General features: G+C 35.0%; 1 protein-coding gene across 3 annotated transcripts; it reads left to right on the top strand.

Moving 5' to 3' along the window:
* Nucleotides 1-26,706: 26,706 nt before the first annotated feature.
* IBTK (inhibitor of Bruton tyrosine kinase) lies at nucleotides 26,707-120,256 on the top strand. 3 transcript variants are annotated; one of them, XM_059400981.1, is made up of 29 exons: nucleotides 26,707-26,979; nucleotides 42,062-42,776; nucleotides 48,028-48,124; nucleotides 49,539-49,663; nucleotides 53,932-54,042; nucleotides 56,537-56,707; nucleotides 59,674-59,791; nucleotides 59,872-60,052; nucleotides 62,296-62,419; nucleotides 64,418-64,595; nucleotides 67,720-67,894; nucleotides 69,092-69,691; nucleotides 70,771-70,857; nucleotides 71,336-71,418; nucleotides 71,498-71,535; nucleotides 71,959-72,055; nucleotides 77,479-77,580; nucleotides 80,495-80,612; nucleotides 84,135-84,195; nucleotides 84,744-84,865; nucleotides 86,333-86,445; nucleotides 90,675-90,823; nucleotides 92,519-92,682; nucleotides 93,970-94,062; nucleotides 94,523-94,666; nucleotides 106,799-106,945; nucleotides 117,370-117,441; nucleotides 117,849-117,981; nucleotides 118,989-120,256. In XM_059400981.1, exons 2-29 carry the CDS (start codon nucleotides 42,456-42,458, stop codon nucleotides 119,118-119,120), a joined length of 4,056 nt encoding a protein of 1,351 aa, XP_059256964.1. In that variant the 5' UTR covers nucleotides 26,707-26,979; nucleotides 42,062-42,455; the 3' UTR covers nucleotides 119,121-120,256. The 3 variants fall into 3 exon arrangements, with proteins under 3 accessions (XP_059256964.1, XP_059256962.1, XP_059256965.1); XM_059400979.1 differs by having other exon boundaries at nucleotides 67,717-67,894; XM_059400982.1 differs by lacking the exon at nucleotides 53,932-54,042 and having other exon boundaries at nucleotides 67,717-67,894.
* The last annotated feature ends 23,923 nt before the right edge of the window (nucleotides 120,257-144,179 follow it).

Below are 144,179 nucleotides of genomic sequence, written 5' to 3'. Positions count from 1 at the left end.
GGAATTAGGTATGGCAAATTGGTTACAAGGTATTTAGACTTATAATTTAAAGATTTAGTTAAAATTAATAAACTGTAGCAATTTTTAAAAGATTAAACAGATTACCTTACCTAATGTTTTTGCCTCCTTCCTGGCTACTTTGGGAAGATGGGAAAAATGAAAATAAAGGTGTTTATATAGTGCCATCTAGTGGCAGGTAATTTTTTTTTTTTTTTTTAAAAAGCAGCTCTGGATTCTTTAAAGGAACCCAGAAAACATTTGCTACTTTAGGGTCTGGTCCAGGTTTAATTCTAGTTTTGCTTTACCTCCTCTGAGGAAAATGCAATCCTGGGGGCTCTGTTTGGTGTCTGAGAGTGTTAAGTTTTAATCTGGTTTGTGGAAAGCCAAAAAAAATGAAAAAAACTGAAAATCCATAGCAATTACTACCTTAGTATTTTAACCAAGTTTTTCCTTGCCGTCCCTTTTCCTTGCCTGTCTTGCTGAAACAAAACACTGATTCTGCTAAGAACAGGAAATGTTAGCAATCTAAGAAAACTGCAGTGATCACAATACTTAAAATAGAACTCAGCTCTCCTCTCTTACATCTGTAACTCTAAAATTTTAAATACTATGAATATGAAGAAGCAAAGTTTCCTTCAATTACATTTACTAAAGAAATGCACATCTATAAGGACAATTAACAGAGTGTTCAAAGTCGGTCCACCATTAGCAAAGTTCAAAATCAACGAGCAACCCTCCCCCTCCACTTGAAGACGGAAAACAAAAATTAGGAAAACAATAGCCCAATCAGAAACTACCGTCTAATTCATTTGTGTTTCCCAGAATCTGTCTTGTCCTTTCAAAGACCTCTCACTAACTTGTAGTTCCCCTGACTATGACATTCTTCCAGGACCAACTCTCTTTCCTGTTCCAAACTTACCAGCTGCTGTTTCCAATGCTCTTTCAGCTTCCTAGGCTGGGCTCTCCTCAAACCCGCCTGTGGCAATCATCACCTGCTTCCCAAGTGGTGGCAGAGGTGGATTCTTAGCATGTTGACCTCAGAGGCTTTGAGTTTCTGGGGATCTCTTCCTGTTGTGCATTCTTTCATTCTGTCATGAGCGTGGGGATAAACTAATAGTCGTGAATTTGAATTGAAATATAAAACATGCTGAGCAAATCTAAAATGCTCTGAATAGTAGGAGGTAGTTAAATGGATGACGCTCAGACATCATATGATGTTGGCTGAGATATTGTTGTATCTGCTGAGTCAAGGGGCTAAATCTGTAATTTCCCAATACGACCCATCATCTGGAAATTTCTCTGTGAATAAATCTGATCTTCCTCTCACGGTTCCCTGACACTTATGAAAAGGTTTCTTTGGCCTTGATTTTTTCTTCATTAAGATACTCATAGCTGGGAAAATGCACATAATTTTTCAGGATGGGAGATTAAGCTTGTTATACTACTACTGTGTTAATTACAAGGAGAGCAATTGAATGAGGTACATCTGTCGAAAGCAGTTTCAATTCAAAAAGACTCAAAACCTCGGTTCTTAATTTCAGCTAAACTATCACAGAATTTTCCTTTCAGAAACAGGATAGTGACCTCTTGATCTCTCTGGTTTCAGTATCCCCAAAGCCCTCGATTTGAAGCCTCCTGCTATAGTGAAGGCATTAGCGGTGATTTTTTAATTGGTACTTAGAACTGACATGCAGTGAAATTTAAATGGTTGTTGAGGTCTTTGTTGATTAGAGATTTCTAAATTAAATACCAGTTTAGTATCTGGTGTTATTTGAAAGGGCCAATCTTCCACAGCAGGAATTTTAGTGGAAGAATGCCAAGCAATGCTCACTTTACGTCTCACTTCCAACCCTCTCTGGTGGTGCCAAGTTTATTATAGGTTAGAAACTGAACAGAATCTAGCAACCCAATTCTAGAATGCAATCATTTAATTATCATATAATTTCATGAAGGCAGTTTAATTATTTTATAATTGCAAAACCAGAACATGATGTGATGCAAGGTCATGATGAATGTACTATCTTAAAACCTTAAATATGACAAAAATTAAATCATATACAAAGATTCAATTAAAGTAATACATAATCTGTGTTGGCATCTCTTTCTCTCCTTTTGAGGTGATATAGTAAGAGAAATCTTTCTTTTCTGTTATTTTGCTTTCTCTTATTCTTGAACTTTCCAATTACCAATACAACGTTACTTTGTTAATTCTCCATTAGAAGGAGAATAATGAAACCCAATAGTAGGATAGAATAACAGCTAGAGATGAGAAGACCCTCTTCAAACCTGTCTGCTCATCTCTGCTCCACTCTTGCTGATGACATGCATCTACAATAGGCACAGATGCTGGGCAGTGGGCTTTGTGCCCTTACTCCTTTTCAAAATAAATGAAAATAAAAATAAAAGCATGTCTGTAGTGGCCAAACAATATTTCTAGAATGTATAGATTTCCATCAACATTTCATGGATTTTTATGGACATAATTAAAATGCAAAAGAACATTTCACCTTATGAAACAACCTCAGAGAACTTGAAGGTGCCCATGATCCCTTATATTACAGTTCTCCTTATTTTTAGGGGATTTAATTCTTAAGGTATAAAGAGAAAGTGACATAGGGGTAAATATAAGCAGATATTTGTCTCTTTGCAGTTTAAAATCCACGGTCTATAGTTACATTGCTGAACTATAGAGGCAATATAACTATGTTTTTAAAAAGGATATGGTATTCTTGTGTCTTAGGGACAGAAGTGAGAGGAAGGTACATGGGCAGGAACTGGGAAGGGTGGATATTATGGGCTTCACTGGGAAAGAGATCAGAACCTGCCTGGACATTGTGTTCTGCAAAGAGAAACTTCAGTGGGAGAGGCAGTGGGAATGTTGCTGACAATCTGGATGCCAGAGCGGTGGCAACAGGATTCTACATGAGGTATCTGGCTGAACATAGGTAAGATACAGGTATGAGGAGGGACTACCAGCCAGAAGACAGATTTGAATATCTAGAAACAGGAGTCATCCGCATTGCCTTTGGTTATCTGCAAAGTATAGGATGGTAAAATAGCTCAAGGACAATGAAAGTCTCAGTGACCCTATAGAATCAGCTGATTCACCTAGTTTTCCACTGAAGTCACCCAGTGATCTTTTTTGGTCCATTTCAAAGACTTCCATAATTTTTCCCTGCATTGGCAATCATAAAAACAAGATATTGCTTTCAGATGCTCCACGAAATCCTATTCATACCTAAATTTCTTCATAGATAACTCTAGAATTTTTTTTTTCTGATCCCCTCGAATGATTGTGATCTCCCTTTGTACCTTCACAATGCCATTATCTCTCCTTCATGGCAGTATTTCTTTTTACCACTGGTGATAATATGTGTCTATCTAATTCCCTTTAGTGGTTTCACTGAATTTAATGTGATTCTTATATCCATTCAGCTAGTCCTGATTGGCTCTTTTAAAGGTAAAGATGGTAGCTTCCTGCGAAGTAAGAGCTCTATATGGAATCATCTTCCACAGCATTAATATAAATTGAATAACTCCAGACCATGCTTGCTTTAGATCCAGTCTATTCCTAAATCTCTCTCACAAACTACTAAGAGTGCATAAAAACACTCCCACCATTGGATTTACTGGTGAGTTTGGTGAATTAAGACATCATCTCAAAAAGGCTATCTTGGTACTGAAAACCCCACTGGCCATTACCTCCCACTAATAGATGAGCATAGAATAGTTTATTAATCTGATAGGCCTCAAACGAATGGTAAAGAAAAGGAAGGTATTTTCCCCCATTTCTTTTAAACAGTGAATGAAGAAATAGAGAACACCTGTGGTTGGGGATACATTGTGTCTGCAATGACTGAAGATGAACAGAAGTCCTTCACAGTCATCCTTATGAGAACTTGCTATTCTTTTCTATCATGAAATTAAAAGTTTAGAAAAAATATTTCCATGAAAAGTGTGAATGAAAAATTTTAAAAACATTTTTAGGGTGCCTCTTATTTTTTGAAGAACAGGTTAGCTCATGATCATCAGCTAATATTTATAGGTTGGTATTATATTGAAATCTTTTTTATGACATTGGGTATGTGAACAGATTGAGGGAATTTAAAATACTGCCTTCAAAACTAGAAATGAATGCATTGGGACCCAGAAACAGTTGGCATCCTTGCATAAAAGATACTTGGTACCAATTATTTATGCACTAAATGGGTCTCGAGTTCCAGATTAAATTATCCACAGTTTTGATTCAATTAGGTTTTGATTCAGTGCCTATGTCTTTAATGACAAAGTTATTCCAGGAAAAGTTGAGCCCTGGAAAAGTTTTACCTAGCTAAGATTCCCCCGAAGGGAGGATGTGAGTCACACAGTACTTATATTGGCAAATAAAACCACAGTGCATGTCTGCTCCCTGTGGATTTTAATTTGCAGCAGCAATAAACTGCAAGTAATGGGCCTTGGGTTAAATAGTTAAATATAAAGTTCAAATCAGAATTAAGAGATCTTTTCTTGGAAAGATGAGATAAATGTTGTAGGCCAAATGATCTAAGAAGCCTTACAGAAATGCCTTCCCTCTCACATCTAAATAGTCTGATTTTATCTCCCACCTCACATATCTTCATATGAACCTGTTCACTTTAATTCTTTCAACTCAGGTAGTACCTTGAACTCTTGGCCACAGGGGAAAGGGACAGTAATTATGACCAGGAGAAATTTTTAAGTTATCAGAGTGTGAATTTCCCAGTTAATACCTCCCCATAGGGTACGCTTACAGTGTTCAAGCTGCTTGTCTCCCTCTTTTATTTGTTCATTAATTTATTCTTTTATTTTTACATCATTCATGTTTATTCATTCCTTCAGTAAACAAATACTGAGAATCTGTGGTGTTTCTTAATGGAGATGATATAGATATTTGGGTCAGAAAAGTCCTTTGAGATAATCCTTTTATGGGATTGTCCAATATATCGCAAAACATTTGTTGTCTCTGAGACATATCCACAAAGCAGGTCTCAATCATGAGCAACCTAACCCTACTCGCCTCTTCCATTTCCAGACATCACAGGAAAAGAACCCTGGGTATGACCCACTACCAGAGGATATCAGGATGAATAAAATAAGACTGTGGACCCCAAGAAGTTGGTTGCCTTGTGGGGAAAACAAGTAAGCACATACAGTACAGTGTGATACATGTTATGAGAGAAAGAAATACACAATAATGACATTCGGGGATATTCAAAAGGTTTCTCAGAGAAGAAAATGATTGAGCCAAGTCTTCAAGAACAAGTAAAGATTAACTAGATGAAGTAGGCTTCTAGGCATCAGAAAAGGTCCAAAGACCATGCAAGTGTTCAGAAAAATGCTTTAGGAAAACTACAAGCAAATTTATCAAGAATATTGCATGGAACTGGAGTTGGGAAGGTAATGACTAATTGGATGGGAGGGTAATTGTAAGGAGGATGTCACAGGCCAGGCTAAAATATTTAGACTTTATTCTTAGGAATATGGGGAAATGGAAATGACATGATCCTATTTGAGTTTCAGAAGGATCACCATGGAAAGGATGCTAGAATGTTGATTAGAGGAAATAAGATGGGGGACAGAGAAAACCATTTTGAGGATGTTGAAGTAATTCAGAAGAGAAATGAAGGATGTTTCAATGGATTCTAATGGCTACAGTAAGGGCTGCCAACTCCCTCTAGTCAAAGACCACCAGAAACACACCTGTAGTTGACCAACTTGATTTTATTACTTAGCGAAAATGGAGGAAACTAAAAGGTATTTCAGTATGAGGGTGTTAGAACTCTGTTTATCAGATTTGAGCTTTAGTTGGGTAATTTTGAGGAGACCCTAAGAAAATGGGGATTTACTCACTATCAAAAAGGACAATTCTATGATGTGGTTTATCAATAAATCTTACCTATAGGGATGGCAGACTAGAGGGAAGATTGGTTAAAAAAAAAAAAAGTAGCACTCACATTGGCTGGGAGAGGAGGTGTTTGATATTTTGTGGGTTTCACTGGCCTTGTTTTTTCTCTTTTTAAATGTTTTACATTGTGTGTAGACCTCATATAGTTGGTTGTGAGGGGAGAGAATCAAGGTAGTTAAATCTCTTTGGTTTGAGTTTTACTCTTCTTTGTGAAGAGAGATACTTGATCAAGTTAAACTGAGGAAAAGCACTTAACAAAGTAACATGAGGGTGGGAATAATTAATGTAATAATCCTGCAGATGTTGGAGAGCACAGTTTTCATGTGTGCATCCATGTATTTGTTTGGTTTCTTCTATTAACACCTATCAGCCAAGATAAAGGAAAGTGCAGAACACGTTAGCTCTATAGAATCTATTTTTCTCTTTCCAGTAGCTACCAATTCCCATTGAGAACCCATATGATCCCAGGAAAATTGATTCCTTTTCTAGCTCTAGAGTGATTGGTTCAAAGGTGGTACCTAATATAGCACTTTATTGTGAATACTTGGACACATACTTGCTTTTCCTTGCTAGATATGAATGAAGGAGGATTATTCTGAAATTTTAGAATCCTAAGTCTTCCAATGGGGGGTGGGGTGGGGAATAGGTCACGTACCAAGAACTGGGAACAAGAATGGCATCATAATTCTCAATAGCACTACTGAAAACCAGAAGGCAGTGAAGCAATGCCTGGCCTAAGGATGAAGCCAGCTCTGAGGAAGACAGAGTGAAAAGACAAAAAGAAAGTCAGCCTTACTCACATCATTTGAGATGCAAGATCAAGCCTCATTTGAAGGCCGATTGACCTTGGACTTTTCCAAGTACCTTTATTTTCCTTTAAAGTACCTTTATTTACCCTTTATTACTTAGGGAAATATATGTTAATCATTCTATTCCTTGTAACCTTGTCTCTAGCCTCACCAAAATAAAGAGTGAAGAATGCCTATTTGTAGGGGGGTTATGACTGAGGTGAGATGTGCAACTAGGTCAAGGGAATTAAATGTCTTGGCAAAAGACTCATCTTTCACTGACTGACTCCATAGCCACGAATGTACTTTGTTGACCTCCACTAAAATTGTCCTTTTCTCTATCTTACTTTCCTGGGGCAAAGTCTATTTTTCCATGCTATTCTCTAATATAATTAAACTCAAATTAAAAAGTTATTTATAAGCATTGCATGATGCTCAATTTTGTAAGAATACAAAAATCTAGGTTCTTGTTTCTAACATTCGTACTATATAATTATGTAATATTTGTACTATATAATATTTGTACTGTATAATTTAGCACAAATATAATATTCATACTAAATATAAAGTACTATGTAAGACACACACACACACACACACACACTATTCATCCATACATTTATTCAACTCTTAAAAGGAAGACAAGGCGAAACATGAAGAAGAGCTCAAGTGAGTTTTACAGATGGCAAGTGCAATGGGATTTGAGAGGAAGTAGAAGGCAATCTGTGCTTTTCAGCTAATGTGGGGTGATTAGCGGAAATTCCCCAGGGCTCTCTCTTCTCTAATTTAATCCTTAGTATTAGAAAGGGCAGCAGGCTTACTGTTTCCGATGTGAGTGATGGGATCTTTTTATGAGCTCTGTGACCTTGAGAAAGTCACTTAACCCCTCTGAGCATCATCTTTTTCATTTTAAACCTATTGAGTTTAGTTTAAGTCCCTACTTCTTTCTCAGGATTGTTATAGAGAAGCAAAGTCATAATGGGAATCAAAGGATGTCAAAATACCTTCTAAACTGGGAAGAACCAAAGAAATATACGCAATAATAATGATTAATGGTGGAATAGTGGCCCTTGGCAGACTCAGAGCTACCAACTTTCCAGTTCTTTGGTCTTTTGTTTTGTTTTGTTTTTGTTAAAAACTTAAATAATGAAAGGTAGAAATTTTAGATGTAAAAGAACAGTGACAAAGCTATGAAGAGGAAACTGTTATATACATCATAGCATGTATACCTCTGATGATCCTATTGTCTCCATTTGGAGGAGTCCCATTGAGCAATTACATTTAATTTTAGAAAGTGCTTATTTGGCTACATTTTACCTACAAATGTAAAACTGAGATCAAAAGACAGATGTAAAATAAAACTGGCTGTTACTATTTGGGACCTGATAAAAATCCCATTGCAGTGAAGTTGTCTGTGTGGTTCTGCTCTTGTAAACTTTATAAATAAACTTCTTCACATCATATACTAAGTAAATGGCGTACAAAGTCACAACACAAGCAAAGATCCTAACCTATAAACACACCTGATACAAAGCAATAAAAAGGGGAAATTGTAACCATGAGATCCTTAAAGAGCCTGCCCCCGCTCTCTTCCTCATTCTTCTTTCACTTAAACCAGGATCTTTTCTGTCAGTCTTTTTCCTTTTTTTCAGAACTCCATTTCTCATTCTCTTCTCTTGATCTCTTGGTCCTTTATCCTCTTTTCCATTCCTAACCTGCTTACAGTAGAGGGCTACTGTAAAGCCCTCAACATTGCCTTTGCAGAGTTCTCATTTATGGTGTGCTTAAAGCAGGAGGGTTTTCTAGGCAGAATTCCTTCCATCTAAGAACCAGTATGGGCCACTCTTAGGGGATTTATAGGGCTAGTGCTGTGTATCATAAGTGAGGTATAGAAGAAAAATCCGTGTTCTGGACACAGAAGTACACACAAGAGTTCTGGTTTTTTTAGGGATTTCAGAACAACAACAACAACAACAACAACAACAACAACAAAAAACTCAGAAAGAGAGAGTCATTAATAATTGCAAGGCAACATAAGCTCCAATTCTCTCTACTTCTAGAGGTAACCAAGCATCTATAATCAGGGTCATAACAAAGGAATTCCTGGAGAGAATTGTATATCCATTTATTCATATGTAGCCTGGTAGAGATTTCTCAGTGGGCTCAGTGCATAGAGATACATTTTAGCTTTATTTATCACTCCTTAAAATGTCTTAGAAAATTTAGATGCAGTTAAAGTAATTAGAATAAAAATCAGCCAGTGCTCAAAGCTATAGACAACAGAGCCCATATTATCTAGTTTAAGTGGAAGAGGAATGTATTAAGATGTTGGATACCTTACCAGTCTGAAAGAGGCCCTTCTCATCAGGCTTACAGGCTACATGGCCTGCAATAATTAGGCTACTGTGCTTTCCAGTGAAGGCTCTACATCTCCTGCTTTCTGGTTGAAGAAAGGAATCTTGGACTTTTTGCATTGTCAACACTGGATATGGGACTCAACTGCTAGTGCTTTCATCCTAGTTGCCTTTGAAACCTGGATGCAAGGGGTGCCTGGCTGACTCCGTTGGTAGACCATCTGACGCTTAATCTGGAGGTTGTGAGTTTGAGCCTCACACTGGATGTAGACATTACCTTAAAAAAAAAAATCCACATGACTTTTTCTAAAACTTTATTTTCATTTCTTTACTTTTTAGAAAAAGTTTATAATTTGTGATAGAGATTCCCAGAAAGTTGCAAAAATAGCTCAGAAAGATCCCTTGTACCTTTCACCCAGTTTCCCATAATAGTTACATTTTATGTAATAGCACAAATTCAAAACAAGGAAATCGATATTGGTATAATTCATAGAACTTACCTAGGTTTTTCCAGTTTTACATAAACTTAATTGTTTATATGTGCCTGTATGCCAATGTGTACAGGTCTATGCAAATATATGGATTCAAGTAACCACCACCACCATCCAGATATGAAATTGGTCCATTGTCTCCTTTCTGCTACCCTTTTATAGTTAATACCTACTTCCTCCCGCCCCTGACCACTGACAATCTTTAATCTATCTCCATCTCTATACTTTAGTCATTTCAAGAATGTTATATAAATGGAGTCACATCTGATCTTCTGAGATTCGCATTTTTCACTTACCATATTGCCTTTCAGGTCCATTCAGGTTATTAAGTGATATCAACAGTTAGTTCCTTTTCATTGTCAAATAATATTCCCCCAAGGTACAGATAAATCATAGCTTATTTAACTTATTTAACTGTTAACTGTTAACTTATTTAACTTATAACTTACTTAACTTATAACTTATTTAACTGTTAACCCATTGAAAAACATTCTCGTTGCTCTAGTTTGAGGATATTATAAATAAGGTGAGTATGAATATTCTAATATAGATTCTCTGACCAACTTTTAAATTGATATCTTCCTCAGGTGAGTTGGCTTGGTAAGCCCAGGCCAGAGTTTGTGCTCCAGCTTCTCCATAGATCTTATCATCAGTAACCCCTACAGGTCATTTTCAGTACAATTTCTAAAATTTGCAAAGTAGACAGAAGTATATAATAAACATAGATGTCCATCACTAAGCTTCAATGGTTATCAGGAGTCTGTCATTATTTCCGTCCCTACCTATGTCTACTCTTCCTACCAACACTTGATTATTTTGAAACAAATCCCAGATAATGTCATTTTATCTGTGAATAGTCTTTTATTGTGTTATGTTAGTCATATAATACATCATTAGTTTTTGATGTCGTGTTCCATGATTCATTATTTGCATATAACACCCAGTGTTCCATGCAATCTGTGCCCTCCTTAATGCACATCACCGAACTCACCTATCCCCCCATCCCCTCCCCTCTAAAACTCTCTGTTTGTTTTCTGGAATCCATAGTCTCTCATGGCTCATCTTCTACTTCGATTTCTCCCCCTTCATTGTTCCCTTCTCCTAATGTCCTCCATTCTATTCCTTATGTTCCACAAATAAGTGAAACCATATGATAATTGACTTTCTCTGACTTATCTCATTTAGCATAATCTCCGCTAGTCCCATCCAAGTTGATGTAAAGGTTGAGTATTCATCATTTTTGATAGCTAAGTAATATTCCATTGTGTATATGGACCACATCTTCTTTTTCCATTCATCTGTTGAAGGGCGTCTTGGCTCTTTCCACATTTTGGCTATTGTGGACATTGCTGCTATGAACATTGGGATGCATATGGCCCTTCTTTTTACTACATCTGTATCTTTGGGGTAAATCCCCAGTGGTGCAATTGCTGGGTCATGGGGTAGCTCTACTTTTAATGTCTTAAGGAACCTCAACACTGTTTTCCAAAGTGGCTGCACCAATTTGCATTCCTACCAACAGTGTAAAAGGGTTCCCCTTTCTCCACAACTTCTCTAACATTTGTGGTTTCTTGCCTTGTTGATTTTTGCCACTCTATATCTCAGTGTGGTTTTGATTTGAATTTCCCTGATGACTAATCATGATGAATATTTTTTCAAGTGTCTGTTAGCCTTTTGTATGTCTTCTTTGGAAAGGTGTCTCTTCATGTCTTCTATGCATTTTTTGACTTGATTATCTGTTTTTTTGGATGTTGAGTTTGAGAAGTTTTTTATAGATCTTGGATACCAGCCAAATGAAATTCTATAGTGTCATTTGCAAATATCTTCTCTCATTCTGTGGGTTGTCTCTTTGTTTTGTTGACTGTTTACTTTGCTGTGCAGAAGCTTTTGATCTTGATGAAGTCTCAAAAGCTCATTTTCGCTTTTGTTTCCCTTGCCTTTGGAGACGTGTCTTGAAAGAAGTTGTTGTGGCTGAAGAGGTTACTGCCTATGTTTTCTTTAGGATTTTGATGGATTCCTGTTTCACATTGAGGTCATTCATCCATTTCGAGTTTATCTGTGTGTATGGTGTAAGAGAATGGTCCAGTTTCATTCTTCTGTTTATAGCTGTCCAATTTCCCCAGCACCATTTATTGAAGAGACTTTTTTTTCATTGGATATTTTTCCCTGCTTTGTCAAAGATTATTTGACCATAAAGTTGAGAGTCCATATCTGGGCTCTCTACTGTGTTCCACTGGTCTATGTGTCTGTTTGTGTGCCAGTACTATGCTGTCTTGGTAATCACAGCTTTGTAGTAAAGCTTGAAATCACGCAACGAGATGCCCCCAGCTTTGTTTTTTTCTTTTTCAACATTTCCTTGGCAATTCAGGGTGTTCTCTTGCTCCATACAAATTTTAGTATTCTTTATTCCAGCACTTGGAAAAATGCCTATAGAATCTTGGTTGGGATGGAATTGAAAGTATAGATTGTTCTGGACAGTATAGCATTTTTAACATTTATTCTTCAATCCAGGAGCATGGAATGCTTTTCCATCTTTTTGTGTCTTCTTCCATTTCTTTCATGAATGTTTTGTAGTTCTTAGAGTATAGATTCTTTAACTCTTTTGTTAGGTTTATTCCAAGGTATCTTATGTGTTTTAGTGCTATTGTAAATGGAATTGATTCTGTAATTTCTTTTTCTACAGTTTCATTTTTAGTGTATAAGAAAGCAACTGATTTCTGTGCATTGATTCTCCTGCCACATTACTGAATTGCTGTACAAGTTCTAGAAATTTGGGGGTGGAGAGTTTTGGGTTTTCCACTTAGAATATCAGGTCATCTGTGAAGAGAGAGAGTTTGACTCCTTTTTATTTATTTATTTTTTTTTGCCAATTTGAATACCTTTTATTTCTTTTTGTTGTCTCATTGCTGTTGCTAGGAGTTCTAGTACTATGTTGAACAAGAGTGGCGAGAGTGGGCATCCTTGTCATGTTCCTGATCTCAATGGGGAGACTTTCAGCTTTTCCCCTTTGAGAATGATATTCACTGTGGGTTTTCCATAGATGGATTTTATGAAGTTGAGGAATGTTCTCTCTATCCCTAAACTCTGAAGAGTTTTAATCAGGAAAGGATGATGTATTTTGTCAAATGCTTTTTCTGCATCAATTGAGAAGACCATAAGGCTCTTATCTCTTCTCTTATCTATGTGGTCTATCACATCAGTTGATTTGTGAATGTTGAACCACCCTTGCATCCCAGGGATAAATCCCACCTGGTCATGATGGATAATCCTTTTAATGTATCTGTGAATATTTTAATACATACTTCCAAAAATCAAAAGAAAATAACAGAAATGCCATTATCCCAATGTCTTACTGTGGGTTCCTCCAAATACTGAAACAAAGGCTTGGAGGGAAACAGTCTATTTCAGAGGGAAGACAGAAATAGGAAAGTGAGAGAGAGAAGGGAAGTTTGTAAGTTAGATGTGGGCAGAAGGCTGCTCTGGAAAGCATGAACTTCTCAGCAATTGCAGGCAGCCACATCAGCCACATTTAGCAGACAGAGAACGTACTCAGGCAAAGACATGTAGCTGCTGCTGGCTGAATTCTGTGTAGCATACACTGAGGTTGTAGGGGTGAGGGACTATGGAGTCTGAGAACTGACAGCATATCCTAAAAACAATGAACAAGTAACAAGTCAGTGCCTACATTTTCCCTAGTGTCTCATAATATTTTACAGTTTATGTGTCCAAATCATGATCCAAATAAAGTCTGAAGAGCGAAATTCTTTTATATGTGTTTAAGTCTCTTTCCTCCAACTTTTTTTTTTTAAGATTTTATTTATTTATTTGCCAGAGAGAGAGCGAGCGAGCACAGGCAGGCCGAGTGGCAGCAGAGGCAGAGGGAGAAGCAGGCTCCGCACCGAGCAAGGAGCCCGATGTGGGACTCGATCCCAGGACGCTGGGATCATGACCTGAGCCAAAGGCAGCTGCCTAACCACTGAGCCACCCAGGCGTCCCTCTTTCCTCCAACTTTTAATTTAAAATCATTAAATGTGTAACAAATTTGGAAGAATTTTACTGTGAACAACTATATATCCATCAAGATTATAGCATCCACATTTTTAATATACTTTATCACTTATCTACCATCTATTCTCCTTTTTTCCCAAATAATATTTCTTGACATATTTTGTAGTAAATTGTAGGCATCAATTAACATTTAAACACTTCAGCATAAAAATTATTGCTTAATTTCATACTGTTTATTGGGACCTGAGTAAATTTTACAAATGCACAAGTGTTTACAATGTTCTCTTGCTTCTAACGTCTGTAGGATTTATAGTGATTACTTAAAACATTCTTTTAATTTTAAGTTTTAATTTTAATTACAGGTACTTAACATGCAATGTTATATCAGTTTCAGATGTACAATAGAGTAATTCCACACTTCTGTACATCACCCGGTGCTCATCACAAGCTCTCCTTAATCCCCATCACCTATTTCATCCTCTCCCATTTCTCTTCCCTCTGGTAACCATCAGTTTGTTTTCTATAGTTAAAAGTATCTTTCTTGATTTGTCTCTCTTGTTCTTTATTCCTTTGCCTTGTTCATTTAGTTTCTTAAATTCCATGTATGAATGGAATCATATGGTATTTATCTTTCTCTGACTGATACATTTCACTTAGCATTTTACTCTCTAGCTCCGACCATGTCATTGTAAATGGTAAGATTTCATTCTTTTTTTTTATGACTGAATAATATTCCATTATATATATTTACCACTTCTTCTTTATTCATCAATCGTGGACATGTGGGCTCCTTCCATATCTTGGGTATTGTAAATAATGCTGCTATAAACATAGTGGTGCATTTGTCCCTTTGAATTAAGGTTCTTGTGTTCTTTAGATAAATACCTGCTAGAGCAATTGCTGGATCATAAAGTAGTTGTATTTTTTTTTTAAAGATTTTATTTATTTATTTGACAGAGAGAGAGATCACAAGTAGGCGGAGAGTCAGGCAGAGAGAGAGAGAGAGAGAGAAGCAGTCTCCCGCTGAGCAAAGAGCCTGATGCGGGGCTCGATCCCAGGACACTGAGATCATGACCTGAGCCGAAGGCAGCTGCTTAATCCACTGAGCCACCCAGGCGCCCCAGTAGTTGTATTTTTAACTTATTGAGGAAACCTCCATACTGTTTTCCACAGTGGCTGTACCAGTCTGCATTTCCACCAACAGTGCAAGAGGGTTCCCTTTCTTCACATTCTCGCCAATATGTGTTGTTTTCTATGTTAACTTTAGCCATTCTGACAGGTATGAGGGGATACCTCATTAGAGTTTTGATTTGAATTTCTGATGATAAGTGATGATAAGCACCTTTTCATGTGTCTGTTGTCCATCTGTCTGTCTTCTTTGGAGAAATGTCTGTTTTAGGATTCTGCCTTTTTTTTTTTTTCGCCTATATATATATATTTTTTATTTAATTTATTTTCAGCATAACAGATTTCATTGTTTATGCATCACACCCAGTGCTCCATGCAATATGTGCCCTCCATAATACCCACCACCAGGCTCCCCCAACTTCCCCCCCCCACCCCTTCAAAACCCTCAGATGTTTTTCAGAGTTTATAGTCTCTCATGGTTCATCTCCCCCTCCAATTTTCCTCAACTCCCTTCTCCTCTCCCTCTCCCCATGTCCTCCATGTTATTTCTTATGCTTCACAAATAAGTGAAACCATATGATAATTGATTCTCTCTGCTTGACTTATTTCACTCAGCATAATCTCTTCCAGTCCCATCCATGTTGATACAAAAGATGGAGGCATAATACTCCATAGTGTATATGGACCACATCTTCCTTATCCATTCATTCGTTGAAGGGTATTTTGGTTCTTTCCACAGTTTGGTGACCATGGCTATTGCTGCTATGAACATTGGGGTACAGATGGCCCTTCTTTTCACTACATCTGTATCTTTGGGTTAAATACCCAGTAGTGCAATTGTAGGGTCATAGGGAAGCTCTATTTTTAATTTCTTAAGGAATCTCCACACCGTTCTCCAAATTGGCTGCACCAACTTGCATTCCCATCAACAGCGTAAGAGGGTTCCCCTTTCTCCACATCCTCTCCAACACACGTTGTTTCCTGTCTTGCTAATTTTGGCCATTCTAACTGGTATCTCAATGTGGTTTTAATTTGAATCTCCCTGATGGCTAGTGAGAGCTCACAGCCTTCCCGCTGAGATCAGGAACATGGCAAGGATGTCCACTCTCACCACTCTTGTTCAACATAGTATTAGAAGTCCTAGCAATAGCAATCAGAAAACAAAGAGAAATAAAAGGTATCCAAATTGGCAATGAGGAAGTCAAACTCTCTCTCTTCGCAGATGACATGATTCTTTATATGGAAAACCCAAAAGACTCCACCCCCAAACTACTAGAACTCATACAGCAATTCAGTAATGTGGCAGGATACAAAATCAGTGCACAGAAATCAGTTGCTTTCTTATACACTAACAATGAAAATACAGAAAGGGAAATTAGAGAATCAATTCCATTTATTATAGCACCAAGAACCATAAGATACCTGGGAACCATAAGATACCTAATCAAAGAGGTAAAGGATCTGTACTCAAGGAACTATAGAACACTCATGAAAGAAATCAAAGAAGACACAAAAAGATGGAAGACCATTCCATGCCCTCAGATCAGAAGAATAAACATTGTTAAAATACTGCCTACAGCAATCTATACTTTTAATGCCGTTCCGATCAAAATTCCACTGGTATTTTTCAAAGAGCTGGAGCAAATAATCCTAAAATTTGTATGGAATCAGAAGAGACCCCAAATTACTAAGGAAATGTTGAAAAAGAAAAACAAAACCGGCGGCATCATGTTGCCTGATTTCAAGCTTTACTACAAAGCTGTGATCACCAAGACAGCATGGGACTGGCATGAAAACAGACACATAGACCAGTGGAACAGAGTAGAGAGCCCAGATATGGACCCTCAACTCTATGGTCAAATAGTCTTTGACAAAGCAGGAAAAAATATACAGTGGAAAAAAGACAGTCTCTTCAATAAATGGTGCTGGGAAAATTGGACAGCTATATGTAGAAGAATGAAACTTGACCATTCTCTTAAACTGTACACAAAGATAAACTCAAAATGGATAAAAGACCTCAATGTGAGACAGGAATCCATCAGAATCATAGAAGAGAACATAGGCAGTAACCTCTTTGATATCAGCCACAGCAACTTCTTTCAAGATATGTCTCCAAAGGCAAAGGAAACAAAAGCAAAAATTAACTTTTGGGACTTCATCAAGATCAAAAGCTTCTGCACAGCAAAGGAAGGAGTCAACAAAAAAGAGGCAACCCACGGAATGGGAGAAGATAATTGCAAATGACAAAAAGCTCATATCCAGAATCTATAAAGAACTTCTCAAACTCAACACACACAAAACAGATAATCATGTCAAAAAATGGGCAGAAGACATGGACAGACACTTCTCCAATGAAGACATACAAATGGCTATCAGACACATGAAAAAATGTTCATCATCACCACCTATTTTTTTAATTGGATTATTTGTTCTTTAGGTTTTGAGTTGCACCAGCTCTTTATATATTTTGCATACCAACCCCTTCAGCAGATATATTCTTTATAGGCATCTTTTTCCATTCGATAGGTTGCCTTTTAGTTTGTTGGTTTTTTTTTTTTGCTGTGCAGAAGCGTGTTATTTTGATGTAGTGGCAATAGTATATTTTTGCTTTTATTTCCCTTGCCTCAGGAGACATATCTAAAAGAAGCTGCTACAGCTGATGTCAAAAAAATTACTGCCTGTGTCCTCTTCTAAGATTTTTATGGTTTCAGGTCTCACATTTTGTTCTTTAATCCACTTTGAGTTTATTTTTATGTATGGTAAGAGAAGATAGTCCAGTTTCATTCTTTTGTGTGTTGCTGTTCAGTTTGCCAACAACTTTCATTGAAGAGACTTTTTCCCATTTTATATTCATTTCTCTTTTGCCGAAGATTAATTAACCATATAATTGTGGGTTTATTTGTGGATTTTCTATTCTGTTCCATTGATCTATGTGTCTATTTTTGTGCCAATACCATACTGTTTTGCCGTATACCATATGCCAAATGCCATATATTTGCCATATACCATTACTATAGCTTTGTAATATAACTTGAATTCTGGAATTGTGATGCCTCCATCTTTGCTTTTCTTTTTCAATGTGATCACTTTTTTTTTTTTTAATTCCTGATACTAGTAATTGAAGTTCTTTTTGAGAGACAACTACCTATGGGTCTCTTCACATTTCTGCACATTTTGTGAGCTCAATCACTGACAACTTTGTCCTCAACTGTCTCCTCAAGGACATTGTTCCAGCAGAGAGCCTTGGTATATCGTGATAGTGCCTCCCTTCAGAGCAGAGGATAGGTTTGTTTATTGTACAGTGTAATAAAGTTAATTTTTACCTCAGAGGTAAAAGACAGGCAGGATTGTTTGCAGGCTATTTTAAAATGTTAAGTTTCCATGTTTGGAGTTCCTTTGTTGGTGTGCCAACTCACTACATTTGCAACATCTACCCAGGCCACTGAGTGTCATTCTTGAGCGCCTTCGGGGCCAAAAGAAAGTGATGCAAATATAAGCTTATGCTGCTTGTTCCACCATGAGTAATAAAGTCCTATCTCTGATCCAGGAATCTCCAGCATCCATGAAACTTGTTAGCTTTGCAAATAGGGTACAATCTCAAACGCTCAAAATTCTTGACAGTTCCCAATTTTCATTTTTTTCTTGAATCTTGTTGATCTTTCCAAAGAACAGCTTTCAGCTTTGTTGATTTTTCCAAAGAACAACTTCAGCTTTCTTTCCAAAGAACAACTAAGCTGATTTTCTCTATTGTTTTTTTATATTCAATTTGATTTTTGCTTTTTATTTTTTTCCTCCTTCTGCCCACTTTGAATTTACTTTGCTCTTTTTCTAGATGCTTAGTGTGGAAGCTTAGGTCATTGAGTTTTTTTTTCTCTCTCTCCTTCTTTACTAATGTAAGTATTTAAAGCCATAAATTTCTGTATATAAGTGCTGCTTAAGCTTCATCATAAAAATGTTTATATGTTAAATTTTTATTTTCATTCAGCATGAAATGCTATCTAACTACCTTTGTGATTCCAGTCCTTTTAAATTTACCAAGGCTTGTTTTAAGATCTACTATATAGCCTATCTTGTTGAATGGACCACATACACTTGGAAAGAATGTGTGTTTTCCAGTCATTGGATACAGGGACCTATAAACATCAGTGAGGTATTTGTCAGGTTCTGTAGAGAAACGGAGCCAATAGGACAGAAATACACACACACACACACACACACGTATGTATTTATATAAAATACACACATATATGTGTGTTTATATATAGTTTATATATATAACTTATATTTATTATATTTTATATGTAAATATATATTGTATTATATACATAATATATAATATAATAATATTATATACATAATACAATATATATTATTTATATATTATTATTGTATATATGTACTTATTATTATGAGAAATTAGCCAGCATGATTACTGAGGATGATAACTCCCAACATCTGCAACTGGCAAGATAGAAACCCAGGAAAGTGAATGGTGATCAATACAAACCTTGTTTTATGTGTGCTTCTGTTTGAAGACACTTTCTTTACGTATATTGATGATTCATTAACATTGAACTTGTGGCTAATAACATAACTCATGCTTGAACAAAGCTTACTTAACAGATGCATTGTCTCCATAAAGTATATTACAGCATTGGGGTTAGGAACACTAGACTAAGTTTGAGGGCCATTTCCAAGAGTGAAATCATCAAGAAAACCATACAAATGCAAAAAACATGGCACTAAATAGACCAGGGAAAGGTACCTTTTCTCATGACAGCTGAAACAAGGAGGCTGAGCATTGTCTTATATGAACTCAGCTGGAAACATCTGGGAGTGTGTGCAACTAGGGAACTTGAGTTTTTTAATTGTTCTGCATATGTCCCTGAATGACTGTGAAAGCACCATGATTACTGACTTTGGGGTTACAAATGAACTTTAGGAAGGGAAAAATTCACAAATATGGAATCTGTGCATATATGTGTATATTATTTTATTGAATTTTTATTGCATTTTGCAGACACTGTTTTTTACAAACTGAAGGTTTGTGGCAACCATGCTGGTCTATCGGCACCATTTTTTTCCCCCAACAGCATTTGCTCACTTTGTGTCCCAGTGTCACATTTTGGTAGTTCTTTGCAATATTGCAAACTTTATTATTATTGATATTATTATTATTATTATGCTTGTTATGGTGATATGTAATCAGTGATATTTAATGTCTCATTATTTAAGAAATATATGGTTTCACTTATTTGTGGAGCATAACAAATAGCATGGAGGACATGAAGAGATGGAGAGGAGAAGGGAGTTGAGGGAAACTGGAAGGGGAGGTGAACCATGAAAGACTATGGACCCTGAAAAACAACCTAAGGGTTTTGAAATGGGGGGGTGGGAGGTTGGGGGAGCCAGGTGGTGGGTATTAAGGAGGGCACGTATTACATGGAGCACTGGGTGTGGTGCAAAAACAATGAATACTGTTATACTGAAAAGAAATTTTAAAAAATGGAAAAAAAGAAATACATATCAAATGGCTATAGCTGCCATAGATAGTGATTCCACCTGTGGATCTGGGCAAAATAAATTGAAAATCTTCTGGAAAAATTCATCATTTCAGATGCCATGAACATTTATGATTCATGGAAAGAGGTTAAAATAGCAACATTAACAGGAATTTAGAAGTTAATCCTATCCCTCACGGATGACTATGAGGGGTTTAAGAGTTCACTGGGGAAAGTACATGCAGATGTGTTGGAAATAGCACGTCAACTAGAATTAGAAGTGGAGCCTGAAGATGGCACTGATTTGCTACCATCTCATGGTCAAACTTGATGGGCTGAGGAGCTGCTTTTCATGGATGAGCAAAGAGTGGTGTCTTGAGATGGAATATACTCCTGGTGAAGATACTATGGCGACTGTTCGGATTTAGAATATTTTATAAACTTAGTGATAAAGCAGTGGCAGGGTTTGAAAGGATTGACTTCAGTTTCTAAAGAGGTTCTACTGTGGGTAAAATGCTTTCAAATAGCACTACCTGCTACAAAGAAATCATTCAAGAAAAGATGAGTAAATAGATTTGGCAAACTTCACTGTTGACTTGTTTTAAGAAATTGCCATAGATAGGGGCACCTGGGTGGCTCAGTGGGTTAAGGCCTCTGCGTTCGGCTCAGGTTTATGATCCCAGGGTCATGGGATTGAGCCCCACATTGGGCTCTCTCCTCAGCAGGGAGCCTGCTTCCCTCCCTCTCTCTCTGCCTGCCTCTCTGCTTACTTGTGATCTCTGTCAAATAAATAAAATCTTTAAAAAAAAAGAAAGAAAGAAATTGCCATAGATATCCTCACTTTCAGTGACCACCACCCTGATCAGTCAGCAGCCATCAAGACTGAGGCAAGACCATTAACCAGCAAAAAGATTGTGACTTGTTGAAAGATCAGATGAAGCTTAGTATTTTTTAGCAATAACATATTTAAATTTTCTATTTCATTGTATTTTTTTTATTTTTATTTTTTAAAGAGCTATTTATTTATTTATTTGACAGAGAGAGTGAGCACAAGCAGGCAGAGTAGCGGGCAGAAGGAGAGGGAGAAGCAGGTTCCCCATTGAGCAAGGAGCCAGATGTGAGGCTCAATCCCAGGACACTGGGATCATGACCTAAACTGAAGGCAGTCACCCAACCTACTGAGCCACCCAGGCGTCTTTTTTTTTTTTTTTTTAAAGGAATTTCTATGCCCAACAAGGGGCTCGAACTCATGACCTTGAGATCAAGAATTGTATGCTTTGGGTACCTGGGGTAGCTCAGTTAGTTAAAGCCTCTGCCTTCAGCTTAGGTCATGATCTCAGGGTTTTGGGATCGAGCCTGCTTCCCCACCACCACCCCGCCTGCCTTTCTGCCTACTTGTGATCTCTCTCTCTGTCAGATAAATAAATAAAAATCTTAAAAAAAAAAAAAAAAAAGAATTGTATGCTTTCACCTGAGCTACCCAGGCACTCCAATAAAGTATTTTTTAAATTAAGGTATGTTCATAGTTTCGTTTTTTTGGACATAATTTCATACTTTATAATAGACTGCCATGTAGTGTAAAAATAACTTTTATATGGTCTTGGAAACCAAAAAAAATTTTCGACTCACTTTACTGTGATATTTGCTTTACGACAATAGTCTAGAAGTGCAGTATCTCTGAGGTATGCATGTAATGGAGATTGACTTTATTTCATCAAGTGTTGTCCATTTCTCATGTTCTTCCTTCTGCCTTTAAATTGTGAGTTTCTGTATGCAACATGCCCCTCAGGCTAAAGAACTTTCTTTAGAATTTCTGATGGGGGCAATTCTCATGGCTACTATTTCTTATTTGTGTCTCTGAAAATATCTTCATTTGCCTTCAATATTGTGGAAGATTTTCTGGGTTGACAGTTTATTTCTTTTGCTCTTTAAAGGTATTGATCTATGGTCATCTTCACAGTTCCTCTGTGAACTCCATAATGTTTTAAATCATTCTTGTTTTATGTAGTATGCCATTTTTGTCTAAATGCTTTAAGATTTCTCTTTATCTTTGGTTTTCAACAATTTGATTATGATGTTTCTAGGCAATTATTTTTGTGTTTATTCTTCCTGGGGTTTGCTGAGCTTCTTGGATTTGTAAATTCATGTCTCTCAGGATGTTGGCCTTCCTCAAATGTTTGTTGATTTTTGCTTTTGTGCTCATCTGTGTATTTGAGATTTTTTTCTTTTCTTTCTTCTTTCTTTTTTTCCTTTGTCCTTTTTTTCTTCTTCTTATTTTTGGGAGGAGGCTTGTTGCACACAATCTCTGGGGGAAGGATTAAGACACATGACTACTACCTGAATACCTGTCTTTTCTTTAGATGTATGAGGAAGGAGTGGGGCATGCAGCTGAACGGGAAGCTTTAGAAGCTGGTGTTCTGGGTTTAAGAGCTTCCTGATTTCTTCCAGGTTTCACCAGCTACCAAGAGGCTGGCCTATCTATTAAACTGAAGGTCCTGTATATTCTACTTATGGATAGATACCCCTATTGCCATCATGGGATGGGGCATGGGTAACTTCATTGGCTCACCTGCTTCTGCTGTGAGACTCTAATTACTTTGTGGTTTAGTGTGGACTCCTTCCTGCTTCTTATGGTCACCTCTAGATGTGCAACACTTTTGGTACTGCAATTACCTTTTGTAACATTTCTCTCTTGTTTTGGGGCTATTACTCCTTTCTTCAGTCCAATGGAACTTCCTATCCATTTTTCAGTGAATTCTCATAAGTTCTGTCCCACTGACAGTTAACCTTTTTGTTTTGCAATGCATTTATGAATTTGATTTTTAAAAATATGTGTTTTTTGCCAGGTCGAGGGGTTTGTGTCATCAAGAGATGGTTGTATTATGTACCCATTCTGCCATTTAAAATCAAACTTGCGTTTCTTCTCCTTTTTAAAAAAGGAAACAGTAGTGTTAACAGCTTGATTTAATTTTATAGTTAGGTAAAAAAGGAATATAAGCAATTCCAAGAAAGGAACACTACAAATTCTTAGTCATTGTAGAGGGGAGAGAGAGTTTAGGGAGTTCACATTGTCCTGGTTATGAAATGATGCTAAGCTTGCCAAATTCATAAGTTTACTTTCTCATGGATTTGCTTGTTACATGTAGGTTTTGATTTTGCCTTGAATTGCCTTAAAGTTTTAGATTCTTTGGTGGATTCTTTCAAGCTTATACAGTTCTAAAGTTATATTCAAACACTGCCATCTTGTGGGTCATTCCTTTTGTCTCCCCATCCCACACCTCAAATGCTCCCTCACACAAATACAACCAGAATGGTTGAGGTATGTCAACTTTTGTTAGTGCTACGAGCTCTCCTGAGAGCTTGAGTGCTATCTCATTTAAACTTCATAAGAACTTTATGCATCAACTATTAATAATTACATGGTAGAGATGAGGAAAACTGAGGCCTATGTAGGTTATGTAACTTGCCTAAGGTCTCATATAAGAAGAGGAGTAAAATTTTATATCCAGGTGGTATGCCTCTGGAGTCCCTGCTTTTACTGCATCCACATGTAAAATAATAAATTTAAGAATAATACAGCGTGACATGATAATATTAGTAAGTTACAGAAGTTAAAGATGAGGGGATAACTTTTAGGAAGGGGCATCAGGGAAGTCTTCCCAGATTTTTAAGGAAGTAACTTCCTCTACATGAGGAGTTGAAGGATAATCACTGCACAGGAAGAATGTAGCTAGGACCATATCCCTTGGATATAATAGTAGAGAAATACCCAATTATCCATTATTTTGCCTGCCTTGTATCCTGCCTTCTTGGGGGAGCTACTCATTACTGTGCTTCAAGCATGACTCTCCTAGAAGCTGTCAAACATTATACCCTTGACTCCCCACCTAATCTGAGCCCATATGAACCCATCAGGGGCTCTGGAATTTTTGTGCTTAAGGCAAAGGGCACAGCACTGTGTTTCCTAATGGAAAAGCTGTGGTGTGTGTCAGAAAGCTGCAGCCAGCCAAGTGTCTTCACATGGAAAATGGTCTGGAGCAGGAGAGAATAGGGCCAAACCATGAGGTTCCAGTCATCTCTAGGCCAGCTGCACTGCTGACCTTCTTATAGTAAAAACCATTCTTGCAGAATGTCATCGGGCTTGTGTTTAGATCCACTGCAACCATACAAGTTCTAACATTTTTATTTTAGCAGCTGAAGTAGGGACAGCACTGTCTATATACAACTTGAATGACAGCATAATATGTCTTGATTATGAAGGACAGCACTGTTAATTTATTTCAGTAAAATGGCATATAGGGAGTATTACAAATGCTGCGTTGCTTTAAAACATTTCTGCAGTTCTGTATTCTGGCTTCATCTCAAACTCCATTCCTGATGCCTGGACTATTCTCCTACTTCTCCACATTTCCAGCACTGCAGTCTTCTAAAGCCATCTCTGGATCTATTTCTTGCTTTAAGTCTACTTCAGAAATTCTAGTCAATTTTGGGGGTAAATTTTGATTTTTTAAATCAACATTTAATTATTGCAAAGAAAAATAAATCATAAAATCCAAAGAGGTCGAAATTTAGAAACACCCCTAAATCTATCACACCAAGATAATCACTGGTATATGGCTATCTCTTCTTCTACGTGTAAACACAAAAATGTTTAAAAAGTCTCACAAAATGGTTAATATTTCATTTGCATTCATTGTTAATCATTTCAATAATTTTTACAAATAACCGATATATTTGCAGGCATTCTGTTTTCTAGGGAAATGAGGGGCAATTCCATATCACTTGACTGGAATGTTCTTTCTTCCGTGCTTCATCTAGTTATTGCCTACTCATTCCTAGGATCATAGGTCAAGGGTCACTTCTTTGGGAAGTCAGATTACATTGATATTCTTTGTAGTACTTGTAAAGGTTGCAATTTATTCTTATGTTTGGGATTATCTGGGCTTGGCAACTGTTAAAATGAATGAATGACTGCTTGGAATAATTCCGCTGCTATGGAAATACTTTTTTTTTTTTTTCCTTTAAGATTTATTTTTAAGTAATCTCCATGCCCAGCAAGGGGCTTGAACTCCTAACCCCTGGATCAAGAGTCACCCGCTTTTCTGACTCTGCCAGCCAGGTGTCCCTGGAAATACCTTTTGATTTATAAAAGTCAGATTTATTATTCATGAAGTGCTAGGCACTCTATGAACTGTATATCTCTATCTACGTAATTACATTTTTCACAAATATAAGTGCATTTTCGCTTCTAAAATACATTATTGTTCCTATTTTACAAACAAGGAAAGTAAGTTTTCAGAAAACCTACTTAACTTGCCAAATGAAAGCGATCAATAAAAGATTTGAACTTAGGCTGATGCATTTATTTACATTATTTTCTTTATTTGCCATTACTGGTTTCTTTATTCCTTATTATAAGTCATCATATATAGTTTATTTTCAAAATCACTTAATTTTTACAGTAAAAACTGGTTTTTGTTACATCAAAGTAGGAAATAGGGCACCTTGAATAAGGGGCAAAGGAACAGACCATTGTATTGGGAAGGGCAGCAGAGGGGCTCTTCTCACCTTTCCCTTTCACCAACCAGCTGTCTGGTTTTGTGCTTCCACAAGGAAGGCTGCAAAAAGACGGTAAAGCTGAACTGGTGGATCTCAAAAAGACACGTAGTCCAACGCCTTCGTGCTATACAGAGGCTCGAGCTGTACTGCCAACTCCTAACTGCTAGTGTTTGTTGTGAATCAAACTATCCCTCCTTGAACAAACATTTACTGAATTCTACGGTATGAGGCATTTTGTTGTAGTGTTTCCCATTCGGTAAACTAGTACTAATTTCCTCTTCCTCCTCTTAATACTGCTACTTTCTTTCCTAGTCGTCCCCACTCCCCCCCCCCCCCCCCGTTTTTTGTTTTGTTTGTTTTGTTTTCTTTTCCTTCACTCCAGCACTTTTAAAACCGGCTTTGGATGTGGAGTTAAATGGGGGAAAATCGGTAGTGTAAGCCTGGTGGCAGGCATTGACTGACGTGACCCTGGTGCGCAGCAGGTCCCAGTAACAATCTAGGAAGGCAGTGACGCCTTCGGACCAAGGGAGTGCCTCTCAGACAATCTGGGTGCTTGAGCGGGAAGGCAAGTGTGATGCTGCTAATCTGCGCTTTGGCTTTCCAGTGACCCCACTGGTAGGGCAACGCGAGAACTCTTCTGAGCAAGATGCCTACGCATTTGGCTTCTACTGCGTGGTGACTGGCTGCACAAGTCATCCGGCCAGGTCTCCAGGACTCTCTCTCCACCCGGGTTTATCCGGAACTCCCAAGTCCGCAGCTGACGTTTCTACCTAGGCCGCACTGACCCCAAAGGCACATTTCCACCAACGCTGTTGGCTGAGAATCCTCAGCTGCCGCGTTTCCCCGCCCCTGGCTTGCGCCGGTAGTCCGAAGGCCGGCAGGGTCAAGTTCTCTCAGGGCTCCCGGGAAAGGCCATAGCTTAGGTGTTGCCACGCGAGGCCTTCTGGGCAGACACCAGCCAATCCTCATGAGGCATACACGAGCCTCGGCCAATCAATGCCTGTCTTATTCCTGGGTTCCGCCCGCACCGGTCTTTTCTCCCAGCCCCCTTCCCGGTGCCTGTAGTCGCGGCTGAAGCTGCAGCCGCCTCCACAGCTGCCGGGCCTGGGGACCAGCCTCCCCCCTGGCACTGTTCCGTTTCTCCAGTTGTCTTCACTGAGGATGAGTCCCCGCGCGGCTGTGTGCTCGTCTCGCGGAGTACACCGGCGCACTTTCATCTAGCGACTGGTGAGGGAGTGCTCTGCGCGGCCTCACTGTGCGGAGTAGGCTGAGGCGACCGTGTCGCTTAAGCCGGTGGCGGGGGGGTGCGGGGGGCGGGCAGTGGGACAGTATTCAGTTTCCGGAGGGTGCGGGTGACCGGGGCACAGATACCTCGCGGGGAGGGAGCCCAGTGGCTCCGAGGCTGCCGCGCTTCGAGCGTGACGGCGGGGAGCGGGCCCAGGGATCGGGGTCCTGGAGTCCGCCTTCTTGCAACCTCGCTCAGCTTATGAATGGGCTGTTCTGCTACGCGCTACGTTGCTGTCCTGCCTGACACGCCCTCCAGCGTTGTTGCTTTGCTAGTTTCGGTAGTTGTGTCACTTCCCTTCGAGCCTTAAATTTGAAGCCATTCCTTGAAGCGTTATCCCTTCGTGGGGTCATAGAGTTTTACTCCACTGTGGGGAAACTGACTCTGGAATTCTGTGTGAATTGACCATTGTGTGAAAAGGAATCGGTTCTTGGGATTGAGGAAAACAGGATAGAGGCTTTTTATTGTAACAAGTTGTGTGGTTTTAAAAAAGTTTTAGGTCAGTAGTGAAATTGGTAAGCCCGGACATCCTTGACTGCTGTTCTCCAACATAGTTAATAAAACTTAAAGATATTTTTTTCAGGAAGCAGAAATTGATGTAGCACTCCCCCTGCTCCCCTTCCCTCCATGCTTCGAAGTAGGGCGTTTGAAATTCGAAATCTATCAGAATTATTGGAAGACTGGGACTTTTTTTTTTTTTTAATGAGTGATAGTGTTTCTCCACTCATAATGTACCAATTCACATCCTTGCGTAGCTACTTCTTGATTTTTGTTTGTTTGTTTTGAATTCCTTGATTTGTATTGGTTTTAGAAACAGACATAGATGAGGGCAAAAAGGTGTTTTCTAAAAAGAATTTGTTACAGGTATTTGCAGAAGCTTTAGTTAGAGCATAGTTTATCTCAAGAAATTTTTTAAAGTGGCTGCTTCATTATTTAAATAAAAAAAAAAGAACTTGTATTGAGGGTTCTTAGGACGCTAAATTCTGTGAAGGAACTTACTACATTCTTTTACTCTCATTATATTTTAGGACCATATGTAGTTGAATAGACCATAGCTCATTATTACTCGGTTTATTATTATAAATGGTATCAAAATCAGTTTACCGTTATTAATAGATCAGTAATTTTTTTTTGCTACATGTAGAGATGTGTTTGACCCCTAAGATTTGCAGAATTTGTCTGTTGTGAAACTGGATATTGCATCGGTAAGGTATTGAAGTCTCTATCTTTAGTACCAAGAGAGTATTTGAGATGACGTTTACTAAAATACAATATTGATGAAGGGAAATTACTAATCTCTTAAAGAAGCAAGTTCTTGTGTTTTAAAATTGTTATGTGAACTATTTTCAGGGCTTACAGAAGGAATTAAAAAATTTTTAAATTCAATTTTGAGTTATAATTTGTAGCTTTGTAACAATTTAATATAGATGCAAGTTTAAAAGGAAGATATTTTGGTATTAGTGCTTTATAAATAAGTCTGTTTATTGAATATATATGTATTTATATATATATATATATATATAAATATGAAGAAATAATGACAACCCTGTCCCCAGTTCCCCCTTCCCTGAGAACTTAAAATCTTTGTGTAGCCAAGGTCCATCCTAACAGGACAAGTTATTATCACCAACTTTGCAGATGGCGAAATAGGATTAGGGATATTAAGTTATTTGGCCAAGATTTTATCTGGCCAAGGGTAGTAGGATCCCAATTCTTCTGACTACAAATAAGGGTAATTTTTTTGTAGTACACTGTTCTACTTCTTATTAAAAAAGATTATCTAACTGCATTTTGAGAGAGTAATTTGGGTAGAGTAGAATAGATAGAATCTAGAGTATACTTATCTGTATTTGTAATTTAAACTTTTCTGTATTTGTAATTTAAACTTTCATGTAAATTTCCTCATTGTAAAATGAAGGTGCTCATATATAAAAAGGCAATATGAGGTTGAAATTTATGTAGGTTGTCCATATCAAAATTTAAAAGATGGTAGATGCTCTGTAACTAACGCATGGACACATTGGCAGTCTTGTAAGGGTTTGGGTGAAAAGCATTCCAAACAGAAAGGACTCTAAAAAAGTTATGCCGTTTTCTGACCTGTATATCAATATAAGCCCCCCCTTTCTTTTTTTTAAAAACATTTGTTGGGTGATTACATATGAATTAACTGTTTCATTTGTTTTTCAGAACAACCCAAGTTATAAATATTTGTTGCCACTTTTTCTAAGTGAGAGAATTGAAACTTAGGAAATTGTGATGTGCCTAGGATCATTTAGTTAGTGGTCTACCTGGGTTCCTACCTCTGGTGTTCTGAATTTAGAGTCTGAATTTTATGGGCTATGTCTTAATTGACAGGCTTAATTGATGTTCTTTTCCTGACGTCCCAAGGCTAACCATAACACATGGAATGTAGATATTAGGCTTGGACTTGTCAGAATGGCATGATCAGATTTGTGTTTTAGGAAGATACCTAAACTCCTAACCAAGGATAAGTGGAACAATTATGAGTCACTGTTGAGGGCTCAACCTCTACTGGCTAACACCTTTGTGGTGGGCTAGTTCCCAAGGTTGAACAATTGCCTGTAGCTAGCTGTACTGTTACAATTCAGTTTCCCATCAATATTTTGTATTCGTCACATATAAACAACTTTTCCCCGTTAATTTTTATTTGTTGCATTTTCAAAGGTTTTTTCTTTTCTTTTTCTGATTTCCAAAGTATTTACCCCCTACTCTACTTCTTGGCTGCCATTATATATAATCTGGCTAGAAATTTGGGAGTTACCACCACATCTTATATATTCAAGATCTTAAATATCTAAATGTGTCTCTGAATTGCTCGCTTTCTTTATCCCTAAAGAAAGGCACAGAAAGCTGTCCATAATCTGTCCCACCCTGGTGTATATATTAAGCCTCGCTGTTTTCTGTCTTCTGAATTACTTGGAATTTTCAGAATAGACTAAAATGATTCCAGTGCTTTAATTTATATTTTTTCTCCCTGCCTTGAATGCTACTCACCCTGAATTTATCAGGCAAACATATACTCATCCTAATGTAGGAAATCTTCCCTGTCTCTCTCTTCTCAACTCCCTATTCCTATGAGTCACTTGTTTTATCTTTACCATAGGTTTATGTTTTAATCATTTGCTTAAATATAATCAGTCTTCTCTATCAAACTGTGACCCTTTGATGGTAGAGACAATAGTAGATAATAGATTTTGTTCATTGAATACAGATGTTAAATGAGCTATACTTTCACTTAAGTATTATCCATGAACCTATATTTTTATTATGTTATCTAAAATATTTATACCATATTTATTTTGTATTCCCAGTACCTGTGACCTACTGTGGATGCACTGGAGAGGCAGTGTAGTATAGAAGAAATAGCTTGTACTTTGCTGTTAAACAGATCTGTGCTTGAATTCCAACTTCTCTTTTATTAGTGCTATGATTTGGGTGGCTTATTTAACCTCTCTGTGATGTAAAATATCCAATATGTAGTAGGTGCTTAGTAAATATTTATTTCCCTTGCTTTCTTTGCCTTCAGTAAGCATTTGTTGAATGCATAAATAACATTTACACTGGTAATTGGAAATATGGGCCTGGAATTTAGGAAAGATGTGAGGGTAGAAGACATATTTGGGGGTTATGAGCATATAGGTTACAGTTAAAAGGTAGAAAGAGATTGAAATTATTCAGGGAGAATATGAAGTAGAGAGGAAGAGAAGGCTGACGATGGAACATTGAGAGCTCCAAAATTTGAAGGTAAGGGGAAGAAGTAATGTCTTTGGAAGAAGGGGTGAGAGAGAGCCCATGCTTAAATGCTTCAGTAGTTCCCTATGCTTTCAGTATCCCTTCCTAGATACTTGGGAGAATGTGGTGTTAATGACTAAAAGCAGCGAAGTAAATTAAAAGTGTTCTTAGGAGAACCCTCTCCTTCCATCCAGATACTTAGAAGAATGTGGTGTTAATGACTAAAAGCAGCGAAGTAAATTAAGAACAGAACTAAAAGTATCTAAAAGTATTTGTAGGTTTGGAGGTCATTTTGGTAGCCTTAGTGTATATGTTTTAATTGGAGAAATATGCATGGAAACCAGGTAGCAGAGGCAATGAAACTCAAACATGAATTTTGAGATTAAATTTGTTACCCTTTTGTTACTGAAGAAATAATAGTAATAAAAGCTACTGTTTGTTGCATGCCTGTTTTGTGCAGGTACCAGGCTAAGCAATTTCATTTGTCATTACAGTAATGCTGTGAGATTGGTGACATTGTTTCCGTTTTCAGATGAAGAAATAAGAGATTTATGTAATTCTTAGAGTTACATAACTAGTAACAGCTGGCATTGCTGTATTTGTATCCAAAGATGTAAGGCTCTAAGAAACACTAGCTCTTAGTCACTTCCATATTTATGTTCATAGTATTCTGTATGTTTCTCCATATATTATAGTATACTACCATTTTTACATTTAATATTCCCCTTTTTGTTCATTGTAATTGCTTATGTATAGTAACAATTAGAGAATTTTCTTTGGTTGTACTCTTGATTTTTTTCATGTAGTGTTTGAGTTATTTGCCAGGAAGTAGTTCTTTTCAGGTATTATGAATACACTGAAAGTACAAAGGTGGAAATATTTTAGATCCTCAAAAAAATGAAGTTAACTATAATTGACTATTTTGCTATTTATATTTTTTTCCAGTTTTCTGGAAAAGTAGTTTTAAAGTGGGTTTAAACTAGTTTAGTTTAAGTTAAGTAGTTTAGTTAAGTTTTAGTTTAGTTAGTTTAGTTAAGTAGTTTTCAACTACTTAAGGCTTTGTTACTTTTTTCATCATGTCAACTAAGAAACGCTTTGTTTTTGGGCGCCTGGGTGGCTCAGTGGGTTAAGCCGCTGCCTTCAGCTCAGGTCATGATCTCAGGGTCCTGCGATCAAGTCCCACATCGGGCTCTCTGCTCAGCAGGGAGCTTGCTTCCCTTCCTCTCTCTCTGCCTGCCTTTCTGCCTACTTGTGATCTCTCTCTGTCAAATAAATAAATAAAAATCTTAAAAAAAAAAAAAAAGAAACACTTTGTTTTTTATACCTATCAACAGTTTAAGGTGGGAATAATGTTATAAACCTTATATCAAATTATAAAACATACAGACTTGTAGAAACAACTGGAGCTAGAAAAGATTGGGAATCCTAATTCTATGCTGTTACCTCTGGATGGGGAAGTCAGAATAGCAAAGAGCTAGTTAGATTTAGGACTTTGACTCTTAGTGTGGTTTGAAATGGGAGTTGAAAGTGCACATTTGCAATGTTTCATATCTATCTATGGTGCACAGAAGTTTCCCCTACACTTATAGTAAAATCCTATATGTCCCTCCAAATAGTTGCCTCATAACTGTTTTTTCTTTTGTCATTCAAAATATGTATTTAAAAACTGAAATGAGAAAAGTGTTTTGGGGAATTTAAGTTTTATTTTAAGTTTTTATTTATTTTATTTATTTTATTTAAGTTTTATTTTAAGTTTATTTTAAGTTTTTAAAATTTATTCAGTTTATTTAGAACAAAAACAAACCAGTTCATCCAGTTCTGCCCTCCCACCCCTAATCTGATATAAGAGAGTCATATGCCATTTGCTTCCCTCTTACTCATTTCACTTAGCATAATGCTGTTGAGGTCCATCCGTGTTGTTGCAAATGGCAAGAGCTCATCCTTTTTAATGGCTTGGTAATATTCCATTGTATGTATATAACTTTTTAAAAAAATTATTTTTATTAACATATAGTGTATTATTTGCCCCAGGGGTACAGGTCTGTGAATCGTTAGGCTAACACACTTCACAGCACTCACCATATCACATACCCTCCCCAGTGTCCATCCCCCCACTCCCCCCAGCAACCCTCAATTTGTTCTGTGAGATTAAGAGTCTCTTATGGTTTGTCTCCTTCCCCATCCCATCTTGTTTTATTTTTTACTTCCCTACCCCCCAAACCCCACTCTGCCTCTCAAATTCCTCATATCAGGGAGATCATAGGATAATTGTCTTTCTCTGATTCACTTATTTTGCTCAGTATAATACCCTCTAGTTCCATCCATATCATCGCAAATGGCAAGATTTCAGTTCTTTTGATGGCTGCATAGTATTCCATTATATATAGCTACGACATCTTTTTTATCCATTCATCTGTTGATGGACATCTTAGGTTCTTTCCATAGCTTGGCTATTGTGGACATTGCTGCTGTAAACATTCAGGTGCATTTGCCCCTTCGGGTCACTACACTTGTATCTTTAGGGTAAATACCTAGTAGTGTGATTGCTTGGTCGTAAGGTAGCTCTATTTTCAACTTTTGGAGGAATCTCCATACTGCTTTTCAGGGTGGCTGCACCAGCTTGCATTCCCACCAACGGTGTAGGAGGGTTCCCCTTTCTCCGCATCCCCTCCAACATCTGTCGTTCCCTGACTTGTTAATTTTAGCCATTCTGAATGGTGTGAGGTGGTATCTCATTGTGGTTTTGATTTGAATTTCCCTGATGCCAAGTGATGTGGAGCACTTTTTCATGTGTATGTTGGCTATCTGGATGTCTTCTTTGCAGAAATGTCGGTTCGTGTCCTCTGCCCATTTCTTGATTGGATTATTTGTTCTTTGGGTGTTGAGTTTTATATTCTTTAAAGATTTTGGATACTAGCCCTTTATCTGGTATTTGCAAATATCTTCTCTCATTCTGTTAGTTGTTTTTTGGTTTTGTTGACTTTCTTTTGCTGGGCAAAAACTTTTGAACTTGATGAAGTTCTGATAGTTCATTTTTGCCCTTGCTTCCCTTGCTTTGGCGATGTTTCTAGGAAGAAGATGCTGCAGCTGAGGTTGAAGAGGTTGCTGCATGTGTTCTCCTTAAGGATTTTGATGGATTCCTGTCTCACATTGAGGTCTTTCATCCATTTTGAGTCTATTTTTGTGTGTGGTGTAAGGAAATGGTTCAGTTTCGTTCTTCTGCGTGTGGCTGTCCAATTTTCCCAACACCATTTGTTGAAGAGACTGTTTTTTTTCCATTGGACAGTCTTTCCTGCTTTGTTGAAGGTTAGTTGACCATAGAGTTGAGGGTCCATTTCTGAGCTCTCTCTTCTGTTCCACTGATCTCTGTGTCTGTTTTTGTGCCAGTACCATACTGTCTTGATGATTACAGCTTTGTAATAGAGCTTGAAGTCTGGAATTGTGATGCCATCAACTTTGATTTCTTTTTAACATTCCTCTGGCTATTTGGGGTCTTTCCTGGTTCCATATTTATTTTATTATTTGTTCCATTTCTTTGAAAAAAGTTGATGGTATTTTGATAGGGATTGCATGAAATGTGTAGATTGCTTTAGGTAGTGTAGACATCTTCACAGTATTTGTTCTTCCAATCCATGAGCATGGAATGTTTTTCCATTTCTTTATGTCTTCTTCAATATCTTTCACGAGTACTTTATAGTTTTCTGAGTACAGATTCTTTGCATCTTTGGTTAGGTTTATTCCTAGGTATCTTATAATTTTTGGTGCAATTATAAATGGGATTGACTCCTTAATTTCTCTTTCTTCTGTCTTGCTGTTGGTGTATAGAAATGCAACTAATTTCTATGCATTGATTTTATATCCTGACACTTTATTGAATTCCTGCATGAGTTCTAGCAGTTTTGGAGTGGAGCCTTTTGGGTTTTCCATATAAAGTATCATATCACCTGTGAAAAGTGAGAGTTTGACTTCTTTGCTGATTTGTTTCTTCGTGTTGTCTGCTGAAGCTAGGACTTCTAGTAGGATGTTGAATGGCAGTGGTGATAGTGGGTATACCTGCCGTGTTCCTGACCTTAGCGGAAAAGCTCTCAGTTTTTCCCCATTGAGAATGATATTTGCTGTGGGTTTTTCATAGATGGCTTTGATGATGTCCCCTCTATCCCTATACTTTTAAGAGTTTTGATCAGGAAGGGATGCTGTACTTTGTCAACTGCTTTTTCAGCATCTATTGAGAGGATCATATGGTTCTTGTTCTTTCTTTTATTAATGTATTGCATCACATTATTGATTTGCAGATGTTGAACCAACCTTGCAGCCCAGGAATAAATCCCACTTGGTCGTGGTGAATAATCATTTTAATGTACTGTTGGATCCTGTTGGCTAGTATTTTGGTGAGAATTTTTGCATCGGTGTTCATCAAGGATAGTGGTCTGTAATTCTCCTTTTTGGTGGGGTCTTTGTCTGGTTTTGGGATCAAGGTAATAAAATGAGTCTGGAGGTTTTTTTTCCATTTCTGTTTTTGGAACAATATCAGTAGAATAGGTATTCTTCTTTAACTGTTTGGTAGAATTTCCCTGGGGAGCCCTCTGGCCCTGGGCTCTTGTTTGTTGGGTTGATTTTTGATGACTGCTTCAATCTCTTTACTGGTCATGGGTCTGTTCAGGTTTTCTATTTCTTCCTGGTTCAGTTTTGGTAGTTTATAAATCTCTAGGAGTGCATCCATTTTTTTCTAGATTGTCAAATTTGCTGGCATATAGTTGCTCCTAATATGTTCTTATAATTGTTTGTATTTCTTTGGTGTTTGTTGTAATCTATCCTCTTTCATCCATGATTTTATTAATTTGGGTCCTTTCTCTTTTCTTTTGGATAAGTCTGGCCAGGGGTTTATCAATGTTACTAATTATTTTCATAGAACCAGCTCCTAGTTTCATTGATTTCTTCTTCTGTTCTTTTAGTATCAATTTCATTGATTTCTGCTCTGATCTTTTAATTTCTCTTCTTCTGATGGGTTTAGGCTTTCTTTGCTGTTCTTTCTCCAGCTCCTTTAGGTGTAAGGTTAGGTTGTATACTTGAGACCTTTCTTGTTTTTTGAGAAAGGCTTGTATACTTTCTTCTCAGAACCGCATTTACTTTCTTCTCAGGACTGTGTTTGCTCTGTCCCACTGATTTTGAATGATTGTGTTTTCATTTTCATTTGTTTCCATGAATTTTTTCAATTCTTCTTTAGTTTCCTGGTTGACCCATTCACTCTTGTAGGATGCTCTTTAGCCTCCATGTATTTGAGTTCTTTCCAACTTTTCTCTTGTGATTGAGTTCTAGCTTCAAAGCATTTTGGTCTGAAAATATGCAGGGAATGATCCCAGTCTTTTGATACCCATTGAGACCTGATTTGTGACCCAGGATTTGATCTATTCTGGAGAATGTTTTATGTGCACTAGAGAAGAATGTGTATTCTGTTGTTTTGGGATGGAATGTGGTAAATATATTTGTGATGTCCATCTGATCCAGTGTGTCATTTAAGGCCTTTCTTTTCTTGTTGATCTTTTGCTTGGATGGCCTGTCCATTTCAGTGAGAGGGGTGTTAAAGTCCCCTACTATTATTATATTATTGTCAATGTGTTTCTTTGATATTGTTATTAATTGGTTTATATAGTGTGCTGCTCCCATGTTAAAGGCATACATATTTAAAATTGTTAGATCTTCTTGTTGGACAGACCCTTTGAGTATGATATAGTGTCTTTCCTCATGTCTTATTATAGTCTTTGGCCTGAAGTCTAATTTATCTGATAAAAGGATTGCTGCCCCAGCTTTCTTTTGATGTCCATTAGCATGGTAAATTGTTTTCCACCCCCTCACTTTAAATCTGGAGGTGTCTTTGGGTCTAAAATGAGTTTCTTATAGACAGCATATTGATTTTTTTTTTTTAATCCATTCTGATACCCTGTGTCTTTTGATTGGGGCATTTAGCCCGTTTACATTTACATTCAGGGTATCTGTTTTTTTTTTTTTTTAATTTTATTTATTTATTTGACACACAGAGAGAGATCATAAGTAGGCAGAGAGGCAGGCAGAGAGAGAGGGGGAAGCAGGCTCCCTGTTGAGCAGAGAGCCTGATGTGGGCCTCGATCCCAATATCCTGAGATCATTACCTGAGCTATAGGCAGAGGGTTAACTCACTGAGCCACCCACGTGCCCCATATATTCAGGGTAACTATTGAGAGATGTGAATTTAGTGCCATTGTATTGCCTGTAAGGTGACTGTTACTGTATATTGTCTCTGTTCCTTTCTGGTCTACTACATTTAGGCTCTCTCTTTGCTTAGAGGACCCCTTTCAATATTTCCTGTAGGACTGGCTTGGTGTTTGCAAATTCTTTTAATTTTTGTTTGTCCTGGAAGCTTTTTATCTCTCTTGTTTTCAATGATAGCCTACCTGGATATAGTATTCTTAGCTGCATATTTTTTTCATTGAGTGCTCTGAATATATCATGCCAGTTCTTTCTGGCATGCCAGGTCTCTGTGGATAAGTCTGATGCCAGTCTAATATTTCTACCATTGTATATTGTCATGTACAAGACAGACTTCTTGTCTTGAGCTGCTTTCAGTATTTTTCTCTTTGTCACTGAGACTTGTAAGTTTTACTTTTAGATGACGGAGCATGGACCTGTTTTTTTTCATTCTGAGGGGGTTCTCTGTGCTTCCTGGATTTTGATGCTTCTTCCCTTTGCCATATTATGGAAATTCTCTAGTATAATTTGCTCTGATATACTTTCTGCCACTTTCTCTCTTTCCTCTTCTTCTGGAATCCCAATTATTCTAATATTATTTCATCTTATGGTATCACTTATCTCTTGAATTTTCCCCTTGTGGTCCAGTAGTTCTTTGTCTCTCTTTTGCTCAGCTTCTTTATTCTCCGTCATTTGTTCTTCTCTATCACTGATTCTCTCTTCTGCCTCATTTATCCTAGCAGTAAGAGCCTCCATTTTTTGATTGCACCTCATTATAGCTTTTTTTATTCCAAGTTGATTAGATTTTAGTTCTCTTATTTCTCCAGAAAGTGATTTTATTTCTCCAGGAAGGGTTTCTTTAATATATTCCATGCCTTTTTCAAACCCAGCTAGCACCTTGATAATCGTTATTCTGAACTGTAGTTCTGACATATTACCAATGTCTGTATTGATGAAGTCCCTAGCCATTGGTACAGCCTCTTTTTTTTTTTTTTTTTTGTGGTGAGTTTTTTTGCCTTGTCATTTTATCCAGATAAGAATATGTGAATGAGAGAATAAATGCTAAAAGGGTGACAGAGAGCCCAGAAAAATGTAAACTAACCAAATCAGAAGAGACCCAAAACTGGGGGGAGAAACAAGAGGGGAAAAAAAATGTACATACATATATTAGAATGGTGGATAGAACAGATTTTGGGTGTATTTTGGTCTCTTAGAAGAAACTACCTCCCAAAATTTTAAAGAAACAGGAACATATATATGTACAAAAATGAAGGTAAATACAATGAAGGGATGGAATATGACTGTAAAGATGAAAATTTTTTAAAAAATTCTAAAAAAGGAATTGGTAAGATAAGCCAAACTCCTGGCACCTGATGTCATATCAATTTGCTACTCCTCCACCATCTTGCTTCTCTCTTCTTGTATATAACTGTTTAATCCATTTATCCATTGATATCCATTTATCCATATCTTGGCTATTGCAAATAATGTAAATAATGCTGCAGTGAACATGGAGTTAGTGTTTTGTTTTCTTTGGATAAATACCTAGAAGTGGACTTGCTGGGTATTAGGTTAGTTCTATTTTTAATTTCGGGGGAAACCTCCACAGTACTTTCTATAGTGGATATATTAATTTACATTCCCACCAGTAGTGTATAGGGTTCCTTTTTCTTTATGTCCTTGGCAACCCTAATTTTTTCTTATTTTTTTGATAATAGGCATTCTAAAGGAGAAAGGTGTTATCTCCTTTTGGTTTTAATTTACATTTCCCTGATGATTAGTGATGGTCAGCATTTTTTATGTACCTGTTGGGTATCTCCATGTCTTTTTTGGAAAATCTATTTAAATCTTTTGGCCATTTTAAAAATTAGATGGTTTAGTTTTTTGCTCTTGAATTTTATGAATTCTTTGGATACTTTATATCAATTAGCCCTTTATCAGAGGTATGATTTGCAAAAATTTTTCTCCCATTCAGTAGGTTACTTTTTCATTTTGTTGATGGTTTCCTTTGCTGTGCAGAAACTTTTTAATTTGGTGTGGTGCTACTTGTTTATTTTTGCTTTTGTTGCTTTTGCTGTTGCTGTCAGATTAAAAAAATCATCTTCAAGATCTATGTCAGGGAGGTTACTGCCTGTGTTTTCTTCTAGGAGTTTTATGGTTTCAGATCTTAAATTTGAGTCTTTAAATCATTTGAGTTAATTTTGGGGTATGGTGTAGGATAGGGGTCCAGTTTCATGCCTTTGCATGTGGCTGTCCAATTTTCCCAACACCCTTTATTGAGGAGATTGTCCCCTTGCTATTGTATATTCTTGGTTCCTTTGTTGTAAATCATATATACATGGGTTTATGTCTGGGCTCTCTATTCTGTTCCATTGATCTATGTGTTTCTTTGTGTGCCAATATCATACTGTTTTAATTACTACAGTTTTGTAACATAGTTTGAAATTGGGGTGTGATGCTTTCACCTTCTACTTTCTCAAGATAGCTTTGGCTGTTTGGGTTTTTTTGTGGTTTTAGAACGGTTCTATTAAGTATTTATGATCAATACCTTGGAGAAGAGAATTAACATAGAATTTCTATTGTATCTAACCATTATGAAATGGATTTACTAATTTAAAATCCAGAGGACTAAAATAAAATAGAATGAACTTGAGAGTACAAAAATATTGAAAGAAAAATAATTAGGAGATGATAAATAAAAAGATGAAGAAATGTTGAATGTAAAGTCATCCACTCTAGTTATAAAATTTCTGGTATATGGGTGGTTAGTTTTCTTTCAGGTAGTTAAAAACTTGAGGGATAGTAGTTTATCAAATAGTCGACAAATTGTATTTCATTTCTCCAGATCCAAACAGGGCAAAGCAGACAGGCTAGCATATTGGAAAAAAACTAGAGGCTCTTTATTTGGTGGCTGAGTTTTCTGTATTTTCCTACAGCCTCTCTAATCAATATATTAGCATTTCTTTATATTTTTTAGGTATTTAGTTCTGAATAGTTATTCATGCTTATGGTGAAGCATTCAGAAGTGGTTTGTAGTAAAATACAAGTAAGATTGCCTTCCATTTCTGTCTCCAGCTATTGGTGCTCTTCTCCAGAGGAACCACTCTTAACCATTTTGTTGTGTCTTCTAGACATCTTTCATGCATGTTCAAGCATAAATATGTAAATGCATATACAATTTTTCCATAAGGGTATTGATACACATCTCATTTTCAAGGACATTGTACAGTGTATCTTGTAGATTATTTCATATCCGAAAATATATAGCGGCTTCATTTGATACATGAGTAATACTCTGTTTTATGGACATAATTACTTCTAATTTCCATGCTTTACTATTTCAAACAATGACTCAGTGAATATTCTTATACTAACACGATTTCACACATAGATACAGTTTTCCAAGATAAATTCCTAGAAGTAAAATTGCTTGGGTCAGAAAAAAGGTATAGTTTACATTTTCATAACTATATTAAATTTCCCTCCAGACTGTATGAGTTTATATGCTTACTGGCAATGGAGTAGGGTACGTATTTTCTTACAGTCTTGTCAGTACATAGTAATATCAAACTTTTTGATCTTTCCTATTTTGATGGATAAAAATAGTATCTCATTATAGTTTTTTTAAAGTTTTTATTTTAATTCCAATTAGTTAACATACAGTGTTATATTAATTTCACATGTACAGTGTAGTGATTCAGTAATTTCATGAATCACCCTTTGTTCATCACTAACAAGTATACTCCTTAATCCCTATTTTACCCATCCCTCCCACCTCCTCTCTGGTAACTGTCAGTTTTTTCTCTATAATTAAGAGTCTGTTTCTTGATTTGTCTCTCTCTCTCTTTTTTCCCTTTGCTCATTTGTTTTTTTCTTAAATTCCACATATGAGTGAAATCATATAGTATGTCTTTCTCGGACTGACTGGCTTCACTTAGCATTCTACTCTCTTGCTCCATTCATGTTGTCACATGGTATCTCATTATAGTTTTAATTTATATTTCTTTTGAGTGAGGTGAGTCTCTTTTTAAAAATCTGTTTAATTTCCTCTTCTTCTTTTTTTTTTTTTTTTGAGAAATATCTTATTCTTTGAGTTTTATTTATTTGGTCTCTTATTTGTAGAGACTATATATATGTTAAAGAAGCTTTTTCTCCTTTTTTGTCTTAAAATTTTTTAATGTAGGCTTTAAACTGATTAAATGTATTAATCTTTTATTCATACTCTTGAATTTCAGACCATACTTATTAGAAAGGCCTTTTGTACTTTGAAATTATAAAAAAGAGTCTTAAATGCTCTCTTCTGGTGCTTTTATGGTATTATTTTTATGTTTGTCATTGATCCATCTGGAATTTATATTGGTGTAAGGTATAAAGTAAGTATCTAAAGTTCTTTTTTTTTTCAGGTTGATACCTGGTTGTTTTGCTACCTGATATTTAATTATCATCTCCTCCTATGGTCCTATGGTGAAGGACTTTCCAGGCACAGAGAACATTATCACAGCGCCTGGCCCTTAGTAAAAAGTGAATGATGAGAGTATTGGTTATTGTGATGGTGATGGGTGGTGGGTGCAATGAGACAATTTTGGGGGTAAATTACAGTTTGAGATGTGATTGTTATTGTTATAACAATTGTTATAAAGATGGTTGTTGCTATAATTGTTATAATATATATAATTGTTATAAAGATGTTATAAAGATGGTGGATTTAAGTGTGCTTATATCTTGTGGGGACATGGCTAGTACAGTGTAAAAATACAAGGGAGAAGAAACGAAGCTTTTGAAAAGAAAGAGGTGAACTCCAGAGATACAGAGGTTAATCTTAAGCAGAATAGAAAAAAAGATGTGAAGATGATTAATGTAGTTCTAAAATACTGTGGATGTGAAGCTGAAAAGTTGGTACACTTTTATTTTTTTGAAATAGGAATTAGGGACACACTTATTTATTTATTTTTAGGGGCACTTATATATAGAGGTTGTTGTAAAGTATCTGAGAGCAAGAGCCTGATTTTGTACTTTTTTTTAAAACTTTCTCTCTCTTTCCTTTTATAGGTCACTCTTGCAATTATGGATATTTAAAAGGATCAGACAGTGTGGAGGGGGAGTTCCCCTCCTCACTCCCCCTTGGTGCTTGACTCCAGGAATAATTCATAAACTGTGGAAAGTGGTTTTTTTTTTTTTTTTTTAAATAAAGGACTTGTATTTGATATAAACTTTATAGAACTATTTATAATTTTTTGATTTAAGTGCCAAAGCAAATTGTACAAAGATATATAGTTTTATACTGTTGCCATTGAGGATTTAAATTATAATCCTAAACAGGTCATTTATTCTCTATAAATCTTTCTGAATAGTACCTTTTTTGTCCTGGCTTTTTAATTTTAAAAAAATTAGTCTTAACTGACTATTTTAAAGAACTAAACTAAGGAGTCTAAAAACAATTAGGATGAATTCTTCCATCCCTGACTGCACATCAAAGTGTCGATCCCTGAAACATGCTTTGGATGTCCTTTCTGTGGTAACAAAGGGGAATGAAAATCAGATTAAGGCCTTTCTCTCCAGTTATTGTTACAATGCTGCAACTATCAAAGATGCTTTTGGCAGAAATGCCCTCCACCTTATTTCTTCTTGTGGAAAGAAAGGAGTGTTAGATTGGCTTATTGAGAAAGGAGTGGATCTTTCGGTGAAAGACAAGGAATCAGGATGGACAGCTTTGCACAGAAGCATTTTTTATGGACATATTGATTGTGTTTGGTCTCTATTGAAGGTAAGTGTCATTTGTTTATTTAAAACTATTTGGTCTGGCATATGTTTTTCTTAGTGTTTTTCAAGCACTTCATTTATTTTCCAGAGGTTTGAGTTTGTTCTTTTTAGTCGTTTGATGTCTTTTACTGTTGTAACTGACTAATCTTTAGAATTCAAATCCCATATATATTTTTATTTAGATTTTTTATGATACAAAATTTTAAACATATACCAAAGTTTGTAATACATAATGCACTGTTGGCTAATTGTGTCTTATATATGTCTCTACCATCTTTGTTTATCTCACATTATTTTGAAGTGAATCCCATACCGTTTATCATTTAACCCATATTATGTATCTTTTAGTATTCTTAAGAAAAATGCTTTACTTTTCTGTAACTTTTATTAGCTACTTTAAAAGGGCACTAGTTATTGAAATACAACATTTGGGACTATTTTTTTGGATAGTATGCTTATTTCTTGTTTGGCTAGGATAAAGTGTTTATAGTTGTAAAAGCCAATAATTAGAATCAGTTTAATTTATTTGAAATTTCCCATCAAGTAGATTCAATCTAGGTTTGTTGTACTGTATAGTCAAATAATGAAGTGTTTTGAGATGCACTCCAACGTCATTTCACTAATGAGTGCACATTAAAAACTCAGAAGTCATGAGTTTTAAATTGAAAATTTTTGTTTGTTTGTTTTTTTGGGGGGTATAGGCATTTTATTATGCTTGTAGAGGACACAGAGAAGAACAAAACACTTCCTGTCCTCAAGGAACTTCTGGTCACATTAGGGAGCTTATCTTCAGTGTCTTCATCTATTTTTGATTTTTAAAAAGTTTACCAGTTAATTCATTCCTCTTACATCTAAAACATTTGATTTAGATGCTTTAATTCTCTTACCTTAATCTGTTTTATTTAGAAAGCTAGGTTGGTAAGAGTTAAAATTATCTTATCAGCCCTACTCTTACCCTTTGCCACTTCTACAGTCTCAGCTTTTTTCCAGTTTCTGCTAGAAATTTGGATGATTGCCAGTCCTGTCAAGCTTGAGAGCATCCTTGGATTTTCTCTTGTCATAGGTGTTGCCAATTCAGGTGTCAGGATTTGGGGCTTCAATTTGAAAAAGGGTCTGGTCTGAATTTTGGATCTTCCTTATCTTTGGGGTTTCATATCCCTTTAGAAATCCTCAATCATTCTTTCCTCCTTGGCTAAGAGAAGCCAGGAAATTTTTGCTGCAGCCTCCTTGCGCTTATCTTGACTGTCTTTTATTATTATCATAGGCCTACTGCTCAGTTATAGATACCTAATAGTGGATACATTGCACTGATAAAATTTTCCCACACAGAAACCTTTTCCTATCCATTTAGTAGTCAAGTCTCAACATAGCATATCCTTTTTCCCTTTGACCTTTGAACATCATTAAATTGGAAGAGCTGCAGTGATTGGAGTGTGCATGTCAGTTCCACTTCTCGACACCTGTAGCATATAAGGTATTATGACAACTATAGCCCTTAAGGTATTATGGTTGGCAGAGAGAGACCATACACAAATACATTTTAAATATATTGAATTTGATAACAACGTTATAGCTACAAGACTTTTTAATTGCCAAAACAAATTGTACAATAAATATACTCCCACACTGTCAGCTCCTGATTGCCAAAGTTAAAAAAAACCCCAAAACCGAAAAACTCAGCAGAAACTATTTGTCTACCAAAAGCTGGAGAAAAGAGAGCCTATTTTATGCATATCTTCTTTGACTCTGATTCCATGACAAGATGAGTGGCTGGCAAAGAGTGTTTATGTTTGTAGGGTTCTGCTGTATCTGTTTTGCTATACTATTGTTTTTTCATAGTGGTGGTTTACTTACTATTCTGGAAAAACTTGCTTTAATTTTCTTCATTTGGAAATAGAACCATCTTATTCATAAGGTTGTGTGGATTAAATGCTATACTATTTGTACAGTGTTTGGAACAAATGTTTTTTTGAGTACGTGATGTATGCCAGGCAATAATCTAGGTCCTAGGGATATGTAATGAACATGACAGACAGAATTCTTTTTTTTGTTTGTTTGAGTAGAAGGAGATAGACCAAAACCAAGTAATTAAATAAACAGAGTTCTTATTTTATAGAAGCAGAAGCTAACTAAGGTTCCCTAAGCAAAAGCTATTTTATTAGAGGGATATTAGATACCTCACAAAACAGAACAGGTCATGAGCCAGAGCAATACAATTAATTGTCAAATTATAAACAAGATAAATCTCCTCAAACTAAAATAGAAGAGTTATAAACTAAGTAGAACTGCTCTGAAGGGCCCTCCCACCTCCCTGCCCTAGGATAATTAGACAGCAAGGGCCAGTTTATTAAAGTTATTCCTAGTTTATGGTTTTAAAACTGTCATTTGAATATAAGAGAATGCTTATTTTTCTGTTTTCTTTAGTATGAGGGCATCTAGCCAGTATATCCAAAAGTACTATCAAAGCTTTAAAGAATGGGCTTGAAAGAAGGAGAGTAGAATACATCCCACCTTTCCCCACTGGAAGTTATAGTCTCAAGGTAGTCTTTTGATTCTAACATTTTTGTCAGTATATGGGCAGCAATAGTGAGAGAGCCATATTAAACTCATTCAGTTTAGCTCATAACCAGTTTGGAAAAATTAGTGTGTATCAAGTACTTTTCCTGAACACTTCATCTAATTTTGGCTTCATCTCTCACTCTAGCCAGTTGTGCACAGGCATCTAGCATTTTGTATAGGTATAAATCTGTACCTTGTTTCTAGCATCTAATGCCTCTTACTTTATGTGCCAGAGATTGGCATTCATGCATGACCATCCAAAAGTACAGGAGAGTTAAAACCCTTTTAGAGCAACTCTTTGCTAATGAAGAATGGGAACTGGAGGTAAATCCTTACCCCTTTTATTCCTCAACTGGAGAATTATTCTGTGATATTATCGCCCTCGACGCGCAAGGATGACAAGAAGCCCCAGTTCGGATGCATCTTCTCTCTCCTTATTTCCGCAAGTCTATACCTTATATATGCTTACATGACCAGTCAGCGAGCAGGGTACAGGAGGGAGCGAATCAGGCTGTGCACCTAAATGAACAACTTTGCTAGCAACCAATGCTGTTTACTTCCTCTTTGGGCGGTCCGCTTAGCCTCACGAGGCAATCCTAACCTGGCAACTAGCCAGGCGCCATCTTTTAATGGTGGAGTCCGCCCTGGGGGCCTGCCTCCGACATGATATATTGTATAAGGTTCCCATAATTTCCTGGTAGGATCATGCACAAACAAGCCTTAGCAGTGACCTACTTGATAATACATCCTTGTATTGGTTTTTCCACCTTTTATTTACTCTTCTGGTCCTCATTTTCTAGGATCTCTTCCCAAGAAAATTACTTGTATGCCGTCTTTATCTTATACTTTGCTTTTGAGGAAGACAGTCAAAGTAAACAAAAACAGTTCTCTGTATTTGCAGAGAGACCTATCCAGTAATGTTACTCGTGGTTCATAGTGGAATAGCTGTTTCTAAAGTGCATCTGCTCCTTGTAGAGCGTTCCCATGAAATGCTCAGGCTTGTAAGCCTGGTATATACTAAGATGCTATTTAACAAGGTAATGGATTTACTTAACTGTTTTGGGGATATGTAGAGAGTTGATCTTTAAATAAATAGGATAGACTACACACAAGTCCTTCAACCTTTAAAGTTTAAGATGAGTATACTCATCTTAACTTTAATACAACTTTTAATACAACTTTAATACAAATTTCACTGCACATACTAAAGAAAATGTCAAAATCTACTATATCTAAGGAGCTCTAATGGCCAAACAAATGTAGTCTTATGCAGTTGGGGCTCCTTAGGGTGATGCAAATATATGTAGTCTTACTAGTGTCCAGCTGATTGTATGAAGTTTAGGAAAATTTATAAAACTGGCAAAATAAACTCTAGGGATCTAAGTTTCTGGGATCCCGTTTGTCACCTTTATAGCTTGGAGCACTTTGTCGGAATTTGCCTTCTTTTCTCTTAAAAGATTAAAGAAACTCATGGCTTCTCACGTGATTTATTATATCTATTTTTTTTTTTAATAGTAGGTAACACATGATTTTAAATTCATTAAAATCTTAGATCACTTCTTTTTTCGTTTTTTACTGGTTAGCTCATTTTAGTATTTTTTGCTCATTGACAATCCTTGTGACATCAAGTATTATAACCATCTAGAACATAATGAATTTTGAATTGGTTTTAGTTTATTAGGAATCCACTGTTACAAGATAAGAGGAGATTCTTCTTTCCTAAGTAACCTAAAACAGAGGATTCCAACGCATCACAGAGTTTAATAACTTTATAGTTCTCTGTCTGTAACTACCCAAATGAGCTGTGTACAGACAGGCAGTGATACCTTGCACAGGTTAAAATAGAGAGAAGTCTAATTATTGGATATCTTACTAAACTATCAGCAAATACCAGAAGTTATTCTTGAACATTTTATATTTAAAAACTAGTCAGATAACAACAATAGGAATTGAACATTGCTCTCTGTCCCTCCTGCCTACCCCCCATTATATTTTAAAAGATAGAAAAGTATGATGAATAGGGATAGGGTGTGCTAACTGCCTTAAATAAGTGGGATAGAAAATGTTCTATTTCATGTTTGATTTTGAACTGTGAAGATACAAAGATTACTTTAAATTCATCCTTAAAACACATACACACATACAGTCTCAGATTTTTTAAGGATACTGTTATATATGATTTATAAGAAGTCACAATTAATGAATGCTATAAAAAATTTAAATACAAAGATGAAAACCTGTATCACACAAATAGAAATAAAGGAATATAATTGTCTTAAATGTAAATACTGGATATAATAAAGTTTAAGCAAGAAGAGAGGTGGCCTGTGTGATCACATTATATTTATAAACAGTAAATTCTAATATTAGTGTTGTGTTTACCTTGATGTCTTTATAGCCCTTAACTGAACTAGACATGGAGCATGGCTCTTTACATAAAATGTAGTACATGCACAGGCACAGAGAAACCCAGAGCTAAGGCCTTTTAGGCAGCCGGACTTGCCTCATCATAGAAAATTTTCACATCTAGTTCATTTTGATTTTAAATGTTACTTATTTTATTTCTTCAGGTTTTCTAGTTCTTGAAAATTAGATATTTGATTTTTCTTAGTTCTCTTCTGTGTGTGAAAAAATGTGGGCGAGCATTGGAAGTAACATGTATTTTTTTTCCTCTTTTTTTTTTTTTTTAATTTTAGCATGGTGTTAGTTTGTATATTCAAGACAAAGAAGGCTTATCAGCTTTGGATCTTGTAATGAAGGATAGACCAACGCATGTAGTATTCAAACCTACTGGTAAGAAAATTTCACAGATATATTCCATTACGGTACAACTTAGAAAAAAATTTTTTTTTATAAAGATTTTATTTATTTACGTGACAGATCACAAGTAGGCAGAGAGGCAGGCAAAGAGAGAGAGAGCAGGAAGCAGTCTCCCTGCTGAGCAGAGACCCCCCCCCCCCCCCCCGCCCCGACTCGGGGCTCAATCCCAGGCCTCTGGGATCATGACGTGAGCTGAAGGCAGAGACTTTAACCCACTGAGCCATCCAGGTGCCCCCAACTTAGAAAATTTTAATGAAACTTTGTTTTTATTAAAATACCTGAGAAAATTTATTTGTGTGTGGATATCTGCAAAGAACTTATACCTTAATGTATGTTAGCTGGTATTTTGGGGCTTTTATTCAGAACATTGATTTATTTTGCATTTTTATTTTCAATCTATATAATGTCAGTTTCAACCTATATTATGTCAGTAAGAGTAAAAGCACACCCTAAGTGGGAAGACAGAATTGTAACTACTGTTACATCCAGAAAGTGCATCCATCCAGAAAGTAACATCAGTACTTACAGTAGAGGGAAAAAAGAAGTGATTCTTTTGCCCTCACATCCTTCTGATTTTACTTATTTCTCTAATTTGTTTGCCTTTGAATTTTGGAAATGGAAATTGTTGGAAAAGGAGAAGAGTTTTAAATGGGCCACTCTATACAATTTGCATTTAAGTAGTGAGCAAGCTAAGTAAGGACATATTTTTCATTTTTATTTCTACCTTGGGTACTATATTGCAAGTTGCAGTTATAATTCTATTCAAGAAATTTATATGGCTTTCAAAGTAAAAATGAAAACTTAGATCATAAACTTAGCTGTGATTAAGTTTTATCCCACTTTAAAATAGTCATTACTCTGATTATAAGTCTGATTTTTGCATCTATCAAGAGCATACTACTAAAGTTAATGTTTCTGTAGGAACAGTAACAGATACCACATTTGCTTCATCTAGAACCCTTACATGTATGTATATAATATATAAATAATATTACTGTATATTATGTATCTGTTGGTAACATTCTGTATTTAAATAACTATAATTATTATTTTCATAGAAACTAAGTGGCTACAGCAGGTGATTTTACTCCTTTGGCAATTAAATTAGCTGCTAATAAAACAAGGAACAAATATTAGGTTCCTAACATTGAGATAGCCCTGTGCTGATTTGGATTTTCTTGTTTCTATTCCTAGAATTAGATAATATGTTAATAGTTCCATAATGTAAAAAATAATCTTGGCAGTGTCTTTGTAAATATGCTGGTTGAATTAGTTCCTACAAAGAGTCTCTGTTTGAGGTAAACTGATTAATAGAGTGTATATATAATTGAACTCAACTGATACTTGTTTTAAAATATAAAAGTATAAAAATTAATTTACTTTTTAGATCCTACAGATGTCTACACTTGGGGAGATAATACAAATTTCACCCTGGGGCATGGAAGCCAGAATAGCAAACATCATCCAGAGTTGGTGGATCTGTTCTCCAGGAGTGGGGTTTATATCAAGCAGGTATTTTGAAGTACGGTCTGAGTGCTTTCAGAGGTTAAAGAGAACTTTTGTGTTTGATAGTTTATCTTTTCATTTGGATTATGTTAACTGGGTTGAAGGGATAATAACATTTTAATGAAGAAATCCAACAGAACTTCACGAATTCTATTTTAGATTTTGTGTTAGCTTTAATCATATTTAGATTGTGTTAAATACCATAAAACTATGAGATGTTTGTGCAAGCAGTGTTAGAAATTAGAAGGCACCATAGAGATACTACTTTTAAAAGTTGAGCTTCTACTGATTCTCTAGCATTTGTTTTCATTTCACAAAAATAGAGTTCTTCATATTGTTTCTCAAGTGAATTTGTTGTTGAAACTCAGTGTTACTAGTTTTAGTTGAATGAACTTGAGTTCTTAAATATATGTAATTATAAAATTTGAGTTGATATATTGGAAAGTTTTGATCTTTGGTCTTAGTTCATTTTGCTGGATGATGTCTTCCACTTCCATGGGTTTTGCTACTGTTGACATGCTCATCTTTTTGCATAATGCAGTGTCTTTGTGTGTATGTGTGTTCATTTGAGCTTAACTAGGTCCTCAGAATCCTTAAAATGCTCTTCCACCTGTTAACAGCCACTAACAATTGATCACAGTTGGGACACTTAAAAAATTTCCAGTTTTCCTTTTCTGACTTAATACATGATCTAGTCACCTTTCACGAGCTGAGCTTTTTCAGGAGCAAGGATTTTTAAATAAGAGTGAAGGAATAAATGATAGAATTAGGAAACCAGAAACTGATTATATCCTCTGGTCCTAGGTTATATGTGCTATGGAGGAAATGAGCATATTCAGGAGAAAGCTACACTTAAGGCAAGAAAGCGAGAGTATTTTGTGAAGAGATTAAGGATATAAGGAATTTTATATCCTTATATGAGAATTGAATGAGGGTTGAAGCAAACACTATGGATAGGTTAGGAAGGAAAACAGTATAAATAACAAAAGAGGAGGCAAGTTTTTAAGATTTTATTTTTTTGACAGAGATCACAAGTAAAGGGGGGGGGGGGGGGGGGGTGGAGAAAAGCAGGCTCCCCGCTGAGCAGAGAGCCCCATGCGGGACTCGATCCCAAGACCCTGAGATCATGACCCGAGCCGAAGGCAGCAGGTTAACCCACTGAGCCACCCAGGCGCCCGAGGAGGCAAGTTTTATAGAATTATTTATTGAGCACCAGTTATGTAGAGAGCCCCCATTAGTCACTGAAATGAGCTAATGCTATACTACCATGGAGCAGAGATTATTAATCTCAGCATAATATATTCCAGAGTATTAAGGTAATCACCTATCTCCTTAAAAAAATTCAGAGGTTTTAAGGTTGGAACACTTAAACTCTGGTATTGGTTGCTGAATATAAATCAGAAATTATAGAATGGCATTCTAATATTAACTATAAAATGGAACAAAATGTCTTATTTCTGGCTTAAAAAATGATTTTTCTTTTACACGTTTTAAGTTTATACTATAAATATGAATATAATTTGGGTTTTATTTTAAAAGTATTTGTGTTATAGTTAAATGGGATAATGACTTTTTACATTACTTATGATAAGTATGATAAGTATATGTATTTACAGAACTTACCAAGTAGTTAAAGGATATGTATAAGTAGAGCTTATAATTCAGCTTCTGATTTTCTTGTTTTCCATAAGAACTTGACTTTCTGGAAAATAATTTTAAGATTTATTTCATAATCATTTTTTGTGTCCAAAGTTAGAAATATTTATAGATGACCTAAGAAATGTATATGTACATACTTTTTAAAAGTAAGAAAAAAGGATTTTTAAATAATATTAAAGTAAAATTTAATATACTCAATATTAGATGCTTTAAAAAATAGCAGTGTGGTTTAGAGATTATGTGTGTATGTACATGCAAACAGGCATACTTTGTTTTATTGCACTTCACTTTATTGGACTTTAAAGACACTGGATTTTTTACAAATTGAAGGTCTATGTGAGTTCTACATTGAGTAAGTCTTTCATTGCCATTTTTCTAATAGCATTTTCTTACTTCGTGTCTCTATAATTCTCTTAATTTTTTAAACTTTTTCATTAGTATTAGTTGACCCTTGAAGAAATTGGGGGTTGGGGCACTTGACCTCCCCATGCAGTCAAAAATCCATGCATGACTTCTTACTCTCCAAAAACTTAACTTCTCTGACTGGAAGTCTTACTGAGAACATAGTCAATTAGCACATACTTCTATGCATTATATACTGTATTCTTAGAATAAGGTAAGCTGGAGAGAAGAAAATGTTATTAAAGTCATAGAGAGAAGAGAATACATTTAATTAAGTACTGTACTCTATTTACTGGAAAAAAATCTGCATATAAGTGGATGCATACTAAAGTTTAAACACATGTTGTTTAGGAGTTAACTGTATTTCTTCTGGTGATCTGTTATCAGTGACCTTTGATATTACTATTGTAATTGTTTTTGGGTACCACAAACTGCATCCATATAAGATGGTGGACTTAATTGATAATTGTGTGTGTTCTTACTGCTCCACTGGCCATTGTTCCCCTGTCTCTCTACCTCTTCTTGGGCTTCCTTAATTCCCTGAGATACAAATTATTGAAATTAAGCCTGTTAAGAACTTGGCAATGGCCTCTAAGTGTTTAAGTGAAAGGAAGAGTTGAATGTCTTCTCATCTTAAATCAAAAGCTAAAACTGATTAAGCTTAGTGAGGAAAGTATCAAAAGCTGATAGGCTGAAAGGTGGGCCTTTTGAACCAACAAGTTAGCCAAGTTGTGAATTTAAAGGGAAATTTCTTGAAGGAAATGAAAAGTGCTACTCCAGTGAATACCCAAGTGGTAAGAAGGTGAAACAGCCTTATTACTGGTATGAAGAAAGTTTTAGTGATCTGGATAGAAGATCAAACCAGCCATAACATTCCTTAAAGCCAAAACCTAATCCAGAGCAAGGCCCTAACTCTTCAATTCCATGAAGGCTGAGAGAGGTGAGGAAGTTGAGAAGAAAAGTTTGAAACTAGTAGAGGCTGGTTGGTTCATGAAGTTTGAGGGAAGATGCTTTCTCTGTAACATCACCGTGCAAAGTGAAGTAACAGGTGCTGATGTAGAAGCTGCAGCAAGTTATCCCAAAGATCTAGGTAAGAGCATTAATGCAAACAGCTACACTAAACAAGATTTGCAAAGTAGGCAATGAGCTATCTTTTGGAAGAAGTCAAGTGAGTGGCTTCAAAGTTTCAAAGGACAGGCTGACTGTCTTATTAGGGCCTAATGCAGTTGGTGACTTGAAGCTGAAACCAGGGTTCATTCTCTTAAGCATACTGAAAATCCTAGGGTTCTTAAGAATAATGCTAAATTTCTGCCTGTGCTCTAAAACTGGAACAAAACCTAGAAGACAGCACATCTGTTTACTGCATGGTTTACTGAATATATGTTTCAATCCCACTGTTGAGACCTAGTGCTCAGAAAAATAGATTCTTTCAAAATATTACTGCTTATTGATAATGGACCTGATCAGCCAGGAGCTTTGATGGACATGTACCATTGTACATTCATGTTTTCATGCCTGCTAAGAAAGCATTCATTTTGTGGCCCATGGATCAAGGAGTCCTTTTGACTTTCAAGTCTCATTATTTAAGAAATACATATCAAATGGTTATAGCTGCCATAGATAGTGATTCTACCTGCGGATCTAGGCAAAATAAATTGAAAATCTTCTGGAAAGAATTCACTGTAATGATATTAAAGATGTATTCGACAAAATCAGAAATATTAAAAGAATATACCATCTAACTACCAATACCTGTATAGGTGATGTTGTTTTTTAAAAAATGTGCTTAAGCCATTGCCATTATTTTCTTTAATAACATATATCCATATTTGTTGATCTTTTTGCTTCCTGTTGCACTGCCCAGTTCTCATTGTTTGGGGTTCCATAAAGCTGGGAAACAGCTGGCTACTGCTTTTTCTAGTTGAGCATTTGAGATTTGCATTTCCTTTGTTTAGTCTCCTTTGTGGGTAATATATGCTAATTTCTTTTTTGTTCTTTTTCCTGTTTGTCAGTGTTTGTAGACATGGTTTTAAAATAGAGTGTATACATTTTTAATTTTTATTACAGAACATATTCAAAGTAGAGAGAACATATAATCCCCATGTACCCATCATTGTGCTTCACAGTTAGTTGTATTCTGTAATTTATTTTTTAATAAAATAAAGGATATTTTATTCAGAGAAATTTAATAATAATCTTTTGTTTTCTCTTAGGTGGTGCTTTGTAAATTTCACTCAGTGTTTCTGTCTCAGAAAGGGCAGGTTTATACGTGTGGTCATGGTCCTGGAGGACGTTTAGGCCATGGAGATGAACAGACATGCTTGGTAATTGAAATGTCATTACACATTTTAGGTAACTTCAGTAAAATTTCCATAAAATGGAGACTTCAGTTAAATTAAAAAAATTTCTAATCTACTATAAGCAGAGAGTAATATAGCAACTGATAGTAGAATTTAAAAAAAATAAGTTATTTGGGTCACTTTGGTGGCGCAGTCAGTTACGCCTCTCTTGCTTTTAGCTCAGGTCCTGCTCTCCAGGTCAGGGAACAGACCGCTGATATGGACTCACTGCTCAGCAGAGAGTCTTCTTCCCCTCGCCTTCCTCCCCCCACCCCAACTTGTGCACTCTCTCTCTCTCCGAAATAAATAAAATCTTTTAAAAAAATCAATTAGCTTCTTGTTCTATCATGTTCAAATTAAAGGATTTAGATATGCCGAATTCTAAAGCATCAAGGGAAAATCATATTTTGCATTTGGCAAATACTGGGACAGGAGAGCATATAAATAAGCTTTAAAATGTTTCCACAGTTGAAATTTTAAAAGTTAGACTAATTTTTTTAAAAGATTTATTTATGGGGCACCTGGGTGGCTCAGTGGGTTAATAAGCCTCTGCCTTTGGCTCAGGTCATGATCTCAGGGTTCTGGGATCAAGCCCCATATCAGGCTCTCTGCTCAGCAGGGAGCCTGCTTCCCCCTCTCTCTCTGCCTGCTTCTCTGCCTACTTGTGATCTCTTTCTGTCAAATAAATAAAAAAATAAAAAATAAAAAGATTTGTTTATTTGACAGAGAATGTGAAAGAACATATGCATGTGCATGAGCAAGGGGAGTGGCAGAGGGAGAGGCAGATTCCCTATGTAGGGACCTCAGTAGAGCTCTATCCCAGGACCCCAAGACTATGACCTGAGCTGAAGGCAGACAGATAACTGACTGAGCCACCCAGGTGCCCCCGTAAGTCAGACTAGTTGCAAAACCTTGGTGTTTTAATTTTTTTTTTACTTCTTATCTAAGTATTGTGGTCTAAAAGTTGAGTCCGGGGTGCTTGGATGGCTCAGTCGGTTAAGCCTCTGAATCCTGGTTTCAGCCCAGGTCATGATCTCATGGACTGTGAGATTTATCCCTGCCTAAGGCTCTGCACTCAGGGGAATCTACTTGAAGATTCTTTTTCTCTGCCCCCTCCCCTAACTTGCATGCAGACACACACATGTTCTCTAAATAAATAAATCTTAAAAATGTAAAAGTTGAGCCCATATTTTCTTTGTATAATCACAAAATTGAGTCTTATGGTACAGAAACTTAGTGCTAATTTGAAACCTAATAATTACTGCATTTAGTAATGTTGCCACAGTAGGGTTTTTTTTTTTTTTTTTTTTTTTAAGATTTTATTTATTTGGGGCCCCTGGGTGGCTCAGTGGGTTAAAGCCTCTGCCTTCGGCTTGGGTCATGATCCCAGGTCCTGGGATCGAGCACTCTGCTCAGCAGGGAGCCTGCCTCCTCCCTCCCTCTGCCTGCTTCTCTGCTTATTTGTGATCTCTGTCTGTCAAATAAATAAATAAAATCTTTAAAAAAAAAAAGATTTTATTTATTTGACAGACAGAGACCTCTGCCTATTTGTGATCTCTGTCAAATAAATAAATAAAATCTTAAAAAAAAAAGATTTTATTTATTTGACAGACAGAGACCTCTGCCTATTTGTGATCTCTGTCAAATAAATAAATAAAATCTTAAAAAAAAAAGATTTTATTTATTTGACAGACAGAGATCACAAATAGCAGAGAAGCAGGCAGAGAGGGAGGGAGGAGGCAGGCTCCCTGCTGAGCAGAGTGCTCGATCCGAGGACCTGGGATCATGACCCGAGCCGAAGGCAGAGGCTTTAACCCACTGAGCCACCCAGGTGCCCCTCAGTAGGTTATTTTTAAGGTAAATTTTTTTGATGGGATTACTGGTATATTTATATATTAAAGGGTACTTTAAAAAGAGAGAGAACTATGACAACCGCTTTTATTTTTTATGGGTTTTATTATGTTCCAGATATCAGTGATGCTTTTCATGCAGTATCATTACCGTGACTTAAGCCTCACAGCAACACTGTGAGATTATAGGCATTATTATCTCCATTCTGTGCAATGTCAGAGACTGTTGTTTTTTATACTTACCAACTCATTTACTCCTCACACCTGTATTTTCCCATTTATTTATTTATTTATTTATTTAAATACATCAGTGAATACTTTGGCTGAAGAGCTCTCTTTATTTATACCAACCAAATTTGCACTTGGTGTATGATAAGGGCTCAAAAATCATTTGTCGGATTGAATTATTTTACTGGAAGATCATACTGGGTTTTGTATTTTACTCATATGTCCATATTCTCTCAATGTCAATATCCTGTTAAACTCACCTATCTTTGCTAAACTGTAGTTTACCTATGATAGATCAGCCATTTATTAGTCATATCATTTTGGATATAGAATTACCAGATTCTCTTTGTATTTTTCTATAAATGGTTAATATATTATACCAAAGTTAATTTATTTTGTAGATCCCTAGGCTTGTGGAAGGACTGAGTGGTCATAATTGTTCCCAAGTGGCAGCTGCTAAGGATCATACTGTGGTACTGACTGAAGATGGATGTGTTTACACATTTGGTCTGAACATTTTTCATCAGTTAGGAATTATTCCTCCACCCTCCAGTTGTAATGTACCGAGACAGGTAAGCTTCCTTTTTCAAAACAAGGTGACTTTTTGCTATAAAACCTGTATGACAAAAGGTGCAAGGTATTGATAGGCAATTTATTTTACTTACATTTGTGGTATATACTTTATTTTTCACAGGAGACATTAAGCATAATACAAATTAGCATTTGTTTGGAATAAGGGAGAAAGCAATTGGGAAGGTGGGCCCCAAAGTGCTTTAGTTTCAGCTTTTAAAGTATTTATAAGCAGAAGGGGATCCACATTTTTGGGGTTTGAAACAAATAATTTTGAGGCCTTCCTTAAGAAAAAATATGAAGTTTTTAAAATGCAAAATGGCCATGTAAGTGAGTTACCCAGAAGACTAAGCTTATTGGCCTCATGGAAAATGTGCCTTTGTACCGAAAACATACAGGGCAGGTTTATGTGAGGTGTAGACACGTGTCCAAAAGCCACTCTTTGTTCTGATATCCCCCTCCCAATTGCACAACCACTACCAGAATGTACCCTTTACTCAGCTTCACAGACCTAGTTAAAAAAAACTAGGACTGGTACTCTAATATGTTGCTAGAGTCATCACTCAATAACAGGTGAGATTTCAGATCATAAAATTTTGTATTTTCAAAGGTGAAGTTTCTTTATTGATTTAATCCTCTGGATTTAAAGTTATTATTAGGTATATTTTTAATTAATAAGCTTTTAAATCTAATGCTTTTCCATTCTGGATGACTAATGAATCAATAGGAATTACTGAGAAGTTGTTAGAGGTAGTCTCCAATCTGTGGTACTTTTTGGTTGGAAAATCCATTTTCTGTATTCATGGACTTCATGGATATTTAACCATTTTGTACATTTATTTATAAATGATAGATTTCTTTCCTGTTTTTATTCTTATTGTGTGGCTCTGTTGGAGCTTTAGGTTGATATGGACATATTCAGTATTCTCAGTTACTTTTGCACCCCCAGGAGCCATCTGACAACATGCAGAGACCTTTTTAGTTTTAACAACTGGAGTTGGGGTGCTATTGACATCTAGTAGGTAGAGTCCAGGGATGCTGCTAAACCTACAGTTTAAAAGTTAGTCCCTTACAACAGAGATTCATCTAGGTGAATGTTAGTAGTGCCACTGTTGGGAGACTCTGAATATGTCCAGTATTTTTTCTCTTTTTTTTTTTCATTTTCTTTTTTATTTTCCTGACATAGTAAGTGTACTCTTTTAATCCCCACTCACTTGGTTCATTCGTCTTTCTTTTTTTTTCCTTTGCTCATTTTTTTCTTTAAATTCCACATATGAGTGAGATCATATGGTATTTGTCTTTCTCTAACTGACTTCTTTATTTCCCTCAGCATTGTATTCTCTAGCTGTATCCATGTTGTTGCAAATAACAAGATTTAATTCTTTTTTATGACAATAATATTCCTGTGTGTGTGTGTGTGTGTGTGTGTGTGTGTGTGTACACTTCTTTATCCATTCCTTTTTTGATGAGTACTTGGCTGTTTCCATAGTTTGGTTATTGTAAATAATACTGCAGTAAACATAGGGATGCATGTATCCCTTTAAACTAGTATTTTTGTATTCTCTCAGTAAATATCCAATAGTAACATCCCTAGATCATAGGGTAGTTCTATTTTTTAATTTTTTGAGGAACCTCCATACAGTTTTCCACAATGGCTGCAGTAGTTTGCATTCCTACCAACAGTGCAAGAGAGCTTCCCTTTTTCTACATCTTTGTTACCACTTATTATTTATGTTTTTTATTTTAGCCATTCTGACAGGTGTGAGGTGGTATCTTACTGTAGTTTTGAATTTTGTTTCCCTGATGTTGAGCGTCTTTTTATGGATCTTTTGGCTGTCTATATGTCTTCTTTGGAGAAATGTCTGTTCATGTCTTATGCCTCTTTTTTAATTGAATTATTTGCTTTTTGGGTATTGAGTTGTATGAATTCTTTATATATTTTTGGATACTACACCTTTATTGGATATGCCGTTTGCAGATATATTCTCCCATTCCATAGGTTGTCTTTTAGTTTTGTTGGTGGTTTCCTTTGCTATGTAGAAACTTCTTGTTTTGATGTGGTCTCAGTAGTTTATTTCTGCTTTTGTTTTCCTTGCCTCAGGAGACATGCCTAGAAAAATGTTTCTTTGGTCAGTGTCAGAGACCTTATTGCCTGTGTTGTCTTTAAGGATCTTTGTGGTTTCAGGTCTCACATTTAGATCTTTCATCCATTTCGAGTTTATTTTTGTGTGTAGTGAGAGAAAGTGGTCTAGTTTATTTTTTGCATGTTGCTGTTCAGTTTTTCCAATACCAAGAGACTGTCTTTTTCCCATTGTAAACATTCATTCCTCTGTCGTAGATTAATTGACCATATAATTGGCTTATTTCTGGGTTTTCAGTTCTATTCTATTGATCTATATATCTTGTTTTATGCTAATACCATACTGTTCTCATTACTGCTGTTTTGTAATGTCACTTGGAATCTGGAATTATGATACCTCCAGTTATGGTTTTTTCTTTTGAGATTGCTTTGGCTATTCTTGGGATGCAAGGGTGGTTTAATATTCATACAAAAATCAGTGTAATACATTACATCAATAAGAGTCATCTGGCTGAAAATGTCATTAGTGCCACTGTTGAGAGACCCTGAATATGTCAAATTTAAAAGTACTTTATTTTCTGATAGAATGCCTGTTTTGCATATTGCTTGGTGACAGGTTGGATGATCTGGCTTTTCTACCATGTTAATTTTTTATATGTTAAAACTGCTGACGTGAAATGGCTACATCAGAATATCCTGTGTTCTGAGAAGAGTTGGAGTCTAAGTGTTAGTGCTAAGATCTGTTCATGAATTCTGCCATTAGAACTTAAGGGGGCACTGGTAGTTAGTGTGCCATGTATTTGCTACTCTGGTCTACTAGATCTTTGAAATATTATATTCGTTCTTAATAATATAATAAACTGTTGTCTTAATTGTCTTTTTGAATAGATGCAGGCAAAATACCTAAAAGGAAGGACAATCATTGGAGTAGCAGCAGGCAGGTTTCATACAGTGCTGTGGACTAGAGAAGCTGTTTACACTATGGGGCTAAATGGTGGACAACTGGGTAAGAAATCTTGATGACATTATCTGAAAAATAAATAGAATTTTTTGGATATTTTGTGATTTATTTGTGTAATTTTTTAGGTTATTTGCCAGATCCCAATGGAGAAAAATATGTAACTGCTCCTCGTCAAGTCTCTGCCCTTCATCATAAGGATATCACTTTGTCTTTGGTTGCTGCAAGTGATGGGGCCACAGTCTGTGTTACCACAAGAGGAGATATTTACTTACTTGCAGACTATCAGTGCAAGAAGATGGCGTCTAAGTATGTGTATTTTTGTAAAGAAATATAACTTTAATAGTAATTCAGTTCTTCCAGCAAAACTTAGGATTCACTTTATGCAATGCTCTGGAGTGTCAGATGAAGAAAACTGGACAAAGAGAATTTAAAGCTGAAAGGAAAAGTTAAGAGTTTTTGCCTTTGATAAGCTTAGTCTCTGACATGTGCCCAGGAAATATATGTAGAAGTTCTCTGCTAATCATAAAAAAATATTTCTGAATTATATTTACCGTGTGGTTAAATGTGACCTATAAATTTTCCTTCTTTTTTTTTATGCTTCAGGTACATAGATCTAGATTAATCATAGTTCTTGGTTTGTGATGCAATCATCATTGGTTCATATGTAGCCTTTTTTTGTTATGTACCTATTTATTTTGAAAAAAAAAAGTTACATATCATGGATTCTCAGTCCCTGTGTTTGTAACTGACTGGTATATTTTTTATTTTTAAATTTGTGTAGCCTTTTTTTACTTGAAAGTAGATTATAGTAGCATGCAGTAGATTAGCAGTTGAATGGCTAGTTGAAAAGGTCAGTTAATGCAGGGAACCGTAAAACCTAAGTTTAAGTATGCCAATTGGAGTTCCCTAGCTTTTGTGCATAAACCATACCTGTAATATGTCATCTGTGATTTCATTTGAACAGTTTAGGGAGCAAGTTCTTAAAATCAATTGTGAGGTAAATTAATATGGTAAGAGTCCTTTACTTCTCATATATTTCAGTCTTATATAGTTGATTAATTTGTTTCTGATTTGACAACAGTTTTTTGCTATGCATTTTTTAAACAGATTTTATTTATTTGACACAGAAAGAGAGAGAGAACACACGTGCACAAGTAGGCAGAGAGGCAGGCACAGAGGGAGGGGGAAGCAGACTCCCAGCTGAGCAGAGGGCCCAATGTGGGGCTCGTTCCCAGTACCCTGAGATCATGACCTGAGCGGAAGGCAGAGACTTAACCCAATGAGCCACCCAGGCGCCCTTTGCTGTGCATTTTTATTGTGTCATTCCAAAATATTCAACTTCTTTAAAAAAAAAAAAAGCCCTTTAAGACTAATATTTTATTAGTTTATTTAATATTTCATTCTGTGATTACAGTAATAAATACAAGTAGAGAAATAGATCTTGGAACAAATAAAATGAAATTCAAATACCTGGGTATAGCTCAATTAGTGGAAGCAGGAGTGTACAGGAATTCTAGAGATTTCTCGTGAATTTTTAAATAAGCAGTCAGGTTTTTAAATTGATACTGAAATGCAAAAGAATCTGCTTTTGCTCTTGTAAATGAGATACTACTTCATAGACATAACATCCATGCAATAAGCTCATGAACAGAGAATGTCAGCCATCAGTTTGTCACAGTTCAGCTTCTCTGTGTAACAATATGTATATAACCTACTTCTATGTGTAACAATTGGAAGGGTATCAGTTGTAGGTCATATTTTAGTTTTAGAAACATGAAAATGTGAACATAAGTGTTTCTTAGAACTGACTGACTAGGTTTTTCTTTTGAGCATGAGGTGATTTGTGGGATGTTAGGTTTTGTTACTGATTAACATTTATAAAACTTGCCCTGATAACATTAAATTACATAAGTACAAGTTATATCCAGGTTTAAAATAAGAAAATTTTTTGTTGTAGATTGTTATTTTGGAAAGTAAAAATCTTTTAATGCAGGCAAAATATCTGCAAGGGAGGACAATGATTAGAGTAGTAATAGACAAGTTTCACACAGTGGTATAGGAGTATCACATGTATAGGTATAATGAAATGGCTAGTAGATGAGTTATTAAATTAGCAACATTGCTGATGATTTTCCTGTTAGCTATAGCTATTTAGGCTTGTCCATATTTGAAATTAAGGATTTCTATTTCATTTTCAGGTTTAAAGTTTTTCTTGTCTGTTAAAATGTAAATACTCTTAGGAGCTTTTAGTCTTAGCAGTTATATCCAGTAGAGTAAATGTGTGCATTCTAAAGTGGGGCTTTAGGTGTCAGAAGTGTGTATATGTATGGGTGGAGGCATTTGGGAGGGAAGTACTTGCTATGAAAAGAAACAGCCATTATATAGGGGACACATACAGAAAGGAGAGACTAAGGTTACCAAAGGCCAAATCATCTTACTTCACCTTTCTCAGTAATCACCCTAGATTATTGTTTTATTAATAATTTCTTTAAAATTGAGTGTGTCTATTTTAAAGAACATATTAATGAAGGATTTTCTTTTTCACCTAGACAACTAAACTTGAAAAAAGTTCTTGTTTCTGGGGGTCGTATGGAATACAAGGTTGATCCTGAAAATTTGAAAGAAAATGGAGGTCAAAAAATTTGCATTCTTGCAATGGATGGAGCTGGAAGGGTGAGTGTATATTTATGCAAAAGTGTTTTAAAGTAATTTTATTCTGAATTGATAGCTATAAGGGACCTGATAATGTGAACATGTATTACTAGATAATGATGATTCCTGTTGACTTTGTTTCTCTACCCGTTTTTGACTAATTAGTATGGACTTGGTATTTCAAAGAAAGTTTGATGACATTTAACTAACATTGCACAGTATAGCTTTGTTAAACTGTAGCTTAAAATTTTATTTACTATGCTTGAAATGGAAATCAGTAGGGGATTTTGATGGATTATCTCATATGCATATTGAGTACTAATGAAGATAGCAAATTACATAGATAGATATTCTATGTAACTGCTTCTTAAATTAAAAGCTAAACAGGTGATACTAAAAATTTGTTTCATAATTAGAAAATTTTTCCCAGATTTAGGTTTTTTTTTTAAGATTAAAAAATTTTTTTTTTATTTATTTGACAGAGAGTGAGATATCACAAGTAGGCAGAGAGAGAGGAGAAGCAGGCTCCCCGCTGAGCGGAGAGCCTGATGAGGGGCTTGATCCCAGGGCTTGATCCCAGGACCCTGAGATCATGACCTAAGCTGAAGGCAGAGGCTTAACCCACTGAGCCACTCAGGCGCCCCCCAGATTTAGTTTTAAATAAATGTACACATAATGTATATTTTTAGAGATTATAGTTGTCATATATAAGATAATGCCTTCGTGGATCACTATAGAAAGAATCGCTAATCTCCTTCTGTTTAAGTAGAGTTCAATTAGTTCCCTATGCAAATATATCAGTACATTTCTCTAATGAAATTGTTAAATTAAAATTATATTATATATTAGTAACAGAGTTTTACACTGTAGCTAGAAAAACACAGATTGCCTTATGCTTTTTGCTTATTAAATAGAAAAAACAAGAATGTTTTCTGAGGTTTATAAAGTGCTATAAAATAGATTTTGGAAATTGCAGAATTAATCATAAAGCTCCATCTACTGGTATAAATCTGTGGTCTATCATTTTAATATAGGGAACTATATCAGAATTAGAACTCTAATCTTATACTAATAGGAGGAAGCAGTGGCATGGGGTTATGTAAAATAGTGAGTGTAAAAAACATTTGACTCTAGCATGTGTTTCATTTATATTAATAGGGATCTAGTCTATACCTTTCATTGTTACTTTCTGGAAAATTAGAATCTTACTATGAAAACCAATCTCTGAAGGAATCAATCAGTATAGTCTTTTTTTTTTTTTTTTTTTAATTTTTAACGTAACTTTTGAGTGACCTTGGCAGGTACCATTTTGTGTTTTACTTTTCTTAAATATGAGGAGAATTGAACTTTTAAAAATCAGCAGTATTAATTTTTCAAATAATATCTTTCTTGGAATGCAAATATATGAAGTAGATAAGAGTTACTGTTCTGGATAAAGCTGAATTGGGAAACTCAAGACCATACCTCTCTTTATTCTCTCCATCCCTGTGCAGCAGGTTCTCAGTCATTTTTCAGGAACACTAAGGTTTGTAGAACCATTTGGAAGCCATTGAACTCTGTTTTAATTTTTCTATCTGTAAAATTTTGTTTTAGTTATAAAATAGGGTTATTCATACCATTGCTTTTTTTCTTGAGAGTTAAAGTAAGGATTTTCAGTAGGCTGATTTTCATTCTTCTTGCAAACAGATGGTACTACAATAAGTGTGATATCTAAATTTTAGCTTTCATACTTTTGTTTTCCTTTATCATTTTAGTAGATTGATTTGTGAAAAACAAGTAATACTGAATGATACTTCTTTCTTAAGAATCAATTTTTCATATTTGCTTAATGTACTTTTTCTGAAAGATACAGTTCTTTAAAAATAAATTGATTTTAATAGTATCTTTTTCTGTGAAAGAATGAACATGAAACATTAATCAGAGCTTTTGTTTTAGAGATATTATTTCTTGATTTCAGTTTTTGGTTGTTCAGGTGATGTATGGGAATATATATTCCAATGTAATTTGGATTTATTTTAGGTATTTTGCTGGAGATCAGTCAGCAGTTCTCTGAAGCAGTGTCGATGGGCCTATCCACGCCAGGTCTTCATTTCTGACATTGCTTTAAATAGAAAAGACATTTTATTTGTCACACAGGATGGAGAAGGATTTAGAGGGAAATGGTTTGAAGAAAAAAAAAAGAATTCTGAAAAGAAAGGTCAGTTCATATATATGAATAATACATAAATTATCTTTCAGTTAACCTTTAATTTCACAAATGTTTATTACTAGGTTTGACAGTAATAAGTCTCCTTTAAGTCTCCTCTTTCGATTTTTGATGTGTGTGGGTGTGTGTGTATGTGTGCAGATAAGCTGAATTCAGTTCACTTAAATCTGGTTTTCAACTGTTTATCTGTCTCAATATATCCTGAGGTCTTGACTATAGGGCCAGGGAAGTATAAAGTTTAAAGAAAAAACTTCCCAGATGCTTTTAAATCATCTTCCAAGCTCCATTTTTTCTCTTCTTCTCTAAATTGAGTGTATAAGTGTATTGAGTGTATAAGCCAATTGAGTGGCTTATACATATGTGTGTGTGTATATTTTACCCACTTGTATATATAAAATTAAAGTTTTTAAAATGTACATTTCAGGGTCCTGGGTGGCTCAGTGGGTTAAGCCTCTGCCTTCAGCTCAGGTCTTGATCTCAGAGTCCTGAGATCAAGCCCCACATCAGGCTCTCTGCTCAGCAGGGAGCCTGCTTCCCTCTCTCTCTGCCTGCCTCTCTGCCTATTTGTGATCTCTCTCTCTGTCAAATAAATAAATAAATTCTTTAAAAAAAACAAAAACGAAAACGTACATTTCATAGCTTAAAGGGAAATTATATGGGAAGAACAAAGTCTATATTAATGAGAAATAAAAGTAAATAAAATAAATTAAATACAAGTAGTATTAAACAGTTGCTGAATAGAAAATAGTTTTATTTCATTACTTGGTGAATGTAAAGGATAGCTTTAATTAAGATGCCATGACTGAAAATAGAAGTTATTCATTATGTAGTTCATTCTTTTTTTTTTTTTTTTTAATTTTTTTTTTTAAGATTCTCTCTGATGAGAGAGAGAGAGAGCACAAGCAGGGGGAGAGGCAGAGGGAGAATAGGCTCCCCAAGGAGCAGGCAGCCCAACGTGGGACTTGATCCTAGGACCCTGGGATCATGACCTGAGCTGAAGGCAGACGCTTAACCTTCTGAGCCACTCAGGCACCCTATAGAGTTCATTCTTAATTTTATCTGATTATGAATTTTTAAATTTTTGGATTACTTGCATTGTTCTTTTAACTTAGGTTACCAACTTTTTTCTTTCATCCATAATTATTAATCTGTTGATTTTTCTGCTGGAAAAACTAGAATTCATTTACCACTTCACAGTTCGTTTGGTCCCACCCTGTCCCTACTCACATGGACTACTGTAAAAACTAGGTTTTCCTTAATCATAGTCTTATTTCTTTATATTTATTCTTAATTATCAGAATGATCTTTTAAGATCTGATTCTAATATTCCTGTTTCAGAACTCTTTAATGATTTTTCCACTTCCTAAACATTATCCTGAAAGCTCCTGCTCTGACCCTTGTGTCTCTGAACTCCCTTTCATTTACCACTCTCCAATCAGATTGACCTTCAGGTTTTCAATTTTTTTCAGTAGTACCAGGGCTTTTTCTAATTTTTCACATCTCAGGTTTATTTATACTTCATCAGAGATATTTTCACAGATCTCTGAATCTAAATTGAAGTATCCTGTGTCACTTTTCATATTCCCTTTGTATTTTCAGGATACAGGTCATTTTTACTTGTTATTTTTTTATCTCTGTGATTAATTTTTCTAATGCTTGCCTCCTATCAGACTGTAAGATGGCAAGGAACCTTGACTATTTCACTGTATCCTTAGCATTCAGCATATTTCCTGACACATAGTAGTCCCTTATTAAGTCATCTGTTAAATGAACAAATTCATTATTAAATGGTAAAACATATATAAGGACCATTAAAAATTATTCAGAAAATTATAAACCTATTCTTCAAAATCGTAAAGCCACAGTGAAGTGATTACTGATTTGTTGTATTTCTTTCTTTTTCTTATAGATTATATAAGTCTACAAACTTAAAGTAGATTTACTATGTGTCAGATATAGGGCTATGCTTTATTTATAACAAAATATATGTAAGATAGGCCCCTGTTTTCAGACATTCATAAGTTTGTAGTGACAGTAGACATATACATAACTATTTACAGTTTACAAATACTAATATGTATATGTTAGGTTTGAGAGTGTAGAAATTGCAGTAACTGAATTTTTGGGAAAGATTAGTGAATCTCCATAAAACTGAAAGAGTAAATTTTGATGGAGTAACCAAAATGTTGAAACATGAAAAAGTTGAAAGTCTTGGGATTGTATCTTAGTCATATTTAATGGTCTAGAACTGAATTCATGATCTCATGCTCCCACATTTGCTTTTCAACATTTTCTAAGTAAATGGTTATCTTTGACGCCTCACATCCCTGCACTCCAATATCTGGTCAATCATCCAATTTTTGTCACTTCTGTCTCAAATATTTCTGAAATCTTTCCACTTTTCTCTGCTTGTATTGCTACAACTTTAGTGTATGTTATTTATTCTTTTTTGGACTCTTATAGTTTCCTAAGTGATCTTGTTGTCTTTATTTTTAATTTCTTTCAGCATTCTTCCTATTGCAGCCAGAATCATTTTTTGCATGCAAATTTCATACTTTTTTTCATAGCCTTAATCTGACTTGTAATGAAATAATCATTTGTTTAAATGTCTGTCTTCTCTGCTGGATTGTATATTCTGAGATGTAGGGATGCCTGTCTTGTTCACTACTGTATCATTAGGGACAGACTGATGATTGCTGTATCACAATAGCACAGTATGGTCACTCAGATATTTGGAAACAAATAAACATGCAAACAAATTATCAAAAGGCTAAGTTTACATATTCTTAATGCAAGCTGAGGATTTTAGAAGCCAGTATAGTACTAGATTTGCTTTTTAGAAATATAACTTTGGCTGCATTGTGGAAGATGCTTTTGTTGAAAGATTTAAAGTTGTGGATAATTGAGAATTGACTAACCAAAATTTCCAGTATAATACCTGTTCATAGGGTACAAATTGTGTTTAACAGAGAGAAGATATACTTCTTCAAAAAGACATATATGAAACATATTTCTATATTTTAATTGTTTTTCTATTTTCTTTACTCCTAAACCATTTTAAGAGTTTCAGTAAAGCCTCCATTAATGGAAGTTTGTTTTTTTTTCTTTTTAGCAGAGATTTTATCAAATCTCCATAATTCCTCATCAGATGCGTCTTGTGTCTCTGATATAAATAGTGTATATGAAAGAATTCGGCTTGAGAAACTTACTTTTGCCCATAGAGCTGTTAGTGTCAGCACAGACCCAAGTGGATGCAACTTTGCAATCTTGCAGTCGGATCCTAAGACAAGGTACACTCGTATATATTAAATTTCATTTTTAGAAGGAATAATCACTGGGTTTTCTTTTGTTTTTAGTAGCTCCTGGAGCAAATTTCATTGAAATGCTTTTGCCAACACTTGTAGAGGCTTTAGACATAAGATCATGTTACCTGGATATCTCAAAGGTAGAATTTGTTACAGTGGAAATGATAAGTGTTTCTCTTAGTTTGTAAACTATTACTTATTGAAAATATTAAAGATACATATGTATATGCACAAAGTTTATATTTTAGTACTTTATGATGTACTCTAGGTTCAAAGATTCTGAGACATATATAATAAGCATTAAATTGTTTGCAAAAATTTCTAACACTTGAATATGATAATTAACAAAAGAGGAGGTAGTAATAGAGTTGTTTGTAGGGGAGTTTGAATCTCAGTGCAAATCTTCTCTAAGTCACATTAGTAGGGAGATGATAGGTTAAGATAAATATCAAGGGTACTCTTGGAAAGAAGTCCTAGAAGTAGGGTGACTATCCATACTGGTTTGCCCAGGTCTGTCCCATAATTAGCACCAAAACTCTCATCTTCTGAGAAAGCTCTCAATCCAGGGCAAACCTGAAGGTTTGTTTCCCCTACCTGGAAGGGTGAAATGTGGATTGGGAAGGTATGATAATCATCTTACAATACTGAAAGAACATACTGTATGTCTGTATGGGTATTTATCTTTATATTTAGTTTCTGAGTTTCTATCCTATTCTGGGATTTGGTTGAAGTATTTGCTCAGTTCTTTGTAGATTTAGTTTTCTTCACTTAAAAGGATAAAGGATAAAATAAGAGGATATAAAAGGTTGAGGACTGTATTCTTTTTTAGATATTTTTAGTTTTAAAGTCATTTGTGTTTAGTGACAATCATTTAAAAAATTTCTGTGAAATGGTCATTTGAATTTATATCCTGGTATTTTCTTGTAGAAATAGAAAACACTGCTTTAGAAGGAAAACTTAAATCTTGTTGTTATAGTGTAGCAGAAAAATATAAAAAGGAATAAAAACATTGTAATGTGTGATATGGTATATAAGACTATTCTTATATTTTAAGAAATGCCAGATTTAAAATCTTGTAAGTTTAATAATGAAAAAAGAAATTGTACTTTAAAAGGAGAATTGATTAGGGGTGCTTTTTTTTTCATTTCTTGAAAGTAAAAATGATTTTTGTTTCATTTCTAGCCTTTATGAAATTCCAGCTGTATCCTCATCATCCTTTTTTGAAGAGTTTGGCAAACTCCTAAGGGAAACTGATGAAACGGACAACATACATGATGTGACATTTCAAGTTGGCAATAGAATCTTCCCTGCACATAAATATATTTTGGCAGCGCATTCTGACTTTTTTCAGAAATTGTTTCTTTCAGATGGGACCTCTTTAGACTTTACAGATGTTTATCGGAAAGATGAAGATTCTGCAGGATGCCATCTCTTTGTGGTGGAGAAGGTTCATCCTGAGTTGTTTGAGTACCTTTTACAATTTATATACACAGATACTTGTGACTTTTTAATTCATGGCTTCACACCAAGAATAAACTTAAACAAAAAGCCAGAAGAATATCAGGGCACTATGAATTCTCATTCAAATAAAATGAATTGCCATGAAGATAATCAGAAGTCGGCATTTGAAGTTTACAGAAGTAATCAAGCTCATATGGTTAATGAAAAGCAGAAAAGCAAACCAAAATCTTCCAATAAAGGGAAAAGTGTTGGGGAAGATGATCCTGTAAGAATGTTGCAAAATGTTGCAAGGAAATTCGGTTTCAGTAATTTGAGTAGTAGGTATGACTTGTCCTTAATATCTATTCTTGAACCTCTTTATGCCCTTCCCTCCCTCAACTCCTTCTATTTTGGATGTGTTTTTTCTCCCATTTTTTGCTAAAACTATCTCTGTAGGACTCTGGATTAAAACTATGGAGGCTGCTAGTGGGTTTGAACTCTCCATGGTGTTTGTGTAATGGGAATCTGGAATGGTAGGCAGTGTGGTATACTGGAAAAAGTACTGTCTTTGGAGTTAGACCTATATATGCCTCTTAGCTCTTCTATGGCTGGGGCAGATTTCTTAGTTTCTTTGAACTTCAGTTTCTCAGTATATAAAAGGGAGGGATAATAGTGATCTCAAATTGTTGGTGTAGTTCTGTCGTGTAGCAAGTGTGAAGTACCTAAGACAGATTTGTCATTTAAGCCAGATTCTTTGGAATTCTCTTTTTTTAAGGTATGTATGTTGCTTGTGGCAGTGTAACTTCTAATGTGTGGGGTAGAGGAGAGAATCATATATCAGGTTTCCTGTTTAAAAACAGTGAAGGACTTTGTGCTATGGCTTTGATATGTTTTATTGTCAGTAACTGTATTTAGTGTGCATTTGACCCTTGAGAATCATGGGTTTGACCTGTGCAGATCCACTTGTATTAAGATTTTTTATGATAAATTCAGTATGGTACTGTAAATGTATACTCTCTATGATTTTCTTAACATTTTCTTCAGCTTTTATTGTAAAAACAGTATGTAATGCATGTAACATAAAAAGTATAAATATACATATCTGTTCATGTTATTGGGAAGCCTTCTAGTCAACAGTGGGGTATTAGTATTTAAGTTATGGGGGGAGTCAAAATTTTTATGCAGATTTCAACTTTATAAGGGGGGGTTACATAGTGGTGACTAACTGCTGCGTTGTTCAATAATCAACTGTACTTTGAAGTAAAATTGAAGAATATATGGTACTCTTTTATCACAGAGTAGAGTTTGTTGAGATCCTTTTCTGGGTGATAAAAATTATATGATTATATATAAGGTAATTTGTTGGATTTCTGTTGTTTGTTTTGGTCCGTCAAATGTTAATTTTTATCTATTCTTGATAGGTTAGATGGAGTCAAATTTGAAAATGGAAAAATTAATGTTATTGAGAAGAAACCTGGTAATAAATTGAAGCTAAATCAGAAAAAGTGGTAAGTTAGGAAATGGAGATAAACTTTTCATCCTTAGGTTTTGAAACCCAAGTGTGAAAACAGAGCTCTTCTAACTGACATATGAAGCAAAATATATGAGTAGATACCATTTTATCTTTACTAGTCTTCATTTCTAGGAATGTTGGAGAGATGTTGAGGTAAATAGATAAAATATTAACTATTAACACCTGGTCTGTAATGCAAAAGGAAAATTAGAAGGAATTAGAAGGAAGAACTTTTTTTGAATATTTATCTGTATTCAGTTCCCTTTAAATATTATCTTTATTGTAAGGCCCTCATTATCTTTCCTCAAATGGAAGGAGATGAAGTACTTTATTTGTATGTATGTCCTCAAGTTGTTTGTTTTCTGCTGTCTTTAATGAAAAGAAAATGAACAAAAGCCAAATCCTTTAATAAATTCCCTATTTGCTAAATATGTAAAGAAATCTCATTTCAATTAAAAAAATTTATTTTTCAGTTCATTTCTATGTGATGTGACCATGAAATCAGTGGATGGAAAGGAATTTACTTGCCATAAGTGTGTTCTTTGTGCTAGACTTGGTAGGTATACTTTTTAATTAATTGCTGATTTATTATTCCTGTTTAACTGTTCTAATGAATTGTACCTTTTCTTTCCCAGAATATTTTCATAGTATGCTGAGTAGCTCATGGATTGAGGTAAGTTTTAAGTTGAAGCCACATGGCTGGTAATCACACTTTTTTTTGTTTTGGGGAAATTACGTACTAAAGAAATGCAGAATGGGAACTGCATATTTTAAGTCAGTTTCACTTTTGTTTTAAACTTCATTTATGTGCTGGCGTTTGAAATAAAAATTGTTACAGAAAAACTTAATAGGTCAGAATTTCCCCTTTATTATTTGGACATTTGTTTGGAATACCAGTGTGATTGGTTTTTGTTTCAATTTTTCTTGATTTCCCTATGTTACAAGGCATTTTAAAATTAAATGTATGTCATTTTAGATTTGTGTTTTATAAATGTTCTTTTGCATTTGATGTTATCCCTTTTCAGATTTTCTATTCCAGTCAGAATGAGGTAGTTTTTTTAGTTTAAAATTAATTATTTTATTTTATTTTATTTAGGCTTCCACTTGTACAGCTTTGGAAATGCCCATACATTCTGACATACTAAAAGTTATTTTGGACTACCTCTATACTGATGAAGCTGTGGTGATAAAAGGTATTAATAAGAGGATGTTTTAGATATTTAAGATATAATTGAGTAATGGCAGAATCAACATGAATCTTAATTTCTGCTCTAATTGAAATAAGCCATCAACAGAGGCTAAATTTAGAATCAGCCATAGGGATACTTACTAATATTAAAGGAGTGGAAAAAGAAAATTTTCAGTATGTGAAAATGAACTCTATAGGATTATGTATAATGGTTGACATTAGATTTAACAGTTTCATACCCAGCTGTTTCTATGATTGAGATCAGGAACAGACAATAGGGAATAGTTTTTGACAAATATTATATAAGTCTTTTCTTGTTTGTTTTCCTCCTTGTGATAATATCTCTGAAGTAAAAGAAACAGACTAAGAATTAAAGCAAAATTTATGGAGAGATTGCGTTTATATACTTTTTCAAGTAATACACCAATGTTTTAGTTACAGAGGGTTTTCAGTCATCTTTTGTGTACTACTGTGTTTAGTTATATGTGTATACCAGATTTTTTTAATCCTTTCTTCCTTCAGTGGACATTTAGGCTGTTCTATATCCTCACTGTTGTTAATTGTGCTTCAGTGAATATGGGAGTGCAGATATATCTTCAAGATCCTGATTTCAATTCCTTTGGCTAAAAATCTCAAAGGTGGGATTGCTACATCATATGGTAGTTCTATTTTAATTATTGGAGGATCCTCCATGCTGTTTTCCATAATGGCTGTATCATTTTACACTCCCATCAACAGTGCACACAAGTGTTCCCTTTTCTGCATGTCCTTGCCAACACTCGTTATCTTCTGTTTTATTAATAATAGCCATTGAGGTGTAAGGTGGCATCTCTTGTGGTATTGATTTGCATTTCCCGGATAATTAGTGACATCGAACACCCTTTTCATGAACCTGTTGGTTCGGATATTAATCCCTTGTCAAATGTAGTTTGCAAATAATTTTCTTCCATTCCAAAGGTTGCCCTTTTTTATAAATTTAATTTTTTATTCTATTAATTGTTTCTCTTTGCTTTGCAGAAACTTTGTAGTTTCATGTAATTCCACTTATTTTTGCTTTTGTTGCATGTGATTTTTGATGTCATATTCAAAAGATCACTGGCAAGACTAGAATCTTTTACCCTGTTTTCTTCTAAGGGTTTTACAGTTTCAGGTCTTTTGTTTAATTCTTTAATCTATTCTGAGTTAGTTGTTTAATTCTTTAATCCATTCCAATCATTTTCTTGCATGTGAATGTTCAGTTTTCCTAGCACTCTATTGCAAAGGTCGTCCTTTCCCTATTTTGTATTCTTTATACCCTTGTTGAAGATTAATTGACTATAAAATGAGGGTTTATTTCTGGCTCTCTTTTTTGTTCCATTGGTATATGTGTCTGCTTTTTATGGCAATATCTTAAGATTTGATTACTGCAACTTTGTTACATATTTTGAAGTCAGGAAGTTTGATGTTTCTAGCCTTGTTCTTCTTTCTCAAGATTACTGAGGCTCTTCAGGGTTTTTGTGGTTCTGTATAAATTTTAGGATTACTTTTTCCGTTTCTGTGTAAAATGCCATTAGAATTTTGATAGGATTTTATTGAATCTATAGATTGTTTTGGGTAGAGTGGGTGTTTTAACAGTATTCCTTCAGTCCCTGTACATGGAATATCTTTCTATTTATTTTTGTCTTCAATTTCTTTCATCAGTGTTTAATAGTTTTTAGAGTACAGATCTTTTATCTCTTTGGTTAAATCTATTTCTAAGTGTTTTATTCTTGATATAATTGTGAAAGAAATTGTTTTTTTAATTACTTTTTTGGATAGGTCATTGTGCATAGAAAAGCAACTGATTTTTGTGTTGATTTTGTAACCTGCAATTTTACTGTATTTGTTTATTACTTCTGATAGATTTTTGATGGTGCATTTAGGGTTTTCTAGATACAAGATCTTGTCACCTGCAGAGACTGTTTTACTTCTTCCTTTTCTGTTTGGATGGTGTTCATTTTATTCATTCATTTATTTATTTATTTTCCTCGTTACTCTTGCTAGGACTTCCAGTACTATATTGAATAGGAATGGCATGAGTGAGCATCGTTATGTTGTTCCTGGTCTTAGACAAATAGCTTTTAGGTATTTACTGTTGAATATGGTGTTAGTTTTGGAGTTGTTGTAGATGGCCTTCATTATGTTGAGGAACATTCCTTCTCTACCTAATTTGTTGTAAGTTTTTATCATGAATGGATGTTGAGTTTTGTCTTAATGCATTTTCTGCCTGTACTGAAATGATCATGTGATATTTGTTCTTTATTTTGTTAAGATAGCATCAACATTCATTGATTTGTATGTACTGAACTATCCTTGCATCCAGGCATAAATCCCACTTGATCATCATGTATGATCTTTTTAACATGCTATTGAATTTGGTTTCTTACTATTTTATTAAGGATTTTTGCAGGTATATTCATCAGGGATATGGTACTGTGATTTTCATTTTGGGTAGTGTCCTTGACTCTTTTTGGTAACAGGATGATCTGGCCTCATAAAAGAAGTTTGGAAGTTCTCCCTCTTCCTCAGTTTTGTTTGTTTGTTTGTTTGTTTGTTTTTTGTTTTTTTTGTTTTTTGTGTTTGTTTTTTTTTTTTTTTTGACAAATTAGAGAAGGATTGGTTTTAATTCTTACTTAAATATTTGGTAGAATTCATCCATGAAGCCATCTGCTCTAGGGTTTTTCTTTTTTGGGAGATTTTTGATTAATATATTCAGTCTCCTTACTCTGTTATTGGTCTATTCAGATTTTCTGTTTCCTCATTCAGTCTTGGTAGATCATGTTTTTAGAAATTCATCTGTTTCATCTAGGTTACCTATCCCATTTGTCTGCTTACGATTGTTGAGAGTAGTCTCTCAAAATTTACATTTCTGTGATATCACTTGTAATGTCTCCTCTTTCATTTAGAATTTTATTTTTGAGGGGAATTTTTTTTATAAGGGTTTGTTAATTATATCTTTTCAAACAACCAACTCTTAGTTTTGTTGATCTTTTTTGTTCTTGTAATGTCTAGCTCATATATTTCTGCTCAGTTTTGTTTTTTTTTTAATTTAAGATTTTATTTATTTGAGAGAAAGAGAGCATGAGTGGGGAGAGGAGGAGCAGAGGGAGAGGGACAAGCAGACTCCCTGCTGAGCACAGAGCACAGTTCGAACTTTAGTCCCAGGACCCTGATATCATTACCTGAGCCTATGTCAGATGCTTAACCTACTGAGCCACAGGCACCCCTCTGTCAATCTTTATTATTTTCTTCTCCTGATGACTTTGGGCTTTGTTTTTTCTTTTTGCAGTTCCTTTGTTGTATAAAAATCTTTCTTTCTTTTTTTTTTTTTTTTTGAGATTTTATTTATTTATTTGATAGAGACATAGCAAAAAGAGGGAACACAAGCAAGGGGAGTGGGAGAGGGAGAAGCAGGCTTCCCACTGAGCGGGCAGCCTGATGCAGAGCTCAATCCCAGGACCAGGGATCATGACCTGAGCCGAAGGCAGACGCTTAACGACTGAGCCACCCAGGCGCCCCTAATTTCTTTCAAGATCTTCCTTTTTTTGTTATGGCATTTATCAGTATTAACTTCCTTATTAGAAGTTCTTTTGCTGTATCCCGTAAGTTTTGGTCTGTTTTATTTCCATTTGCATTTGTCTCAAGGTATTTTTTGCTTTCTCTTTGATTTCTTCTTTGAATTAACATGTTAATTTCTACATATTTACTCATTTCCCTATTTTCATCCTGTTATTCTAGTTTTATGCCACTGTAGTTGGAGAATATACTTGGTATCATTCAGTCTTCTTAAATTGTTAAGACTTGTTCTGTGGCCTCATATATGATCTATCCTGAAGAATGTTTTATGTGCGCTGAGAATGTGTATTTTGCTGTTGTGAATGGAATGTTCTGTATATATGTGTTAGGTTCTTTTGGTCTCTAGTGTTGTTCAAGTCTGATGTTTCCTGGTTGATTTTCTGTCTCCATGGTCTGTCCATATTTGAACATGAATATTGATATTCAAGCTCTCTTATTACTGTACTGATGACTATTTTGCCTTCAGCTTATATATTTTATATATTTAGGTGCTTCACTGTTATATGTTTGTTGCATGCTTCTGTACAGCTGTTAATATCCTATTGATGAATTGACCCCTTTATTATAATGACCTCTTTGTCTTTTCTGTTTCTTACTTGAAGCCTATTTATCTCATAGAAGTATAGCCACTCCAGCTCTCCTTCAGTTACCATTTGCATGGAATATTATTTTTTATCCTTTCACTTTCAGCCCATGTGTGTTCTTAAAGGTAAAATGAGTCCCTTGTAGGGAGTATACAGTTGAATCTTGTTTGTTGTTTTTTTTTAATCCATTCAGCCACTTTGTCTTCTGATTAGAGAATTTAATCCTTTTAAAGTAATTATTGATAATGTAGCTTTATAACTTTTCTGCCTCCTTTAATGGCTGTATTGTTTGTTTCCACTGTGATTGCAAGGTTACTGGTTTTTAAGACAACTGTGGAGGAGGGAAGAAGAGGATTTAAATAGAAAAAGCTATAGTGTCCCATCACTCCCCTTTTCTTACCAAGATTTAGCCATTTTTTTCGAGTCAGCACTCCCTAGATTATTGTAAGCCTTTGGCTAATTTCTTGAATTTTGAAAAAGTTGATTTTGACAGTTTTATATTATATTCATTGCTTTTGTGGAGGAATTCTAGAAGTAGTCCTTAGTTTGCCATTCACTGACTTCACCTCTTCCTTCTTTGTTAAAAATGGTTTTTCTATGTTTTTTTTTCTTTGTAATCTTTTTTTCCCCTTTCCTATTGTGGTCTTGTTTTGTTTTGTTTTTGTATTTATGTTTTTATTCTGGAAGTGTGTCAGGGTGATTGCTCAAGGCCATCAGTAGTACTCAGGACTGAGGTTATTTTAAATTAAGGAACTCCTATAGTTTAAGAAGAAAATGTACTCTTAGGCTTCTTTATTTAAAACAAAAATGGTTATCTAAGAGCATTATTCACCCCTCTCTCCATATATATGTATATATTTGTTCTTAACAAATGTAAATGTATTTAACATGTACCTACATAATTTCGATACTGAGATTTGGATTTTCCTCTATTAGATTGAGAAATGTTTAACAACATGGGAGCTTTTAAATAGGTCATGCATTCTTATAGCCTTCTAGACTAAAAGATCAATTCAAGTTGCCCATTTTATGTCCTGGTGTGAACCAGGGCATTTAGGTGTGTTTCTTTCCATCTTTCTACTTAAAAGGTAGAAAATTCTCACATTATTACTATTTATCAGAGTTGCCATTGCAACATTTAGAAAACAGTCATAATCCTCTTTTTTTGTGTCTTAATTACTTGGAGAGATTTTTTTCATAGGTATAATGTTTACAAAGTAATAGTTTTGCTTGTTTTCTTTTTTTTTAGAATCTCAAAATGTGGATTTTGTTTGTAGTGTTCTTGTGGTGGCTGATCAGCTTCTTATAACTCGATTGAAAGGGATGTGTGAAGTAGCATTAACTGAGAAACGTGAGTACTTTTGAATTTGAGTATTACTATGTTTTCAGGTTGGTATAGGATTATTCATTGACGTTATGATTCCATTTGTGGTAAAATGCACCATTATTTTTTTGAATCATGAAAAATATTAAAACATTTAAGCTATTTTGTGTCATTGAAAGCACATTCTTATTTCAGATGTGTTAATAGGTGAAAATACATACATCTTATAATTGAAATATGTTAAGTTTTTTGAAATGTTGTAAAACCTTGAATTATGAAGATGTTAGGAAATTTATTTTGAAATTTCAAAGGTGAGTGTTTGAAAGAAATTTTTTCCTTTTGCCCTGGTCTTGGCTGTAAGTCTGTGTTTAGCTACCTGTTACTGTTTGCTGGAATTTTTATATAATTGTCTCATTGATGTATTTGATCAAAACACATCTCTTTTCTCTTAAACTCTATTTCTTTCTCTGTTCATTATTTCATTTAATGAATACTTTATTTTAAAAAAATGCTATTTATTTGTCAGAGAGAGAGTGTGTTCATGCACAAGCAGGGGGAACAACAGGCAGAGGGAGAACCAGGCTCCCTGCTGAGCAAGGAGCCTGATGCAAGACTTGATCCCAGGACCCTGAGATCATGACCTGAGTGGAAGGCAGATGCTTAATCAACTGAGCCATCCAGGCGTCCCTGAATACTTCATTATTTCAGTTAATTGTATTGCTGTCTTTTTGAACATACAACTTTTGAAACCCAAAGCTGTTTTTTATGTTATTTTGTTCTTTGCATCCAAATTCTTTCAGTTGCTAGAATTGATGCATCTTTAACCATATTTATTGACCACTTCCCCCCCCCCCCCTTTTTATTCTGTCACTCTGCTAGTTGAGTTCACTGATATCTGTCCCTTCTGTGTAGTGTCACGGTAATCTTTTAAGTCCTCTTTCTCTCTACTTCTCTTTTTATTCAGTCTTTCTGTTGGAAGTATTATATGTCTTTTCTCTTTAGGTATTTTTAATTGCTTACTCTAGGATAAAGGTTAGGTTTTCTTAGCCTGATATAAAAGCTTCTAATTTTAGCTTTGTTCATCTTCATTGTCTCATTTCCACTTTAGGAAGTATGAAGTGATTTCCTGTCAGAATTTCTAATTTGTATTTGCTGATAATTTGTTTTAGCTCTAGTGTCTTACTTAATTACTTTTCTTGAGCTTTATGGAATATCTTCTCCTTGGTTATCAAAAAGAAATGTTTGTTGCATTCTTTATTTTAATATAACAGGAATAAAGTATACATATTGGAGATATTTTCAGCTATTCAATTGACTTTCCTGGCATGCTTGGATATTCTTTTTTGGCCTATGCTGCACAACTATCCTATAAATGAATAGCTTGATCATCCTAGAACTTAGCAAGAGAAGGGTTCAACAGAAGTCTGGTCTCTTAGTATAGGGCAGTACTTATTCCCAATTCCAAAATTTTTGTATGATCTATTTTCGTGAAATGGGAGACTTTGGGTTCATAATTAGTCGAAACTTTAGGTTTGGTTAGGAGTAGGACAAAGACCATAATTAACTGCAGTTGTACCTTTTGATGGCGTTATAAGGAAGAAAGAAAAACAAATGTGGAATATGCCAAGTATAGAAAACAGTTCTGTTCCTCTGTTAGAACTCATAGTAAATAAATAATGGAGGGGTTTGGGAAGCCAAAGTTACATGCTACGTAGGTAGAATATTGTGAGATCGTCTCTAGCACATTAGGATACTTCATATGTAAAGTTACTGGGATTGTAATAAAATCCAGAGTCTTTTGTACAGTATGCCAGATTCTACACTGGCATAAATAATAATACAGTGATATTTAAATGCAGTTGTTTTCCAAATATATTGAGTATGTATTTATATAAATAATACATCCACATAAATTCTGATGGATTACTCAATATAAATATGTTTTATAGACTGATTTCATTAGTTTCTCTTAGTCTTTTTTTTAAATTACCCTTAACGTTACCTTGACTTTTAAAAATTTATTTATTTATTCATTTATTTTTAAAGATTTTATTTTTTTATTTGACAGAGAGAGATCACAAGTAGGCAGAGAGGCAGGCAGAAAGAGGGGGAAGCAGGTTCCCTGCCAAGCAGAGAGCACGATGCCGGGCTCAGTCCCAGGACCCTGAGATCATGACCTGAGCCGGAGGCAGAGGCTTAACCCACTGAGCCACCCAGGCGCCCTTAAATTTATTTTTTAAAGCATATTCTATTTTTTAATTTTTGAAAGTCATCTCCGTGCTCCACATAGGCTCAAATCCATCCCAAGATAATAGTTGCAGGCTCTACTGACTGAGCCAGCCTCTAGTTTATCTTAGTCTTAAGATCTTTTTAGTTTTATAGGAGAGAGAATAACAATTCTGTGTTATATAAATGAAAAGGAAAGTTATTTATCGATGGAAGTTGAAACTATTCCAAAAATGTAAGGTGGAAGTTTGTCAGTTATTATGTGTTTGCTTTCAGATGACACTGTAACACATCATCTGGATTTTCTTTTGGTGTGCTTATTTCTCCTCATAACCAGTCACACTGAGATGGAAAGTAGCTTTCTAAATTTGCCTTAGTATAAGTTATTTTGGCAAGAAACTACTTTCAGGGGCGCCTGGGTGGCTCAGTGGGTTAAGCCTCTGCCTTGGGCTCAGGTCATGATCTCAGGGTCCTGGGATCGAGCCCCATATCGGGCTCTCTGCTCCGCAGGGAGCCTGCTTCCTCTCTCTCTCTGCCTACTTGTGATCTCTCTGTCAAATAAATAAATAAAATCTGTTTAAAAAAAAATTAAAAAAAAACTACTTTCAGTTTTTCTTGCTCTTAATGTTCAGAGCTGACAACTTTAAACATAAGTATATTGTATTTGCTGTAGTAGCATGGCTTTCATCTCATTTTAAGTATCTTTTCTTTGTAGTTACCCTAAAGAATGCTGCTATGATACTGGAATTTGCAGCAATGTATAATGCTGAACAACTGAAACTGTCTTGTTTACAGTTTATAGGACTGAATATGGCTGCTTTACTTGAAGCAAGGTAGGTTGGGTGCATACATTATATGACTGTTGTAAAAGCAATTATTTATATATGATAGTAGATATATTAGTAATTTAAAAAGGTATAATGATAAATTACAGCTTTGTAGAAAATAAAATGTAAGGGATTTCAGTCATTCCATCAGTATTTGAGTGCCTAATATATGCCAGCCACTGCTAAGATACATCAGTGAGCAAAACAGACAAAATCCTTGCCCTCAATGGAGAGCTTCCATTCTTGTTGGAAATGTGTAGGAAAATATTAAAGGTGTATTCTTTATATGTATGCATATCTCTTTGCTTGTCTAGGCTGATTTACAACTATGTTACCTAGGCTTTTGGAAACTATATATAATACTAATTAAGACAGCACATAACTATTTCACATGTAAACATGAAAATTTTGTTACTGGTTGATTTCCTTTTCTCTTTGCATTTTTCTCTTTGGATAGTTCTTATATTACATATTGCTTCTTTAGTCAAACTTAGGCTGCAGCAGATGGCCTGAAAACTTCAGTTGGTTTAGTTTGTTGGAAGCTGGTATGAATATTTAAATCTTTATGTTGAAATTAATGAGTAATGAAATGATTCTTTGAGAAATGACACATTTTATATAAAATAACTGGCTGAATATATACACCCTATTTTATAAGCTAGTATTTCATATTACTGATGTTTACTTGGATTGAAAAGATTTGTTAATGTTAATAATTTAGGAGTCATAGGTGTTTTAGAATTAGAGGGATCTTAGAAACTTCATCCTATTGTTCTTAATTATCTTTAGTGGAGTTCAATGAAATAAATATACAGATTCTGTTTTTAATATAAGGTCAAATATTTATTACTATAGGGACGCCTGGGTGGCTCAGTTGGTTGGCAGCTGCCTTCGGCTCAGTTCATGATCCCAGCGTCCTGGGATCGAGTCCCACATCGGGCTCCTTGCTCGGCAGGGAGCCTGCTTCTCCCACTGCCTCTGCCTGCCATTCTGTCTGCCTGTGCTCTCTCTCTCTCTGATTAAAAAAAAAAAAAAATCTTAAAAAAAAATATTTATTACTATAAAGTCAGTGGTGAGAAAAATGAGTGTTCTGGGGAAGTTTTAGATGAGAGTTCTTCATGCACTTAGCATTTTTCAAGCTCCAGTATCATTTACTTCTGCATTTTATTTTAGCCATAAAATGATAACTAATACTATGTGCCAGGAAGCATCCTAAAAGTGCTATGCAGATCTCAGTTGATTTTCGTGGAAACTGATGAAGTAGATTCTGTTTATAACCTCATATTACAGAGGAGAAAACCCAGGAACCCTTTTTTTTCAAGGAATCAAAATCTTGATCTATATAATTTAGTATAAATGAAAACAGATTTTTAAAAAACGAATTTATTTATTTAACAGAAAGACACAGTGAGAGAGGGAACATAAGCAGGGGGGAGTGGGAGAGGGAGAAGCAGGCTTCCTGCTGAGCAGAGAGCCTGATGCACAGGGAGCCCAGTGTGGGACTGGATTCCAGGATGCTGGGATCATAACCTGAGCCAAAGGCAGACGTTTAATGACTGAGCCACCCAGGTGCCCCTGGAAACAGATTTTTGATATCTCACCTTTCACAGTCAGGATAATCTTAATGAAACTGATTCTAAAATATGACTGAAATAAGAGTGTTCTGATTTTTAGAGGTGAATCACTAATAGATTCTTAATAATTGCTATATAGGATTAAATTCAGAGGAAAGTCTTTTGGCAATGTAATGCTTTGTTATTTTGTGGAAATGCTTTTCAAATGTAAATTAATGTTATGGGATGTTAGGCAATAGGATTTAATTTTATTTCAGTTTTTAAAAGATTTTATTTATTAGAGAGTGAGTGAGAGAGCACATACAAGTGGGGAGGAGTAGAGGGAGAGGGAGAAGCAGACTCCCTGCTGATCAGGGAGCCTGACGTGGGTCTTGGTCCCAGGACCCTAAGATCCTGACCTGAGCCAGAAGCAGATGCTTAACCAACTGAGCCACCCAGGTGCCCCTTTGCAATGTGATTTAAAATGCCTCTGGTGTTTTAGTATCAGAACCTGGCTAGGTTTCAGAATAAATTTTTTTGCTGACATTACATTAATAATTGTAATCAAAACAGTTTTTTTTTTTTTAACTTTGCCTTGCCAAATTAAGCTCATGCAGTTTCAGATAAGGAATCAACCAAAATACAAAACAAGCACCAAATCTATCTAAGATATGATATTGGAAAATGATGTGTCTCAGTACCATTGTTCAGTTGTTGTGACAAGTGTGTCAGGCGAATCATTAAGAATGGCACTTAGTAGATATCACTTGTATAATTTTACATGAGTAGGTGTGCATAACTTGCCATAAAACAAAGATTTGTACAAATTTAACCATTCCTTATCAAATATGTGTTTCTTAGGGGTGTAAATAAATATTTACAGAGATGTTAAAAAGGAGAACTGCACCACAACAGGTTAATTATCATCAAAATGTTAGGAACTGGTATGATATAGATTTGAATAGGCAAGTTGTTTTGCATTTGTAAAGATAGTTTAAAATATATTTTAGAATGTAAGTTTTGATTTAAGTTTTCACTTAAGTGCTTTAGAAATATCTCTTTGGAACTTGGGAGTTCCTTGAAATTTACTTTGAATACAGCTGATCTAGTCCAAACATTTTATGCATCATGAACATACTAAAGCCTAAATGGGTAAATTGAATGCTCAAAGTCATGCAGTGATAGTTCTAGATAGAATTAAGGTATCATGTTAGGCCATTGTTCTGTCAGTATAGTGCTCCTACTGTAGCTAAAGATTGGAAAGTTGGAGAATGAATACACATGGTCCCTGATTTACCATGGTTTGACTTAGGATTTTTCAGCTTTACGGTGGTGTGGAAGTGAAACACGTTTAGTAGAAACTGTTCGTTGAATTTTGAATTTTGATCTTTTCTTCATGCTAGTGATAAGTAGTACAATACTCTCTGATGATCCTGGGCAGTGGCAATGAGCCACGGTTGCCAGTGACGTACAGAAACACAAGAATGTAAACAACTGACATGCTTATTTTTTACTTTCAATAGAGTAATTAATAAATTCATAGGATATTCAACACTTTATTATAAAATAGGCTCTGTAGGCTAACGTATGTGTTATGAGCATGTGTAAGGTAGCTTAGGCTAAGCTGTGATGTTCAGTAAGTGGGTATATTAAGTGTATTTTTGACTTAAGAGATTTTTAACTTTTGATGGATTTATTGGGATGTCAAGGAAGAACTGTAGTTGCTATTTTGCTACAATATAAATGATAGAAAAATCTTTTCAAAGAGTTGAGTTATATTGAAGATGTTTGAAGACTGCTGCTTATTTGAAATATATAACTTCCAAAAAGAATTTATAGCAGCTGTCATATTAATGATTATAAAAAATAACTGTTACTTATTCAGAAATGTAAAATGTCTCTACATATTTGAAAAATCTTGATAAATATTAGGTTACTTAAGTCTTAAAATAGAATTCTGTATCGTGTGTTTTAGGTCTCTTGATGTTTTAAGTGAAGCTGTTTTGAAGGATCTTTCTGTCTTTTATAGAAAAATGGTAAGGTTTATGTTTTTTTCAGTAATATGATCAAACTAAAGTAGTATTATTAGGTCAGACTTCTCAGTAGAGTAATTTCCTAATGAATTCTAACATATTAGGATCTTTTAAAAATGAGGATATAAATTTTTTTACAGATCCCATAGATTAGTATGATAGTTTTATCCTTAAATATTTTTAATTTTGATTATTTTAATTGCTCTATAAATGAAAGTTCTTGAAAGCTTTTCTTTAGTTATTAATTTACCAAATGTCAGGGCAGGACAAATACGTGGATTCACATGATCCCTAAGAAATAGATTAATTTGTATTTGATTAAAAGTAGAGCTTTTTTGAAAAGGTGACATTTTTTTAGAGTAAAAATGAATGAACCTAACCAGATTTTTCTCATTATCGTGAACGTAGGAAGTCATTAAGCATTCTAGACTTTTCCTTGTTAATGTTACCACATATCAGTATGAACAAGTGGGATATACCTATTTTTTTTAAAAAAGTCTTTATACATTTTATATTTAACAAGGGACACCTTTTTTTTTTTTTTTTAATAGATTCCAGCAATGGATAGAAGAGTCATTACACCATATCAAGATGGACCAGATATTAGCTATTTGGAAGTAGAAGATGGAGATATCTTTTTGAAAGAAGAAATAAATTTGGAACAGAATTATTCGTAAGCTTTGTTGCTCTTTTTTTCTTTTCCTTTTCTTCTCTCCTCCTCCTTTGTCCACCCCCAGTCTTTTACACTAGTAACACTTAAACATGCTTAAAAAGAAAAATTGGAGAATCCTGACGTAAGTATGTATTTATGTTTATTCTTAGCCTTATTATAAGAGAATAAGTGCATAATTATTTGCAGATGTAACAGAATTAACTATAAATATAAAAGGAATACAACCATCAAGTTAACAATCTGGTTGAATAAGTGCATTTATCTTAGCTACCTTCCCAAACCCTGCTGAAATTATAATAAATAAGAAAGGCATATTGCACTAAAGAGAGCAGGAAAGGAGAAAATTGAAGATTTATAGTTTTTGAAGTTGGAAAGGGGCTGCTGAGAGTAATGACTTAGAACAGAAAAAAGACTAAAACAGAATTCCAGAAAGGCTTAAGAATTAGAGGTAGCAGATTTTATGAAGATTAGGGTGAGTTGTTAGATTCAGAAAAAAACATTTTTAGAAATTCTAATATAGAGCATTACCTCTTTCTGAATCCCATTTACCCAAGTGATTGCCTGTCCCATCCATCTTGACAGAAAGATTTGCCCTCTAGAGAGTTTGAATCTAAGAGGAGTGCACTATGGATTTTTTTTCTATGAGAACTTGATTGGTTCAAGAGATAGGGCCTATAGTGACTGACATTTGGGAATTCTCCAACAAAATATCCCAGGTTCTACATTATCTCCCTGTAGTGTGGCCAACCACTTAACAAGCCCTGTTTAGAATTTCCAGTCTTCGTCTTAGACTCACTTATCAACTGGTTACAGAATTACTTTCCTTCTACTTGATAAATGACTTGTTAAAATCTTTGGGCATTCAAGTCATTTACTATATATATATACTTTGTATACTATGTAGCTTACTGAGAAACTGGTCTTGGGTTCCAGAGGTTTTTTTTTAATCCCTTTAGCATCTAGGTTACTTGCAGTCTCTGATACCTGATTATTTTACTTTTCAAAGTATTTTCCTATATACTATCTTTTTTTTTTTTTAAGATTTTATTTATTTACTTTGAGAGAGAGCCAGCAAGAGCATAAGCAGGCCGAGAGGCAGGCCGAGGAAGAGGGGGAAGTAGCCTCCCCAGTGAGCAGGTAGCCTGGTGTGGGACTTGATCCTAGAACCCTGGGATCATGACTTGAGCCAAAGGCAGATACTTAACTGACTGAGCCACTCAGGTGCCCTATACCATCTTATTTCTAACTTTCACAGAAATAGTAGAGCCAGAACAAGTGAGACTATCACACTGAATTTCACTAAAACATGTAATTTGCTCTGGGCCACATAGATAAATGCAACTAGAGCATGTATATTTTTTGTGTTCTTTGACTAATATGCTGTATGTATTCATTTGCTCAAAATACATAGTTCTGTTGTTAATCTGTAGCTTCTAAAAATGAGTTTCATATTTGCTTTTTTTCTAGGGAAAGTTTGTTCAAGAAGGCAAAAACAAAAGCAAAAAAGAAGCCACGTAAGCGTTCAGATAGTTCTGGAGGTTATAACCTTTCAGATGTTATTCAGAGTCCACCATCCACAGGTTAGTGAAAGTATCTTAGGATATATTTCCTGATCTAATCTTTCATGTCTCTGTTCTCTAATTCATTTAACATGTATTAAATACTATTGTATGCCACTTGCCAGGGGTAGGGTTAGCCTATTGTAATAGAAAATAGTCTTTGTCTTAGGGAGGCTACAGAAAATGATAGTATATTGTAATAAATATTCTGACTGAAGTTTGCTTTGGGAGCACAAAAGAAGAGCCCATATTAGTCTGAGAAAATTAGGAAAGACCTCTTAGAGGAAAATAATACGTGAGTTGCATCTTCAAGAATGAGGAGTTGGCCAAGAAAAGGAGGCAGGCTAATAGACATACAAAGCAAAGGCAGCAATATGCTCCCAAGACTAGAGGGACTAGAGAGAACTGCACATTTCTTATGCTTGTAGTTCAGCTGAGTCAGCCATATAGGGTATGTGCGTATAGGTGGTAGTTGAAAACTGGTCAGATTTTAGAGGCATTTTATGCTAACCCAAGGAATTTTAATTTTATTCTGAAGGCTGTGGGTAGTTAGTTGATGGAGGTCTATCTATCTACCTACCTATTTATATATATTTTTTTGGCGGGGTGGGGGGAGGAGATTGAGAGCTGGGGGAGGGGCAGCAGGAGAGGGAGAGAGAGAATACCAGGCAGACTCCATACCCAGCGAGAACCCCAACACCGTTTGCTGTCACACCCTGACATCATGACCTGAACTGAAATCAAGAGTCAGACACTCCACCAGTTGAGTCTCCCAGGTACCCCTAGTTGATGGATTTTTAAGGCATCTGATGTGAATGAATAAAGTTTATGTTTTTAGAAAGACCACTCTGTCTAGTGGCATAGAGGGTTAGAGATAAACAAAACATGGCACAGATACTATTATCACATGGATTAATTTCATTTATATCAGCAATGTCATGTGCATTAGGTTATAATCTAGTAATATAATACAACACATTTCATATCTATGCATTATGTGAGCTGTTTGAAAGTAAAGGTTATGTAGTTTTTCTAAAATTTTCGTTTATTTTGGAAATCTTTTACTAAAAAGATGAAGAAAAATGGAAATCTGTATACCCTTCATTCAGATGTATCATTAAGCTCTTACCACATTTACTTTTTCTTACAGACTTTTATTGCTATTTTCCCTCATCCTCCAAACCTTCTATACATTTTTTATAGATCCACTTAGAATTTGGATGATATTTTAATGTGAATTAATATTAATATGACTTTCCTAAGAATAAGGATATTATTCTACATAACTACAATATTACTGCAGAATCATCGCATCTAAGACAACTTGCATTAATTCTCTAATATGTAGTAGTATAATCTCTGTCCAGATTTCTCTAATTGTCCAAGAATGTTTTTGTAGCTTTTTATGTTTTGACCTTAAAAAAGATCTAGTATTCTATGAAGATAGACATTGTCTTTACTTATAAATGTCTTTTTAGTCTCTTTTAACTAGAGCAGCAGTTCTCACATCTTTTTGTTTTCAAAAGTTCAGGCCAGTGGTATACTAGATTCATTTGATTAGATCCAGATTAAACTATCTAAATTTTAATAGTTTCTTTAGATAAAAATACGGAAGTATGACCATAAAATACTGAGACTGCAGTATGACTTTAAGAAATGATATGTGTGTTTATAGCAGTAACACATAAACAGGTACAGTTTCTATAAGCAGTATTTTCATAGTCAGCCTGATAAAGTAAGTTTGTAAGCGCACAGTTTTGTCCCTGTGGGGGGAGGGGGGAGCAGTTGTCATTCAGAGTAAAGAAAGAATGTCTTTTTATGTTTAACATGATGTACAATTGAGTTACTTGATGTTTCGGTAATGCTCAAAGAATAAATCATGTCAAGAATAGTTGTTTTAGATAATACAAAAAGATATACAAAGGTTAATATACCTAAATATAAAAAAGATCATCATATACCTAAATTGATTGATGAAGCACCGAATATAGGTCTTTCACATTTACTACATCTCCTGATTCCTATTTTAGGACCTTTCAAAATGTAAAATTCTGTGATTTTGTGTTCTCTGTGTTACATGAGTTACCTCTAGTCCTTAGAAGGACACATGGGTGGATTGATGGAAAGATGGAATAAATGGAGAGACAGTCATGAAACTAGTGATTTTTCCAGTCACCTAAAAGACTTAGGGAAAAAGCATATATTTGGTTTTATTTATTTATTTATTTGCAAGACCATGAGTGGGGGGTGAGGGGAGGGTGGAGCAGAGGGAGAGGAAGAAAAACAAATAGACTCTATGCTGACCATGGAGCCTGCTATGGGGTTGGATATCAGAACTATGAGATCCTGACCTCGCTGAAACCGAGTCTTACAGCTTGATTGACTGAGCCATCCAGGCACCCCATTTGGTTTGCTTTAAGTTGTGATATTATTAGCACAGGTGTTAGAATCTTAGCATTTCATAACTGGAAGAGACATTAATAATGACCTAGTTTATGTCCCCTTTTTTAAACCTGAGGAAACAAACTCAGAAAACTTCAGTGATTTGAGGCAGTGACAGGCAGAAATAGAATTTATTTTTTTAAATTCCAGTACTGTGTTCTTTATGCTGTACTACTTTATTTGTGGCCAAAGCAGATGATGAGTTAGAGGTCAAATTTATTTAATTTTTTAAGCTTTTATTTATTTGAGAGACAGAAAGAGTGAGAGAGAGAGAGAGAGAGAGCACATGCCAAGGAGAAAGGCAGAGGGAGAAGCAGGGAGCCCCATGTCGGACTCAATCCCAGACCCCTGGGATCATGACTTGAGCAGAAGGCAGATGCTCAACTGACTGAGCCACCCAGGTGCCCCTTAAAGGTAAAATTTAAACTGGGGACCAAAAAGACTTCTGTAAGTAAATTTATTTTTATTGATCCTTAACATTAGACAAAAGGCATTCTGTAAAAATGTTTTATACGAAAATTAGTTGTGGGCCACTTTAAACCTCATCTTTATTCATTAGATTTATTTCTGACTGACCTTTGGGAGCATTCTGGCATTAAATATACTCTCTTTAGAGAAAAATTTGCTGCTGGGGTGCTTCGGTTGCAGAGTTGGTTAAACAACCATTCTTGGTTTCAGCTCTGGTTATTGATCTTGAGGTCATGAGATCTAGCCTTGTGTCCTGCTCCATGCTCAGTGTGGAGTCTGCTTGGGATTCTCTCTCCCTCTGCCCTCCCTGCTCATGTTCTTGCTCTCACTGAAATGAACAAATATGTCTTTTAAAAAAAAATTCGGTGCTCTTAAAAACATTTAAAAGATTGTGGGTGTGCTGAATGTTGATTCCAAACTATTTTAGCAGTGACAGCAATGAAAGAGGCATTGTCAAAGTGATTTACTTTAAAGAAAACACACTTATTTGAATGTATGAGAGCTGTTTTATTTTGAAGTTATTTGTAAAACTTTTAGTTACTTGTGGTTAATAGCTCATATATGTGTGTTAATGTTTCTTTGCTGCCTCATATAGATTCTACTAAAATTGAAATATGTGAAAAAAACACATGAGCTTAAACAAAAGTTTATTGTTTTCCCTATTTACATCTGAAATGACTCTGATGTATGAATGAATACGGATACCAGATATGTCAGGGAGACAGGTATTTAGATTGCCTAGGAGAATTAAGGGTATGTACATTTCATAACAACCCTTTTGCTTTAGGTGATAAGCTAATTAAAATAGCTTTCAATCCACAGATTTATTTTTTTTCCCCAGAAGTAAAAATCCTCCAATAGGCCCCAGTTTACTTAAGCATAGACTCTGCTACTGGGCTAGTCTGTTAACTGGAATAGAAAGGCTACAATGTTCCTCCCACACAGAATGGGGCCAGTACCTCTCTGCATGGGTACAGAGAACTTGGTACAGAGAGATGAGAAAGGGGAAGGTCTGAAGTTTATTAATTCTTTTTTTTTTTTTATGGAGAAGTTCTGAATCACTTCTTAAAGAAGTGCCTTCCTTCGGTTCATTGCATAATTGTTGTGTAATTGAAATGGCTGAAGCTATTCTTTAAAGTCTTCTCCATTTCAGTTTTTTACTTTAACTGATTTTTTCATCAGTTAGCTTGAATTGTCAAGATTTGATACAGTGAATATAATATAAATGTTATTAAATCTCTGGATAAATGGAAGTTTTTAGCTCTATTGAGTTCACTGAATGTAATATACTTGTTTAATATATATGTGTTTAAATATTTTTTAAAAATTTTACCTTTCAGGATTATTAAAATCTGGTAAGACCAATTCTGCAGAATCTCTTCCAGAACTGTTGACATCAGACTCTGAAGGAAGCTATGCTGGAGTGGGTAGTCCTAGAGATTTACAGTCTCCTGATTTCACAGCAGGATTTCAGTCAGAAAAACTAGAGGTTTGCTTTTATTTATTAATGTACTGTTTTCTTCAAATTTTAGATCTACAGACAATTTATCTTTAGTTTTTTATTATTTTTTGCTCTATTTTTAAAATTCTCTCCTAGCTGGTTTATAAAAATAAATATAATATGTGTAGTATTAGTTTTCTCAAATTTGCATTATGTTTCTAGTTTTAAAGATTCTAAATGGCAGTTTGAGCCTTTTATGACATTATATTTCTAATCCTCTTTCTGCAATTAAAGTATAATGTTGATATAGAATATAGCAACACTGTATAGACCTATGGAAGAATATATTTATAGCTAAATTACTTGTCAAAAAAACTGTCAAGGGGCACCTGTGTGGCTCAGTCAGTTAAGCTGCTGCCTTCGGCTCAGGTCATGATCCCAGAGTCTTGGGATTCGAGTCCTGCATTGGGCTCCTTGCTCGGCATGGAGCCTGCTTCTCTCTGCGCCTCTGCCTGCTTGTATTCTCTCTCTCTCTCTCTGACAAATAAATAAATAAAATCTTTAAAAAAAAACAAACAAACTGTTAAAATAATTTTGAAAGTAAGCCTAACTTCAAATTCCACATAGTCTCTTTCCTCTATCATGTTGGTAGGGGCAATACAATCTGGAATGGAGTTCTCTGATTCTAGCATAACTGACATTATGCTGCAGAATTTTAGTTTAGTTAAACTCTGGGGAGGCCATTTTTTGGCTATATCTTAACCTTTTATTCCATAATCATTCATCTATGGGAAAGTAAAGTGTCTAACTTATTAGATACAGTCATTTTTCTCTAACCCCTAGACCTCCACAGAACTTTTAGGACTTTGAGAAATTCATAAGACAATGGAAAATTTACCCATTCTTCTTGGTATTCTAGGCCTCACGAATTGATTTTTTTTTTTTACGTGGTTTTTAAAATTTTTATTTTTATTTTTTTTTGTGTGTGTAGTATAGAAGTTTGGGGGCAATTCATATTAACCTGAAGGTGGTACAGAAGACAGATGAGGTTTAAAAGGAAGATTAAAAGCATGCTGTCAGTGTCTGGCAATAATCTTCTATCCTGGCAATGGAAATAGCCATTTTAATAACTTCTTTGACCTACTATAATGGCAATTCTTTCAGGGTTTCTTTTGAGCTGTCAATATTATTTAACTTTAATTTTAATCAGAGTGAATTATATGACATTAATATGAAACAAAATGAAAGTTCGGCATAAAAGTCATGGACATTAATTTTAAAGTTATTGATTTATACCTTATTTGAACAACTTCATTAATGTTTTTCTTTAATACTAATGTTAATAGGGATTTAATGTGCAAACTTACTCCCCAAAGATTATCCCCAAAGCTCATGATAATTGGGTTATAGTCACTGATAAGTTTTGAGAATTGGTTAAAGTACTAAACCAGCTGAATGACTATTGTTATATTATGCTTTAATATAATTTAACCAACAATTTAACTTATTAGATACAGTCATTTTTCTCTAACCCCTAGACCTCCACAGAACTTTTAGGACTTTGAGAAATTCATGAGACAATGGAAAATTTACCCATTCTTCTTGGTATTCTAGGCCTCATGAATTGATTTTTTTTTTTTACGTGGTTTTTTAAATTTTTATTTTTATTTTTTTGTGTGTTAGATACTATATTATGTGCCTGCTCTTACTCATTTTTTAAATTTTTCTTTTTTTTATCTCCAGGGGAAAATTAAACCGTATGTTAATGGTATACCTCCTACATATTCTAGAGAAGATTTAAAACCATGGGAAAAATCACCAATACTTAATGTATCTGCTCCACAGACCATTCCAAGTAACAGAATTGATACTACAAGCTCTTTAAGTTGGGTTGCTGGGTCTTTCAGGTAGGATTTTCGTTTTGTTGTGTGCCTATTTGAGAAATATTCATTTTTAGTCCAGTGGAAATTTTAATGAAGCACATTTTACAAGTATTAATGTAAATTTCTAATACACAGAAAACTACCTATGTGCATACAAATTAGTGGCCCGCTAAAATAAGCACTTTTCCCCCTAGAATTTAGTTCCCTTTGTACTGTCATTTGTGAAAACTGGCAAATACTATATGACACAGAGATATCTATATCTAGATGTATTGATTTAATAGCTCTTTTTTTTTGATAGTCTTCCTGAATGGGAGTTTTAACAAATATATACTATTTTGTCATTTGTTGGCTTACTTTATCCTTTTTTTTTTAGCACATTAAAGGGTATTTAAGTTCTCACAAAATGTATTGTTATTCAGTTATTTTTCAGAGGACATTCATTTACTGTTAGACTGTGCTTTGACTTGCCTATATTAAATCCATGTTTTTCTTTTGTTTGGAAAAGTGAATTTTTTAAATTGGAGTAGATATAATTAGAATGCAGTATTCTTTTGAAGTGTTTATTGAGTTGTGCTTCATCTTTATATTACCTACTATGGTTTATCACAGGCTAAAACTTAATTGACTCACAATTATATATTATTTAATTATATATATATGACTCACAATTATTTATATTTATGTAATTATTTTGAAATGTACTGTATTTTACAAAGTTGGAAGACCAGAACTAGACTGTTTTATTAAATATGTTTTAAGACTAATTCGCTTGGGGTAACGCCAGCAAAATAGATTGGCTATTTCTAAAGGTTATAAAATTTTTTTCTCATTATAGTATTAACTCCCTCAGCTGGGTTTCTAATATTATTGAGCACTCCCAAGCTTCACTGTTAAATTTTTGCTGTTAACATTAGACAATAGTAAGACTTTTGTTAAAAACAGAATATAATTTGCAAAAAAAAAAAAAAGAATATAATTTACAAGTTCTATTCATCTTAAAGGATAAGAATTTATGCGTAACTTTGATTACTTCTATGTGAGTTGGATAAGAATCATTCTATCACTCGGCTTTTTTTTTTTTTTCTTCTTTTTAAGAGTTTCAGTTAGATTTCAGATGCATTTTAGTTGTTCTATGTATACATAAAAGTAGCTTTCATTCAGAGTATCCTTTTTGAATTTGGCCATAGCTGACAAACCTAATCGTCTCATTATCAATCTTATTTATAGTTTACAGTTTCAGTGAAGTTTGGGGGTTGGACTTTATGCATCAAGAACTGTGTTGTAAAGTACCTTTTATATGTATTTTAGTCCTATCAGCCCTCCTGTCATGGATCTCAGAACCATCATGCAGATTGAAGAAAGTAGACAAAAATGTGGAGCTACACCAAAGACAAATTTGGGGTTGGTTAAAAAAAAATCATAAAAAAGGAAAGACTGTGTTGTTTCATAATTCTGTTATAAAGAATTGGAAAGACCTACTGGACTTTTTTCGTTTTTCTATATTTGATATTTAACTCACATTATAAGCTCTTTCCTGGGCATTCTTAACATTTCTTAAATATATGCTAAAGATTGAGTTGGATTGATAGTCCAGCTCTTGTGGAATATGGTGTTGACTGTCAAAAATAGGCCTCTAAAATGATCATTGTGGATATTTTTGATGCAAGTGTAATATATTAGTAGGAAGGCTCATTTGTAGCTATTATTTGATTATTGATAGTGTAAATTGTTAATGTCTCTGTTGAATCTTGTGGCCATTTTGATCCAATAATAGTAAGATCATATCAGATAAACAGAAAGCAATATAATTACCTGTAACCTTCATTAAGTAGAAATTAATGCTAATTCATTTAATTTCTAGCAAAGTGATTTCTCATGGAGTTAAACTTTCTCAGAAGCAACGAAAAATGATTGCAATGACTACCAAAGAAAACAGTTCAGGAATGAATAGCATGGAAACAGCTTCACCTGCTCCTTCAAAAACTCCAAAACCAGGGAATGCATGGTATGCTTTAAATTCTATTAAAATAAACAGAGATCTGTGCATTAGCTTGCAAGGTAGTTCTTGGCTTCTTGGTCTCCCTCCCATCTTTCCAAATATGTCAATCCTTTCTTTGCTTTTCAGTTAAAAATTAGACCTTGTGTAGTAAATTTTTTGTTTTGATATTTACATCATGGTTTCCAAAATTTTTTGTACATAGATACAATTTCTTCTTAGTATTCTTTCTTTCTTTTTTGTATTTGAGATAGAGCAAGAGAGAGAGCAGGAGCTGGGGGAGGAGCTTAGGGAGAGGGGGAAGCAGGCTCTCCACTGAACAGGGAGCCTGATGTGTGGCACATTCATACCAGAGCCAAAGGTAGATACTTAATCTACTGAACCACCCAGGTACTCCACTTCTTAGTATTCTAATTAGTGTGTATAGCTAAAGTAATTTAAAGAAGCAGTCTTATTTTTTTTTGTTTTTCTAAGAAACAATATATATCATAGAAAAATTAGATAAACACAATTTCTTTTTAACACCTTAATTTTTTTGTCCTTCTGGATACATCATGAATATCTTTATGTTGTTATAATTATGGCTTTCATCATCACTTTTTTTTGTTTCTTTTTTTCTATTTTTTTAATTAATTAATTAATTTATTTATTTATTTTCAGCATAACAGTATTCATTTTTCATCATCACTTTTAAGCAGGGGTATTTACTTGCTCTAAGTTTACTCCATTAGAGTTTACCTGAAATGGCAGGATTAATAGGAATAATCTCCCAAAAGGTCAGCTAGGAATTTGAGGTATATGAAATAGGTTGTACCTCCTGCTTCCCTTCCAGCCTTCCTTTTCTTTGTAGTTTATATCATTAAAAACTAAAAAGGAATTCTAGAGGAAAAGTATATGGATAGTGTGAAGGGCAAGAGATCCATTGAACTCCCATTTCCTCATAAGGACTGAAGAGGGTCTTGGAGTCTACCCTTTGTTGGAGGGAATCCTTTCTTTGCTTCTTTTATTTATTATTATTACTATCTTTTTTTTTTTTTTTTTTTTTTGAGAAAGAGAGAGAGAGAGAAAGTGAATGGGGTGGGGAAGCGGGGAAGGGCAGAATGAGAAAGAGAATCTTAAGCTGCAGACTCAGTGCAGAGCTGTACACGGGGCTCAGTCTCATGACCCTGAAATCATGACCTAAGCCGAAATCAAAAGTTGTGTGCGTAACCCACTGAGCCACCCAGGTGCCCCCACCCCTTCATTGCTTCTAATGCCACATTTTCCTACTTGTAAGAGAATAGTTTTCCTAATTAAAATGTAAGTTACTTTGAAGAGAGTGGCAGCTCATTTTGAGTGCTACCAAATGGACTCAATGTCTTTCAGAGCTACTTCTAGATCTAAAGCATGATCACAGAAAAGAAGCTAAAGAAAGAGGTGGGAAAACCCAAGTAAAAAGGAGTAAAATTTGAGAGAATTAGTTTAGTAGAATGTTTTAATTCATCAGTATTTGTGGCATACTTTTATATATGAGACAATATATGGTAGAATGATTTGGTCATTGCCTCTGTAGGGTTTGTGGGAACACTGAGTTGTGTTTTCCCTAAAGTAGGGAAGAGTTCCCAAAAGTTCTTGGATCAGTTCTCAGGACACTAACTATACTGCAGTTTGAGAGAATGAACTATGTACATGAGGAGGCTTTGGGCTCAGTAATATAGTTTTAACCATGCTATTAATCAGTTTCATTATTTAAAAACAAAAAGTAGAAGAAGATCCTAGGGAAGATGGTTGATTAGGAGGACTAGAAGAAAAACCAGCTGGTAAGCTCTTGGATATTGGTCTGAGCAATATTTTTTGAAGATTTAGTTGAGAAAGAATGTGTGTGCACAAGTCAGGGGAGGCGCAAAGGGATGGGGAGAGAATCTTAAGCAGACTCTGCTGAGCAGAGAGCCTGACATGGGGATCAATCTTATGACCCTGAGATCATGACCTGAGCTGAAACCAAGAGTCGATGCTCAACCAACTGAGCTACCCAGGCACCCCTGAGTAACCTATTTTTTTGAATTGTCTCCTCCGACAAGGGCATCAAAAGCAAAAATAAGCAAATGAGACTACATTAAACCAATAAGGCTTTGCAGAATAAAGAAAACCAACAAAACAAAAAGGCAACCTACTAACTGGGAAAAGATATTTGCAAATGATGTGATTGATAAGGATTTAATATCCAAATTATATAAAGAACTCCTATAACTCAATATCAAAACAAAAAACGCAACCAAATTTTTAAAAATGGTCTGAGGACCTGAATATACATTTTTCCAAAGAAGACCTAGAGATAGCCAACAGACACCTGAAGAGATGTTCGACATTACTAGTCATCTAAGAAGTGCAAATCAGAACCACAATGAGCTATCACCATACACCTGTCAGAATAGCTGTTGTCAAAAAGACAATAATAACAAGTGCTGGTGAGGCTATAGAGGAAAAGGAACTTGTTGCTGGAATGAAAATTGTGCAGCCATTATGAAAAATCGGTATGGAGGCTTCTCACAAAATTAGAAAAAGAGCTACCATATGATCCTGCAATTCCACTTCTGGTATTTATATGAAGAAAATGAAACACTAATTTGGAAAGATAAATATAGAATCCTATGTTCATTGCAGCATTATTTATAATAGCCAGGTTATGGATACAACTAAGTACCATTGATGGATGAGAGGATAAAGATGTGGTATGTATACATAAAGTGGAGTTGGAGCCATTAAAGAGAATGAAATCTTTAAAAAAAAAAATTAGAAGAATGAAAATTTGCTGTTTGTGTAAGATTAGTAGAAGGTATTATGCTAGGTTAAATAAGGAAGAGAAAGACAGATACTATATGATTTCCCTTATATGTAGAATCTAAAAAACAAATGAACAAAACAGAAACAGACTCATTCATACAAAGAACAATCTGGTGGTTACCAGCTGGGAGAAGGGAAAGAGGATTAAACAGTCAAAATAACACACTTCTGGTCATAAAATAAGTAAGACATGTAGATACAATACGTAGCATAGAAAATATAGTTAATAATGTGTAACTACTTTGGTGGTGGTGGATTTATGGTGGGTGATCACAATGTGTATAAATGTGAAACACTGTGTTGACTACCTGAAACTAATAAATATATGTCAGCTATACTTTAATAAAATTTAAAAAATATAAACCAATCAATAGCAGTTTTATGTATCTTAGGATACCAAATAAATTTAATTATAATTTTATTCTGAATTATCAAGTTGAGTTTATATAAAATTAATCACTTATGTCCTTATGACTTCTTAAGACTATTTTTGGTATCTGAAGTATCTTTTAAAGTTCATTTCTGCTAAATTCTTCTGAATATATATACTTCTTTGATTTGTACTCATTAAACAATAGGCTGAGGTTACTTGATAAAATATATGTGTGTAAGTTATATGTACATAAGTATGTACATAAAAATAATTATATAGGGGTGTCTGGGTGGCTGAGTCAGTTGAGTGTCTGCCCAGGTCATGATCTTGGAGTCTTGAGATCTGAGCCCTGTGTTGGGCTCCCTGCTCAGTGGAGAGCCTGCTTCTTCCTCTGACTGCTGCTCCCCCAGCTTGTGCTCTCTGTCTCTCATGTTCCATCTCAAATAAATAAAACTTTAAAAAAAATAATTGTATATATATAAAATAAGGATATTTTATATATATATATTATATATTTTGGTTATGGACATTTTATAAGTTAATGGCACAAATCAAGGTATTTTTTAGCAATTTTAAAAATGTTTAATAAAATTGTTGATGTTTAGAATCCATGAATTTATATCCATATTTAGTCTGAATGGAAAAAATCATTTGATTCTTGAATACTTTTTACACATAGGGCATAAATACATGTAATATATGCTTGAAGAAATTAAAAAATAGAATAGGATTGCTTTCCTGGAAATATCCCATGTAAATGTTAGTCTAAAGAAAGTTGGTAGAATTTAAACTTTACTATACTGTGAATAAATTATAAAATTAAAATTAGCATTTTAATGTGATTTTCAAATGGTGTATATATAGAGTATATTCAATACTGCAGTGATATAAGTTTTTAAAGATATTTCTCAAAGGTGCATTTTCATCCTCCTGAAGAATCCTCTAAGACAATTTTATTTTTGTTGAACATGTTTTTATGCTGTATTTATCTTAATATTAAGGTTAAGTTACAGTTCATTAGCAAATCACAAATTAGTCCTGTAAATCTGCTTCTGATTGTGGGAGGGATTTTCACTCACCTAGTTTCTATGTCTCATAATATATAGTTGTACTCCTGCTGTCTACAGTTAGGTGTGGTAATATGTATTAAAGATAACTGGTTCTTGCATTAGAATGAAGTTCTGATCAGCTGAACTTAAATCTAATGTGAAAACACCAAGTGTATATCTGAGAGTTGGCCACTTTTCTTTATCACCTCTTTTGCTTAGAGAAATAATACATTTCTTACCAATTATCCTGAGTGAACGAATGCATAATCTTTGTGGCCTGGCTTGATGTATGAATATAAATTCTTCCAAATTCCATGTAGAGGTAACCTATAAATTATAAACTAATCCAATTATTTAACTTTTAGAGCTAAAAATTTTATTTATTAAAGCTAAAATTTCAGGGCTGCTTTAGCTGAGAAATAAAGTCTCAATTTTTTATGTGGTTACAAATGTCTACAAATGCTTCTTCATAAAGCTACTGTGGTTGCTAAGGTGGAAAATAGCCAGAGCCTGAGTTAAGAAAGCAAAATCATGGGAAATCAGATACTATTTCAAATTATGGCATGATCAGTAGAAAGAATAGTAGAACTCATTTATAGAAATCTGTTAAGTTTTTCTATAGATAACGACTGCATGATTAATGAACATTTGAGTTTAAGGTATTTTATAAGGACTGTTACTTACATGTATTCCTAAGGAGATACTACCAGTAGCTTTTTAAAAAAAGTTTTGAAAGTTTTTTTAAAAAGTATGTATCATTTACCACATATAGGAGTCCCTAAATTACCCCTAGGATGAATCTGACAACTTCTGTTTTATAGATCATTGTGAAATTTCTGTATTTAGAAACATGAATACTTAGAGACATTGAATGGATTCTTAGTCAAGAACATTGGCCAGCAGTGTTCCCAAATTGCTAATGTTATACTGTACACCATAGTTACCTTGTTTGCTAATAGAAACCTTTAGGTATGTGTGCTTTGGGAGGAAGGAGGAGTTGTTAAGGAAATAGGGAATGATTCTTTTGTATATGTGTTCAACTTTTTATGTTTTATGTATGTATGTGTTTAGGGAAAAATTTCATGGTCAAGTCAGGTAAGTTCCTTTTGAAGAAGTATTTTTAGCATGAATACCTAGTTAGGTCGTGTTTCTCTGATGTGATTTAAGGTTTTACTTAGAGCAAATGACTTATATGTGGACACAGTATATACTGTGATTAACCTAGGGTTCTGGAGTGAGCCTTGTTTGAGTTTAAATATGGATCTGTTATTTGGTAGCAAAATAAACTTAGATCAGTTATTTAATCTTTCTTTATCTTACTTACCTTGTACATAAATAGAGCTAAAAATAGTACCGATTTCACAGGCGTATTAAGAAGCTGAAACTGAGGAGCACCTGGGTGGCTCAGTGGGTTAAGCCTCTGCTTTCAGCTCAGGTCATGATCTCAGGGTTCTGGGATCGAGTCCCACATCCGGCTCTCTACTCAGCAGGGAGCCTGCTTCCCCCTCTCTCTCTGCCTGCCTCTCTGCCTACTTGTGATCTCTCTCTCTCTCTCTGTGTCAAATAAATAAAATCTTAAAAAAAAAAAGCTGAAACTGAGTTAAAGCAGGAAACATTAAGCATAGCACCTTCAACATTGTCTAATCAAATATATAAATGTTAGCCATTTCTACTTCAATAAATTATAACTTGATTTGTCATGTGGCCACACAATTAATTGACTTCCTTAACATGTATTGTTTTTGGCGAACTTATTTTTCTTAGAAAAATCTTACCTGAGATGTTTTGTATTGATCTAATTATTACTGAGCAATTTGGTAAAAGTTTACTGAGAAGTTTGGTAAAAAGTTACTGTTTTGTTGCACAGGATGCTTAGCTCATACGATAACAAAACAAAGTGTGAATCATCAGTATCTTCTTACTATTTGTGTTATCTTTGGCACTTCATAAGAAGTGTTGCCTTGATTTCTTACTGAAGGCAGTGGTAGACTAGATAAAGGAGGAGTTCTCTGATCATTAAGAAGTGGATTTGGATCCCAATTCTGCCTTCTCTCTGGTGATCCCTGAACTTTAGTTTCACTCCTCTTTGAAAAATAGGATATGATAAAAATACTAGTCTTTTAGGATTGTTACTGGAAGAATTAAATTACATGATGCATGTTAAAGTGTTTTGCAAATATGGTTTGCTAATTAGATCAGAGTTAGGTACAAATGAGCTATTCAGACAAAATACAGGATTTTAGAAGGAATTGGTCTTTTATGGGCTATCTCAAATAGTTTATGAACTTAATCTAGGTATGGGACTTTATGATTTCTTGTCAGTATGAATTTAACTTTTTTGGGACTTAATCCAGTGATCATTTGTGTCCACTTAGTAACATGACCACTTTGTTCTCTGAGTAAAGAAAGTAGAAAAAAAATTTAAAGTTAGGCATGGAAATTATTTACATTATTATTGCTTATAATTTTGACTCTAATGTTAAGGATTCTGAAAATGATGCTAAGGATATGATGTAGTTCTAGTGTATTAAATAACTAGTAGCTAAAGGTTATCTTTTAAAAGTTATTTTTCTGAGACTTTAGAAGGAAAGAGATACTAAGCCTGTCATAACTGATTATATGTATTCATGTCAGAATTTCTTTGTTCTCATTGTCTCCTTTTTCTTTTAGATCACAGTTTTGTTAAATGCTCTGAAAATCATGGATCGTAAGACTTAACATTGCATTTCTCTGTATCAGCTACTGGTTTAAGTATTTTTTTAATAAATTAACAATTTGATCCTCATAACAGCCATTATGATGATGGAGATGGTATTAGTAACCTCATGTTATTGATGAGGAAACACAAAAGTTAACTTCTCAAGGTCAGAGCTAAAATTTGAACCCAGTCAGCCTAGCAACAGAGCTGATAAACCTAACTCTATTATCCTGCAAATTGTTTTTGCATTGATTGTAAAATACAACACTGATTGTTGAATTAAGAGATTGATATTATAAAAATCTGAGTAGCAACTCTTTGAAAGCTAAATTAGTCTGTATAGATTTTTTAATTTTTTGCCTGTTTTTTGGTATTATTCTAAAATACATTTCACTTTCAACTAATTATCAAAGTATTACATCTGTGTGGGTGTGATTCATTTTGTGTATTTAGATCAACCTAATTTTTATTTCCTCTATTTTTTCAATGTAAAATTAGGTTTGCATTTTAAGTAACAATATATCCTTAGAAGTACAGTTATAATAAGTTTATAGGTTGAATTTTCACAAACTGAACACATCCTATGCAACCAGCACTCAGACCAAGAAGTAACATTACCAGCATCTTCTGAGTCCCCTCCTGCCACCTTTCTACGTCTCCTCCCCCTGCACAAACCCACTATCTTTTTTATCATCCACTATCCTGACTTCTCTTTCCATAGATTTTTCTTTTAATGTATACCAATAGAATTAGGTCTGGCTTCCTTTTGTTCAGCATATTTATGAAACTCATTCATATTTTGATGAGTACTAATTTGTACAGTGTAATATACCGCAACCTAGTCATTCAGCTTTTGTTTGCATTTGAATATCTTTGTTATTTTACTATTAGGATTAGTGTTGCTATAGATGTTCTAGTTCATGTCTTTGTTGAAGTACTTTTGTATTTCTGTTGGGTATATAACTAGGAATAACTGGATCATAAGATATGCATATATTCATTTTTAGTGGCTGTCACAGAACAGTCTCATCAATGGTATATGAGTTGTCCTTTCTCCACCTCTTTACCAAAAGTTGGCATTTTTTAGCTTTATTTTAGTCATTTGGGAAGGAGTTCCGAATTCTTTTTCTATTATATTTTTTTAAAGTAACTTTATCAAGGAATAATTTACATGTGTTAAATGCACTGATTTTGTGTATAGGAGTTTTGACAGATGTATGATCTGTGTATTTACCACTCCAGTGAAAATAAAAAGAAATATTTCCATCATTCTAGTACCTTTTTCAGTCTCCACCTATGCCATCATTGATGAAATTTGTCACTATAACTTAGTTTTTGCCTGCTCTCAAACTTTATATAAATGGCATATAAGTACAGTTGTGTTCTGTATTATGTCTGGCTTTCTGTCATTCAATTTAAAGTTTTGGAGCTTCATCCATGTTGTTGCATTTATCTGTAATTTCTTCCTCTTTTGTTGAGAAATACTAGGTTTCCAGTATATTTTTATGAAAAATTATTATTTATGTGTAACTCATAATAGACATGTTTTTATTTCTCTTGGGTAAATACTTAGGAGTGGAATTGTTGGATCGTATGTTTAAGTGAATGTTAGACTTTATAAGAAAAGCACTAAACAGTGTTCCAAAACGGTTATGTTTTATATTCTGCCAATAGTGAGTGAGAATTCTTCTTGTTACATATCCTTTCCAATATTTGGTACCTTTAATCTTTTTCATTTTAGCTACTAATGCGTGTGGGTTATTTCACATTTCTTGAGGGCTTATTGGCCATTTTCATATCTTTGGGATACATATTCAGATCTTTGCCTTTTGTTGGTCATATTTTGGATCATAGGTCTTTTCTATAAGATTTTTCTACTTTATCCTGTTAATGTATGTTTTATATTGATTTTTTTTAACTGTTACACCTACCTTGCATTCCTTGGAAAAAACCTCATTTAGTCATTGTTTATTATCTTTTTAATAAATTGCTGAGCATTACCCTTATCCCAGAATAAGTTTTCTTCAGAAAGTTCTCTTTTATCCTGGCCGCCCCCTCCATACCAGTGTCAAACACTCTCATGATTTTTGTTCTTTGACCACAGATTAGTTTCAAATCTTTTAGAACTTTATATAATGAGAGTCAAACATTGTACTTTTTTCTGTCTGGCTTCTTTCATTCAGCATGTTTTTCAGTTTCATCTAGCTTGTGTATACCAATGATTTATTCCTTTTTATTATTCAGTAGTCTTCCAAGGTATGAGTATACAATTTGTGTTTATTCCTGTTGATAGTTTTTGGTAATTATGAATAAAGCTGCTGTTAACATTCTCGTTTGGGCCTTTTTACGGGCATATATTTTAATTTCTCTTGGATGAATCCTAGAGATAATTGTTGAATTATACAGAAGATGTATGTTTACTTATTAAGAAATTGCCAGACCTTTTCCCATAGGATTAGTACCATTTTATCTTCCCACCAGCAAGAGCATTGGTTATTTTATATTCTTACCAACATGTGGTATTGTCAGTTAATTTTACCCATACTGGTGGGTGTGCAGCAGCCTCTCATTGTGGTTTTGTGTTTCCCTGATGAATAATGAGGACTGTTTGATGTGCTTATTGGTCATTAGCATTTCCTTATTTGTGAAGTGCCTAGTCAAATTGTTTTTGCTTGCTTTTTGAAATTGCCTTGTCTTTTACTACTCGTTTTTTATTTTTATTTTTATTATTATTATTTTTTAAGATTTTATTTATTTATTTGACAGAGAGAGATCACAAGTAGGCATAGAGGCAGGCAGAGAGAGAGAGAGAGAGGGAAGCAGGCTCCCTGCTGAGCAGAAAGCCCGATGCGGGACTCGATCCCAGGACCCTGAGATCATGACCTGAGCCGAAGGCAGCGGCTTAACCCACTGAGCCACCCAGGCGCCCCACTACTTGTTTTTTAGTTTTGAGTTCTAGGAGTACTTAAAAAAAAAAAAAAGATTTTATTTATTTATTTGAGAGAGAGAGAATAAGCAGTGGGGAGAGGGATAAGCAGGCTCTCCACTGATCTGGGAGTCCCATGCAGGGCTCAATCCCAGGTTCCTGGGACCATGACCTGACCCAAAGGCAGATGCTTAACTGACTGAGCCACCCAGGCACCCCTCTAGGAGTTCTTTCTTTTTACAGTATGGATACAAGCCATTTGTCAACTATGTGTTTTGCAGATTTTTTTTTCTTTCCCTTTTTTTAAAAAAAAATTATTTTATATTCTATTTTCTTAATGTCTTGTGATCAGAAATTTTAATTTTAGTTAAGTCTGATTCACCATTTCTGTATTTGGTGTTTATTCCTCTATAGATCCTAGAAACCTTTGCCTACCACCAAGTTATGAAGATAGTGTTTTGTTTTCTTCTAGGATATTTAGCTTTTACATTAGGTCTGTGATCCACCTTGAATTAATTTTGGGATATGGTATGAGATAAAGGTAAAGGTTTTTTCTTCTATCAACCATTTATTATAGATAAAATACTTTTACCACTGAATTGTTTTGGGAATTAAGAAATTGAAATGGCTGTGTATATGAGGATCTGTATTTGAGCTCACTATTCTTTTCCACTGATCTGTTTGTTAATCCATATGTCTGTACCCCTCTGTCTTGATTACTCTGACTTGTTCTGTCTTCTTCCAACTTTGTATTTCTTTAAGAATACTTTGGCTAATTTAGGTTTTTTATATTCCCATATAAAAAATAGAATTAACTTGTTAGTTTCTACAGTTAAAAAAGCTAGTGGATTAATTCAGTTTTTAAAATAGAGATAGGTCTATATATATTTTTATTTCATATTTTTGTTACCTTTGATAAATATTTTTTTAAAAGATTTATTTATTTCAGAGAGAAAGTGCCTGAGTGGGAGGGACAGAGAGGGGAAGCAGACTATACTAAGCACAGGGCTTGACCCGATTACTGCAGAGATCATGCCCTGAGCTGAAATCGGATGCTTAACCAACTGAGCCACCCAGGCACCCTAATAAATTGATTTTTATCAAATGTATTTACATGAAGTAAATATAAATACTTATAATCTTTATTTTTTTAATTCCAGTGGTATCTTATATTCGTTAGATAGCCCCAACTAATTTATTATTTAGATAATCCTTAGATTATCCCTAAACAATGGCTTAAAACAATCAGTTTATTGTCTCATAGTTCCTTTAGGTCAGCTTCACTGAGTAATTGCTTATGGGTGTCCCTGGCTCAAGTATCCCACACTGCTGTAATCAAGGTTTAGCCAGGACTATCGTCATTTCTGATCCTGACTTGGAGAGGATCCTTGTCCAGGTTCACTCAGATGGATATAGAATACTGGATTGATAGCATTTTTTCCTAGCTTTCATAAAATTAAATATGTTGTTCCATTGTCTTTTGGCTTTCCTTGTTTCTAATAAGAGTATCATATTGTGTTATATTTCTTTCAAAATTTTCTTTTGATCTTTGGTATTTAGCAGCTTGTTTATTACATGTCTAAGTATGGTTTTCTTTAGATTGATTTTCTCTGGAGTTTGCTAAAATTCTTGAATCTTTTTATCTTCCACCAAATTTGGGAAATCCTTGGCTGTTGTTTCATTAAATATTTTTGTCTGCCGTATTTCTAACCTCTTCTTCTGGTGCTCCCAGTTACGCTTATGGTAGACCTATTGATATTATCTGATAAGTCCCCATGGCATAATTTTTCTTCAGTCTTTTCTTCCCTTTGTTTAGTTTTAAAAATTTCTGTTGATTTATCTTCAGTTTTACTGATTCTTTTCAAATTGGCTATTCCATCCATCCAGTAAACTTTGTTTTTTAAATACTGTATTAAAAGTTATTGAATTTCTATTTTGTTCTTTTTCATAGTTTCTTTTCCCTGAGCTTATTCTTCAATTTATTCTGAGCATTTTTTATTGCTGCCTGAGGCTTAGTTATAACACTTGTTTTTAATATCATTGCTAATTTCAACATCTGGGTTATCGTCAGTGTTGGTCTCCATTGTTTTTTATCACATCATTTTGATTAGTTCACAACTGACAGCAAGAATCTAACATCACATTAAAAACCAATTTATAGATCATCACTGTAAAATTTTTATATACGTTCTCTTCCTTTCCCCCTGGTAATTTCTAACAATGACCTTTTAAAAAAATGGATGTTGTAACTGATTTTTGTTCTTTTTTGTAGGGCATCTTCTCTGCATTCAGTTTCATCCAAGTCATTCCGGGATTTCTTAGAAGAAAAAAAATCTGTTATTGGCCATAGTTCAGGAAATCATGTCAGAAAAGTTTGTTTTAAAGGAATAGAAAATTCCCAGGCTCCAAAAGTTGAAAGGTAATAAGTTAAAAATTTTTTACCTTAAAAAATTCTGTGGTGGTTTTACATTCTGAAATAATCTTTAAAAATTTATCAGGCAGAGTTTTACACATTCTTTTATACATTCAAAATTAACATGTCTGCTTTTTTGTGGCTTTATTTTGGTATAATTTTCTTACAGTAAACTGTATATACCTTAAGTGTACAGTTTGATGTTTTGGCATATGTATGCATTTGTGAAACCATTACCACCTATATTCAAGACAATGACGATATAACCGTCATTCTCAGAACTTTCCTCATGCCCCTTGGTGATCTCTTTCTCTCTTCCTCATTTTGCTCTCTATGCAGCTGCTAATCCTCTTGTGTCAATAGAGACTATGTTGTATATTCTAGTTTTATACCTGTAGGATAATGTAATCTGTACTTTTAAAAATTCTCTTTTACTCAGTATATAGTTTTTTGATTTTTGCTATGTGTATCATTAGTTCATTCCATTTTACTACTGGGTAGTATTTCATTGTCATAAAGCAACCTATATATCTGCATCTGTTGATGGATGTTCGGGTGTTTCCAGTTCTTTCTCTAGTTATTTTTGTTACTAGTTTTTAAAGTTCAGTGTTTTTTTGTTTTGTTTTGTTTTGTTTTTAATTATTTATTTGACAGACAGAGACACAATGAGAGAGGGAACACAAGCAGGGGGAGAAGGAGGGAGAAGCAGGCTTCCCGCCAAGCAGAGAGCCCAGTGTGAGGCTCGATCCCAGAACCCTGGGACCATGACCAGAGCTGAAGGCAGACGCTTAACAACTGAGCCACCCAGACAACCCAGTTCAGTGTATCTTAAAAGATGTTTCATATTTATTTATTCTTTTAAAAAAGATTTTATTTATTTACTTGACAGAGAGAGATTATAAGTAGGCAGAGAGGCATGCAGAGAGATAAGGGGAAGCAGGTTCCCTGCTGAGCAGAGAGTCCAGTGTGGGGCTCGATCCCATTATCCTGAGATCATGACCTGAGCTGAAGGCAGAGGCTTAACCCACTGAGCCACCCAGGCACCTCTAAAAGATGTTTCATATTTTAAATAACTACATGGAACATGAAAATCTAATCATAATTTAAAAAGCAATTTTCTAATAAAAATAGTTTTTCTGCCATAGTATATAAATTCTCTTAATCATTGTTCAAAAAAGAACATTTTTGGAGCATTAGATAATCCAGTGTTGGAAGAAAGAACCGTGTTTCAAGTTGGTTGACTAAATGGGATCTTTTTTTTCTTCTTTCTGCTAATATGACGTCTTCCAAAGATATTAATCCTTAAAGTATTTTAGACAAAACGAAAATGTAATTAAGAATGTTGTACTGTGACCAGATTAATATTTTACATAATGATAAAGCTTTTTAAACACTATTTGTTAGGCCTTTTTCCTCTAAGCCATTTTTAATGTGAAATCTTATGTCTAATTCCAGTAATAAGTTAATAAATTAATATAAATTTCTCTAATCTAATCTAATCTAATTTTCTAATCTAATCTAATCTAAATTTCTCTGATTGAATTAAGAGGAGGGGTCTGGGAACAATACTATAGTTCAACCTTATCATATCTGCCTTTTAAGCAACTCCGAGGAACTATCAAAGTCTTCTAAAATTGGAAATTACTGGTTTAGATGAACTCTTTAAACATTTTCGTTGTTGATATTGTGACCTCCTGCCTTATTATAATGTACATTTGGGACCAAAGATCTTGAGCCATTTACTTAAATGATACAGAAAATCAGATCAGAAAGAATCTGAAGAAATCATTTTGTCTATCTCCCTGTGTTTATGAAAACTTTTATTAGTGGAACACTACAAAAATCTTAAATGTAATTCTAACATATAAAATAGATCAGCTTTTTATATGTTTACTTATGAAAAAGTGAGAATATTAAGGCTGGTTTGTTAGGGTCATAAATACAGAATTGGTTATGATTTAAGACATTGGTAGTTTTAAAATTGACAAGTATTTAGAGTTACAGTGATAAAATGAATTTAGCCCCTGCCTGTAGAGAGCACACAGTCCAAAAGAGAAACCTTACATTTGTAATTAAGTGTATAAAATATAATGAAAAATTGTATCAACCTCAACTTTTATTTCAGCATTTAATTGTCTAATATTAAGAAAATTCTGACTGAAATTTATAAATGGTTTAAGATTCTCTAAGAGCATACTTCATTTAAACAGAGATGGCGGAAGAAATTTTCTTCTTGAATTGGTATAGAAATGAATTAACCTGGCAACAGAAGTTAACATGTCAGTGATCTTTAATGTATTAAAAGTATTTGGAAAAAAAAGTATTTGAGTGCATATTTTTTTATTAGTCTCAAAATGTATTTCAGAAAAGTACTAACAAAGTTTGGTGAACATTTTATGATACACTGAAAATGACTGAACTAAATAATGTAGAGCTATTCAGTATTTTGTAAGTTGGATTCTTAAAAGATGTTGAGTGAGGGGCATTTTATTCCATTCCTAAATGACAGGTAGGCTTTTAAATGTTATTAAATTCTCAGAGTAAAAATGTTTATTTTCAACTACATTTGAGTGCCACTGAACCATATACTTGGATTTATGTTTATATATTTATTTCATAAATGTGTCTATTAGGTATATAATTCTAAACAAATGTTTTAAAAAGTCATTATTTGTATATCTCATTACATATTTTGATTCCAAAATTTCTTAGAAATTGTTTTAAAAAATTGGTTGTCACACTGTTATGATCCTGCATCTATCACAATATTTTTAAAAATTGAATACAGTATAGTCTTTTTATTGATATAAGAGAAACATAAGATTACTACTGGTTTTTGTAAGTTGTGTGGTGAGTGGTGTAGACCAGGCATTTAAATAGAAGACATGTAACTTCCCTGTTTTCTTACTGTGAAACACATTAAGTCTGTCTCTATTTTTATTCATTTTTTTTCCTTTTTTATTTTGCACTCAAAGAGTTATTTTTCCTATCTATGGTTAATATTTATACCTGTGCTGGTATCTTAACTCCTTTCTACTTTAAAAGCCTTAAGCTGTGAATTATCCCTCTCTTTTCTTGTGGATATACAGCTTTGTACTTGTAGGTAGATACCTCCTATCTGGTTGTATACATGCTTATTAGATCTCTCTCATGTGGGCTGGATGAGGTAATGAATCCCTCAGTCATCCCCCACACTTTTTTCTAACAGTTTTCCTATCATTACCAATCCCCTAATCCCTTCACAGCCAGATTTCTCAAAAGAGTTGTCAACTCCCAATCACTTCTTAATCCAGTCTGGCTTCCAGTCCCATTACTAAACTGAAACAGTTCAGAGTAAGTTCAGCAGTGACCTCCATATTGCCAAAAACATGAACTTTTTATATGACTCATTCTATTTAAAGTTCAATTACAGGTCATATTCTCATTTCATTCTTATTCTTTCTCCACCATTTCATGAGCTTCTATTTTCAGTTATCAGCTATACACTAAAGACTCAAAAATCATATTGCCTGCTCACAACTGTCATCTGAGCTTCAGACTTACTCAGCTTTCTTCTTCATAACTCCATCCTACTTGGATGTTCAGAAATATTTTAACTTTGTCTAAAACCAAACAATGTTTTCCTCAAACTCCTTTCATAAAATCAAACAAAATTACAAAGCAGCTCATTCTTCCTGATTTTTCTTCCAAAATCCTTCCTGATTTACCCAAAGAAAACAAAAACATGAATTCAAAAATTACATGGCTCCCCTGTATTTATTGCATTTTTTTTACAATAGTCAAGATATGGAAGCAACCTAAGTGTCCATCAATTGATAAATGGATAGAGAAGATTGTGTGTGTGTGTGTGTGTGTGTGTGTGTGTGTGTGTGTGATGGAATATTACTTAGTCATAAAGAAGAATTAGATCTTGTCATTTGTGAGAGCGTGGATGGACCTAGAGGGTACTATGCTAAGTGAAATAAGTCAGACAATATAATTTCACTTCTAAGTGGAGTCTAACAAAACAAAAGAAATAAGCAAAACATTCATGTCTATAAATGGGTATGTTGGTGCCAGAAGGGAGGATTGGGAGCATGGGCAAAATAGATGAAGGGCATTAAGAGATACAAACTTCCAGTTATAAATAAGTCATGGGGATGAAAAGTACACAATAGGGAATATAGTCAATGATACGTAATAATGTTGTATGGTGATAGATGGTGACTACATTTGTGGTTAAGCATAGCATAATATATAGAATTGTTAATCACTCTTGTATACCTAAAACAAATACATTATATGTTAATTCTACTTCAATTAAAAAAAATGCATATATGAAGTCCAGTTCTTCATGAGAGGAATGGAATATTTTATGGTTAAGTGGAAATAAAAAAGTGTATCATAATGCTTAGTTTAAAATAAAGATAAAAGTTCTCTTTAAAAAAATCCATTCTTCCTGAATTTTCTTCCATGTTAAATGGCAAGGCTTTACTATTCCACCTTCCTTACTAATATTCAGTCTATCATCAGGACACTCCAGTTTTAATCCTTAAATATTCCTTAAATCATATATTAAATTGTATCTCCACTGTTTTTACCTTCATTCAGATTACTGTGATCTTTCACCTGGGCCACCCTGAGTAGCCTCCTAACTGGTCTTGCCATAACCTATCTTCCTCTCTCCAGTATATTGAAGCAGTTATATTCTTTTTCAAAATGGCAGATGTTATTGCTCTTAGGGTAAAAGCTAGAATTCTTATCTGGGTTTTAAGGCCTTCATAGTCTGTTTTCTTCTAACCTCTTATCTTTCTCTTTTAACATCTCTGGATTTTCTCTATCTTGTTCTTCTCTCAGTTTCTCAAATACCATTTACTTCTTGCCACTACCCTTTAACTAGATGACTCTGATTCTTTGTCTCTATTCAGTTATATTCTTTGGTGAAGTCAGACTTCCCTTACTGGGTCAGTATTTTCTGATATTTTCCCACAGCACTTCTCACTCATCACACTTTTCACAGTTATTAGTGTGATTCATTGTTTAATGTTTTCAACTGTAAATATTTTAATGTCTGTATATCTAACTATATGTTCAATGAAAGCATAGGAGAGTCATCTCAATGAGAGACTGATCTGTGCTCCTCACTGAATTACCAATGCTTAGAATATTTTCTAGCATGTAATAGAGTTCAGTGAGAACAAGATCATAAGTTAAGGTAAAATTGTAGCTGTTTCAGGTAACATTTGTTTCTAATGAGTAAGTTATACTGTATGCCTTTGGTGTGTAAATTGTAAGTTATGAGCATTAAGTTCATTTTAATATTTTTACATTTTAAATATTAACACTATAGATTGAAATTTTCTTATTTTCTTTGGATAAGTCTATCTTAAAATACTGACGATTTGTGGTTTCATAGTTGATCACTAGAGTGTGCTATAACATCAAGGCTCTTAATTGTGAAAAGTGGCTTCTGCTATTATATGGGTTTAGAAATTGTAAAGGAGTGTATAATAGTATACAGTATTCTACAGGAGTATTTTATCAGTATATTATATAATACAAGAGTATTATATAGGAGTGTATAATGGTGTCATGCCATCCATAGCTTGTCTGTTTGGTAAGTGGAAGTTAATGTTTTAAATAGCTGTATATTATCACTGATCACTGTATAATATCATATGATCACTGAGAAGGGAAATTGCTTGACTTTCATTTTTTAATTTCATTATAGAAAACATGAACTCATAAGTGAGCTTTTTAAAAAAGAAATAATGAAACAAAGTAAAATATTAATTCACCAAATTATATATGAACAGCATTCTGCTTGCCTCTATCAGGTGTATACATAGGAAGTGTTAAATATAGGTCTAGTCCCTTAAATATGTTTGAAATATCTAGTTGGTAAGTCTAAGTGTGCATACCTGAAAGGTAAATGAAAGGTCAAGAATGAAATTGGAATACAATATAACAGTATTAAGTCACAAGCAGTATATGATTTAAGTGCCAGGTGAGTGGAGAGGGAAAAAATGACTATGGGTTGGAATTATCAAAAAAAACCCAACTGAAGAAGGGCTTGAGTAATAGTTCATAAACACTTTTCTTATTCAGTGCCAAATATTTGATCATTATATGTATGGCCGTAATGAATGATGTCAAAAAAATATTGATTTATTGCCACAAGCTTTTGAACACAAAATGGGATTTTTAAGAGAGCAGAAGTGTAATAGAGATGGTGTAAATAGAGGTAATAGTGAGAATTATAGCTGGAAGACAAATGGTATGTTCCTTTAGGGAATTTGTGTGGCAAGTGTAATGGAGTTCATCTTAGGAAATTCCTCAAATCATGTATTCTTGTTTTAAATGTAGAAAATACGATTACCTCCACCCCCCACCCCCTCCCACCACCCCAGCCAAGGCTAGAGAAATCCAGGAATGGCAATGTTATTTGGGGATGTTAAAATGCAGAAAGGAGGGATTTGTGGAATTTATGTGTTTATTATTACTTATATGTTCTTTTTCATTTTCATGTGTTTTCTTTCATTTTCCTTCCACTTAAGCATCCCTTTAGTAATTCTGGGCAGAAAATGATCTTGTGTTTCTTACTGGCAAGGAAAGCTACTTGCAAGGCAAAAATTACTCTGCCAGCTCTAAACATAATTAATGTAATTGTAAATAATTGTAATTAATTATAATTTATAATTTGTAAATTGTAATTTGTAATTAAGCTAATACAGAATTCCTTAAAAAAATTAAAAGTCAGTGGTATGAGTAAGAAGTAATTTAGTTATTCTCAAAGTCTAAATTTGGTAAGATTAATGTTCAGTTTGAACAAAAATCCCTGAAAATAGATTTTATTATAGCCAGACTTTTAATGTTGCTTTTATTTTCAGAAGGCTAAATTTTATACAGATTGTCTATTGAGAAGTCTGTTTCTGTGTTGCAAATACCTACAGCTTAACAATGCTGTATTTATTATCTGAAAGCTTATCATGTTTTTGATATTTGTTTAATCAAAGCTCTAATAGTTTTGCTTCATTCTAAGATGAAATTTTCATGAACTTTCAGTTGTTTGGGTAAATTTATAGCTAATGAGATTATCCACTGAAAAAATCAGTAAGGGAAAGGCTTTTGGGATTACAATGTTAGAAAACAGATTTGAGTTTCAGTCTAACACAGTAGCCCTCTGTGAACCTTTCTGAACAAGATTAAGCACATCTAAAATAAGAATAATATCATACAGGTTTATTATAAGGCTTAATATCTGATAATGCATATGGAAGTACTTTATAAATGATAAAATGTTATACAGGCCAGTTGTTATACTTAAGCTCTAATTGCTTAAGTTTGATTTAACAAGGCCTAAATAGATACTTTAGTCCTGATAATCTGTTTTAGCCAGTACCATATCATTTTTCACAGACAGCTTGTAGATGCTCTTAATTAAATAATAAAGGATTCTACAATATTTTTCCATTTCATTGAAAGTGTCAAACACTTAGCCAATCCCAGACACTGGAGGGATTTTTGAATAGCACTCAAGTCATTATCTGTGTTTATTCCATATTATGCTTTAGTGCCCCAGAAGGCCTCTAATCTCTAATCTCAGACCGACTTTAGGACTTTTCTTTTCTTTCTTTTTTCCTTTCTTTCCTTCTTTCTGTCTTTCTCTCCTTCTTTCCTTCCTTCAAGGACTTTTCAAGGACCTTAACCATGGAATTTGCATTTAGTCACTAAAGTAGCACTCTATTCCATCAGAATGTAGAATTTTTTTCCCTTCATTCTGTAGCTATTCTAGTCTAGATACTCATCATCTTGTAAAATTTATTCCAGTAGCGTTCTAATTCATTTTCTTAGCTTCATTTTTCTCCTGGCTAGACGTTTTTTACTTCATCCTGGAAATTTCTCTTATTTTGGATATCATAGGTCAAGTCCTATTTTGGATATCATAGATTTCAAGTCCTAGAGCTTAAAACTAAGAACCTATAACTATACCTATTTTCAGTTCACTCAGTATCTACCATCTAGAGTTATCCGTAATTCAAAGGAATTAGGAACTTAAAAAAAAAAAAAAAAACCTGTTTTCATTTCATACTTAAAATCCTCTGGCTTTCTTATTCTGTTATTTATAAACAACTGTGTTCCACATATTCTGTTGGACATGAGGCACAGTTCTGTACCTTGAGAGACTAGTCCAGCAGTTAAGACAGATGTGAAAACAATAGCAACACAGTGTGGGAAGCTCTGTAATAGTAGCTGAAAGTGCTGTAGGAGTAGAGAGAAGGTGGTATTTGAGCCAGTCCTTAAAGAATAAGAAGACATTTGTAGTGGAATGGATTCTAAACTAAGGGAAATTATAGAAATAAAGGCAGGTTTATGATAATGGAAAACATACTGTACTCTGAGTGAAAAAGATCTGCTTTGTGTTCTGTTTCTGTTACTTCCCAACCTATGACTCAGGCAATTATATATAATATTCTTTGAGTTTGAATTCCCTAATCACTGTAATGGAAATAATACATGTTTTCTTTATAGAGTATTGCAAAGATTAAGTGAGATAAAATATTTGAAAATACTCTCAGTGAATTTATTTGCCCATGCATCAGCTCTAAATGTTTTAGCTTTCAATGTATTTTGTACTCTGGCACTCATGGTTCATTTTAACTTTAGTTCTCTTTTAATCTCTTCCAAACTCTAATCCTGCCATTCTATTAATATCTTTACTTAAGTTACCAAAGTCTTTTACCATTCCATATATTTTACAGCCAAAAACCCTATTTCAGTGCCACTGTCCTCAGCTTTAATGCCATTTCTTCAGTGAAGCCCTCATGTCCGTTTCTCCTATGAATCCATACTACTTTGTGCAAATTGGTACAAGTATCGGTTGTTTTATCTCATATTGTTTTATCATTGTTTATAGATTTTTTAAAAGATATTATTTATTTATTTGACAGATCACAAGTAGGCAGAGAGGCAGGCAGAGAGAGCGGGGGAAGCAGGCTCCCCACCCAGCAGAGAGCCCAATGCTGGACTTGATCCCAGGACCCTGAGATAATGACCTGAGCTGAAGGCAGAGGCTTTAACCCACTGAGCCATCCAGGCACCCCTATAAATAGATTTTTAAATCTTTCCTCTCAGAGTTTTTAGAGGGGAAGGGACTAAGGTTTTAGTTTTTGTTTTTGTTTGTATCTTAAGGTAGCCACTAGATAGTTTTTGACGTAGTGTTCAATGATTCATTGCTTGCATATAACACCCAGTGCTCATCACATGTGCCCACCTCAGTACCCAGCATATGCCCTCCTCAATACCCATCACCTGGTTACCCCATCCCTCCCATCCCCCTCCTCTCTGAGACCCTCAGTTTGTTTCCTGGAGTCCATAATAGTCTCTCATGGTTCATCTCTCTCTCTGATTTCTCTCCCTTCAGTTTTCCCTTCTGAAGGGACCGAGTTTTTAATCAGCCTGATTTTCAGCACTATAGTGCTATACATACCTAACAACTGTACAGGTAATCCATAAATAAATCAGGAAGTCAATATTTGTTTGTTCATTCTCTGACTTTGTATTAAACCTGCCTAGGCGTAAATTTGCTCATTCCTGAAAGAGGGCATTTGATTAATCCTGATAACTCTAGGTACCTTTCTAGCTATAAAATTCCATAATTAGGCCAGTCTCTGTAGTACCTTTGTTAATTTTTTTTCCCTTACAGGAAAACTTCTACCGCCTCATCCTATACCTCTTTTATTGTCTTCTCCATGAGGCCCTCTCAAATACCAAATCTTTATTTTCATAGTCCTTGTTAGATGGAGTCTAAGTTGTTTTCTGCTATATATCATTTTATATATTGTTTACTCATTTTGTGATTTCGTAGAAAAAAGAAATCATATCTTATATGTTTCCATCCTGGTTTAATGCCTGGCTTATTAAAGTATTTACTCTATTAGTTGTTCATACAATTTGGCTAATTATCTGGTGTGTATGTATTTTGAAACTTAATGCTAATTTTTCATTTTTATTCATAAACTATTACTAATGTAAAACTTTATTTACAAAGTTTTCCGTATTTCCTAATGTGTGTTTGATAATAGTAAATGGCTGTATGAGTATTATTAGAAAAATTAGAACATTTCTTGCAACATCTCTCTGGTATTTTATACACAGGATTTTATAACTACCTATAGATTCTTTTTTAATGGTTTTTATTTATTTGAAGAGGGAGCCTGGATGCTGGGCTTGATCCCAGAACACTTAGATCATGTCCCGAGCTGAGGGCAAACGCCAGGCACCCCTGTAGATTTTTTTTTACTTATAATTTTAAAGGTAAGTCTGACTTCCACTCATTAACTTGAATCCTGAGTCAGGACTTGTAATTCTTCCTCTGTATTTCTATTAGTAAACAATTTTGCTAATATTAGTAGAAGTTTTAACCTCTGGTTTTGGCATTTGTTTTGCAGTTGCTCCACTCATGGTACCCCAGGACCAGAAGGCAACCATATTTCAGATTTACCACTTCTAGACAGTCACAAGTAAGGCTAACTGATTAGCTTTGGAGCCTCCAAAGCTAAGCTATTGTTTAGTAGTGAAAGATAAGACTAAAAATTGGTAGTAGTATATTGAATAGAATGAGTTTTCTGACTACTGTCTATTCCATAGTTTGAGTTACCTTTCTGTTTGTTTATATCATTTCTGTTCCATCCAGCCTTTTGGTGTTTTCTAAAGTTTTCTCTATAGCACTGATCCAAATAAAATATTAGTTCTCCTTGCTTCTCTTTCTCATCTCACCATTCTGTAAAGAGAATGCAAAAGCTTCCAAGTCCCTTCATATTGTAGGTCACTGGGAAAAAAAATGTAACACTGTTTAATATTTCAGAGGAGAATTTATATGCAAAAATTTGCAATGATGAATGAGAACTCATTGTTACTATTCTTTTAGTCCCTGGCTGTCTTCTTCATTGACTGCTCCTTCCATGGTAGCCCCAGTCACTTTTGCATCTATTGTAGAAGAAGAACTACAGCAGGAAGCAGCTCTTATCAGAAGTCGAGAAAAACCCTTGGCTTTGATTCAGGTAGGTAATGTGCCTTTATGGATTTAATTTAGTGAAGGGCTAGATAACATTTCATCTTGAGAAAATTGTGTTTGTTTTCATCACAAAGGTACATATATTTATCATGTTAAAATGTAGTATAAAACTAAGGGACTCAATAGTATTAATTGAAGGAATTCAGGATAATTTAGAACAAAGCAATTGTCACAAGGGTAACTTTTTTTTTTTTTTTTAGCACTGGCAATGCTTTGGACTGTTTTAGTTTTTTTAAATAGTGATCAATAGGGCACCTGGGTGGCTCAGTCTGTTAAGCATGTGACTCTTGATTTTGGCTCAAGTCATGATCTCAGGGTCATGAAATCAAACTCCCTTTCTGGCTCCACACTGGGCAGTGGAGCTTGCTTAAGATTCTCTCTCTCCCTCTCCCCCTCCTGCCACACTCATGCGTGCTCTCTAAAAAATATAATAATAAAATTTTTATATATATATTTTATTACATAAATATATTTTATATATATATATATGTATGAAAGTGATCAGTAATGAACTTGGCATTATCTAGTACTTATGGATCAGTAAGTGTTCTTAGGTTGTAAGCCACAGATACCAACTTTGGCTAACTTATAGAAAAGAGAAATTATTAGAGGGATATTAAAATTCCACAGATTTAGTTGAAAGACCAGGCAGCCAGGGTTGGAAACAGATAAGACCCATAGTTGTCCTGAAGAGTTAGGAGATTTGGAAGCAGAAAGTATCTCACTGAAATTATTGGAATGAATAGATTCCAACAACTATTTTCAGGATTTTTTTTTTCTTTCTGTTCGAGATTAAAATTCAAGGGAGGGTGGTTATCTGATTATTCTTTTTCAGGCTTTAAGCCTTCTGCTTGCAAAGGGAATAGCAGGATACCTAATTTAGTTCTGCTGCATTGTATTCATAGAAAATGGTACTTCCACAAAAGGAGATTTAAAACCTAATATAATCCTGCTGAAAGATTAAAGCAAGTTTTTTTTTCACCCTTTTTTCAGATTGAAGAGCGTGCAATACAAGATTTATTGATTTTTTATGAGGCATTTGGCAACCCTGATGAGTTTGTCATTGTTGAAAGGACACCACAGGGACCACTGGCAGTACCTATGTGGAATAAGCATGGATGCTAATTTACTCTGGAGATGAAATGCATTTTTCATCAGTCATGATTGTTATAAAGAAGAGCTATGGAAAAAGAGTTCTTACAAATTTGGTAACATTCTAGAAAGAATGAGAAAGGATCGAATTTCTTTAGTACAGCTTAGGTGTGTAATGTCCGTATGATAAAAACAAATGCCACAGAATTGTGATTTTAGTAACTTTTTATGTAAAAATGTGAGAGGAAAAACTTCACTAGGTTAAAAGTTTAAGTAGAATTATTTCTTCTGAACAGTCTGAAAAGGAAAACATGAGTGATTGAAGTTTAAAATTTAAGAGTGAGGAATGAAAAATAACTCCATTTGAGAATTTTGGATAAATAATTTAGAAGATATTGCCAAATATCTGTTGTCACTCTTTTTTTTTTTAATATATGATATTGGTCAGCTTAAAGTAGGAGCATCCGCCATTACTTCTGATCCATTAATAGCCAAATTTTGTGTTTGCAGTTATAGTTTGTTTTCATTCTTGTCTTTTGATCAGGCCGTCAATGTTCCAGGTTTGTTTTAAGTGTGGACTGCTCAAATGCTGTATTATTTCAATTTGTACAGCACATTTTGCATTAAATTATGAAATACAGTGCAAAGAGAATGTGAATACTATTCTGAAGCTTAGTCCAAGATAATGGTTCCTTTATTAAATTTGGAGTCATTGTGTGTTGTTTTTTGGTGGGGAGGGGAGACTGCATAAAAACCTGATTATGAATCAATTTCTCGAAATATTAAAGTTTTCCAAAATAGATGATTAATTATACATGCAAGAATTAATAGTTTTGAAGACTCTTTACAATATTATGTAATCAGAAGTTCTCTAAGCCAGAGTTATATGAATAGACATATGCATTGTTTTCTTTACAGTATGATGTTTGGTTTTAAATGTTTAGATTTGTTAAAAACAAATGTTAAATCTGTGCTCCAGTAAACTAGACAAATTGAGAAGGTTAATGTTCTCATTTCTGAAACATAATCCTAGGAGAACATATAGGCAATTCACTGCTGTAATTCAGGTGATGGAAATATGTCTGAAACTAACTTAATACTTGAGGTTTAGCTCTACCTAAAACAGCAAATTTGTAAGCATATGTGCAATAAAAAATAATCTTGATCCATTTTAGTGTTAACATGTCTTCAATATCTGGTACTATATTGACATCTACCATAGGAGGAATTACTAGCCGGTGTTGTTTACATTGATGCTGTGTGTTCATTCCTTCAGTGCTTGAAAAAGGCAGTTTTCCTAAGATGCGTCTATGATAAGTTTTATATTATGTTTAACTAAATTGAAAAGAAATAGATTTTGTAATGTTTTATTGAAGTTGCAGTAAAGAGGCCTTTACTAAAGTAATTGCTTTATTTCATATGAGGCTTTGATTCTTAATGCATATTGGGATCATTAACATTTAAAGATGCTATAAAGTGGTGGTTTTCACAGTGCACTCCATGTTGCCTGGAAAGCACCTTTGTTGGATGGGATTTGAAGGAGGGACAGGGCTAACTGAGTCTGTGGGGCATTTACAAAGCTCCACCAGAGTGTCGCACTTTCTGGCCCATTTTATATAGTGAGGTGTTACATGAAATTTCATTGGGGGGCGGGGGAAGGAATTCTTTTGCTAGTAAAGTGAAAGATAAGCATGCTATACACTGTAACTTCCATAAACAATTCCATGAAGATAGTAACCTAATACTTTACCACCAAAAAGCCCAGGAAAGTGATGGTCCCCCTCCCCACCAACAACAATATTATTCTGCCTGTAGTATTTAATTCATCTTTAATCTCCTTGATTTCAAGACTTAACAGAATTGAAGAAAATCTGGATATTGTCAATTTAAAGGATCAGGGAGTGAAGAGGTTTTTAAGATTGACCAAAACAATCGTAGAACTCTTTAGCCTGGAAAGGTGATGGTTAATGGAAGTAGAGTGGTAAAATAAGAATATTTTGAAAACTTGCAAAATTGCCAAGTCTGCCAGTCAAGTAAATTTTTTGACAAAATACTAGGATTTGGGACCTCTCTTAAAGTTCAAAAGAAGTAACTTTTAAAACAAAGTTAAGAGATTCCTACTTTATATTATATAGGAATGACAGAGTTGAGAAATACTGCTAGTCAATATCTAGGTTTGTTCTATAGCTCTTGGAGATTGGGTGTATGGGTTTGCTCATGATAAGGGTATTAATAGCTGTTTCATAAAATTTTAGATCTGAAGAAGCCTAATACATTAACGTTGCATATTGTCTTCATTTTATTTAAAAAAAAAAAAAAAGCCAACTCCAGAGAAAGTGACTAAGAATGAAGCCTGTCTTTTCAGTCTGATTCCCCTAGAGCCGTGCCTCCTAGAAATTAGCAATTTAACCAAGACTGAGAACAAATTTAAAAAGCACTTAGAAAAGATAAATGTAACCAGAAGCTTTCAGAATTGTCTGTTTAAGAGAACTTTTCAGAAGAAACTAAAACAACCTTCTAACAAAGAATTGGGAACAAGTGATCCCAGGATTTATGGTACTGCTTATGTGTATCTTTTTTGCTTGAAGTGATGCTCAGTTATGTTCAGATACCAGAAAAACCTCATCTTTCCTATACACATAACCATCAAACTGTATCTTCATCTTTATGGATTTTATTTTATTTTTCTATTGTCTCTCTACTTGGCTGTCTTTACTTGTCTCTCTGCTTGGCTGCCATTTCATGTGTCAAAACTGAATTCTTGATACCCCAAACTTCCTGATCTTTATTTTCTTATCTCTTATTTTGTCATTCTTATAAGTCATTCGGGCTGAACTTTTGGATTCTACCTTATCTCTTTCCCCATTTGCCCCCCCCTACATTTATTGGTTGTCCAGCTCCTATCATTTATTTAATCTTTTTCCATTTCATTCTTCATTTCACTCATTTCCATTACTACTACTATGTTTTATGTTCTTTTTTCTTTCCAAAAATTCTTAGACCTTTTGGTCTCAGTACAAAAGGTTGATACTGATAAAATATTACTGAAAACTCTAAAGAGCTTTTGTTTATACGTGTTACATCTATTTGTATTTAATGTATTCAAAATTAGAAATGTAAAAATTCAATTCCTTTAAAAATCATAACCATATGTTAAATAACATTTTTAATAAAAATGTAACTATTTTACAAAATAAAATTAAGATTGGGATCATTTTATATTTTTATATATAAAAATAAATACAAAATAAATATAAATATAAAAACATACGAGTATTTCAGGTTTAGGTCTAGGCTGTCTGGGTTAATAGAGGACTCCTGGATTCTAACTGCTTCTACATTCAGTCTGTTGCAGTGTCATTTGTCATACAGTGTCTGGAAACTTGAGAGACTGAGATAAGACAAGTTATGAAAATGGTTTGGATCTGACTCCTGAAAGTTTGAGAACATGGTTCAGAACCACTTTAGTCCCTTAGCTGCTAACCCTTTTTCCGTCTGCTTGGTGCGGTCCATTAAACTTGTTAATTCCCAAACTAATAGCCCCAAGGAATATGTCTTGTCTGTGCTTTGAAAGCTTAAAACTTGTTACTCCCTCTACACTTTGAGTAAGTTCACATTTCCTCAGTTGGGCCTTCAAGTGATTTTTTTCCCCCCATCTCTACACGTGGTGGTAGAGCCAAACCTGACCTGATATTTATCCCAAATAGATTTTGCTTTGTTCATACAGATGTCTGCCTAAATTTTTCTTTCTCTTCTCCTACTGAAATTCTCTTGATCCATGATTAAGGCAACCCAAATTCTTCTTCCTTCATAAGCTTTTTCCTGTTTTTTTTCCTCCCTGTAGCTTCTCAAAAGAAAAAACAATATACATGGATTGACTGTGTTCCCATTTCCTTTCAGCACTTTATACCTTACAGGGTACTTGTCATATTCTTTCATTAGTTCTGTTTTCCTATTAGTCTTTATCTTTCATTAAATTACTTGTACTTTGAAGGCACAGACTAGGTATTCCTTTCTTTATGTGTTTTATTTAAAATCTTGAGCCATAACACAGTTAAGTGCAAAAGACAAAAATACTCAGCTAAGTGACTTACCAGTACATCAAGAAATGGATCATTAATAGCACCTCAAAAGAGGTACTGGATTTGATTTGCTAATACCTAATTGAGAACTTTTACTTCTGTAACTCATGAGAGATAATGTGGTTTTCTCTTCTGTGGGGTTCTCTTCTGTTTTTTTCTGGCTTTAGAACCAGTGTAATAATGGCCTCATAGAATGAGTTCAGAAGTTTTCCTCCTCTTTTCTGGAACTGTTTATAAATAGTTGGTATTATTTCTTATTTAAATCTTTGCCAGCATTAACAACTGAAGCCATTTGAGCTTTTCTTGGATGAAAAAATCTTTATTAATTCAGTTTCTATTTCTCTGTAGGTTGTAGGCATACTGAGATTTTTAAAAAAATACTTCTTGAGTCAGTTACAATAATTTATGTGTCTAGGACTTTATCTGAATAGTTTATTGGCAAAAAGTTTTTCACAGTATTTCTAATCCTTTTAATCTCTGTAAGATTGGTGAGGTCTCCACTTTCATTCTTGATTTTGGGTCTGTGTTTTCTCTTTTTTCCTTGATCATATTACTTTTGTCTATCCAAAGAATAAATTTTGAGGTTCATTGATTTTTCCCCTTATTTCTTTCCCATTGGTTTTAACCCTGATCTTCATTATTTCCTTTTTTCTGCTTGCTTTAGCTTTTACTGTTCTTTTTCCAGATGTTTAAGAGCTTTTTCCTAAATATAGGCATTTAAAGCTATAAATTTACCAGTTAACACTGCTTTACCTGCATTCCATAAATTTTTATGTTTTGTTTCTATTTTCATTCAGTTTAAAATATTTTTAAAATTCCTTTTGATTGTTTTTTTGAACCATGGATTAATTAGAAGTATATTTAATTTCAAAATAGTTGGGAATTTCTCTACCCTTTTGTTTATTTTTGTTCTAATTTTGTTAAGTTTGGAGAATCTATTTTACATTGTTTCAGTCCTTTTAAATTTATTAAGACATATTTTGTCATCTAACATACATAGAATTTAAAGATTATTCCATGTGTTCATAAGAAAAATATGAGTTGACATCATCTTATGAAATGGCAGCTTATAGAATTTTTTCTGTGTTGAGACCAGAAATTGTTACCTAAATAAAGGATAGAAATAGAGGCTGAAGATCAAAAGGTATGGACGGAGCTGATTATCAGTCTATTTGCACCTCAGATCCATTCTCTTTTCTTCTCTTCACTATCCTGTCTTGTGAGGCTGAACTCTAGAACTTTACCAACTAGTTCATTTTCCTTCTGGCTTCGGGTTACTTTAGCCAGTTTGGAGCAACTAGTATACTGCTGGCATATTGACAGGAGGAAGGAGACTGAACTTTTTCTTTTTTGTCTTTTGTCTGGCAAGCTTTTTATTAATCAATAGCAAAAGGGGACTATTTATAAATTGCTTATAGTTCCCTTTACATCTCAAATTTTTTTATGATTTTTAAAAATTTTGAATTTTCTTAGGTGCCCTAAAACCCATTAGTCCTAATTCTAACTTGATATAAAGAAAATAATAGTTTTTCCAAAGATCATCCAGAGAGGAAATCAACAACGAAATAATGTACATGTGACATGTTAAACCAGAGGGACTTAACAGTTATATACTGAATATTCCATCCAGGAACAACAGAATACACTTTCTTCTCAAGTGCACATGGAACATTCTCCAGGATAGATTGTAAGTTAGTCTACTAAACAAGTCTTAGTAAATTTAAGAAGACTAAGGTGATATCAAGCATCATTTCTGACCACAATGGTATAACCAAGAATCAATCATAGGAAGAAAACTGGAAAATTCAGAAATAACGTGGGGATTAAACAACATGCTACTGAGCAACCAATCGGCCAAAGAACAAATAAAAAGAAATAAAAAATACCTTGGGAAAAATGATAATAGAAATACAACATAATAAAAGAGGATGCAGCAAAGGTGTTTATAAAAGGGCAATTCATAGCAATAAATGCTTACATCAAGAGATAACAACAAAAAAATCTCAACCTAACTTTATACCTCAGGAAAAAAAAAAAATGAAGTCCAAAATTAGTAGTAGGCAGGAAATAACAAAGATCACAATGTAAAGAAATGAAACAGAAACTAGAAAGACGTGTATCAATGAAACTAAGAGCTGTTTTTTTAAAAAGGTAAATAAAAAAACTCTGAATCACTAAGGAAATGTTGAAAAAGAAAAAGCAGGGGGCATCACTTGCCTGATTTCAAGCTTCACTACAAAGTTGTGGTTACCAAGACAGCATGGTACTGGCACAGAAACAGACACATAGACCAGTGAAACAGTTCAAAGCCCAGATATGGACCCTCAACTCTACGGTCGCAGGAAAAAATATACAGTGGAAAAAAGTCTCTTCAATAAATGGTGCTGGGAAAATTGGACAGCTATGTATAGAAGAATGAAACTTGACCATTCTCTTACACCATGCACAAGGGTAAAGTCCAAATGGATGAAAGACCTCAACATGAGGCAGGAATCTATAAAAATCCTAGAGGAGAACACAGGCAGTAATCTCTTCGACATAGGCCACAGCAACTTCTTTCAACATATGTCTCCAAAGGCAAAAGAAACAAAAGTGAAAATTAACTTTTGGGACTTCACCAAGATCAAAAGCTTCTGCACAACAAAGGAAATAGTCAACAAAACAAAGAGGCAACCCACAGAATGGGACAAAATACTCACAAATGACACTATGGACAAATGGCTGATATCCAAGATCTATAAAGAACTTCTCAACCTCAACACCCCAAAAAACAGTCATGTCAGAAATTGGGCAGAACACCTGAACACACACTTCTCCAAAGAAGACATACAAATGGCTAACAGACACATGAAAAAGTGTTCATCATCTTTAGCCATCAAGAAAATCCAAACCAAAACTGATTGAGATATCACCTTACACCAGTTAGAATGGCCAAAATTAACAGGACAGGAAACAAGAAGTGTTGAGAAGATGGAAAGGAGAACCCTCTTTCACAATGCAAGGAAATGCAAGTTGGTGTAGCCACTTTGGAAAACAGTGTGGAGGATCCTCAAAAAAATTAAGACGAGTTATATGACCCATCAATTGCACCACTAGGTATTTACCCAAAAATAGAGATGTAGTGAAAAGAAGGGCTATCTGTACCCCAATGTTCATAGCAGCAATGACCACAATTGCCAAACTGTGGAAAAAGCCAAGATGCCTTTCAACAGACGAATGGATAAAGAAGATATGGTCTATATCTACAATGGAGTATTATGCCTCCATCAGAAAGGATGTTGATAATTTTGTATCAACATGGACAGGACTGAAGGAGATTATTCTAAGTGAAATAAGTCAAGCAGAGAAAATCAATTATCATGTTTCACTTACTTGTGGAGCATAAAGAATAACATGGAGGACGTTAGGAGTAGGAAAGGAAAAGTGTATTGGGGTAAATTGAAGGGGGAGATGAAGCATGAGAGACTGAACTCTGAGAAACAGGTTGGGGGGCAGGGGGATGGGTGAGCCTGGTGGTGGGTATTAAGGAGGGCACGTATTGCATGGAGTGCTGGGTATGGTGCATAAACAATCTTGGAACACTGAAAAAATAAAATTTAAAAATGAATAAAAATAAAAAATAAATTTTAAAAAATGATCATTAGCAAGACCCCCCCTCCCCAAAGAGGAAAAAAAGAGAGGACACAAAATTAGAATGAGAGAGATGTTACAACTAAGACCACAGAAATAAAAAGGATCCATAAGTTACTATGAACAATTATATACCAGTAAATTTGAAAACCTATAAAAATGGATAAATTCCTAGAGGCACACAACCTACAAAGACTGAATCATAAATAGAAAACTTGAACAGACTAATAATTCCTATTCAGGACATTGAATTGGCAATCAAAAACCTCCCAACAAATAAAAGTGCAGGACCAGACAGCTTTAGTGATGAATTCTACCAGATATTTAAAGGAGAATTAAGAACAATCCTTATCCAAGTCTTCCAAAAAAATAGAAGAGGGAACACTTCCAAACTCATTTTACAAGACCAGGATCACCCTAATACCAAGGTCAGAAAAGGACACACACAATAAAACTAAAATTACAATCCTATATCCCTAATGAACACTGATGCAAAATCTTCAACAAAATATTAGCAAATCACAATAATACATTAAAAGGATCATATGTTATGATCAAGTGGCATTTATTTCAGGGATGGTTCAATATCTGTAAAACAGTGTGATATACCACATTAACAAAATGAAGGACCATCTTTAATAGATGCAGAAAAAGCATTTGACAACATGCAGCACCAATTAATGATTAAAACTCAACAAAGTCGATATAGAGGAGATGTACCTCAATACAATGAAGGTCATATACAACAAGCCCACAGCTAACATTGTATTCAGCAGTGAAAAGCTGAAAGATAAGAAGACAAGGATGCTCACTCTTGCCACTTTTATTTAACATAATATTGGAAGTCCTAGCCAGAGCATTTTGGTAGGAAAAGAAGTAAAAGGCATCGAGATCAGAAAGAAAGAAGTAAAACCGTCATTGCTTGCAGATAATATGATACTGTGTTTACCACTATAAACCCTGAAGACTTCACCCAAAAACTGTTAGAATAAACAAATTCAGTAAAAGTTTCAGGAATCAAACACAAAAATCTTTTGTTTTTATATACTAATAATGAACTATCAGAGAATTTTAAATGATCCCATATACAGTTGCAGCAAAAAGAATAAAATATCTAGGAATAAATTCAACCAAGGAGGTGAAAGATCTGTAACACTGAGAACTATAAAATATTGATGAAAGAAGCTGAAGAAGACATAAATAGATGTTCTGTACTCATGGACTGGAAGAATTAATGTTAAAATGACCATACTACCCAAAGGAATCCCTATCAAAATTCCAGTGTCATTTTTATTTCTCAGAAATAGAACAGTTCTGAAACTATGAATATGTCTGAATAGCAAAGCAGTTTTGAGGGGAAAACAAAAAAGTTGGAGGCATCACATTTCCTGATTTCAAACTGTAGTACAAAGCTACAGTAATCAAAACAGCATGGTATTGCCATAAATAAAGACACATAGATCAATGGAACAGAATAGAGAGCCCCAAAATAAACCCATACATTTATGGTCAGTTAATTTACAACAAAGGCATCAAGAACATACAGTGGGGAAAGGAGAGTCTCTTCAACAAATGCTGTTGGAAAAACTATCATACATCATGTATAAAATTTAATTCAAACTGGATTAAAGACAGAATAAAGACCGGAAACCATAAAATTACTAAAAGAAAAATAAGTGATAAACGCTGACATCAGTCTTGGCAAGGATTTTTTGAATTTGACAACAAAAGCAAAGGCAACAAAAGAAACAAATGGGACTACTTCAAACCTAATAAACTTCTGCACAGTAAAGGAAGTCAATAAAATGAAAAGGCAACCTACCAAATAGAAAATATTTGCAAGTGAAGGGCTAATATATTCAAAATATATAAAGAACTCCTAAAACTAAACACGTGAAAAGATACCCAAGTTACTAATCACCAGGGAAATGTAAATCAAAATCACAATGAAACATCATGGCAAACCTGTCAGAATGGCTAAAATAAACAATACAAGAAATAACAAATGTTGGCTAGGAAGTGGAGAAAAAAGAATCATTGTAAACTGTTGGTGGAATGCAAGCTGGTACAGCCACTGTGGAAAATAGTATGGATGTTCTTCAAATAATGAAAAATAGAATTACCATTATGATCCAGTAATTCTACTATGGGGTATTTACCCAAAGAAAATGAAAACACTCATTCAAAAAGACATGCATATTTTCCCCTTTAGCTGGTTCTGGTTTGACCTCTTAAGGTCCAATTCATATATCCTGAGTTGCTCGGAATTTTCTTATTTCTGAGTAGATGTGATTATCCACTTAAGATGAGTTTAACTGATGACTTCAGCTTTCAGTAGACTTTAGCATGGTGCTTTGCTCTTACAGCCCAAGCCAATTCAATACCAGCAGGCTGACCTCACACCAGCATCTCAACAGCTCATCAGTTCCCCTAGTCACCTCCACATTGTAGCCTACAAAGCATGGCTTCACTTTTCCCGTGGTGAATTTGTGTGGTTGTGCTCCTTCACTAGTTGGCCCCAAATGGCCAGAACGCTGTGTATAAATAAGTTCTGGAGATCTATCACACTTCAAACCACCGATAACTTAACACTGCTGATTTTATACTTAAAATCTGCCAAGAGAAATTCTGTGTTCTCTCTCTCTTACGCACACACACACACACACACACACACACACACACATTACTACTAGTAAAGGGGAAAAGAGGAAACTTTGGGAGGTGATGGATATGTCTATGACCTTGATGGTGGTGAAGGTGGTAATGGCTTCAGAGAAGTACACTTATTACCAAACTCATCAGGCTGTATACATTAAATATGGACAGCTTTTTACCTATCAGTCATACCTCAGTAAAGTGGCTGTAAGAAGTAGATGAAATAAAAAACAAGTGAAAAGAGCTGAACAGGGATTGTGTTTGATCTGGGTCAGGGAGCAGCTATTTTGGCACAAATCTTTTTTTTTTTTTTTTTTAGAAGGGCTTGAATTCTAAGCTCTGTAAATATATAATACTTTAAAAATTGAGAAATTAACTATAAACTCAAAAATCTATTAGATAAATGGCTTTATAGAAAAGAAAACCAGACATATATCTTGCTCAGTATAAATATTGATTTACCTGGTGTTTAATCTTAAAATTTGAGACTGTAAAGCAAGTACCCTGAACTTGGTTAACATGAAAGCTCCAATTATTCAGCTAAGTTTCCTTCATAAAATAAGCCCCAGTGTCAGAAAATGTACACTGTAAAGCATCTATCTTCATTTGCTATAGCTATCAAATATTTTAAGGCAAAAACTATGGTGGAAGCATTTAGATTATTTACATCTATTAGATCTTGTTTCAGAGTATTTTTTTTAAACTTGTTAAAGCAAAAGACTTTTGAATCCTATTGTGATGTAAAAACAATACAAAGAGAAAAGTAAATTGTGTAATCTAATAAATTACCAAAATATATCATAGAGCATAAGGAATAACACGGAGGACATGGGGAGATGGAGAGGAGAAGGGAGTTGGGGGAAATTGGAGGGGGAGATGAACCATGAGAGACTGTGGACTCTGAGAAACAAACTGAGGGTTTTGGAAGGGAGGGAGGTGGTGGTGGTTGGGTGAGCCTGGTGGTGGGTATTATGGAGGTCACATATTGCATGGAGCACTGGGTAAGGTGCATAAACAATGAATTCTGGAACACTAAAAAGAAAAAATAAATTAAAAAATTTGAAAAAATAAACCAAAGGGCTGCAAAAAATTAATAAATCCACCCAGTAATGGGGAAATATATATATATATATATATATATATATATATATATATATATATATACACCATAGAGGTAGAGCAGTAGATAAGCATATTTAAATAAACCCTTTTCTGGGGCAGCTGGGTGGCTCAGCTGGTTGAGCCTCTGCCTTCGGCTCAGGTCATAATGTCAGGGTCCTGGGATTGAGCCCCACCTTGGGCTTTCTGCTCAGCAGGGATCCGCTTCCTTCTCTCTACCTGTCTATCTGCCTACTTGTGATCTCTCTCTCTCTCTGCCAATAAACAAACAAACAAACCCTTTTCTAATAAACATATTAATTGCTGGGTCTTCCTATTAGTCATTAAAGAAAGTCAGTAAAGAAAGTAACTCCAAAGCAGAAAGTTAACAAAATCAGTTAAAGTTTATCAATATTTGGGTTTGGTTTTTATTCAAGCTAAGCATTTTTAAAATTGGTCTTAATTTTGTGTTCCATTTTAGTCTTAGATTCTTCTTTGGAATCATCTGAGGTTTATATTTAAGAACATGTGTTAATAGTATTCCAAAATTAGAAATTAGAGCTGTTTTACAGGTAACTGTAAGTTCAAATTTTTATGTTTTAATGTAATAAAAGTCTCCAAATGAGGCACTATCTTTCAGATTCATAGAAACAGATGGCATATTAATTTAGAAATTTTAGTAGTGAATTACATCAAAATCATAAGCTTAAGAATTGGAAGTGTGAAAGTTTTCTGTGTTTTGTATAAACACCCAGTTGCTACGTGGATAATATTTAAAGATGGATAAATGTTTAAATAGAATTACACAAAGTACATTCATCAATTTATTTTTCTGTCTTCATTTCATTGTGAGCCAAATAAGTGAGCTTAAAGGACAGAAGGTAAAATAATTTTTTTTTTTAAATCAAGTCATAAACATCAAATCAAGCAAATTTTGCTCCATTACAGTTATAGCTTACTTTAATGAATGAGTCTTAAAATTCTATGGAACAATATATTCTGGAATTTAACAAAAGTATATTTTGTATACTTTAGGATGAAGAGGAAATATTCCACCCTCACTGAAAAGAAGTATTTTATAAGATAGAAAATAAAAGCATCATAATTAAGTTAAATTCATAACAACTTATGCCTGACACTATTAAATGGCTTAGTTTAGATTTCTGAAGTGTTCTCTTGATAGAAATTATAGATGATTCTATTAAAAATATTTAAAGTATTGTGTTGTTGTAACTCAGTTCTTCACTTCTTGTGTAATATTTAGAAGAAATAAAATTTATTATCATTTTAAGTTAATTTTTAGAGAAAATGAATTTATAACTATTTTATCTCTAAAGTTCTATTTGTTACATATGTCACTGGTTTCAATTAAGTCATTTAAAGTTTCTAAAAAAATTTAAAGTTTCTGAAAAAATTACTAATTGCACTTATCAATAAAAAGTGAAATGGAAATAACAGTAGGCTGAAATGAAAAGATGAATTTTCTATTACCTTTCAAGAATAACATAAGAGTGACCAGTCTAATATGCAATAAAATAGTGTATTTGACTCATTTTGCCATCATGAGACATGGAAAACTTTTAGGGAAAAGAGGCATTTAGTATGATTTTATATTAGATACATGTCTATAACCACATAACTAAAACCATCACCATCAACATCATATTCATTACCAAGCAGCCTCGGAACGTTTAATTTGTGATTATGCAATGAAGACTCAAGAAGAGACTTTTTCAACATGCTTTATTTTAAAATTTACACTAAATTCATTTAGCTATTTATTTATTTATTTATTTAGGCAGTATCTCTGAGGGATTGGAGTTCCATGGAAAATATTCTGGATTATACTGGCATCAAAGTTAGATATATGCTGTTTTTTTCTTTTTCTTTCTTTCTTTCTTTTTTTTTTTTTTTAAAGTAGGGTCCATGCCCAGTGTGGCGTTCAGTGTGGGGCTAAAATTCATGACCCTGAGATCAAGACTTGAGCTGAGATCAAGAGTTAGGATGCTTAACTGACTGAATTGACCAGGTACCCCAAAATTAGTTATAAAGCTCTGGAATTAGACAAACTACGAAGTCACTTTACCACTCTGAGCCCTGAGTTCTCACCTTTTCATTAAGAATAAAATTTTCTACTTAATGAGAGTATTAGAGATTGTTACTTCATATAAAGAACATAGCTTATTATAAGCATAAATAAAAAAGTGCTTGCTTATCAAAAAAGCATTAGTTGAAGCAGAGTTCACAAATGCAGATACTATAATTCCTCATCAGAATATACAAATCCTAGGGGGAGGAAGCAAGATGATGGAGGACTAGGAAACTGAAATATCATTAGGTCCCAGGAGTTCAGCTAAATAGTTACCAAACCATTCCAAACACCTACAAACTCAACAGGAGATAGAAGAGATGAAGAGCAGCAATTCTAGGAACAGAAAATCAGCCACTTTCTGGAAGGTAGGACGTGTGGAAAAGTGAATCCAAAGTGACTGGAAGAGAGACCATGGTTGGTGGGGGGGCAGCTCCCAGTAAGTGGTGGAGCAGTGCAGCACAAAATTGGAACTTTTAGAAATTTGCTTCACTGAGGGATGTTGCTCCACAGGCTAAGTTGGGGTGGAGCCCTTGTGGGGACATGTGGTCTCAGGACCCGTGGGTTCACAGAAAGACCAGGCGTGTCTGAGTATGGCAGAGGTCCCAGGTATCAGAGCGGGGAAGCCAGCTACAGAGACAGAGCCAAGGAGTGAGCTCTCAGCTTGGAGTTACCTTAAACCATGATCCAAGGCACAGAAGGGCCACTGCTCTTTGAGCAGGGACCTCACAAGTGTCAGATCCAGAGAGACCCCCTCTTTCCTCCTCCAGGAGGAGTAGCACGGGAGCACACAGCAGGAATCTGCTGAGTTTGGAGACTCCAAACAAGGCTGTGTGCCAGAGATAGAAACACTCATCACAGGCTGGGTGAGTACGAAGCATGACCGGAGATGAGGGAGACGGAAGGATGGACTACTTTTTCACTGACAGTGCACTGAGGAATGGGGCCCTAAGCTCTCGGCTCCTACAGGCCAGAGATTGGGACGCCATCTTCTTCATTCTAGTCTTCCAAAGCTGTATGGAAAGTGTTCAGGGAACAAAAGCTCCCAAGAGCAAAACTGAGTAGATTACTTAGCCTGGCCCCTGGCAATGGCAGTGCAATTTTGCCTCAGACAGACATTTGAAAATCACTGCAACAGGTCCCTCACCCAGAAGATTAGCAAAAACATCCAGCCAAGATTGAGTTCACCAATGAAAACTGCAGAACTTCAGAGTTAGGGGAAAGCAACACATAGAAGTCAGAGCTTTTCTTCCCATGATCCTTTACATTTCTTAATTTTATTTTTATCTTATTCTATTTTTAAACCTTTCCTCTTTCCTCTTTAAATGTTTTTAAACTATTTTACTTAAAATACCTTTTTAAAAAGTCTTTTAAAATTTTCATTGTTATATTCATATTTTATCTCTTCAGTATACTTAAGCTTATTTTTTTATATACATATAGGTTTATTTTTCTTTAAGATTCTGGGATACAATTTCTTCTAATACATCAAAATATACCCTAAATCTAATGCATGGCTTTGTTCTAGTCTTCAGTCTGATCATATTCTTTTTTTTTTCTTTTTCGAACCAACTTATCAATTACTTTCTTAGAATCTTTTAAAATTTTCATCTTTATATTCATCTTCCATTCCTTTATTGTGTTTACTTTTTAAAAAAAATTTTTTTTATTAACATATAATGTATTATTAGCCCCAGGGGTACAGGTCTGTGAAACACCAGGTTTATACACTTCATAGCACTCACCATAGCACATACCCTCCCCAATGTCCACATACACTTATTTGTGTGTGTGTGTGTGTGTGTGTATATATATATAGGGGTTTTTTTCTTTAAAATTTTGGGAGTAAGTTTCCTCTAAGAGACCAGAATAAACCCCAAATCAAGTGGGTGGCTCTGTTCTATTCAACAGTTATGTATATATCATATATATATATATATATATATATATATATATATAATATTTTTTTCCACCCTTTTTTTCTCACTCCAGTTTTGGGTCTCTTCTGATTTGGTTAGTGTATATTTTTCTGCGGTCTTTGCCACCCTTTTAGTATTTTATTCTCTTGTTCATATATTCTTATCTGGATAAAATGACAAGATGGAAAAACTCACCACAGAAAAAAGATCAAGAGGCAGTACTGATGCCTAAGGACCTAATCAATATGGACATTAGTAATATGTCAGAACTTGAGTTCAGAATGATGATTATCAAGGTGCTAGTTGGGCTCGAAAATGGTATGGAACATATTAGAGAATCTCTTTCTGGAGAAATAAAATCCCTTTCTGGAGAAATAAAAGAACTAAAATCTAACCAAGTTGAAATTTAAAAAAGCTATTGATGAGGTGCAATAAAAAATGGAATCTCTTACTGCTACGATAAATGAGGCAGAAGAAAGAATTAGTGATAGAGAAGACCAAATGATAGAGAATAAAGAAGCTGAGCCAAAGACAACCAACTACTGGATCACAAGGGGAGATTTGAGAGATAAGTGATACCATAAGATGAAACAATATTAAAATAATTGGGATCCCAGAAGATGAAGAAAGAGAGAGGGGGGCAGAAGACATATTGGAGCAAATTATTGTAGAGAATTTCCCTAATATGGCAAAGGCAACAAGCATCAAAATCTAGGAGGCACAGAGAGCCCCCCCTCAAAATAAGAATAGGTCCACACCCCATCATCTAAGAGTAAAACTTACAAGTCTTAGTGACAAAGAGAAAATCATGAAAGCAGCTCAGGACAAGAGGTCTGTAAACATACAATGGTAGAAATATTAGACTGACAGCAGACTTATCCACAAAGACCTGGCAGACCAGAAAGAACTGGCACGATATATTCAGAGCACTAAATGAGAAAAATATGCAGCCAAGAATACTATATCCAGCCAGGCTATCATCGAAAATAGATGGAGAGATAAAAAGCTTCCAGGACAAAGAAAAATTAAAAGAATTTGCAAACACCAAACCAGTCCTACAGGAAATATTAAAAGGGGTCCTCTAAGCAAAGACAGAGCCTAAAAGTAGTAGAACAGAAAGGAACAGAGACAAGACACAGTAACAGTCACCTTACAGGCAATACAATGGCACTAAATTCATATCTTTCAATAGTTATCCTAAGTGTAAATGGGCTGAATGCCCCAATCAAAAGACACAGGGTATCAGAATGGATTAAAAAAAAAAAATAAGACCCAGCAACATGCTATCTACAAGAAACTCATTTTAGACTCAAAGACACCTCCAGATTTAAAGTGAGGGAGTGGAAAACAATTTACCATGCCAATGGACATCAGAAGAAAGCTGGGGTAGTAAGCCTTTTATCAGATTTTAAGCCAAAGACTATAATAAGACATGAGGAAGGACACTATATCATACTACAGGGCCTGTCCAACAAGAAGATCTAACAATTTTAAATATCTATGCCCCCAACGTGGGAGCAGCCAACTATATAAACCAATTAATAACAAAATCAAAGAAACACATTAACAATAATAAAATAATAGTAGGGGACTTTAACACCCCCTCACTGAAATGGACAGATCATCCAAGCAAAAGATCAACAAGGAAATAAAGGCCTTAAATGACACACTGGACCAGATGGACATCACAGATATATTCAGAACATTCCATCACAAAGCAACAGAATACACATTCTTCTCTAGTGCACATGGAAAATTCTCCAGAATAGATCACATCCTGGGTCACAAATCTGATCTCAATCAGTATCAAAAGATTGGGATCATTCCCTGCATATTTTCAGACCACAGGGCTCTAAAACTAGAACTCAATCACAAGAGGAAAGTTGGAAAGAACTCAAATACATGGTGGCTAAAGAGCATCCTACCAAAAAATGAATGGATCAACCAGGAAATTAAAGAGGAATTGAAAAAATTCATGGAAACAAATGAAGATGAAAACACAACTGTTCAAAAATCTTTGGGACACAGCAAAGGTGGTCCTGAGAAGAAAGTATATGGTGATACAAGCCTTTCTCAAGAAACAAGAAAGGTCTTAAGTACACAACTTAAGACTAACGAACTAACACACAACACCTAAAGGAGCTGGAGAAAGAACAGTGAAGAAAGCCAAACCCAGCAGGAGAAGAGAAATAATCCAGATCAGAGAAGAAATAAATGAAATAGAAACCAAAAGTACAGTAGAACAAGTCAATGAAACGAGGAGCTGGTTCTTTGAAAGAATTAATAAGATTGATAAACCCCTGGCCAGACTTATCCAAAAGAAAAGAGAAAGGACCCAAATTAATAAAACCATGAATGAAAGAGGAGCAATCACAACCAACACCAAAAATTACAAACAATTATAAGAATATATTATGAGCAAGTATACACCAGCAAATTTGACAATCTGGAAGAAATGGATACATTCCTGGAGACATATAATCTACCAAAAGTGAACCAGGAAGAAATAGAAAACCTGAACAGACCCATAACCAGCAAAGAAATTGAAGCAGTTATCAAAAATCTACCAACAAACTAGAGCCCAGGGCTAGATGGTTTCCCAGAGGAATTCTACCAAACATTTAAAGATGAATTAATACCTGTTCTCCTGAAACTGTTCCAAAAAATAGTAATGGAAGGAAAACTTCCAAACTCATTTTATGAGGCTGATATTACCTGATCCCAAAACCAGACAAAGACCCCATCAAAAAGGACAGTAACAGACCAATATCCTTGATGAACACAGATGTGAAAATTCTCACCAAAATACTAGCCAACAGGATCCAATAGTATATTAAAAGGATTGTTCAGTATGACTAAGTGGGATTTACTCCTAGGCTGCAAGTTTGGTTCAGCATCCACAAATCAATCAATATGATACAATACAGTAATAAAAGAAAGAACAAGAACCATATGATACTCTCAATAGATGCTGAAAAAGCATTTGACAAAGTACAGCATCTTTCTTGATCAAAACTCTGTAGGGACAGAGGGTACATACCTCAATATCATCAAAGCCATCTCTGAAAAACCCACAGCAAATATCATTCTCAATGGGGAAAAACAGAGCTTTTCCCCTGAGGTCAGGAACATGGCAAGGATGTCCATTATCACCACTGCTATTCAACATAGCAATCAGACAACAAAAATAAATAAAAGGTATCTGGATTGGCAAAGAAGTCAAACTCTCACTCTTTGCAGATTATAGGATACTTTATTTGGAAAACCCAAAAGATTCCACTCCGAAACTGCTAGAACACCTAAAGGAATTCAATAAAATGTCAGGATATAAACTCAATGCACAGAAATCGGTTGCATTTCTATACACCAGCAACAAGACAGAAAAAAGAGAAATTAAGGAGTAATCCCATTTACAATTGCACCCAAAATCACAAGATACCTAGGAATAAATCTAACCAAAGAGGCAAGGAATCTGTACTCAGAAAACTATAAAGTACTCATGAAAGAAATTGAGGAAGACACAAAGAAATAGAAAGATGTTCCATGCTCATAGATTGGAAGAACAAATATTGTGAAAATGTCTATGATACCTAGAGCAATCTACACATTTAATGCAATCCCTATCAAAATGCCATCAACTTTTTTCAAAGAAATGAAACAAATAATCCTAAATGTATATGGAATCAGAAAAGACCTCAAAGAGCCAGATGAATGTTGAAAAAGAAAGCCAGTGTTGGTGGCATCACAATTCCAGACTTCAAGCTCTATTACAAAGCTGTAATCTTCAAGACAGTGTGGCACAAAAACAGACATATAGATCAATGGAACAGAATAGAGAGCTCAGAAATAGACTTCAACCCTATGGTCAACAAATCTCTGACAAAGAAGGAAAGATTGTCCAATGGAAAAAAAACAGTCTCTTCAACAAATGGTGCTGGGAAAATTGGACAGCCATGTGCAGAAGAATGAAACTGGACCATTTCCTTACACCACACACAAAAATAGATCCAAAATGGATGAAAGACCTCAATGTGAGAAAGGAATCCATTAAAATCCTTGAGGAGAACACACGCAGCAACCTCTTCGATCTCAGCTGCAGCAATTTCTTCCTAGAAACATTGCCAAAGGCAAGGGAAGCAAGGGCAAACATGAACTACTGGGACTTCATCAAGATCAAAAGCTTTTGCACAGCAAAGGAAACAGTCAACAAAACAAAGAGGCAATCCATGGAATGGGAGAAGATATTTGTAAATGACAGTACAGACAAAAGGTTGATATCCAGGATCTATAAAGAACTCCTCAAACTCAACACACACAAAACAGACAATCATATCAAAAAATGGGCAGAAGATCTGAACAGACACTTCTCCAATAAAGACATACAAATGGCTATCAGACACATGAAAAAATGTTCATCATCACTAGCCATTAGGGAGATTCTAATTAAAACCACATTGAGATACCACATTACACCACTTAGAATGGCCAAAATTAGCAAGACAGGAAACAACGTGTGTTGGAGAGGATTTGGAGAAAGGGGAACCCTCTTCCACTGTTGGTGGGAATGCAAGTTGGTGCAGCCACTTTGGAGAACATTGTGGAGATTCCTCAAGAAATTAAAAATAGAGCTTCCCTATGACCCTGCAATTGCACTCCTGGGTATTTACCCCAAAGATACAGATGTAGTGAAAAGAAGGGCCATCTGTACCCCAATGTTTATAGCAGCAATGGCCATGGTTGCCAAACTGTGGAAAGAACCAAGATGCCCTTCAACGGACCAATGGATAAGGAAGATATGTCCATATACACTATGGAGTATTATGCCTCCATCAAAAAGGACGAATACCCAACTTTTGTAGCAACATGGACAGGACTGGAAGAGATTATGCTGAGTGAAATGAGTCAAGCAGAGGAGTCAATTATCATATGGTTTCACTTATTTGTGGAGCATAACAAATAGAATGGAGGACAAGGGGAGTTAGGAGAAGGGAGTTGAGGGTAATTGGAAGGGTAGGTGAACCATGAGAGACTATGGACTCTGAAAAACAATCTGAGGGTTTTGAAGGGGCAGGCGTTGGGAGGTTGGGGGAACCAGGTTGTAAGATATTGGAGAGGGCACGGATTGCATGGAGCACTGGGTGTGGTGCAAAAACAATGAATACTGTTACGCTGAAAATAAATTTAAAAATTTTTTAAAAAATTAAAAAAAATTTCCCTGACCAAATAGATATCCTTTTCTTTTTTCAAGATAGACAAAAGGCAAGTTACTTTCTCTTTTTTTCGATCCCTGCACCCAGTAAAACGGGAGTGGAGCCCAGTATAATGGGAGTGGAGTGTTACATTGAGTTCTCTTTCCCATTGTGTATGGTCATGTGAGTAAATGGTGACTGTCTTATTTGGAGTCTCTCTGCCTTCCCACCCCAACCTTGAGAAGAAGAACCAACTCCATACATGCTATTTATGCCCATACACAGCTGTGACTCAATCCCCTAAATGAATGTTAGAACTATTGAGGACTGGGCACATACTTCAAGTGCTTTCTTAGGACCTAATTTGATTTCTAAGGATATTCACAATGCCTAGGATTTACAGAGTACATTTAAAAAAATCAATTTGACAGCCAATTATTTTACATTGGCTACTGAATAAACAATGCTTCAAAATCTTGGATTAGTACAGGATATTATTTAAATGCATGCTTTCAATTAAGCAAAGCATACGGAATTTTAAAAAGTCTGAAGCAATTGTGAATAATAGTTTGGGTGATAAAAATCACTTGCTTAATTGCCCTTATGACTTAAATTTGGCATTTATTTCATGCATATTTTTCTATCAGAATATAATTCCACGTGGTACCAAACATCACAGTGGCTATATTTTAACAAAGACAGTAGTGGCTCTATGGCCATGACGTCAACTACCAGAACTTTCAAACGTTAATGAGAAGATGACTCTGAATTTAGTTTCACATATTGAATAAATGTGTTTCATGAAAGCATGAAGTGATACTTCAGCAGGAAGCCAAGTGCAAAGATGTTTAATCCCAATGTTTGATTGTACTACAGCTGGCTTACTGGCATACCATGCCCTTCCCTGCTCACGACTGCAATCTCCCAATAAGAATCTGGTTAACACCTGTGTCTTTTTTTTTTTTTTTAAGATTTTATTGACTTATTTGACACAGAGAGAGAGATCACAAGTAGGCAGAGAGGCAGGCAGAGAGAGGAGGGGAAAGCAGGCTCCCTGCTGTGCAGAGAGCCCGATGTGGGGCTTGATCTCAGGACCTTGGGATCATGACCTGAGCCGAAGGCAAGGCTTAACCCACTGAGCCACCCAGGAGCCCCAACACCTGTGTCTTATCTTAATGGGTTGACATCAAAGTTAATTTTCTAAAAAACACAAAGCTCTTTGAGCTTCTCTAAAACAAGTAGGAATTATCTCTCATTTTCTGTTTATAACATAGGTTATTCTAGGAAAGCACAACATGGAATTCTGTGTCCAGGCCCTAGGGAATGGCTCACAGTCCCCCTTACACATTGTCAGTGACCATTAGGTTACCCTGATTACTCTGTAGAAAGCACAGCCCAGCCTTGACCAGGAACACTGGAAACCCTGAAGGGGCAACCAGTATTAGACACTGCTATTAGAAGAACCAAAACTATTTCCTATGTCAATAGAGAGATCTGCAAATATTTTTTAGTAGAAAAGGAATATGTTTAAGAGCTGAAACTAGTTTTATATTTGACTCTGAGCCTTGGTAAGTCTTGCCTCTGAAGCATCTTGTAATACTTTCAAAAAAGACTTGTGTGATGGAGTGTGTAATGACCAAGCTCTGCTAATCAGTGCATGTTTTAATCAGAGGGGAAATATGGACTCTGTGTGCATTCTGAAAGTCTATAGGGATTGGTCAAAATTTGTTCTGAGAACTGAGTAAAGATTTAAGTAAGAAGCAGGAGTGAGGGGCGCCTGGGTGGCTCAGTGGGTTAAAGCCTCTGCCTTTGGCTCAGGTCATGATCCCAGGGTCCTGGGATGGAGCCCCAAATCAGGGTCTCTGCTTGGTGGGGAACCTGCTTCCCCCTCCCTCTCTGCCTACTTGTGATCTCCGTCTGTCAAATAAATAAATAAAATCTTAAAAAAAAAAAAAAAAGGAGTGAACTGGCCTTTGTTAACCTACCTTCATTGAGGTAGTTTTCCTTTGGGCTGACTCCACTCAGAAGTATTATAACCAGAAGTCCAAACAAAGCCAGTTTATGACGCTTTGGCTTGATAATATAGCAATATCGTCTTGTCATAGAGGTGGTTACATTCTGTAGATGACTGCAGTTGATCTTGTGAGTTCACAGATCTTTCATCACATAGTAATATGGTGACACAAAACAGTTATTTGCTTTCAACAGTATGTATTGACATCCACTAGGTTGTCAATGATGGATTGACTTTTTATACTCTTTTTTTTTAAAGATTTTATTTATTTATTTGACAGAGAGAGATCACAAGTAGGCAGAGAGGCAAGCAGAGAGAGAGAGAGGAGGAAGCAGGCTCCCTGCTGAGCAGAGAGCCCAATGTGGGACTCGATCCCCAGACCCTGAGATTGTGACCTGAGCCAAAGGCAGCGGCTTAACCCACCCAGGCACCCAACTTTTTATACTCTTGATGGCAAGCCCCACATCTAGAAATGTGTGAGGGGCTGGGTGTTTCAGCAATACTTAATATGGATGAAAAACATGGTAGGACCCCAGGAAGGCTAAAGTTCTTAGCTGTGGTAGTGAGTACTGCAAGTGGTTTTCCTTGGGTTAATTAAGGCTGGAAGCACCGATGATATGGCTTAAGAAAAGGACATTCTCACACTTGAAGTGATATATGACGTTGGACTTAAGCACTCCCTATGAAGAACCACTTTTCCCCCAGTGGATTTATGCACATTCCTTGAAATGTCAAGTGGAGGCTTTCAGCCACATTAACTATTTGAGCAATGTAATATCACAATGCATGATGGCCACAAGATTTTTGCTCAAATGCCTTGACAGGAAACCCTGGAAACAAGAGACCCAGCAGTGCAGGTAGTCTGGACTCTTTAAGGAAGCATTCAGAGGATCTACTGCCTTGGGCATCCTACGGTCAAAGACTTTTCCCAGTCCTTACTGAACCATTGCTGGTTCAGGGTGGCTGGTATCCTGCCTATCTGCTCAGCATGAGAGAGGGCCACAGAAACCTGTTCTTTCTGAGCCACACTGAGGGGAGGGAGAAGGTTATTGAGACAAAATAAGGCTTGCCAACCCTTTCTTACACTTACAGACATTTATGAGCACTGCTACACATTGGGCAGGCTCCTAGGCGTCTTTACTGGCCCCCTTGGCATAGCGTCCAATTCCTCAACTAACTCGTTCCAGATGAGATGAAGAACTATGGTAAGCAGTAGCAGCAGCATCATGCAAAACCAAGACATGTGGGAAAAGTTAAAAGATGTGGTGTTCCTGTGACTGAGTGTTACAATCACCAGTGATGTGAGCAAGTCTCCTCTTTACCAACAGCAAAGAACATTTGTGTTTGGGCTTCAAACTGGAACTTTTCCTGAGTTCTTCTTAAAATGGGTTCTTTCTTTTCTTTCTTTCTTTCTTTTTTTTTTTTTTTAAGAATTTTTTTATTTATTTGACAGAAAGAGAGATCACAAGTAGGCAGAGAGGCAGGCAGAGAGAGAGAGAGGAGGAATCAGGCTCGCTGCCAAGCAAAGACCCTGATGCAGGACTCGATCCCAGGACTCTGAGATCATGACCTGAGCCATCCAGGCTCCCTTAAAATGGGTTCTTAATTTCTTTTTTTCTTTTCTTTTCTTTCTTTCTTTCTTTCTTTCTTTCTTTCTTTCTTTCTTTCTTTTTCTTTCTTTCTTTCTTTCTTTCTTTCTTTTTTTTTAAAGATTTTATTTATCCATTTGAGAGAGAGTGAGAGAGAGCATGAGAGGGGAGAAGGTCAGAGGGAGAAGTAGACTGCCCGTGGAGCTGGGAGCCTGACGTGGGACCCCCTCCAGGGACTCCTGGATCATGACCTGTGCCTAAGACAATCGCCCAACCAACTGAGCGACCCAGGCGCCTGGGTTCTTAATTTCTTGAAAAAGTTTTGGAATCTATGGTTGAAAGAAGGATAGTAACATTCATATGTTGATTTTGCCTTTAAATTGCATCAAGAAATATTGGAAGGCTTAAAAACGTGCTTCAGTATTCAAGCATGGAATAGGATAGACTCAGACGCTGTAAGGTTTCCCATTAGATACTAAATCACATGTGTGTGCTGTGTGTCTTCTGTAGGGTTTCTAGGGCAGGGTCCATCAGTTTATTTGCACTAGAGCATAGGGCGCAGCAGGGTAAGCTTGTGGTTTCCTTGGATTCAGTAAAGCTGTGATTCTGTGGGAACATTTGTGATACCATGTTTTTGGTCTCTTCTAAAGGGCGACTGAGGGAACCGAGGATCCCTTTGAGGCTCTTGCTTGAGTCATTCGCTGCCGCTGTGAGTTATCGGCAAGCACCAACCAAACCCTCCTACTCCTTCTGCCATCCTGGGAAGCTCATCTTTATCACTTCCATGCATTCCTTCTTCTGTTCTGAAATTCTTGAGAGAGAGAGAG

The sequence above is a fragment of the Mustela nigripes genome, chromosome 5 (genome assembly GCF_022355385.1).
Source record: "Mustela nigripes isolate SB6536 chromosome 5, MUSNIG.SB6536, whole genome shotgun sequence".
NCBI lineage: Eukaryota > Metazoa > Chordata > Mammalia > Carnivora > Mustelidae > Mustela > Mustela nigripes.
Note: the sequence above shows the minus strand (reverse complement) of the source record. Positions and strands in the feature narration are given on the sequence as shown.

What these genes read in the sequence shown, in the direction of transcription:
- IBTK (XM_059400979.1), top strand. Translation starts at nt 42,456, where the DNA reads ATGAATTCTTCCATCCCTGACTGCACATCAAAGTGTCGATCCCTGAAA. An exon ending in GCTGCTTTACTTGAAGCAAG is followed by an intron (nt 80,613 to 84,134) that starts GTAGGTTGGGTG and finishes CGTGTGTTTTAG; the next exon opens with GTCTCTTGATGTTTTAAGTG. An exon ending in CCAAAACCAGGGAATGCATG is followed by an intron (nt 94,667 to 106,798) that starts GTATGCTTTAAA and finishes TCTTTTTTGTAG; the next exon opens with GGCATCTTCTCTGCATTCAG.